The following is a 142,271-nucleotide window of genomic DNA, read 5'->3' as shown; positions in this document are numbered from 1 at the left end:
CAGACTTTTTTTCCTAAAAATAAATGAAAGAGTTGTCTTGTTTTCCAAATGTTGTGCTGAGGACAAATTGTGAGTTTATAATAATGAAAACTCCCCACATTCAAATTCCACATCAAGTCTTTTTGCAAAATACACTATTCTAAATTTTCCATTTTCAAAATGCACTACATTTTTTCAATCATGCAGGTGTTTGTGCTTAATTAAAAAAAAAAAACATATGACAAAGTACAGACATCCCAAGTCTCCCGGAAGTTCCGGGAGTCTCCCGCATATTGATAGCGGCTCCCTGACGCCCGCAAATTAGATAAAATCTCCCCCGAATCTAGAGTGAGCGATCAAGAGCGCGCATGCGAGACCGCGTGTGCATCTGAGTGTAGCACGCACACGATGGGAGGGAGGGAGGGGTGGTGCGTGTGTGTCTGAGCACATCCAAGACAGATCCTGATTGGCCTGTTTCGCTAAATCAACCAATCAGTTTTCAGTGTAGGCGGGCTTTTATCTCTTTTCTCACGAACTTAATTAATCAGTTCAGTGTATAGAAACAGGAGGGTCATGGCAGAGTCAGTGCCTCAAAAAAAGGAAAATGTAAGACCCATTTCAAAGTGTAGGCTACCCTTGTCTCATAAGAGTAAAACATAATGATGGACCTAGTCTTGCACCCTGCACTGTTTGTAACAGTGACTTTAGCATTGTCCATAGCGGGTTAAATGATTGCAAAAGACATGTTGAGATGAGTTTAACAAGTGTCAATTCATGTGCATATTATTCAGGCCTATAGCCTACTAGATGGCTAGTTGCCAAGGCTACATGAATTGACCAAACTACCAAAATCTACATATTTTATTTTCACAATTTATATCTATAGGCCTTCCTTATTTGTTGTCCTGACTAGACATTATTGAACATATTAATCTTTTTTTTTTTTTTGGGGGGGGGGGGGGCTTCGTGATACCTCCCTGAAATGACTTTTTGGAGGTTGGGATGTCTGCAAAGTATAGCACAAACTTACCAAATAAAAGAATGACAAGGAACATGATTCAGTTGTATCCTGGAGTTTCTATGCCAAACCGACATGAGAATCAGAGAAACAGCCTGTGTGTGATAGAGAAGGTAGAAGGACAACACATACACCTAATAAAACAAAAATAGAAGCATCCCCATATGCGGTCATCTCTAACTTGATGACATCCGCATTGTCTTAGCAGTTGTAGCAGAAGAAAAGCTTATCGTGAGCTACATCGTGAGAAGCATGCAGGCATGGTGATAATCTCAGTGATTTTATGCCATGCCTAGTGCTTCTAGTGTACAGAGTGGAAAAGTGTTTTTTTACATAACAGCACTGTAAAACCTGATTTGTATGTTTGTCCTAGATTCAATCAAACCACTTTACAACAAGGGTCTTTGCCATGGGGAGCAGAGGTTGTGCCACTGATGTAAGCGTATTAACTGTAAAAAGTTTCTCTAAACTTCAAAGACACCAAACTAAACAGCAACACTGCCCATTAAGCCTACATAGAAACGAAACTCAGAAATATGGGATAAGAGGAATTATGCTGCCCTGGTGCACAGATGCAGTGCTGTGCTGGCTTTTTAAGTGTGATCGCTGCTTCGTATACGGAGTGACTGCTGCTTTGTATACTGATATTAACCCCACCTCTTTGGTCTCAGACCCCATTTTCCTCCTGTATTGGTTCAATAACCTAAAGACAGAAATAGAAATAGGCCATATGCAGGCTAGTAGAGCTCAACAGTGAGCTCTATTCACTGTTCTATTCACTTCCGGGGAAGGAAGTAAAAATCTAGGTAGTCTTGAAACCAGCAATTAAGTATAAGTATACTTTTTTTGATCCCGTGAGGGAAATTTGGTCTCTGCATTTATCCCAATCCGTGAATTAGTAAAACACACTCAGAAAACACTGAACACACAGTGAAGTGAAGCACACACTAATACCGCAGTGAGCTGCCTGCTACAACAGCAGCGCTCAGGGAGCAGTGAGGGGTGCCTTGCTCAAGGGCACTTCAGCCGTGCCTACTGGTCGGGGTTCGAATCGGCAACCCTCCGGTTACAAGTCCAAGATGCTGACCAGTAGGCCACGGCTGCCCCACAATTTGACGATGAAGTGATCGCATATGCTCATATTATACAGTATGCTCATATAGGTGCCACAAGTTCATATGCCATCAACCTTGTTTTAAGAAAAACATGTTTTATTTGCGATTTCACAGAAAAGCACTACAATACCCAAAACACTAAAATTTAAAAGCAGTGTCTTTGATTGGAAGAGACCACCGTTGCCATGAAAATGTTTATGATTTAACACCCGGCTCAACACACATTGGTTTGCTTGTTAGAACAAGATGGCTACCAAGACAGTGAAGAGCAATGCATGATGAACAATCTGATGAAAAATGTTGAAAGTTGAATTTGCTTAATGCAAACAGAAGGAAGTTGGTCATCTTGTTGCTTCCTCTTCAATTTAAGACATGTTAAACTATTGTCTGCAGTATAAGTCCAGTGTTTGGACTTTACAGGAAGTGACTGAGAGGTACAGTATGTGGCTGCCTGTATTTATTTTTGTCCTACCAATACTTGGTGACCTCGATCAATAGGGCCCTTTGTTGAAAATTGCCATGGTTCCCCTTTACATTTGGTGTTTGCTGCATGGAGTAAGCCTTAAAACTATATTTTCTAAATCTCTCTCGTTTAATTTTCTGAGGACTGCATCTCAGTGTGCTGTTTCTACCAATATGTGTGGTGCCAGATGTCCAGGGGACTGAGGAACCGTGGCCACACTACCTACTCCACTGTGGTCACCCAGCCAGTGATGTATGCCTAGGACAGAGAAAAGCAAAGCCACAAACAGGCACATCCACAAAAACACAAATATGTGCAGAGTTAATATGGTAAAGCAACATAATGCAGTTACCCTAAAATAATGGCTTCAAACTCATTTTGATGATCTGCTGACTTATACTAGGCAGAATTACGACTTTCAACGCTGATGCGTGTCAGGAACCCCTGGTATGGCATTATGTGGCTTTGTTGTTCTGGCCCTTTGTCAGTTGCATTAGGGACCTCCTTGCGCTAAGAGGGAACCCAAGATGTTTAAATTTGACAAAAAAATGGGGATTTCAATTTCCTACATGTTAGTTTACTTTGGGTTTTTTTTTTTTTTTACCGATTTACACTTTGTTCTTACATACTCTGCATATGTATCTCAGTGGGCTTGTTAACCTGTTACAAACTGGCAAGTTTGACTAGGGTCCTTCAATTCTAATGTCAAAGTCAAAGTCTGCTTTATTGTCAATTTCTTCACGTCAAGACAAAGAGATCGAAATTGCGTTTCCTACTGTCCCACAAGGACTGAGAGGACCGAGTGAGTGCAGGTTCCTGGACAAGTTCCCATCTCAGGTTTTACTCCGTAAGCCCGTATGGAAACGAGCCTTAAATTATTCTATTCTCCTCAGAGGGGCCACGCTGAAGTAGGTCTACCTACCCCGAAGCAGGGACTTGATTTAGCCCCGTAGAAGTTCCCGGAACTTTGCGCCATCTGCTTGTCATTCCATTCCAAGCACTCCTAGTGAACTTCTCATTAGAAAATAAAGTGCCTAATATTTGGAATGGTAAATGACGACAATGATTCATTTTGCAAAATACATAATTATGATTTTATTATGTTTTAAAAAAGCACATCATACCAGTATTAATGTTGACAGCATTGCACGTGAGTAAAGACAAATTGGTTTTAAAGCTGAAGATGAGAATTATTTGTTCACATTTCTCGTTTTCACTTGTGATCTGGAGTAGGCTACAGTCTAAGGCTGCAGAGCACCTTTAGGGACATCAAAGTCCATTTTCCAAAAAAACAAATGGTTTTATATTTGAGCTGAATAGCCAAATAAAAGCTTACTTTCTGGAAGGGGGAAAATAACACCACTTGCTCTTGATCGGCTAGGTGATAAATGCATGGCTCTGTATAATATACAGTGCTTCTTACAATCTTCCTTTACAATAATAATAATAATAATAATAATAATAACAATAACAACAACAACAACAACATAGAAGTGTGACTGACAAAAATAATTGGCAAAGCCGATTTCAGGAAATTAATTGATTGGCTAGGCCTACCCTAGCAGGGATGGATTACTGCACGGGCCTACCAGGCCCAGGGGCCCAAGGGATCAGGGGGCCCTGAAGTCCAAGCCTTTGCATGGAATCATTGCCTCAATATCAAATCAGGATGCATAGGCTATGAATCTGATTGAATTTAGTATTGGCCATCCCAAAATGCACAAGAATACAGGAAATCACATCAAACAAATTAAAAAAATTCTGGGGGAGGACCCCCAAACCCCCCCTCCCACATACAAAACAATAAGTGGGGGGCCCTTAATACATCTGGGCCCAGGGGCCTCATTTATAAAAGTGTTGCGTAGAAATCATCTTTCATTTGATCTTATAATTTCTGAAATGATCGTACGTGTGATTCAGAGAAAACGAACGTACGCACAAAAAAACGTGCGTACGCCACCCTTCCAGATGTGCCCATTATAAATCACAAATGAACGTCAACTTGTGCGCAGCAGGATGGTTTTAGGTCTCCGCCTTGTAAACACCCCCTCATCAATATCATTAGCATATGTTTTAATGAAATCAATGGCCTAAAAGCTAGCCTATGTAAAATTATATATTAAAAACATTACTATAGGCCTAGCCTATGCCATCTGATGTTAACTACTATATGCGTCAGTTTGAATAGCTTAACTAATTATGTTTTTTTTTTCAGCAAAAGAGATTGTATGCATCCATGTCCATTGTCCTCTGCTCGCTTTCATTCCTTTTGCTTATTCCTTATGAAGGAAAGACCTCTAGGCCTACAGCATAATCCTATACGTTATGGTACAGTAGGCTACTGTACGTTTGCAATATGACCCAGGGTAATATGCTGATTTAGCCTACAAAACAGAGGACTAAATTATATTATGTCATGTAGGCTTAACGTTTCTTTTAGGATAGGCTATGTTTTTGCTGAAAAAGTAGCCTAGTTCGCCGGTCATTATTCATTCATTATGCATATCTTTGCTATCGTTTTCTTTCAATAATGTCCAATGGCTTAAACATTGTCCTTTATTGTTTGCTTTAAGCCTACCTTTATATTTTAGCCTACATTATCCAACTCACATATTGTCACCTGATCTTGGGCACTGCCAGTCAAAAAAAGCAAACAGGTGCGCGCTCTGCACCTCTTTACGCAACTCCGACGCAACACTAAATATGAAGATGCCCTGCTTTCAGAGGATAACTTCTGTCCCTTGGTTGTGTAGGCTATATATGATATAAAATATCTATAGCCTACATTGTATAGCTTACATTCAAATATTACCTTTCTGTTACGGAGCTGGGAATAGGCCTTTGAGCGCAAATTAGGATGTAGTGGAGGCTAAACGCGAGTAAACGCAGTTCATCCACCTCTGCAATTTCAGAAATAGAGTTTAGGCCTACCCACCTTTTAGTTTATCCACCTCTCAAGAGTTTATTCACTTTTAACATTTAAAACTGTATTATACAATACTATCCTATATTCCCAATACAGTACAATAACCGCCACCATTATCAAACATGTTCTGAATGCCTTTTTAAAAATCCGATACTGCATGGCGCAGTCCACCTCACAGAGATTGCAGAATTCATAGTTCACCCACCTCTTATTTTACCACTACATCCCTGGCACAAATGTACTTTTCCTCTCCTAAACGAGGGCAATTGGACATTTTATGGTCAATATTAGATTGGTGAGAACACCAAAATAATGTTTCAATCACTCTATCGTAGGTCTTGGTGTTTTTTAGATATTATGAAATAAGTAAGCTATACTGTACGTTTTGTTTTTTCACTTTAAGTGGGCTATAGTTCTCATTAGCAGTTTTATGCCAAACCATGAAACATAAAGCTGCGTCCAAAAACGTCTTTAAAAATCTTCTGATATTGATGCATATGGCAAAGAGACATGAGATCGTTGGTCTTGGAATTTTGAAAATGCATCGCACTTAGACCTCAGATTACTTGCAGTACCCCATCATTACCACAAGGAAATAGTCGTACGTCAAGTTTGAACCTGACGTGCAAAAGTGCTTATCTCCACGTCAAAGACGGTTTTTATAAATCTGAGCGTTGGCATGGATTTGAGCGTACGCACGGTCTAGGATCAAATCTGTGCGTAAGAACGCTTTATAAATGAGGCCCCAGGGGCCCGAAAGTTCATAATCCGCCCATGTACCGTAGTATATGTTTAATAGATAGAAACAGGAATTAACAAGATGTAATAGGCAGTTAACATCATACTGTGTTGATGGCTGGACACGTAGCCAGACATTTTCAGGGATTGATCTGGTAGACTCGCCTTAGACTCAGGGTGGTGCTGTTCGGAAGCCCGTTCTGGATGAGTTCCTCACGAAGCTGAGAATCAAATCATGGCAAGAACACACCGTGAGTACACAAGGACAATGGCGCCATCTGGTGGACACAAACTGCAAGGAAGTACAAGTATTTACTCACTGGTTTTAGGATTGTCTCCTCAATCTCTGCTTCAGTGAGTTCAGTTTCAGTGTCAACCACTACCCTTAGACTAGACACATATGCTGTGAACAGCGAGACAATTCAATCAGCATGACATTTCAAATCATCAGTTAGAATCTAAGATGTAGCCTAGAGAGTAGAATATGAAACGGATAGATCAGCCATTAGCATTTGTAGTATATAGTATTCCTACATTCAGAATGATTGATGTAAGACGACCTAAAGGAGCAGAATTAACAAGTAAAGATTCCCAGCAGAAAATCAATACTGTGTTGAGTAACTTCCTTATAGCATATAGGCTATGCTTAATATGGGCATTAACTGTGCAATCCATTAAATTATTAAACTGTTAGTATAGCCATAGTAGTATATCAAAACAGTATTGATTTGTTTCCAGTGTGTTTTTAAAACACAGCAACTCATATGCAGTAGTAATAAAGAAGAAAGCATGAAGAGCTGCCAGATGTTTACCTGAGTAACAGAAGAAAGGGAAGGGATTAATTGAACATTCCTCATCGGTCCACTTGCCCGAGTCACTAAAGCGCACTACAGCGCATTGCAGATCAAAACTGCTGACAGGTTGGCCTGACCCCCAGTTTCTGAAAGAGGATTCACTAGCGTCTGACCACATTCTGGTTCTGAATAGACCGATGTACACAGCATTTCCTGAAGCGGCCGTAAGGACATCATCATTTTCCGTCAGATTCCTTATGCTTGGAAGATCGACAAAGTTGGTCCTGCAGTATGTCTGGGCAGCACTGAATGTCAGGAACAAATTAACCAAAGTGTAGCTGCCACCGGTTCCTATGGCAGAAAACAAAGCATCCTTCGTTAATCTTTTCAAAATTCATTTTTTTTTTTAAGTTTTAAAAATAAATGAGATTTTATGACTACTGTCTTTCATGACCATTTGAGTACTAACCATAGCAAACAAACTGTAGGGAGTCTCCACAAGATACATCATTCCAAGTTCCCATAGAGTCCATTTGTACACAGACCATTTCCCCACCCCTATTGTTTGGCTCTCCTGTTGCCCAGTTTCTAAACGCAGTCTCTCCTGGACCATAGAAACTGCTGTTCATAATGGACCATCTCCAGCTGTTCTGCGTGTCGGCATAAAGTCCGATCCAAGCAGAGTCCGTTGGGCTGGCAAGCTGAATGAGTGTGTTCACATCGTCCATGTCGTAAAGGGTGGCCAGGTCGGTGTAATTGGTCCTGCAGTAACTCTGTGCTTCACTCCAGGTTTTTGATTCGTTCACAAAGTGGTATTGGTGAGAGAGAGCTGAGCTGAGTGGTAGAAATCCTGTGGCCCAAAACAAGAGAGAGAGGTGAACCTTTTTTCTTAGTCTCAAACAAAAAGTGTTTCAGTCTGTTGGAGTGAAATGTCTGATGCACATCAGTTGATAAGTTGAAAGTGCTTCCTGGATGAGTTACGTGTAGCCTACACATTCAACTTTAAATGTAAAAATGTAAATCAGGTTTATAGGCCAAGTATACTTGCTTATACAGTGAATTTAGTCTCTGCACTTATCCCATCCGTGAATTAGGGAACACACAGAGCACATAGTGAAGTGAGGCGAAGCACACAATAGGCAGCAGTGAGGTGAAGCACACGCACACTAACCCGGAGCAGTGAGCTGCCTTGTGAAATGTGTTCCACCTTCAAATGCTGCAGACACGCTCAAGAATAATAATTTTAAAAAAACTTGCATTTTTCTCTTTTTCATAAGATTGATTAAATGATTCAAGTTTGAATGGACTTAGTACACCAACCTGAGAAAAGCAGAGCGAAGAACATGATTCTGCAGATTGTGGACTACCTGTGGGAATACAACAGAAAATAACTGAAATGACATCAGTATAGTGGAATGTGGACATCTTGAAACTGTCTAAGAGGAACTACTTTTGTTTCTTTTTGATCATATAAAATTGAAGCGAACATAACGGGACTTCTACCTATAAATAACAAATACATAATGCAATGTTAATTGTAATGCAATGCTAATTTGCATCTAACTTATGATGACAAAATAGCCAGTTATTTTCTCTGCAGTAAGAGTAAGCACCAAGATTCAATATTAACTTTTTACATCTGTTAGAATGAACCCTCCACCCCCAAATGATTTGGTGGAAAAAATATCCTGAATATCGAAAAGTTTCTCACCAGGCTTGTCACTCTGCCATTCAACAGTCTTCAGCTTCTGACTTGGGAGATACAAGACCGTATGTTTTGATCAACAGCAACAAGGTGGTGTCTACTGGAAACACCCTGACTGGTTTGTGCACATACCAGTTCCTCAGATATAAATGACTGACTGTTTACTGTCGTTATCATCACCCAAAGCCACTGTTAGAAACCAAATATCCTGAGCTGCAGGTATCCTGAGCTTGAGTTGCTGAGTAAGGAGGTTAGCATGGGCATGCTTCTCCAGTCATGCATTTGACATTAGAACCTTCAGAAGTCCTTAATAAGGATATGCATGATCTCACCCTCTTGCCAGCTCAACAAAAGAAATGATTTAATAATGTTACTCAGATCAGCGGTCTTAATTATAATTAAAGTACCAGTACTATACCCAAAAACCACACACTGTGATACATTTTACATTTCGATAATAATTCTACATGCGTTTCATTATGACCACTTTTGTTCATCATGTTAAAATATTGTACAATCTGGTAAATCTTAGGAAAAGTAGGATAAGGGCATTCATCCTACATATACGAATATCCTTGCATCTCACGTAGACATGACTATATGTGAATCAGCTCTGATCAGCATCTTAAGGAGTTGCTGATTCCAAACTAAAAGGAGTAAATTCAGTCAGCTCTGGTGAAAGATGCTTCATCCTTTAGGCTTCTCCAGTGTGGAGGGATCCACCACCTGTGTGGACCATGGAAGAGCTCATCTATCTTCTAAAATGAACTCAGAGATGCTCATTGTTGTGTTTATAAATGTATAAGCTTAGCTATTTGTACACTGTAGATTTGTATGGAAAATCACTGGTTGGCTAAACCAAAAGGAATGGGATGTTTGTTTTGGAGGATAAATAGTATTACTTTTCTGCATTAGGTAGAATGAGGTTCATATCTCTGAATATAAGTTTTCAAAATACAATCTACTTGCCAACTTCCTGATACTAAATATAGATTTCAGGTATTGACCATGTGTCCAACCAAGTCTGTTACTCTAGTTCCCAGCTATGAGTGAAATGTAATCAGGTAATGAGTGTCTGCTCAAATAATTTAAGGTTGCAATGTGCTATACATTTTCATAAAAGGCAGAGGGTCACCAGACCTCAGTCTTTGTACGTGATCATCCAGATGTAGCCAAGATAAAACAAAACCAGACAAAACAATAGGCATGCCGTAACACACACACGGAAGCACATACTTGAAAACGGCGTAACAAGATTACAGTATTTTGAATACAGATCTTGTCATTGTGCCACCAATATGACTGTCTGTAGCACACAAGATGCTGAATATCAACATAACAGTATACAAACCATCAATCCCCATTCAACAAACATACTGCATTAAACTCCAGAGGTTGTGAGTTGGAAAACTTTGTAAAAAAAGAGATACAGACTGACTTCTGTTTGTATTTTATTTGATATAAACAAGAATACTGCCTCTCACATCTCATGAGTTGATCATGCAATCCTCCATTTGTACCTGACAAACACAACAAGTTCATTTTACTTGAGAGACAGAGACAGACACACAGACACTTTAGAACTTCAGGCATAATCACTATACCTTCTGTAGTCTGGTTCTATGAGCTTTGCCTCTTGGCACTATGGTGGCTGCGGACCCTCATGAACTTGGCAGACCTCTGAGTGGGAGGAGTCTTTATCCTGGGTGTGATGGGGACACTGGCTGTGGTCACCACCTCCGGTGCAGGCAGCATGATGGGCTTCGCCAGAGCTGTAGGGTGTAAATTAGGAGTCTGCTTAACGGCTCTCGCACACAGTTGCGTGCGTTGCAGTGCTGGGGACTCATTCTGTTCACTTTACATGGGCTTACATCATCCGTTGCCGAACTGAATTGTGGGTCCGTTGCATCGCGTTGCTCCCGTCGCTCGCGTTGAGAAGTTCAGCTGTTGCTGCACCGACGGATGGCACCAGCCAATCAAATTACGAACAAGCGAACAACAGACGGCACCAACCACTCAAATTACGGTTATACCTTACAGCAGTGTTTCCCAAACTTTTTTTCTGGCGACCCACTTTTTAAAAATGACAGACCATCGCGACCCATTACCCTGCAACCACCCGCAATATTGTTTTAGGCCACAGGTTCTCCAACTTTTCTATGCCTCCCCAACCATACATTTATTAATCGGTAAAGTTGAGGAGCTGGTATCTGTTAATGTTCGTGCAAATAGGCGGATTCATGTCCCTTGCAGTTTGCAACTGCGAGGTACATGGCAGGCGCCCCACAGAACGGTTTCATTTTGAGGGGTAGATATCCATGCTGGCACCCCCGATGCGTTCGTCCCCCAGTTTCATGCGCCAGTTTCATGAGCTTTTATGACAAAACCGTGACTGTGGTAGTTAACAATCTACATCCTAATAGAAAACTGTTAGCTTTCCTGGTATCAAATGACAATGGTATCAGTTAGGCCTAACACAACATAAATTGTGCTGGCGACCCAAATAAAATCTCCTGCGACCCACCCGTGGGTCGCGACCCAGACTTTAGGAAACACTGCCTTACAGTAAGTCATTTGCATGGCTACCGTCGGGAACACCCACTGGCATGCGTTGACGGAACGCAACTGTGTGCAGGTGCCGTAAGAATGACCAGTTCTCCTCTTAGATCCAACAGTAAGAAAAGGAACAAGGGGGACAAGCGAACACCCTACAACCAGTACTTGAAGTGCATGTAAGAGCTGTGTGTGTGTTAGATTAATGTAAGCACTGCAAGCAACCAATGCATTGCATACCCCTAAATTCCAAATTCAAAAAGTTTTTTGGAAATCTGCTAAATAAAAATCTAAGCAAATTACAGATTAAACTTAATCAGTTCCTCACCCGTCTCATATGGCTTGGCTTCTCCCACAGAGCCCCGGCCTGGCACGCTGGATGCAAAGGCCACGTCCATATTGACCGCCTCCACTGGGTAGGAACACTGGACAGCCAATCTGTGGGAAAATATGCAGCCAATTAATAACAAAAAACAAAAAAAAACAAACAAAGAAAGCCACCGACTAAAAATGAAGACTAAAAATTGTTCACTGAAAGATCATACCTGAAGGTGGTGTCTCTTGTAATTACTGGGCGGTGACTAGGGAACGGCTCTTGCTCAAACATGATGGTGTTCTCAAAGATCATCAAGTCATTCTTCACCTGATATAGAAACAAAGGGGGAAATGGATGATCATTGTGGAGACATGGGATAAAGTGCCTTGTTTTGCATGCTGTGGTAGACCTGAATTAAAAGGAACCTTTTTTTAAATCACACCTTCATTCTGGTTCCACACGTTGTAAGATCAAACTCAAAGAGAACTCGGGTCTCATCCATCTCTTTAGGCTTGCATGTTGTGTCGAGCAGGGTGGTCCTCTGTGGATCAGCTTTGGGAATGGATTTGACCACACTCGTCACCACGGTCATGACCCCTCCTGTGGAACACACTACAGAGAGCAGAGGAGAAGGCCACATTACATTACACCCCGCTCATCTGATACGGATCTGATCTGATCTCATACTTTCCACTGGTAGCCAGGCCACTGCTAACCCACCAATGAGCTCTGTGGTGGGGAAGGGACAACGTTTGACTGAGTGCTGCTGAATCTCCTGGGTTTTTGCATCTCTGGAGAGGATCTCAAAAGTGCCAAAGAACTGGTCCAAGTCTATATCCTACAAGGGAATGAAAAAGTATCCTTCACCATTACACAAAAATAGATATTTACAACATGTTGGCCTGCACAGGGTTGCTGTAATGGAATGACATACCTCATAAAGATATCCAGGAGTGAAGAGGGGCACATCTAGGAGAATTCCCTGGCTGTCATTGGCCATCAGGTATCCCTGCCTCACAGCATATTGCTCTGTAAGAAGATTGTTACCAATGGTAATGTCCCACATGTGATGGAACTCCTCATGGGCCAGTTTAAAAACTATCCCATGCTCCTGGCACAGTCCACTGAACGAGGGAGGATCTAAGAAGAGAGAATGAACCCCAGTCAACCTTGAGATCACCCATACCATCTTTGAAACATATACATAAACTAATAGTGTGGAGCTTGATATACAAATAGTTGTACTGTGAATTGCATACAAGCATTTAAGCAAACATTGCTATAGGGATTGGCCGATTCAGCTATTGAATATAGAGTTTTGTTTGGACATTGTTCACAGTAACCAACAGTTCTTGGCTGATTTCACAGCTTACCGTTGCATTGAGGAAAACATGCCTCTTTTTTCAAATTAGCACAACTTACAGACATCATGGATCCTAGCTTTCAAAGAAGTCAAATGGAAGAAGTAATCCTCTTGAAGCATGATGTTAAAAGTGAAGTTAACAGACAGCAGGTATTGCAGAACACCCTCTGTAAAATACTACAGAAAGAAAAGAAATTTGCAGACACATTAATAACTTAGACTGAAAAAGTAGCCCTGAACTCTCCAACCTACCGATTTTAGCACCATGGGATCCTCAAAAGGAACCTTGATGATGTATGCATGGGTTCCATTGGTATGCGGAGCCTTCACAATGGTGTATCCATGCTGGGTTGCCTCAACAAGGTTGAATTCATGTCCATTCAGGCTCACAGTCATCAGCACCACATCAGAAGGGAAATTTCCCATGTAAAGAGTGAACGCCCTCTCCTCAATGACGGTCTCTGCCAGAGGAGAAGACCTCATAAATATTACAGTATTCAAACATGAAAAAAATATAGGGAACACACATGACCATACAAACCTTACAGATGTCTGTACTATATTAACCCTCTATTGCATGCTATATGAAATGATGAATTAAAAAAATATTTGCCCACACTTTTTTACTTAAAATGAAGCACAATAAGCAATTCAAAAAAAAAAAAAACAAATTGGAACAAATATTTTGGAACAGATACATTTCAGTGTTTCTTTGGAGCAACAACATGCAACAGCGGTAATAAATAGAAAAATTGATGCAATTAAAAAAACAATTTTTTCTGATCTTATCAATCACATTTTATGAAAGTACTCATTAAATAACATATACAGAATAATTTGCACTGACAAAACAAGCCTTATACAGTCGGTGGTCATTTTCGTGGAGGTTTGTTACCTACAAGCAACAATGTGCAACAAAGGAAACTACGTTTTACCAAACTCATTTTCAGTTCAGTTTTTATGCTTTAAATTCACTCAATGGCTCTAAAAGAGATGGTCATCATTCAAATCATTGCTATAAAGTACTGCCATATGCACACAGAGTTGATTCTTGCTCAGCCCCCGACTTTCAGGGGGGTAAGGTGAGTGTAGTACAAAGGTGCTCAGGAACCGAAAGGACCCACCCTGAGCCGCAACTACATACATCACCACACAATCTTGTGCTGGGCCTTTAGGCCTTTGCCAATGGTTTTCCCAGAGTCTTTTTGACCACCACAGCAGGAAAATAAAAGGAAGCGGGCACAGGTGAGGTTAGTGGGGTCAATTGGTCTACTGTAAGCCCCACTATACCCTGGGCGCTGTCCCTCACCTCATTTCCCTTTGGCCACCTCACCCTCTTACACGTACCGTTCATAATCCTTTTGCAGTTTTTGAGCAATGGACACCTTATTACAACTTGTCCTTCCTGTATAGTAGCAAATTGACAAGTATGACTGTTCCACCAGGGCTTGTGAGGAGCGCTGGTGCAGCATATCAATGGACCTCACTATTCACTATCCAATCAGCAGCGACAACCAATTTGGGCCCTCACACTCACCCATTGGAAGCTACAGTCCTAAACGACAGATATTTATATATATGGAATAGTTAAATCAATTATAATATTAAACAATATTGTTATTTATGACAATATACCAAAACAAGGTATATTGTGAAAATTAGAATAATATTTGGTGATTCCCTGACATCACAATGGCATGTTTACAACCAAGCATAAATCTGCAGTCCACTGCTGCATGTTGTTGCTTTGAGGCAACATAGCTATTTTATCAATATACAAAATAAATACTTGAGGAAACCATTAAAAATGTATAGTAATGAATGCAGGACTTATCCAAGATTGAAATAAATATTTTTAGTTGATGGAAATATTTAGGATAGTGCCATTTTTAGACCATTTTGGGAGACCAAAACAATTGCCGCCAGAGATGTTCTCAGTTGAGGAAAAGAGTATGATCAAAATTAATTTGAAAAGTCATGTGGTCAAATAAAAGCACACTATTGGTTCCTTTACTTCTCCCCTTTTAAGAAAAGCACTTTTCATTGGTGTTTGCATTTTTGTGTTTGAGAAACTGAGAGAGAAACAGTAAGTCACCTTGAGGCAACACTATGCAATAGAGTAATGAGATTTTCTTTAAAGAACACTTACGGTTTATAGTGATGGGGACGTGTGGCAGTGATTGAGTCATCAGAACCTTAGTATGGCGGTGTCTGTTCTCAGTGTGAAAGCTGTCCATGAACACGCACTCATAGTAGAGGTAAATCAGGTAGAACTCCAAGTAAGTATTGTGAAGCACAAAGCTCTGTAGGAAGGGTCACCCAATATGGCCACACACACACAGAAAGAAGAGCACATGCTCACCCCACAGTATAGTGAGTTCAAATCAGCGATCATTTTCCAGTATCACCATCTCCAATCTTTAACATCCACCTTCAAAAGGCCTCAGATTCTTCTGAAATGTTCTCACAGTAGGCTACCTACCAGATGTTCTCTCCCACATTCATATCAAATTCTCACATGGCTGTTCTCAGCTTCACATACATGTACATCTGGGGCTGTATCAATACGAACTCAAAGACTACTACAAATGACACTCTGGTCACTTACCTGCCGATGGCCACCTTCAGCCCCATAGGGAATACCAATGTCAACCATTCCTTTGCCAATGCTAAGGCTATATCCTCTGTCTGCAGTCACCTGTGGGTCCAAGAGTGTGCCATGGACACCAATACTGATATTTTTGCTCTCAAAACCAGCGTGGCTGGATAAAGGGAACGTCACAATTGGAACCTGCCAGTGGAGACTGGTTCCATCAAAGAATCCCACATCTGAAAGGCAAATTTAAAAAAAAAAAACTGATTATGAAATGGATGTATTATCTTATTATTAGAGCTGAATGCATAACAAATCAAGCCCCCACCACTTGGTATAGGAAGATAGTCGGAGTCTAGATTTATACCTTTACTACATGCAGCAACCAGATCAAATATGACAACAGTCCATCTCTGTCTAGAGAAAAGGACGGCATGAACGACTTCCACAGGAACCCCATTTACCTGGTGGGAGGGCATAATTTATCCACAACTTAGCCTATAAATCTATTTTTAGAGGGCAACATCTAACAGGAAGCTTTTTACCAGGGAGTCATGAGACAAGGGTTTGCCGTAAGGCATGCGGAGGAGCACACGCCCAGGGGTGAAGTGTAGCCTGTAGCCTTGCTCACGAGCCTCGTCGAGGGAAAGCTCTGCGGACGTCTGGCCCTCCTTCAGGAACATCAGCTGCCAGCCGGAAGAGGCCTGAGTGTATGCCTGGAGCCGTGAGGACCATCAGTTACACAAACGATTAAAATGAGTCATCAATAACCAGGCATCAGATACACAAATTAAATAGGTCATCTATACCAGGCATCAGTTATACAAAGTAGCAGTCTATCAGACATGAAAACTGACTGAGGACTTACAGAGGAAATGCCATCATCCCATTGCTGATGCATGACAGTGCCCCCAGTGCTCACATGTGGAACTGCACCATCTACATTTACCTGAAAGTCATACAATACAATGAAACTGAAGATGTTAAATGTGTATTTCCTTGCCACTTTAAAGAAAATAAGCCCAGTCAAAAATATTCAACCTTACAATTATTTTTTTCTAGAGCAAAGTACCTCCATGTAATCCATTTCACAGATAACCTCTCGAGGAGACCAGGGTAGAGGCAGAGTGCATGCCTTAGACACTGCATAGGTCGCCTCCTCTCCATGTTGGTCTGTCATGATCACACTGAAGTTAAATGTGAAGTCCACATCATCCTGGAAACAATCCATAGTTTAGATTTGCAGGCCTAGATTTGTGCGTGCGTCATGTGTGTATGCATGTATGTATGTATGTGTGCATGTGTATGAAGTATGTATGCATGTATGTATGTGAGGCCTATATATATATATATATATATATATATATATATATATATATATATATATATATATATATATATATATATATATATATATATATGCCAGTATGTATGTGAGGCCTGCCTATATATATATATATATATATATATATATATATATATATATATATGCCAGTATGTATGTGAGGCCTGCCTGCCTGCCTATATATATATATATATATATATATATATATATATATATATATATATATGCCAGTATGTATGTGAGGCCTGCCTATATATATATATATATATATATATATATATGCCAGTATGTATGTGAGGCCTGCCTGCATATATATATATATATATATATATATATATATATATATATATATATATATATATATATATATATATATATATATATATATATATATATATATATATATATATATATATATATGCCAGTATGTATGTGAGGCCTGCCTATATATATATATATATATATATATATATATATATATATATATATATATAATCTCCAACTTTTACATTAAAATTAAGAATGCAGTGTATTTCAAAAGGGCCTATTACCTGGTTTCCTGTATGGCAAGAGAAATAAGATGCCTTTAACTCGGCAATTCCAATCTCACTGAAAAGCTCATAGGTATACCCACAGCCTGGACCATATTCTTTTGTTATCGGATGGACACCTATGGTATCTGAAATGGAAAATACCCAATGTTTAAATAGCCAACGTTCATAGAGGTCAGAAAATTAAATCATTAAGAGACATCTTACCAATGGCCTCAAAGTGTGGCTCAGAGCCATTGTTCAGATGAACTTGTACAGCAAGATATCTTTCTCTGCAGTCTAGCTCAATAACGCCTGTGAAAATATCTACACGTGAAATCCCATTTCTATTGTTGTCAATTTAATATGTGCATTATAGGCCTAGGCCTAAATAAGAAAAACCCACCTTTTGCCATTTCTTCAGTTCTCACCTTTACACTCAAGAGGAAAAGGAAAAGCCTGTGGATTGACACACGTTAATTTATGCAGGACAAAAGACTCGCTTATTAAAAATGTAAACAAAAATGTAGGCGTGCAGTATGATTTGTTCACTTACGCGAGCGAAAAATCCAAATACATTTTCCAAAACAAAGTCCTTGCTAGTGGTGTAGCCTACCATCCTATTTAAGCTCTTATAACATTCGCAATCATTACTAAACAGCACAGCTGTCTATGAGTCAATCAAAAGACACCGTTGTTGTCTTAATTAATTTCAGGTGGGCGCTGTATTTTGCGCTGGGTTGCAGAATGTTGGTGGGAACCTGGGAACACGATGCCGTGCTTTTAATAAAAATCCACTAGGTGGCGCAGTGAACATTTCGAAGTCAGAGAAGTCTGTTCAACATCTTCTCCAAGGGAACGAACGGACTGTCTTCAGGGTTTGCATACGGCAGAAGTTGTACTAGTCCATACGTTGTATTACCTTTATTATTTTTTTGTATTTTTGCCCGACCACGATGAATAATGGCACATCGCAGACCAGCGTGAGTTGACCTGTAAATACCATCCTGGTAGAGGCTAGGCTATAACCTTTGTCCAAGACTCAAGTTTGTCCGAGTCGAAATAGGTCTTAAATGTCAAGTTTGTTTAAAAGTGGGCTTCATAGGTGACTCTTGTCTCCTTCTATTTAGCTTAGGCCTACTCGCTTACCTGATATGAAACAAGCCCTTGAAAAAACATAGGCTATGGAATCAAAGTTGGTATTTACAACGACCATCTCAATGTTTTTCCGTAGAGAAGACCTCCTGTCTTGACTTCCTACTCAAATCGCACAATCAGTCATCCAACGTTCATGCCGATTTGTCAAGAGCCTCTGCGGAGGTGGTCGGCTACTCCACCAGGTGAGAGAGAGCTGAGGTTGGGCTGGTATAGCCTGAAGCGGCCTACTCAGATGAAGGTCAGATGAAGCTTGAACATTAGGAAACGCACGGTCACACTTCGTCATAAGCTCTTTAAAGAGCATATGTCAGGTTAACACATTTTTCATTAATGTTAACTAATGGCCTCCTTACACCAAACAACTTAGACAAGATTTGGGAAAGATTCTTGAAAGATTGGAGTCTTTTGAGTAACGCTTGAATGGGGGGCATTAGTTAAAATACTACAATCTTTCAAGAATCTTTCCCAAATCTTGTCAAAGTTGTTTGGTGTAAGGTGGCCATAATGTGTAGCAAGGGCGTACGTTTGGTCTCAGCTTTGGTGGGGACACATCGCAACTCCTGATATCAACATTATTGTTTCAATACCAATAGCAAGTGAAAAATCTCGATTTCGATACTTTTGGCCGTCTTTTCGATACTTTTGTCGTCATTTTATGATTTTTTTAAATTTGGTTTGGGGGCCCCCACCACCTTGACGCCATCAGTAATATTGAATATTGTGTGATCATTTACATCAGTGGCAATCATAGAATTTGATTGACCCTCCACACACACACAGAAAGTGATGGTTGTGATAGGTTTTCATATCTTGGAATTCATATGAACTTTTTATTGTTATTACTAATAGCTAAACATATTTAGCAATTTGAATACATCATATTGATATTTAAATGATAACTTTTCTTTAATATCATCACATTTGTGGTCTGTACGTCTAATTGAGTGCCTGTCACTTTAGATAAAATTAATGTTCAAATAAACAAGTCAAAGTCAAAGAAAATCTTTCTGGGATGAGATCATAGATGAGATAAGTGTCTCGCGATGTTCATTTCTATGAGTATGGAAATGTACCATAGTTTATGTTTTATTTCTTTGCATTGTGCAGGCTACATTCACAAATACATTAGCCTACATAAACAGAATAGGAACAGGAAAATGTCTCGGATCCATTGTTTATTGCGACTGCAAGATTGGTAGCCCAATTAAAGGGACACCAGGCAACGTTTTTGTGTAATATGTATACGGTATATGGTTAAATGACTCATTACAGGGCGAATGAAGACTCTCTCGCCCGCCCCTACTGCTTGCAAGTTCAGTGTATCGTACCCGGCGACCGAAGCAGTTTCAGTTTCCATCCTGCATCCACAGCACAGAGGGAGGCTAACGAAACGCTAGCGATTGTTGCAAACGTGTGTATAATGGCAGAGCCGGCAAAGAAGCAGCGAAAACCCTTGACGGAAGATGCAAAGAAAAGGAAAAGAGCTTCAGACCGAGCGAGGGGGAGTTTCGTAGAGAAAAAGCATCAGGCTTGCCTGGTGTCCCTTTAACAGTCAATGACATGGTAACTTTCATTCTGTGCTTTATGCGACTGTCCTGCAGCACACCCTTATTCAACATTGAACGATTACAGAAGCTAGGTTTAGCTGTGACAATATCCTGGGTAATATCCTAACAGTTAATGCTATTTTCAACAGTAAAATCCACATCTGAAAGCCTGGTCACCAGTTGCCAGTTTGTATGGCTAGTTACTTTGTAGACTCTGCATAATGAAAAAGCTTTGAATGTTCCTTTTCTTCTTTGGTGGCATAGCTGATCTACAAAGCACCAAAAGGGGCAAAATGTGCATGCTGAAGGGAATATTACAAATCTTTCACACTGGCCTTTTAGGGTTATGTATTGGTAGACATCCCTGATAACTTATACCGACACACTCGCTCACTTTTCTGCCAGTGTCACGACAAAGTGAAGTAGGCCTATGCTATGCTTTGACGCTGTTGTGCGTGTCTGATAAACCCCCTTCGGTTTCAGCCAATCAAATGACAGTGTTTCTTTTACTGTCGTCCTGTCCGTCGGAATAGCACAAAGGAGTTCGCTAAAACAGGGGTTCCCAAACTTTTCCACAAGGCCCCCCAAATACCACTAGGTTCTGGCCAAGGACCCCCGTGATGTGCTATTAAACCCATCGAGAATACTACGGCAAATGTAAAAATACATTAAGCTAATCCTAACTAGATGTACCGCAGAGCGGTACAAAATATGACCGCCGCCCAGTCCAGCACATTATGATTCTAACTGTCTCACTAAATTGCATTATCCACACTCAATTATCACTGGTATCTGATAGACAACAAGTACCAAAACATGATTAGTTCATAGATTTCACATGTAAAATTCATTTTATACAACCCCACCCCCCATCTTGCCTGTTCATAATTCTGAGAAATTCTTGAATTGTGTGCATGTGTGCTTGTACACGTTTATGTTTATGTGTGTGGGTGTGTGTGTGTGTGTGTGTGTGTGTGTGCGTGCTTGTGTGTTTGCCTGCGTATGTGTGTTTGTGCATACATGCATGCGTACATATGTCTACTGTGTGAGTATGTGTCATACGTATGATTACTGTGAATGTATGTGTGTGCGTGTGCATCTGTTTATGCACATGTGTGCACATGGAATGGGTTAACATGACCCCTGGAGGCAAACATACGGAAAAAATTGGTCATCCTAGGCCCTACGGTTCTCAAGATATTCACAGAAAACTGTGTCTGCCCTACCCTCCTTTCGGGGGGTCCAGTACAGCGGGGGGGCTACAAATCAAAACGAAAAACGATGGTTCCGTGCTATCCATGTGGGGTTACATGCCCACCAAGTTTCGTGTACCCCGGTCTTTCAGTGTCCCGGGAATCCTTGTTGGTGTACGGTCACTAAATGTACACATAAATTATTTTATTGTAAGGCCCCCCATGAACAAAAGTTCACAAAACTTGGCATGCATTCGGAGGGTGTCATAATGATCCTACACTTTCAATTTCGTGCAGTTTTGACCATGTCAGCCAGAGATATTGTGATGAAAACAATTAATTTTTTGCTTTTTAATTTTTAACTAGGTGGCGCTATACATGAAATAAGTGGTAATGGGATGGGTTGACATGCCCCCTTAAGACCAACATACAAAAAAAAGGTGGACCTCCTAGGCCCTACGGTTCTCGAGATATTCACAGAAAACTGTCTCCGGCCACCTACAGGCCAGTTGGTGTATAGTAACATAAATTAATTTATTGTGTGGCCCCCCATGAACGGAATTCCACGAAACTTGGCGTGCATTCAGAGGGTGTCATAATGATCCTACACTTCCAATTTCGTGCAGTTTTGACTATGTTAGGTTACAGATACCTGCGATTACAACACCTCATTTTTACTTTTTTGTGTTTAACTAGGTGGCGCTATACATGAAATGAGGATGGAATGGGTTATGGAATGGGTTGACATGGCCCCTTGAGATCAACATACAAAAAAAAAAAATGGTCCTCCTAAACCTTACGATTCTCGAGATATTCACAGAAAACTGTGTCCATTCCATGTGCACACATGTGCATAAACAGATACACACGCACACACATACATTCACAAAGTAATCATACGTATGACACATACTCACACAGTAGACATATGTATGCATGCATGCACATGCACAAACAAACATACGCAGGTAAACACACAAGCACGCACACACACACACACACACACATAAACATAAACATGTACACGCACACATGCACACAATTCAAGAATTTCTCAGAATTATGAACAGGCAAGATGGGGGTGGGGTTGTATAAAATTAATTTTACATGTGAAATCTATGAACTAATCATGTTTTGGTACTTGTTGTCTAGCAGATACCAGTGAGAATTGAGTGTGGATAATGCAATTTAGTGAGACAGTTAGAATCATATAGGCCTTTCAGCGTGATTTATTTTTGTGGAAAAAATGTGCTGGACTGGGCGGCAGTCATATTTTGTACCGCTCGGCGGTACATCTAGTTATAATGGCATTGTATAACAACCCTAATAGTAATAAGTATATTTTAAAATTTTCAAATGTATTTATTTGTTGCTTTTATTTTTCCTTCCAACTTGCTGAGGCCCCCATGGCGCTATACATGAAATGAGGATGGAATGGGTTATGGAATGGGTTGACATGGCCCCTTGAGATCAACATATAAAAAAAAAAAAGGTCCTCCTAAACCTTACGATTCTCGAGATATTCACAGAAAACTGTGTCCATTCCATGTGCACACATGTGCATAAACAGATACACACGCACACACATACATTCACAAAGTAATCATACGTATGACACATACTCACACAGTAGACATATGTATGCATGCATGCACATGCACAAACACACATACGCAGGTAAACACACAAGCACGCACACACACACACACACACACACATAAACATAAACATGTACACGCACACATGCACACAATTCAAGAATTTCTCAGAATTATGAACAGGCAAGATGGGGGTGGGGTTGTATAAAATTAATTTTACATGTGAAATCTATGAACTAATCATGTTTTGGTACTTGTTGTCTAGCAGATACCAGTGAGAATTGAGTGTGGATAATGCAATTTAGTGAGACAGTTAGAATCATATAGGCCTTTCAGCGTGATTTATTTTTGTGGAAAAAATGTGCTGGACTGGGCGGCGGTCATATTTTGTACCGCTCGGCGGTACATCTAGTTATAATGGCATTGTATAACAACCCTAATAGTAATTTTAAAGTATATTTAAAAATTTTCAAATGTATTTATTTGTTGCTTTTATTTTTCCTTCCAACTTGCTGAGGCCCCCCTGGCACCACCTCGCGGGCCCCCACTTTGAAAACCACTGCGCTAAAATATTGGTGGGGACAGTTTTGTCATCTCTTTGATTAGGACTAGTCCCTAGTGTCCCACCCTAAACCTACGCCCATGATGTGTAGATAAATCAGAGGAGATGCACACATTTGAAAAATTATTACTCTAAATCAGTGGTTCTCAAACTTTTTCTGTCATTCCCTACTTTGGAGGTGGGGAATTTTCAAGCCCCACCTGACCCCATCAACCCGGCAAAATGAAAACATTAAAATATTTTTTCCCACATTACATTTCCCGTCTCAGTCCACTGGATCAGATTTTATTTTAATTCATATGTCAGTCTATTTATGACTCCTATGTTTGTGTGTGGCTATTTTGTTTTGGATCTATGATCTTCATTGTCAAAAAAGAAAAGGCATTATTAAAGATAGGCACAAAAAAACCAAACTCCCTCATGTTCATCGTGCCCCACCTGTCATGTCTCGCCCCACACTTTGAGAACCACTAGCCTACTCTAAATGCACTACAACATTTACAGCCATTTCTGTTGCCAATGCCTTAAATGATTAAGCAAAAGGATTATGCAGATCTGTGTTTTCTGTGTTGTTTTACAGTGCCGGTGATGACCCCCATGGATTTCTACTATACTGACCCCAGCCTGCCCCCAGGCCACCGGGTGCCCAATATTGTTACAAAGTTTGAGGTCAGTAACCAGAAATGGGCCAATACTGGTTGTTTTCCTTGAAATCAGTATTAAAGATAAACATTAATTAACATGGAGGTGCCTGCAAAAGCAACATAGGCCATGCTTCTTCTCAGACACAGCAGATTAATCTTGTCCATGCGGTATATCCTGGGGCTTTTCTCAAATCATCCTCACCCCATGCATGACCTGTTAAAATGATTTTTTTTTTTGAACCAGCAAAACTAGCAAATGATTTTTATCACCCAGCCAATAGGATGACTGGGGCTTTAAGCACACAACATTAATTCTGTGTATTAATTTCACAATCTTTAAACACATACCACATAATGAGATCTGTGATATTAACTATGGTTGATCCAGCTTACCCAGGATTAGATGACCTTTATGGCTCAGAGAGGGTGCTGGTGGGGTTTTAGGGAGTTTGGGGAAGGGACTAGGGTCCAGCGTAACCCATGCAAGATTAACGTGGGATCAGACAGACTGACCAGTTTAATAAGATTGGCCCCTGCTCTGCTCAGACAGATCTAAGCAGTGGGCTTTTTGAGAGGAAATTGCTCTTGTAATGACAACATGGACCTAAAACCATTTGCATGTAAAGCGACATACATGATGTGGTAACCCAGTGAATGTTGTTAAGGTAGCAGTGTTACAATGGTTTGCAAGAACTGGGCTGTAGAATGATTAAGTAGTTTACCAGCATCCAGCCTTTTTTTATGTTGTTTACATGTTCCGTTATTGCATTTCCACACTTCCACACACTCCTTCATCCCTAGGCCATTGAGAAGTTCCAGCTCAATACTCCCCCACCAATCATGTCCTCTCAGCTGGCTCCCCGTATCCAACCAGATCCCTTTCTTAGCGGCACCCACCCAACCCGCAACCTCGGCACCCGGTCGTGGACCCTAGACCTCTGCCACCGTCCACAGCCCTACATGACCCGACCTCAAGCCAAAGGGACCGTGGAGGTCATTCAGATGTCACAGGCGGAAGATGAAGCCATCACATCTCTTCTGCTTCTCCACCACAGCATCGGCGCTACGAGTCAGCGAGACGAGATCAAGAGGTCGCCGTCTCCAGGGCTTAGGCTTATGGCTCAAGGTCAACAGTTTCCCGGTCAGTCTCCCTCAGTGGACATCCCCAGTCAAAGCCGAGAAGCCGGATCAACAAGGTCGGGGAGAGCTCCTGAAACATCTTTATCGAGGGCCGTCACTACCACAATTAATGCACCTTCCCCTAAGGAACATGCCTCAAGTCCAGGAGGAGTCTCCCCCTCTGGGTCCTCAGAATGCCATCCTGAGCTTCCCATTGGTTCACCTGAACGGTCACCTGAACTTGAGCATCAGCCTGGTTTGAGTTCAGTCCTGGAGGTGGGCGGTGATCTATTTGAGCCAAAGGACCCGGGGCCTGCTGCTGTGTCTCCTTTGACTGAAGTGTGTGTGCCACCTGTGGACAGAGGGCCAGAATGTACATATCCTCTTGTGGGTGTAGAGTCTCCGCCCAGATCTGCAGCGGAACAAGAGTGGAGTGGATGTAGCAAACATCCATCAGAAATCCCTCAGGAAGGTAACCAGCTGGAGAAAGCCAGGCCACCTGAGATGCCAGCAGATGAGGGGTAGTTATGTGAACGTGTGAGACTTGACCACCTCATTCTGCTGCTGAGGGCCATACATTTTGTCCACTACCAGAGGAAGAAATAAGAGACTTTTTTTCTGTGATTGTGTTCATAGTGATACAAAAGTTTTAAATCCTGGTCTTGGTGTTTTAGTCTCTTGTACTAAATTACAACTTGTAATTTACCTTGGCATAACCAGACATTTTTTTTGGCTACCAAAATGCATGTGGATCTCTGATATGCTCAGATATGACATCACACATTTTTCTTTTATGACTTGGCAAAGAATGCTCCAACCTGTTTGTTCAGATGTTTATTAAAATAGAAAAGGCATGACTATTCTTTTTTTTTTTTTTTTTTTACTTAGAACAGTTTTCAATGCATCCATCCCCTTTCACATATAGTACATATTTACAACATAAAAAACAAACATGCATTACTTGTTCTAGATGGCTACACATAGATACTGAGCTGGTGACAATCTCTCCAGTACACCAAAATGAGCAGTCTGCCCCTCATTGTGCTACTTAAAGGTAAACTATGCAGTATTGGCAATTTCCTTACTGTTTTCTCGGTTTTTGCTTCTTTTTCGCTGGCTCTGTCATGACGAGTGTCTGAGAAACTCTATCACTACCTTTTTCTAGCCGGTGCCTGACGTGTATGTGTATTTGAATGCAGTAAAGCAATTCGTTACAATCGTTATACTTCCTGACACTGAGGCCGTCGGCCCGCCGGCCCACAGTTGCAAGGGTGGTTTTTCCGCTCACAGGCGCTAGGGGGAAGCGAGACGGCCACCATTCAATCCGAAAAAAGTCATATAACCATTCCAATGACTCTGAAGCTGTTAAATGAAGGTAAATTAAGCTAAAAAACCTGCATAGTGTGCCTATAAATCCTGATTTATGCTTTTTGGAAATCCTGTCACTTTCATTTGTTAAGTTTAACTGACAAAGCAGTAATCAGTTACCTTCTCCTTCACACCATTCGAAAGACACAAGTCACTTAAGTGAAAATTACTTCAGTGCTAACCTTACCATAGCATTTTAAAATTCCAAGCCTGATTCTGTTTTGTTTTTTAATAAAACAAATTCTGATTAACGTAAGAGCAGGATCTTCATTTAGAATGAACAAACCCAAAGAAAGGGTGGTTGCCGTGTTGTTGCAACGTATGTGTCTGAGGGAAGTAAACAGTATTCCTGAGAAACCGCAGTTAGTGGTTTGATACGACTCACTCCACCAGAGGGGGCAGTATGCCGTCTGACTCCCATCCTCTGTGCCGTGTCCAGCCTGCACTCTGGTATATATATATACACCTGTGTCAGACGGCGCAGCAGCCTGGCAGAGAGCAGAAGTGGGAGGATTCTCAAGGATGGCAGTGATGGATGACTCACAATTGATTATGATTCATTTCTTTCCTTGAACCCTCAGGAGCGATAATGAGGCTGGGTGGGTGGGCTGCTGCAGTTACCATGGAAATGGGAGGGACTTATTTGGCAGTCTAATGAGCATGTTCATTTCTGTGGAAATGACAGATGTTTGACTTGCTCCGTTGGACAGGAATGGTCACATTTTTTGGAGCTAAGTTCAGGTTACTGTGTGGAAATACTCACAAACAATAAAATGTACTCTGAGGAGGGTTTGCACAATGTGTTTCCATATTTAAAATATATATATATATAATATATATTATGTTCTCAAGCTATAAAAAAATCAAACAGCAGGGAAGTTTCCATGAGCACAGGGCTCCAGACCAAAGGCTTAGGCCTGTGTGCATGGCCTGTTTTTCCATCCTTCGTTTTGACCCAAATCCTGCTGCTTGGTGAGGCTCTTCCTGGGAGAACCATCTTGTGGTTGATAAAACAAAACCACTGAGGAGAACATCGCCCATTGTTTCACAGGCACTTCAGAGCCTTGTGTGTTTTTTGTCCATGTGCTTATTAAATTAGTATGTCTGCTTTTTTTTTTATCCCCGTCTGTTAAAGGGTAAAACGGCTCTTGCCGGTGACGATGCTGGCCGCCTGAATGACGCGGTACCGTTCCCGGAGGTTCCTGCGTCTCACGTGCTCGTTGGTAATCTCCAGAACATTCGGAACCGGGAACCAGCCTTTCTGTCCATCAGACAACCGGATGCCCTCATACCAACCTAAACAAGTGCAGGGAGATCGTAAAGGGATAGAAGGGAAGAAGGAAAAAAAGGAATGCAGAAAAGACAAGAGAAAGGAGAAAATGGAATCAGTATAGACGGAAACATGTCACTGAAAATGTCATTAAATTAGTGTCTTTTAGTACAGAACCATTGAGGTGCTAAGTTTGCTGGTCTCTAGTTGGACCACTGTAATGAATCAAGCGTGAGTGGGTAAGATCTTTACACATAGGGGGCTAGAGGGCATAGGGGTCGTGCTCACCTTCGTTGGTTTTGCGGATGACGTTGATGATCTCGGTCGGCTCTAGACTGATCTCATCAGCCTGTTGGGCAACATACTGCTCCACACACTGCACCTGTGGACAGTCTGAGGTACGCACACACACACACACACACACACAGAGAGAGAGAATTAAAATCAACAGATGAAATCGTCTTCATAATGGCAGCTAGGCTAAAGTGTACTGAAGTGTGTGCCCAGTACTAACCCCAGTCCTCGTATATGACTTCCTCTGCGTCCCGGTCGGCGTCGTTTGGATTCGGGAATGCAGCAACCCACCTGTGCATTTCCGACCTACGTAGAGAAGAACAAAGTTAACAATGTCCTCCTGCCTATGGACCACTTTGGAAACTGGACTATGTACTTCAGCTGTGATTACCGATGGAAAAAGGAGTTCACAGTCTTGTGTTCTCAATGATTAATGGTACAAATAAACAGGAAGTGTACTCTGTGTACAATGTGGAACATACAACAGCAGGAACAAAAGTCAACTTCATGGTATCACAGATCCAAAAACTTGCCCTTAGGGGGCATGTGTGCTTGTTGTTATAGGAGCACATGAGTTCCTGCTTCCAGCCTTTACTCAAGGAAGTCACACTAGTAATTAAGGTGAATGATCCGGCGTTGAAGTCCCACTCACTCGGTCGCAGCCTTGAGTATACGCTCAGTCAGGCGCCCCTGGTGGTTCTCCAGCAGGGTGAGGAGAAAGCAGTTGTCCAGGCCTCCGCTGGACAGCTCGTCACTCATGGTCGTCACCTGGACCAGGGAGCGGTGGGCATAGTCCAGAACCACGTGCCGCTCTGAGCTGGAGGAATGAGTGAGTAGACGTGGTGCAGTTTAGGTTACAGATTTTTCATATGCATATGTAAGTGGCTGTGACTGACATCTGTTTCAATGGAGATGCACACTGAACATTGTATCTAAATATTTGGATAGTCAAATGTGTCTGCTGCACCACCTGCTGCAATAAAGGCAAACAGCTGAAGTAACAGTGTTTTTTCAAATCTATTCATGTTGTTTATGTAACAAGTTATTGGCATATGCAAATATTAACTGCAGCCCAGCCTCCTGTTATTCATTGTCCGTGATGAGGATTAAATTACCCTACCGCTGCCACACTGTGTCTCACCAGCTAGTTTTTTGCAGAGACTAATCTGTAAACCATAGTAGATTGTTGACCAGGGTTGGTTAAATGTATTGCTTGTTATATCACCCCTTAAAGGTATAAAAGGAAATCACAAGGGCAAGGGTTATGTGGCTTAAAATCATGCTGCTATGGGTAGGATAATAAAACAAACTCTCTTAATTACAATAATAAACATTTTCTCTTCTGTGCATTTAAAGTTCCATTAAATCAGCATAAATAAAATCTTATGGCAGAAGGTGTGTGTGTGTGTGTGTGTGTGTGTGTGAGTGATTCAGAGTGTTAATGATATGCAGCCCTCACCTCTTCCTACTGGCGATGACGAGGAGGTCGTTGAAGAGGTAGAGGAAGACAGGTGTGAATTTGGACCGCAGGGTGAACATGGTCCCACCTTTAGCCACATCCTGCAACTCTCCGCGTTTCTCTAGGAAGCGCGTTTGAGAAATAATGGGCAAAGCCTGCAAAAAACATTTAGAAATGGGAGAGACGTGTAAGAAAAACTTCTGGAAATTCAAATAAAAATATACACCAAAGATATAAATTAGGGCTGTCAATCGATTCAAAAAATTAATCGAATTAATTACATACTCTTTGATTAATTAATCTAAATTAATCGCATATATAATTTTTGCTGTGAAAGTATTTTAAATATTTAAATTCAAATGAATCATTGAATAATCAGCATTAGTGACATTAAAGTTCAAAAACTCTTCAGCATTAGTAACATTAAAACTCAACTGTTCAAATAATTGCCATAATAATCTATGATATGACCTAATATGCTGAGGAAATAAATTCAAAAGTGCTTCGGGAAGAAGTTTCTTTTTCACATACAAGGCATTTCATTACTGAGGACTTTATTTTCAACACTTTATTTTTTATCAACACCATCAGGCCGTTTTTTAAAAGTAAATGTTCCAATCAATGATCCAGGCAGCACGTTTTCTTCTCTCTCCTTCATTTTACAGTCTAATTTTTACTGACTAGAATGGCTCGGGGTCAAAGGTCATACGGAATCGATTAATCTGCACTAATTTTTTTAATCAGTTATTTTTTCTCAAATTAATTAATCGAAATTAATCAGTTATTTTGACAGCCCTAATATAAATTTGTAAAAATGTTCTCGAGAGTGTATGAATACAGCAATTAGAAAGCTGTAGTATAGAGAGCAGTCCGGCTTAAGAAAGTAAAAGTCCTGCCACATTTTTGTTCTGCCCATTCACTTAATCAGCTGATTCTAATTAGCACAACTCTTAAGCCAGATAGATCAGCTAATTAATGAAATCACCTGTGTTAAGCACACAGATAGAACCAATACATGGCAGGACTTTTACTTTGTGAAGCCGGACTTTCACATCTCTGTCTAGTAGAGAGAGTGAGACTGAATTATTCTCGGATGTTATGAAAGATGGAGCATTAAAAATGTTGAATATTATGGAAAAATGAGTCATGGAAATCCAGAAGTGCACACTGGCGGAAGCTCATCCAGGCCAGCAGCTGGTGCCCTTAATGAGCCCTCTGGCGCTCTCTGCTCACCTTGAGTTTGTCAAACTGCAGAGTCTTGTTGATCTCAATCAGCTCCTCCATCTGTTTCATCTTCCCAACCTGCCTGTTGCACTCATCTATAATCTAAAGAGGGAGGGAGAGAGAGTGAGTACAAGTACAAAGAAGTCAGTATAGCAGCGTGTAGGAGTGGACAGAAAAATGGAGAGAATACAAGCAGATTTTGGTGCAGAAGAGGGTGTGGAAGGTATTTCAGAATGAGGGGGAGAGAGAGAGAAAACAATGGAGATGTCAAGTGAGCGCAGGGATCCACTGAGGGGTGTAGTAGTGAGCAGCTTGTTTTCATTGTTTCCAATCGCTGATTTTGACACCCCCCTGTAGCTCAGCTGAGACACAAGAGAGCCGCCACCTGGCCTGTGCACATGACCTGTGGATACTGCAGACAGGGAATGCAACCATCTCAAAGTGAACACACTCCTCGTCCGAATACTTTTGTCTTCGCAAAACAATCCATCTTCTCTCTCTCCTGCCGCCAACCCCCCCCCCCCTGTCTAGGATAGGATATCCTCTGGAATAACTGAGACAATGGACAGGGATGGGGACAGTGACGTCACGCCACTGGAGTGGGCCAGGCCTTGGCGAGAAACAGGGAAGTCTAGGAATGGAAAGGAATGGCTAGGGTGGGATGGAAGAATACCTTTGAGACGGACGCCAGGGCCTTGGAGGCTGTCTGCTCCTCTGCCGTGTGCTCCTTGGTTCTCTTCAGAATGTTCTGGAAGAGCAGAGAGAAATAACTCATCTAAAACAGGCCAACATTTCAGGCCAACAAATGAGGAAAATATTACTAATATTACTGACTTAACCATATGGCAAATCTATATACATATACACTCATAACTGCCTGTTATGGTTTATTCATAAGAAAGCTGGCTTAGTAAGTGCTGATGTGGCTTAGCACTGCTCTTATTGATTGCAGTCCCACGGAGCTCAATTACTGATTACTCATTATATCCCGCTCAGCATGCCCTCACTGGCTAATGAAGTCTCTGTAGCCTCTGCTCTACTGAGATCAGTTCATGGCAGCTGATTTGTATGTGTCTCCCTGCCTGGCTCCTCTTGCGCAGCTCACCTCGATCAGCATCTTGATGCGGGTGATGCGCTGGAAGGGCAGCAGCAGGAAGGACATGAAGGGCAGCCGCTGGCACTTGGGGGACTCCTGCAGACGGGTGATGACTGCGCCGAACGCTGAGTTCGAGTGCCTGCTCAGGAAGCGTAACCCGACGTCGACAGCAGCAGCGACAGCGATCAAAGCAGAAAGGGTGTGTCAGGATCACAAGTCAGGAGCAAACGGGAACATGTGCAGTGAACAGCTTTGTAAACAGCTTTGATGAAGGCAAGGTGCTGCATTTTTCATGGTTTGTTATGGTGAATGCACAATGCACATCTGTATTTCAACAGGAAATCTGAAAGCTCAAGAAACCTTCCCATGACTTCGGCTTTTGGCTGCAGTTAACTGATTTATGCAGCACCCACTCTCACTATCTTCATTTTGCACTACCACAGACATTTTATTCTTGCGAGCTACTCTATAGGATTTCTTCAGTAAAAGCCCAAAAACGGACAACAGTAACTGCCTGAGCCAGAACAGCTGGTCTCTACTGGTTCTCACATGAGGGCGGTGTAGGTCTTGTCCTGGTAGATCTGGTTGCGGACGTAGTCGATGTAGGCAGGGAAATTGTGCTGGGCGTGGTAGTGGATGATGTCACAGATGTCTGTGATAATCAGGCTCTCCTCCATACGGTCTTCTAGATCCTTCAGAAACCTTCCAAGGTCAAAAGCCAAACACTTAATGGTGTGTTCTGTGTAGGAGGTCATCATTTTGCATCAAATCTTTCATAGAAATCATAAACATGGCAAAGAGGAAAACAAACTCAACATATAGACTCCATGCAAGCTAGGGCCAGTTTGGCACAGAAACTGGACAGACAGTTCTACTTTACGTTGCTAAACAACACAGGCCATGGTCATTTCTACACACTTCACACACTCGTTTGCAGTGATTAATTTCTCACTTGCTACAGAGTTTGTTCCACACACCTGCATAATCATCATCAACCACATACGCAATCAGTCATCTCATGCCACTTCCTGTAATGTCCATGGCCTCTTCCTGTGTGCCTTTGTTGTGGTGACCCCTCCTTACCTCTCGCTGACCTCGCGGATGCGCAGGATGTTGGAGAAGAGCGGCACCTTGTCCCTGATGATGAGCGTGTCCAGCAGCTCCCGCGAGTCCATGAAGTGCTCCGTCAGCACACGCAGCGAGCGCAGGTACGACACCTCCGAGGTGATCACCTCAAATATACTCTACACACACACACACACACACACACACACACAGAAACACACACACACAGAAACACACACACACAGACACAGAAACACACACAGACACAGAAACACACACACACAGACACAGAAACACACACAGACACAGAAACACACACACACACACACACACACACACACACACACACACACACACACACACACACACACACACACACACACAGAAACACACACACACACACACACACACACACACACACACAGAAACACACACACACACACAGAAACACACACACACACACACACACACAGAAACACAGAAACACACACACACACACACACACACACACACACACACACACACAAAGAACACACATACATAAACATTTGTAGATGGTTTGTTTCAGAGAGATGTAACATAATTTCAGTGTTAACAGTAGTACAGAAGACTTTTCCAAAATGTTGCACTCATTGCTAACTTTGTTCTCATATGTCCAACAAGGTTCTCATCGTTCTCATCTCCTATTATTTTGAACCTTCTCATCCTGCCCTTCATGACGTCCTTTCACCCCCCTTCTCCCATCCACCCTCTTCCTCCATTCCCCCATCCTACTGTTTCTCCTCCTCTTCTTGTTTACAAGAGTTTCCATCATCTTCACGTCTGCCATCATTTTGTCTCTCATGCTCTTCCTGTCTCCTCCTCTTCCTCCACTCTCCCCTTCACCACCTTCTCTACCACTTCCTCTCTCTGCTATGTTCCCTTCTTGAATCCTCATCCACTTCCTCTCATTCCTTGCCCTCCTCCTTCACATCCTCCTCTCATTCCTTGCCCTCCTCCTTCACCTCCTCCTCTCATTCCTTGCCCTCCTCCTTCACCTCCTCCTCTCATTCCTTGCCCTCCTCCTTCACCTCCCCCTCTCATTCCTCGCCCTCCTCCTCTTCCTTCTCCTATTCCTTGCCCTCCTCCCCAGCCATCCTCTCTACCACTTCCTCTGTCCTCCTCTTGGATCGTCCTCCTTCTCCACATCCTCCTCCGCTTCTTCCACCTTTACTTGCCCTCGTCCTCCTCCCTCTCACCCCCTCTCACCTCCTGGTACTTGCCCTCCTCCTCCTTCCCCTCTTCCTCCCTCTCTCCCCCTCCCCCTCTCACCTCCTGGTACTTGCCCTCCTTCCCCTCTTCCTCCCTCTCTCTCCCCCTCCTCCCTCCCTCCCTCCCTCTCTCCCCCTCCCTCCCTCTCTCCCCCTCTCACCTCCTGGTACTTGCACTCGTCTGAGCTCAGCGTCTCCAGGATGCCGCTGTCCCGGACGGACGGCAGGTCCTGCCAGAGTGTGCTGCGGGCGCCCTGGGGGATGGGGCTGGCCCTGGAGCCCAGCGACCTGCCGCCGACGCTGCCCACCTCCGAGGCCGCCGAGCCGCGCCGGTGCCCGTAGTCCATCTGGAAGTCCACGCTGGTCTTGCTGATGTTCCGGCACACCGTCGCCTGCCGGATGGCCTTGACGATGACCGATTCGCGGTACGTCTGGTATAGAGGTTCTAAAGGCAGCGTGGAGAAAGTGGGGCAAGAGGCAGAAGGATGAATGCATGGATGGGTGGATAGAGAAAGAGAGATAGAGTGCTGACCAGAGAGATATGAACAGTCAACATTGCATCAGGATCTCTGCAACGCTCAAGCTCAGGTCTCCTGCTTAACATCCTTCAGGCTTTGCATACTCGTCACGGTTACGATGAATCTGCAATTGAAATCCAGCAGAGTGTAAATAAATAATTCACACTCACCATCCATGCTTTCCCAGTCTATAGACTGCTTCCTAGGCGGTGCCGTCGGTGGTCTGAAATGTTGAACACGGATAATGAGAGTGATGAAAGCACCGTAATGGGAAAATAAAAACATACTTCAAAGCTTTTGTACAGAGACAGAGACAGGAGGCTTACTTGTGTGTGTCAGCATCCTCTCCTTCACTATTCTCTTGTTGAACTTCTACAAAAGAGGTTATGAGGAGAGAGAAAGAGATATCATCAGTTACATGTGATGATTGACTTCATACAGATTATCTGGTCACTTTGACTAGGATCATGATATACATTGAACTATAAATGATGATTACATATGATGAACAATTACATGTGATGATTAGGAGGACTTCAGACAGATTATCTGGTCACTTTGACTATGATCATGACATACATTGAACTATAAATGATGATTATATATGATGAACATATTACATTATGGCCTTACCTGTGCATGGGGGGAGGGAGTTTAAGGACTGACTGCTGCCGCGGAGTCCATTCTGTCCCTGCTTGCTGGGGGGCACTGGAGGGGGAGGCCTTTTGAAGCGCGGGCTGGCCGGAGGACTGGCAGGGTGGGGAGGCAGGGGTGATGCCGCGCGCAGGGCACGCCTCTCGTCGGGGGACGGCATGGGCAGCGCGATGCCCCCCAGGGGGGCCATGCTCTGGAGGCGGGTGCCCTTGGGCTTCTCTGGAAGGAGTGGCACCCTGGGCGGGATGGCCGGAGGGGGCCTGTCCCCCCCGCTCTTGGCCAAGTCAGCGCCGTCTGCCTCGTCGGACGCCGTGGACGAGAGCTTTGACCGCCGCGGGGGCTTGACGCGGATGAGGGGGGGTCGCGGGGGGATCACGCTTTCCACCACGATGTTGAGCTCGTAGATGTCCGCGTCGTTCTCCACGGAGTGGGCCTTGGAGATGCCGCCGGGGGAGAGCGCGTGGGACACGTAGGGCTTGTAGGAGGTGAGCTCCACCTGTGGCCCCGGGTCCGACCTCCTCCTCAGCTGCTCCCCCACCAGCTCCAGGGTGTGCTGGAACTTGGCCTTGCCCGTCAGCTCCCCGTCACCGCCGCCATTCCCATCCTCGCTCTCATCCGAGGACTCGGTGAGGTACAGCTCCTCATCCTCCTCCTCCTCCTCAAACTCCGCTCCCAGTCCGTCCCCCTCCTCCCCAGGGTCCTGGTGCTCCCCTACCTCACTCGCACCCTCCCCTCCCCGCTCGTCCTCCCCTAGCTCTCCCCTGATGCCCGCCACCGCGTACTCCTCCTCCTCCTCCTCCTCCTCCTCCCCGTCCTCCAGGGGGACCCACACCAGCTTCATCCCCGGCCGCTGCAGATGGCAGATGCAGCTGCAGTTCGGCTGGCAGCGAGGGCCGGGGGGAGCGTCTGGGCCGGCGCCGGACAGCAGCTCTCCTTCCTTCCCATCAGGAGCTGTGAGGAATGGACACATCAGTCACATTATGCCAGATATATATATTTTTTTTTTTAACAAAAAGGACTTTGAGCTTAACGCGGATCCTGATTTCACATCATAGACGACACTACGCAGTGGAACCGGACTGCAGAGTAATACTGTATGAATAACAACCACATATTTCCAACACATAACACCACGTTCAAAATACAGCACAAGGGTTTAATAAGGGTTTAATAATAATTTAGGGGCAGTCTTGGCCTACTGGCTAGGGCTTCGGGCTTGGAACCGAAGGGTTGCCGGTTCGATCCCTGACCAGTAGGCACGGCTGAAGTGCCCTTAAGCAAGGGTACCTAACCCCTTACTGCTCCCCGAGCGCCGTGGTAGCAGGCAGCTCACTGCTCCGGGTTAGTGTGTGCTTCACCTCACTGTGTGTTCAGTGTGTGTGCTCTGTGTGTTCACTAATTCACGGATGGGATAAATACAGAGACCAAATTCCTTGCCTAGAAACCTGATTTACATTTACGATTTAATATAATTACTCCTTTCCAAATAAACTTTCCAATGACTTGTTATCTGATGACATATCACATAAAAGAGCTATAAACGAAACGTGATAACGTTTATGATAAGCTTTGCCAGTCACATGCGAAAAGAGATAACAACTAAATGAAGTCTATTGATGTCTGGGAATTCTCTTCAAGGAAATTCCCAAAGACAACTTCACCCAGGTGGACATATATGACCCTTCATGCAGGCTTTGAGAGGCTCCTTCTTGTTTGATGTTTTCATTTCCTGTGGATGATCAGCCATTCGAAGGCCAGCCCTGTAAGGCTCACATGATGCCTTACATTAAAATGTCAGATCTGACCCGCTTTGAGCAAGCCCTCATCTCCCTCTCTCTCCTTCTCACTATCCTGGCAGTAGGGAGCAGATTACTGCCAACCTGCCATCATCTCCTGCTTCAGGATTTTTTTTTATTTGTTGTAGGGACACCACTTATCAAGGTTTTCTCCACACTGGAACTTCTTAAATGGACTGCTGAAATGCGATCGCTGCAAATCGCATAAATCACTTAGCATAAAAAGCCTAAAGGAAATTACTGTAGCCCACTGTGAGCGACCACATCAGCGACGCCATGCAGCCCCAGTCTGGTACCTACCTGTCCCTCTGTGGTCACGAGCGTGTGCTTTCACCTCCACTCACCTCCACTCATCCCCCCTTTTATCCCTTTTCCTCCCCTCTTCTCTGAATGTCCCGTGGTTCCAACACGCACGGCCCATTTCGTCGTGGTGGCGGCCGCTTTCGAGCCTGCCGACCTCACCACGGCCATGTGTTTATTCAGTGACCTCTTGAGCTTGGTCTTGGTGGTCGGCTGACTCGGCTTACTCTCTTTAGTCAGCGCGTCCTCCATGGACTCGCAGACATTCTGCTTGATCTTACTGAGCGCTCGCTTCACACTGTCTGCCATTTTAACGCTAACTGGGTTTTGCGATCTATGGGTCTCTTTGACCACAACGGTAGTGTGTGGAACTAGATTGTTTTTTCCTGTTGAATTTTAACCCTGTTTATTGGTCTAATTAAACAGGCCATGCTTCCATGGTCCAAAGTCTCAAAACTAAAAAGTGAAAAAAGTCACATACTTGCAAATACTTTATATATATATAAAATATATAAAGTATATTTATATACTTCTTGCTTGGGTGCATAGTGGTTTGGGTGGTAAAAGCCCATACAAGCACAATGCATATCTTTATCATACCTTTCACAGACATTTAGTCTATTCCTAAAGAATCCACTGTGTTATACAGATATCGGCATAAGAGATTAGAGAAATAGAACACTACACTAATATTTTACAGAACCTATAAATATGAACAAGTTTCCAAGTATGTAAGTCAAGTCAGAATGCTCTTTGTATTACAAATTATTTCATTTGAAAATTATTTTCCCAGATGTGTGGATTAAATGGTGAATAAACTCTCATGCCAGGCTAGTCTGTAATGTGAGCTTTATGTGAAGACTCTTTCCTGCCAAGTCTGCTCTAGCCTTTTACATATGTATCCTGTGATATAGCAGCTGAATCAGGCTAAGAAAACAGCCTTTCTTCCACTCCAACTGTTATCTCGGTGAGGTAATGTAGCCCTGAACTGGAAGCATTGCAGGAAAAGACAGTTACACTTCTCACACACATCAGGAAGAGTGATGAGATTCTAAACACCCTTGCTGTTTCCTCAACATGAGTGAATGGATAAAGGGACAAAAGCGACCATCTGAGATCACAGTTATGAGGAAGATGCAAACCAGCCTAGAGAGCTGGACAGCATATGCGGCTGATTGCGTGGTTTAGGTAAATATCTTGGGGAGTAACATTTAGGAGTGTGTGTGTGTGTGTGTGTGTGTGCGTGCGTGTGTGCGTGTGTGTTGGGGGGGGGGGGGAATGCAAACAAAATCTGAGACTGCTTGTCGAGAACAGATTTGCCTGAAGCACCGTTCTGGCTGTCTACAGCAAACACAGGGCCACAGAGAAAAGAGGCTCGAGTTTCTCAGTGAGAAAATAAATTAAAATGGGGGTAAATAAATATGGCCTCTCCTGCTCTCTTCCTGAATCTTTCGGCCTGTCAACACAGACTACATTTTTTGGGGGGGGAACTTTCTCATTTTAATGTCTGATTACAAACAAATGGTAAATCAATAAATCACAAAGGGGCAAACCCATAGTTTGAAATACTTGGAGGATTACCCTGGGATATTGGGGCTCACAAATCTCAAGCATGCAACATGTAAGACACCAAGTCAACATGGAACTGTGAGAACATTGTCACGCAAAGCTTGTGGTGTGCTGTGATTCTCCAATTGTCACATTTGTCCCTTCTTTCTTCACCTTTCAGATGTGTGTCTAAAGAGTTGCCAACAGACAGGCACAAACAGGCACAAACACAAAAGGCGTGTAACACTTGAGCAACAACAAAACCAGTTTTTTCGGTGCTCATGTTACACTTCCAGGAAAATGTCGCAGAGGACTCATAAGGGCTTTAAGATATGGATACAGCCATCAACGGACATTCAGGAGGTTTTAAGTGACAACTCCAGGACAAAGACACAGTATCCTACACTCAGGTACAGTGGAAGTGTGATGGATATTAACGCAGAAACAATGGGCTGCTCACCTGATCGGCCATCTTCCAGACTGCCGCTCCTCGCCCTTCCCCCCGGCGTGTCCCCGTACACACCCACGTTGGGGCCCTTGCGGAGGCGGCTCCTCTTCATGGGCAAAGGGGGCGCCTGATTGGCCGCGGCTGTTGGCCGGGGCATTCTGGGTTTCGGCAGGACCTCCGGCGCCTGCTGTTGGGGGCTCGTCTTGTCCACTCCAGTGGAGCCATTGTTCCCGGCGGAGCCATTGGTCCCGGCGGTCCCGCTGTTCCCGGTCACTGGCGCTGGGGTTTGGCCTGAGGCTGGGGAGGGCTGAGGCTCAGGCTGGTTAAACTTCTTGACGATCTTCTTCACCTTCCCAGAAGTCCTCGTCGGGGCGCTACTCTCCATCGGCGGGGGATCCGGGGTGAGCTTGGAGGGGAGCGGGGGCCTCGGCTTGACCTCTGGTTTGGGAGGGAGAGTGGACAAGGGGGCGCAGACCGCAGACTCTGAGGCAGACATTTTGTTTGCAGTGATATGTCCTGGCTGGCCCAAGGTTGGGCGGCAAGATGAAGGGTCAAACAGGGATAGTCATCATCATCTGCTGGGGAGACAAAGGAGTAAATAAGAGAGAGGAAGATAAACAACACAAAACCTGCTGAGTCACTTTTTGAAGATCTACAATTTATCAGAGATGGCGAAAGTACACACTTACCGTACTTAAGTAGAAGTACAGATAAGGACAGGCCTATCAGTTAAAAAAAGACTGATATAAGTATTAATTTAACTTCACTCAAGTCAAAGTAACAAAGCACAGGCTCGGAAATGTACTTGAAGTAAATTAATTGAATTTATGATTGGACATGAATATGTCCAACAGTACTGAAATCAGAATTACAGACAGTAGAATGCTAGAGAAGGAGAGGAACATCTAGAGAAGGAGAGGAAGAAAAACAAATGGGGTCTGTTCATGTTGTGTTCATAACGTTACCCGCCCTCTGTCTGAGTGGATGTGCTAAAACTATTTCAGCAACGCATGGTTATGCAGCTGGCCAACAACACCCAGATCCCTAATATAGCTGACAGCTCATGACATCAGAGAAATGCCTGACGTCTACAGGAGTGAATAAGTCAGCATTACAACCCTGCAGGCGGTAGGGACTTTGTCCTGGAGAGAGACACACCCACTGCTCAAGTGACAGACACACCCCAACTAAAGGAACAATAATATGTACATAAAAAAAGAAAATACTGTGCAGCCTTACATCAACACAGACTGACATCCAAGGAAAGTCATTCATTATTTTTTAACTACCTTTTAAGACAATACTGGCATATTGCCATTTGCCACCTGCCAACTGTAAAGTATACCAACTGTAACTTAAAATCACCCACTTCTGCCAGGTATGTGATTACTCATCAACTTAATTTCATCCCTAACCATATTCCATACCATAAATATATATGATAACAACAATATACAGTATTTAATGAAACCTTGTTTATAGCTGTTGTTCTGAACAGTCTGTCCCATCTTTCATTTTCCATTTCCAAGTTAATGATAAACAGGACAAAAGACTGCAGCAAAAACAGTCTGAGCAGAGGGTCTGACTCTGCGAGGTAGCCAAGCACTGAGCTTCCCTTCCCTCAAACGCTGACTGAGGTTGGAGCTGTTATTGTCATGCATCCAAAACGAAGGCTGGCTAATGCCAAGATTACTTCACAGAGATTTCTAGGGAGCACCGCGGGAGTTCAATGGCCCTTTCTTTTACCAAAATCCGGATTTAGTTACATAGTGCGCCACGCACAAACATTGAGGGACACTGTTGCAAAAATAATATAACACAGCACATGTTTTATCTACTACTAAAAGGATTTACAAAGGTTTTGAGACAAAAGGAGATTAAATGTAGTGTTAAAACCAGCAGGGGTTATGAAAATAACTACATTAAAGTGATATGAATGCATGATGTGGGGAAAATATGATTAGTAAATCAAATACCAAACCACTAAAAGGATCAGAGCAGAGCGCATGCTTTGCTATGGATGGGAATATTTACTTCAGTCACACCCCATAGCCCACCTCATCTCAGGATCTTCAATGACCCAACACTACCAGAAAGTGTGAACCTGTGGCTGCAATAGGGAACATAGATGGATGGGAAAGAAAAAAAAAAAGATATGAATACAATAGAATTACTACACATCAACTTGTACCGTCATGGGCATGACGCATTCACAAGACAAAGTCAAAATATATCAATTTAGGGGTTGCTGTGGCGCAAGCGGCAGCACTGTACCACATTTGGGTGGCAGTGCCCAACTCTGGCCTGCGGTCATGTCCCAATCCCACCCCATCTCTCTCTCCCACTTGCTTCCTGTCTCTCTCCACTGTCACATTGATATAAAGGCAAAAAGACAAAAATAAACATCATTGTCTGGAGAAAAATAAGTGGTCTAAACTGTACAAATGGATGACTCCTCAGGCCCTGAATCTCCTTCCTGAACTGATGACCTTGTGGAGGAGGATGCTCAAAACTTGTTTGCAGCTGAATGCTTTTCAGAGAAGCAAATAGGGAAACACAAACAAACTATAGAGGTAACTATGCTGCATAGAATGGTTTGACAAAGCACAAAAAGCCTATTGGCACGGCAACAATGCGAAGTATGGCTGAAACTAGTACTACGCAGAGAGCCGTATAAGAGAACCCTTTGCACTGCAAAACAACAGCGGAGCCAGCCAAGGTGTCACCAGACAAGGTGAACTAATGAACAAAGGGGAACAAAAAACGAAAACTATTCCCCTGGTATGTTTCCACATAGACTAAATTCAAAAGCAGGTTGCAGTGTTGTAAGCAAAAACTGTTGAGACACCGGGGTCATGTGTAGCTTACGGCAGCAATGGAGATTAGCGAGCTCTGACAGAATATTAAACAGAACAGAAGCATGGAGTTGGTGATGGCAAACACCGTGGCACACTTGGAAACGACACTGGCGCCCTGGGCAATGGGTTTTACAGAACTGGGCAACGTGTGAAGTGCCCCAGTCATATTTGGCAGATGGGATATGTCTACAGTATGGTCTACTTGGCAGCTCGAATATATTTGGAGGAGGGAGGCTCAGGACTTCCCTGCATTTGCAGCTTGGGCTGCACCTGCCACAACTATGCTCACTCCCATAGATTCTCACCATGCTAGTCTTCACCACAATTTCCTAATAACATTTTACTCGTATAACTCAACTAAGCTATTAGAAAATGAATGATTGAATAAATGAATGAATGAATTAATTAATGGACCAGGAAAAAAATAAATCAAAGAAAAAAAGAACAAACAAATGAATATGCAAATAAATGTATCTTCATACCCATTTGTTTACCGCTTTCAACACCACTTTTCTAGTCTGATCTAGTCTCATGGACTGTGTGAATGAGCTGTGCTTGATGTATTGTGTGCTTAAACTGAACATTTGTATTGTCATGCAAATGACCCTGATGCCTAAAAGCGATGCCCATGTAGCTTAGTGCAGCACTCTATGAAAAAAAAAAAAACCTCTTCTCCGAGGACTGAAATAACTGCTACACTCTGAATTTTAAAACAAGGCTGCTCAATTCCCAGCCACATCACAGCATACGCTCCGGAGCCTATCGTGATCTGTAAGTAATGTGATGGTATCTGAGCAGGGGTGATTTTGGCAGAGCGTTTAAACAGACTCCCCCATCTGTCAGTACGCTTGATTGGCCATACGGGCCACGCTACTCGGGCTGCCGTGCTGAAAGCCCAAGAGGGAATGTTTACCCCCGTTTCTCTCTGCTCGGCTGCCGTCGTATGTACACAAATGAGACCCATTCACTTCATTTGTCAGCGAAACGGATCGTGAAAAACGAGATAGAGAGAGAGAGAGAGATAGAGGAAACAAGAGAGGATCCCAATAGAGGGTGAAGCATGGAAGAAACCTACAGATAAGAAAACATTTGGGAAGTAACCCCCCCCCCCCCGCCATTCCCAGCACAGTTGTGATCTCTTGCCAAAAGAAAATACACACAGTAAAAAGCTTGAGCTGACCGAGGGTCAAGCCTGACCACAGGGATAAGGGATGGCTGACTTACTGGATCTTGGCTCTTTGATGTGCAGAGGGTAAAGAGGAGTGGCATGGGCATTAAGGGCACTTGAGCATGTGGGGGTGGGGAGGCCACCAGGATATAAATGATGTCATCATATGGCTTCATCCTCCCACTGTTTTATGACTTTATATCACCCTGATTGCCTTCATTGTGCATTGAGAAGTTTGGCTCTTTTGAATAAACCATGAGGACCATAATGGCACAACAGTCAGAGACACACACACTCACATTCACTCATCTGCCATGCAGTATATCTATACACATCATATGCACGCATGTGCATGCACTGCATATGCACATAAATCATATTCACACACACACACACACACACACACACACACACACACACACACACACACACACACACAGATCCAAATACTCCAAGTCAACAGCTCAAGTCAACAGCTCAACAAGCAATGTGTGGCTGGAGTGCAACAGCAGTTGTGTACGAAAAAGACTGCTCTAGCCAGTCTGACAAGTTTGTCAGCCCCTTCCGGGAGGACGCATCACACATCCACCAAGAGACTTATGAAAGAACGATGAAGGGGAGACCGCCATGACTCATGTCAGTACTGGCTAAAAGCAATGCCTCGTCCATCACACCTGCAGGACTCTCGTCCCTTGTTGACACACACACACACCCCTTCCAATCCCAGAAGCATCTAGGTATGACCCATTGTCTTGTTTGTCATGTCTGTCAATTAGCCTATATGCTTTATTTGTACACACACCACTCTTTAATTTCATTCAATCATTCTTTCCAGTGCTCGATTTTTCTCTGCATCCGCCTGATTGGATGCAGCTGTGATCAGCTGTATCGTACACTGATCTGTGACAGATGATCACACTCCACTTGGTGATCTTATAAGAATCTTGTTATTCATAATGTGTTTCTTAGTGTCGTAGCCTCAGGCAAAATACCATGCTCAACACCGCACACATAAGCAATTGCTCAACGAAAGACATGGTGTTGAACTTGAGGGCAAGAGTATGGCCAATGCAGGATAGGATTATCAGATGTGGATCAGATCAGATCAGATTTCATGTGAAATATAATCGATGTAGGGAATATAAACTGTCATAGCATACTGACTATCAGACATGCCAAATTGTCAGTGTAGTTGATAGCTTTCAGGACTGTATAGCCTACTTCAAAATATAGGTACATTCTAGGCTATTGAATTTGCTTAGGCTATCACATCGGTCAGACACTTCAGGCTTTTTGACACAGCCATCAGATAGGCTATTGTATCCGGTCTTTCCTACTGATCAAGGACATGTAACAGAAGGGAAGATGGGTTAGTAGGACATTCATTCTGTACGTTTGAAAAGAAATAATACAGCCATCCCATGTTAAACACAAACAAGAAGGGCAAGCTCAGTGACCTGTTCCTAAACAGACGGACAGTCAGTCCGTTTGGGAGACATTCTTAAGTGGTTTGCTGTGTAGGGAAACCAAATCGCTCTCTCTCGACGTGGACAGGGACAGACAGCAAAGGGTGTGTGTGATTCAGCCTGGTCGCAGCATTTATAAAACACCCATTTGGAGAAGGTAGCCTACAAGATATGGCTGGCTAATATGTCGTTAGGCTACATAGCAGATGTGGATAACACGCAACGTGAAATTATGTCTACGCTGTATCTAAACGACAACTGTCAAAAACAACCTGACAGACTCACAGAGAGAATAAAATGTGTTGCTTTCACTTACCGAATAGATACGAAATGTGTCCGTAATGCTGATATTCTCAGGTAATGACGGCCGTCGTTTTATTTTTCCAAGTGTGAGCTTTGCCTTTGGGCGTCAGTTTAGCCTACGTTGAAATCAACAGTCTCCTGTGATACATCCTTGCGCGTAGCCTGCAATAGGCTAAACTTCATAAACCAGCCGAGTCTAGAGGATATGAGCGCTTCGAAAGCATAACCAACATGAAAGTTGTTGTGGCAAAACAAAATAGCCTAACGCTAAAAACAGACAATCGGATCAGGGCGGGACTCAACTATTTTCTTGGTGCTTTTGTTGTCTTTGCAGATCATTCATGCGCCCCATACCCTGTTCTTTGTTTCCTGACCGAGTGTGCCTGCTGTCGAGCCGGTGTCATGCCCCCCCCCACCCCCTCCCTCTCCTCGCCATCGTGATGAAATCACTGATTCATTGTAGGCTGTGATATCATCATCTCGATCTCATCCAAACTATTATTGGTCCATTAGGATAGCATATAGTCTATTTTTTTTATTTCTGAATCGGGCAAGACAATTAGTCTTAAGCATTTTCCTGTTAAAAGTATGTATTTTCTCTTGCCTTAAATTGACACTACTCTGTTTGACCAATTAGACTAAGATAGAGAAAAAAACATACCGATGTAAGCTACACATTTGAATATAGTCTAATAAAGAAAAATATAGATCCTAAAACACATTTTATATGTGCCAATCTGACGCACGCGCTCATCTTCAGCAGGTGGCCATAAGTGGCATTTTACTTCCACCTAGTGACAAGTCTGCGTGCTGGTCTAATAATAAAAAAAATGTGTGTAAATAGTTTACTGGACGACGACATCTTGCTAAAAAATGTCTGAATGGTGTAAGGCAAAATTCACTCTGAGAATGATTTGCCTATCTAGATGAATTGACAATGCGTTACTTGTCCGGGTGGCCAAAAAGGCAATTCACACCACAGCTTCCCAACTCGCGCTGTTTGTATCTATTATATGAACTGATTATATCAGGCACCCAAGGCCTGATCAATGCTCAGGCGCGCCGGCGAGGGATACGTGGGTTATATGACACCAGTTTTGTAGTTTTGAAGAGACGGCAATCATCCCCCTCACTTTTGACAACGCTTTTGATGGGGGAAAATAATAGCCTATTCGCTGGGCTAAATAAAACGTCCAATTAACAGCACTACAAACTACAGCTGTCTACACTGCAAATTGTCACTTTCACTCTTAACAGTTGGATATGTTTGATTGTCCACTATCATAAAGCCAGGCCTGCTCATCCCCGGGGCTAGCTATTATTTTTAACTATATGTAGCTGGGTCATTCTACGAAAACGTGCCATTTTATGTCCCTCAAACAAAAGTGTCTTGCAAAGCTGAATTAACAATATTTTTTTCATAATTATTTTATATTTTTGGAAATATAATAATGGTAAAAATAAATTATTAACTTTTTAAGAATACATCTTTTTTTTTAAAGGATTTTAAGCACTTTTCGTATTAGGAATATTGCAAAAGCTGTAAAAATGGCTTGTCCCTTCGTATGACTTCGTATCACTGGCTATTTAGGATTAAAAAAGTCAAATTATCATAAAAATAAATACATGTACAAAAAGCCTCAAGTGTTTGTTCATGGATCATTAAACAATTTTATTTGGAATGTTTTTAAAATTATGAAAAAATCAACATTTTACATTTGTCCCCATGTTGTCGTCAACCCTGTTACTTTTGGATAAAAACCCCTTTGGAGAAAATTAACTGTGCCAAAAGTTACATAATTTTCAGGAAGTGATATCCCCTGCCTTCCAGGAAGTTAATGGTGAAAAGACCAGAAAAGTGTTGTTCTCTTTTAATGACTTTTATTACGGTTTTGCTCCGTCTGACAGAAGGGGACAAGCTAGTTTTGTCAACCCTGTTACCACAAAATCATGCATTAAAAATAATTTGATTGAAAATTTAAATGTAAATATTTAACAGCATTTTAACCTCTCTTGAATGCACACCATGTGGTGTCCTGGTGTCCACCACATGGCTAGTAATGGCTGCCGATAACAATATTTCATCAACCCTGTTACTGTCAACCCTGTTACTGTCAATCCTAAAATCTAATAATTCATGTGTTCAACTCCAGAATTATTTATGTAACACATAATTATTTGTATAATATTCATGAATAGTTACAAGAGCACTCATTATTTTATAATAATATATGGTTTTTTTTTGGTAACAGGGTTGACATAGCACACATACCTCCATTGACTATTTGTTAAAGTAAATAAATAAATAAATAAGATAGCCTGATATGGCACCGCATGTTTTTCTGAGAGGTAAGAATCTACTTCATCCAAATAGGTGCTTCAAGATTTTAAAAACAGTACTTTGAAAATTAGATATGTTGAATGCAAAATGGCACGTTTTCGTAGAATGACCCAGCTACAAAAAAGTCCTGCACATTCGCTATTACTATGTAGGCTAATTCATGCTATGCTATGTGCAACTATTTCACTAAAATCAGAAATGTCACAACTGACCATTACATTCTACACGGTGTTTGAAAAAGAAACAACAATAATGGATCCAGTAGACTAGCCTAATATAATATTTTTTCTTACTGAAAGCACATAGTTACATACGTCACTTTACGTGCGTTCCCTTCGCGTCCAGGGAAAGACAGCCTACAACCTAAACAGAGCGCGTGAATGAGTGTGCGCATGTTTACACCATCAGCTGTCAAATCCGTGTGCCGTTCATTTTCGTCTGAAAAGGTAGGCTCGTTTGTAGATTTATTTTTTAATATGTTATATATGCAATGCCGTTTCGTTCCTACGTAGCGAGTAAGTTTGTGAACGCTATGGTTCATTCGATTGTCCGGGTATGAGAGGATTTTAAAATCCGCATTCTGTATTACTTGTTAGCCCGCTAACATTCGCTGTCATTAGAGCGTTAGCTAGTAGCTAGGTTATCATATTTGCCCGACAGGCAACGTTAGCTAAGGATGATCATCAAAGTTAAGCTTCCCCTTGCTAGTTGATTAAACACGATTCCTTTATCGATCCCGAAATCAATTACTACATTTAATGTAATGATGTTGGGCTTTCACATATATCTGAAAGTAAGCTAGCGATGGTGATAGAAATAGGTAACGTTATAGGTGTATCTGCATTTCGATGTTGCACTGTAGCAAACGTCAAAGCTAGATGTACTTTGCTAGCGCTAGCTTTATTCTAATGTAAGGTGAATTATCAACTACCGTTAGCAGGAAACCCTATGCAGATTGTTAAGGTTAAGCTGCATATAATTGCGCTAAATATTCTATAACTTAGCCCATTCATTTGAGTTAAGTCACGTTACATCATCTCTGCGGTACGTGCCTGATAATTACCGGACTGTAAAATAAAGCCAACGGTATCAATCGTTATTGTGTTGGCTCATTGGGTTAGCAGTATATCTGCTAGCTCGGCACTTATGGTATTACTCATTTTTAAAACCGACAGGCTAAGCTAATGTTGGTTGGATTTAGGCAGTTAGGCAGAGCTGTCATCGTCAGAACCAAACCACGCTCGCTCATATGCATATCATTATTTATCCATACACTATTTCGAATTTGTTTATCAACCAGCAAACGTAATTAACGTTACGTGAAATAAACATACATTTTGTTTCGCTTGTTGACTAGCTAGCTAGTTGTTTGAGTGTTAACAATACCCGTTTAGTCAATATGCCTATAGTAGCGCACTTGCAAGGTCTGTCAGAATTACCACCGAGTTGATATTACTGTCGACGCGGAGCTGGAGATCCAAATATCATAATATCACATTTATCTGGCTAAATCATTTTGTGAATCAAATAAACTAACGTAGCTTCTGCGACAGATACAGCACGAGATGTTTTCAGGTAAAGAATAAAAACATAGCTTCGTAACTGCAAATCTCGCCTTGTTGCTGCCAACAAAAGAAAAAATGACGCATGGACACGAAACGGTGTTTGTAGGTTTGGCTCTGGGTACCATAACGGGATTTACGAGGCCTTTCCTAAAGTCTGAGGGAAACACTTTCACAGCCCACTTGCTGCTTGCTGATATACCACGGATAATGACTGGACGACGCAACGTGAGGACAATCTGTCAGGTTATGTCAGTGAATAAATGTGTGTCAGCAAACAACTATTTGAAAAGCCAAATTTACATACAGTCAGACTTGATCGACTAAGTTAAGTGTAAGTGATAAATAGCCCACTCAAAATCTTATATGGAAGTCACTTGTCTTGTGGCTGTTTTGTAGGCTACCCTTTTTGTGCAGTGTGAATGAAATTATCAGTAATTAATAACGAATAGCCCATGATGCAATCATGCTGAGTAGGTGATACGCTGTGATAGAAAAATGGTCCTCAAAACCTCAGGCATAACACATCCTTTTTTCCCCCAAGACACCTTTCATTCAACAGTGTGTTTCTCAAATCTACAGCAAACCACTCACACTCAGTATCCATCAACAAGATATTTCCTCTTGATCACTGAATTCACTTTCCTCCGCCTGATCACTGAATTGAGATAAAACAATGTTAAGCTATCAGAATATATACGTAGTATATATGTGTAGCTCTGACTGTCTGGGTCCTTGTTTTAAACAAAACAACTGTGATGTTGTTTGTGTCGAAGGTGCTACAGTGTAGTTTGTGCATTGCTGCAGGTGATAAAGGTCTCTGCAGCCCTGAGCCCCCTAGAGATTGTGTTGATCCGTGTGTTTGTGTGGAGAAGCAGAAGCTGCCAAACAGATGAAATTGTCAGCAATAGGCCTACGTCCTCTTTGTTGCTTGTTCATCTGTTTTTGTTGTTGTTGTTGTTGTTGTTGTTGTCTTTTTAGTCTACTCATTTGAAGATGGACATGATCAGTATTTTTTCTTTAACATAATCAATTATCAGTAATATTTGTTATAATAATAAAGACTCTAAGAGCAAATTGACATTGAATGCTTGACAATTCTTTGCTCTTAAATCAATGGCTAAGCTTACTGTTTAGAATATCATGTGTTTTCCCTCTCTCTCTCTCTCTCTCTCTCTCTCTCTCTCTCTCTCTCTCTCTCACTCTCTCTCTCTGTATCTGTGTGCACACATATAGTCATGTTCTCAGTCAAGGGGTTTTTGTGCTTGCTTAGACAGACACACCAATTAGCCTGCACTCTCTGGAGGGGGGCCTCGGTAAGCTATCCTTAGCATGAGCATCTCTTTCTCAGGCAATCCCACCTGACGGCCACCACACACACCCCACAGGACCATGGGTCCCTCCCTGAAGCCTCTGTGGCACTAGGTGTCTGCTGAGAGTTTTAGTTGGTCTGTGTCTGTCTGTGTGTGTCCAGGTTTATTTTAGCTCATATGAGTGGGCTGTGGTTAGAGGAAAGCTAAGAGATGCAGGTTTTAATTTTCCGCCTTAAGGTAGTTTGAACTGTTGCACAGGGTTGTGTGTTTGGTTGTGGTTTGTTACTTTTGGAGTTGTTTATCTCTCTGGTTGAGCTGTGCATGAATGGCTTTGTTTTGTATTTTGCCTCCTCAGGACCAAACACACTGACTCAACACTGAAGCGCTTACAGTAACACCCTTCAGGACGGACTTTCTGGCATTTGACCTTTTGCAGGTAGGTACACTCAGAGACCTGACGGCTTGAAGGCTCGATACACTCAAAGGCTAGTCTGTGTGTGGATGGACACGGTGGTGGTGGGGAGTGGTAGAAACATGTAAAACAATCAGTCTCTGGTCTTCCTGATCATATGACATCACTGCAGCGTGAATGCATAAGTTGCCTAATATGCACTGTTCTCGATGGTACACAAGACCACTTTGTTGTGTTTGGTTTTGGGTATAGCCTGAGCCTAAATTCTTTTGACTGAACGTTAACTCACTTTTCCCTTGTGGAACATTATGCTGTAAGATGCAGGTTTTGCTCTAGCCAGTTGCTGTCAGACTGAATGAATGCCCTCACAAAAAATTCACTCTGTCTGAACATATGGGGCGACAAGCTGTACTTTCTACTGCTGTGAAGTTATTTCACAGCTCACTTGATGTGTGTATGTGTGTGTGTGTGTGTGTACACTTGAATATGTGTATTTCTATGTGAATATGTGTATTACATATTATACTATAACCTTGTGTTCTTTGGTCTTAAGAACAGTCAGCACATGTCTGATGAAGAAAATGTACAACTAACCTCCTCTTTGTTTTGAAATCTCTCCCTCTCCTCCCCTCCCCTCCCCTCTCTCTCTCTCTCTCTCTCCCTCGGTCTCTCAGTGGAATAGCGGAATAACTCTTGAAGCATGAGTTCTGTGGCTGTACTGACCCCGGAGAGCTTTGCGGAGCATCGCAGCGGGCTGAAGGATGAGGAGATCTCAGGTACGGCGGACAGGTGTGGTGTGTGGTGTGTGCGGTCGTAGAACAAGCTTGTGTAGCTACGCGAGCTGAGTAGGAGGGAGGAGCGCTGGAGTACCCACAGTAGTGGTGGCCTTGATCTACAGTTACATTTATTCATTTAGCAGACGCTTTCATCCATAGCGATCTCTTCTGTATATCAATTAGTTTACGTCCGTTCTCTGCATCAGTGAGTTGCATCACAAGCAGATGGAAAGGGAAGCCCTTCACTCCACTCAGAGTAGGAGACAGGTGATCTCAGTGTTAGCCTGAGTGTCGTGCCTGCACTGCCTGCTTTGTTAATGGGGGATCAAACCAAAGATTCGTGACGAGATGAGTTGCGACGTTCTAAAACCTTGGAACTGTGACTTTAATTCACACCTCTGCAACTCTTTCTGCAACGGTTTTGTCTCGTCGCTAATCTTTGGTGTGAATTGGGCCTTGCATGGCTGCTCGCCTGGCAGCTGGTCTTGATGCCTTGACCCTCTATGTGAATGTGTGTTCACCCTCATCTCATGACATTGACTGCCTCCCAGTCATTCACTTTAGCCCTCACTCCACAGATTAAACTCTGCTGCCTGTAATTGCTGTGTTGTTACAGAACTCCAGTTGAAAAGCTTGTGTGTGTGCGTGTAATGTATGTGTGTGTGTGTGTGTGTGTGTGTGTGTGTGTGTGTGTGTGTGTGCGTGTAATGTGTGTGTGTGTGTGTGTGTGTGTGTGGAAATGATGAATGGCTTGAGGTGGGAGGTAGACTCGTCTGTGGGTCAGGGAGCAGGAAGCCATTAGTGGAGCAGCAACACAGCAGTGGCTCTCTAAACGCTACTGTGATCAGGACTGGGGCTGGTGGCTGTGTGTGAGGACTAAGCGTCGCCGTTTTGTTGTTGTTGTTGTTGTTGTTGTTGTTGTTGTTGTTGTTGTTGTTGTTGTTGTTGTTGTTGTTGTTGTTGTTGTCGTTGTCGTTGTCGTTGTGGTTGCGCATGCCATTGATTACTGCCGTGTGAGTGGTGTCCAATTAGGCTATTGGGTTTATGTGGGAAATATTGATTTGGGACATGCTATGTGTGGTGTGTGTGTGTGTGTGTGTGTGTGTGTGTGTGTGTGTGTGTGTGTGTGTGTGTGTGTGTGTGTGTGTGTGTGTGTGTGTGTGTGTGTGTGTGTGTGTGTGTGTGTGTGTGTGTGTGTGTGTGTGTGTGTGTGTGTGTGTGTGTGTGTGTGTGTGTGTGTGTGTGTGTGTGTGTGGAGGTGTAGCAAAAGCAGCAGCTTTGCATTTACGTTTCATGCTGTCATTGAGCCCTGTGTGGGGAATATGTGAAAGTGTTGCTGCTGGAGTAGACTGTTTTCTACACTGCAAATAAATGCACCTGGGCAACGTTACCTGACTTGGCAGTTCTCAGTCAAGGGCACCACAAGGGAAACTGTTAGTGGAAGGTGTTTTTGTGAGGAGAAAAGTCTCCTCAGCTCACCTGTCAACCATGTGACTGAAACAGGAGACGCTGTTTGTCTTATTTTGGTAAAGGTCATTTTTTAAAAAGGCTGCTTTCCGCCGATGCACTTGCGTATCGAATTTCTGACAAAAGGGGTATTTCTTTCTCGTTTGCTTTTTTTACCGCCCTTGTTATCCCCACCACGGAGGTTATGTTGTCAGTTGTTTGTCTGTGAGCAGGATTATGCGAAAACTGCCAAGCCGATTTACATGCGTACATGCGGTGCACATGCGTAGCTTGAGCCAATGGAGAACCCAGTAAAGGGATAGATCTTAGATATTTTTTTACTTTTGCTAACATAATGAAATGGTGCCCTTCATTACATCTATCTGTCTTTCCTCTCTCTCTCTCTCTCTCTCTCTCTCTGTTCTCTCAGGTGGGGTCCCTGAGGATGAGGCATACATCCCCACCTACCTGGAGGCCTTCCCCCCGCTGCCGGAGAAGGGGGCCCCGGGGGACCGATCAGGGGAGCCCGCGGGGGCCTGGAACCGCATCCGACCCATCAAAGCCTCGGTCATCACGCAGGTGCCCAGCTTTACCTTCCCCTCACATTGCATGCTAACTAGTAGTGGACAGATTCAGCTGTGGACATAAGAAAGTGGTTAATCTCGGCAATGAACATGAATATGAACAGATACAGTGTGGTGGTCATTTTAGATGTATTTGTTTATGTATTTTGAAGTTATAAAGTATGTTCAAGGACGTCACTTGTATATTTGTGGTATTTGATTGTCCTTACTTAGTATGCTAAGTCCAAGTCCAAGTCCAAAACAATGTTAGCATGGACATTAAACTCTAGTTTGCCCTTTTAAAAGTGGGTCATTAAAGTGTTGTCATATGACAACAGTCATATGTTTGTTTAAATTCTGCATAGCTGTGTTACATAATTCTAGACGGAATAGATCATGTGCCAGAGATCCACTGTGTGAATGTTCCGAGTGGAACAATTAGACCAGTGTGCTTGAGTAAAGACAGACATTGCCACTCTCAAATTGGCATCAGACCAAATAGCATTGGGCCAACTTTTGGAGCTTTTAAAGAGAAGTTGGCCTCCATCTCCACCAAAGGGTTTTCTCTGCTCCGTGTAAACAATCACTTTCTCATATTTCTTCTCCCATTCTTTCTTTCTCTTTCTCTCTCCCTCTCTTTTGATACCTCCGTCATTCTATCTGTTTTTCCCAGGTGTTTCATGTGCCCCTGGAGGAGCGGCGGTACAAGGACAACAGCCAGTTCGGGGAGGGCGAGGAGGCCAAGGTGTGCCTGGACATCATGCAGAAGACCGGGGCACACATCGAGCTCTCACTGGCCAAGGACCAGGGCCTGTCCATCATGGTGACGGGCAAGCTGGACTCGGTGATGAAGGCCCGCAAGGAGATCGTGGCTCGGCTGCAGACTCAGGTACGCGAAGGAGTTGGAACTCCTCTCAGGCCCGCACATAGAACAGTATAACTAGTATAAATTTAGGTCAGTTCAAATCAAGGTCAATCTGCAATGTAGATATCAGAATATTGATCTACTCAATGATCTGTCTGGTTGCTACATGAGTTGGTTTATTTATGTAAATATATTCAGTTGTATGTATTACTACATATTTATTATATGTATAATCAGGTTATTGTCACTGTGACCACCCTGTTGACCTGAGTAGTTTTTTTTTTATTTTGGAGTATTTAAACCTGAGCCTTCTTCCATTGAACTATGCCTGTAAACTGGAGATGTCAGCAGGTCAAATGACTGCTACTGTGTTCATCATCCCTCCCCTCTTATGCTCTTCGTCTCATGTATTAGGGCTGCAACAATTAATTGATTAATTGTCAACTATCATTTTATTTAAGGACAATACGTTCACATTTTTGACGAATCAAGAATATAATTGACAGATTAATTGACTGAATTTTTTTTTTAAAAATTGCAGCTCTATCATGCCAGCAAGTCAGATTACAGCTATAGTGTTCTTGAATAAAATTTAATGAATAATGAATGTAATGACTGAATGAATGGATGAATGGCTGAATGAAACATGTATTGTAGAAAAAGGAAATCCAAGGCACTCTTTACACACTTTAAAATATTTTTTAAAAGCCTTTATTTTAATGGCTATTTCATGATTGAAAAACATGTAGTAAAATGCATATTAAAAATAAGCAACCCACGCGTAGCAGCGCAGACAGCCCTCTCAACCGACGCGTAGCAGCGCAGACAGCCCTCTCAACCGACGCGTAGCAGCGCAGACAGCCCTCCCGACCCACGCGTAACGACGCAGACAGCCCTCCCGACCCATGCGTAGCGGCGCCGACAGGCCTCTTTACCCATGCGTAGCGGCGCCGACAGCCCTCTTGACCCATGCGTAGCGGCGCCGAAAGGCCTCTTGACCCATGCGTAGCGGCGCTGACAGCCCTCTTGACCCATGCGTAGCGGCGCCGACAGCCCTCTTCAGTGTTTCTTGCTTTTATTTGTCTGGCTCTTCCTTGTTCCCTGTAAAAAGATATCATTCACTTTTAGAAACAGGACATGTTTTAACTCAAGACAGTCCAATGTGAGCGCTCATGGTTTGTTTTCACATTTGTGTTTACAGTTTGCAAACATCATCTGAGTTATGGCTCCTCCCCTTATCTCTCCCTCTCTGGATGTTTCCCGCAGGCCTCCGCCACGGTCACCATCCCCAAGGAGCACCACCGCTTCGTGATCGGCAAGAACGGCGAGAAGATGCAGGAGCTGGAGCTGAAGACGGCCACCAAGATCGCCATCCCGCGCCCCGACGACCCCAGCGTCAACATCCGCATCACCGGCACCAAGGAGGGCATCGAGAAGGCGCGCCACGAGATCCTGCTCATCTCCGCCGAACAGGTCAGAGGGGTCAGGGGGTCAGGGTTCAAGAGTTCACAGGTGTTGGAGATCAACATCGTATTGAGATTACTGCTATTACTATGTGTGAGGAAAGATTATCAGTGAAAAATAGCAGAGATGACAATAGTGAATGATTAAAATAGTGATTGAATTAAATGATTGACGGATTGCTCCTGTTGTCAGTGAAGTTGAGGATCTGTGTTGTAATGCTTTAGGAGCTTATTCCTACACAGACTTACTTACACAAGACTGAAGTCACTTAAATATGGTCCAGTGCTCATCCCCACTATTCTGTTCTCATCTGACTCCTGCACCTTTGACCGCTGTCCACCCTAACCGCTCCTCCACCCTGCCTTCGTCCCTCTCAGGACAAGCGGGCGGTGGAGCGTCTGTCGCTGGAGAAGGCCTTCCACCCGTTCATCGCGGGCGCCCACAACCGGGTGGTGCAGGAGCTGAGCCAGGAGACGGGCGCGCGCATCAGCATCCCACCGCCCAGCCTGCCCAAGGACGAGATCGTCATCACCGGCGAGAAGGAGGCCGTCGCCATGGCCATCGCCCGCATCCGCGCCATCTACGACGAGAAGGTGCGTGCGTGCGTGCGTTCGTGCATGCGTACGTATGTACGTGCGTGCGTGTGTGCTTCTGTGTGCTTGTTTGTGTGTGTGTGTGTGTGTGTGGAGGACAGAAAAACAAAAAGGTGAAAAAAGCTTTAAAAGAGGAGAGTAGGTAGGAAAGACACTATAGAGGAGGGGACAAAAAACACGTGAACACTGTTATGCCAAAGAAAGCAATGACGGGAGCTTGTTCACACTTGTATTGTAGAGTCTCAAGGTCTGATCTGCCGTGAGAGATGGATAAAACATAGATGAATAGGTAAAAGATAAATTCCTCTTTTCTTTCACTCCATTTGCTCAGTGTACGACGGCTACTCCTCCTGCCCTGACTCTCTTGCCTTCTGTTGCCATGAGTGGTGTGAAGATGCTGCAGCTCTCGGGTGCCTCAGTTCGGTCTTGGTCTGGTCTGGTCTGGTCTGGTCTGGTCTGGTCTGGTCTGGTCTGGTCTGGTCTGGTCTGGTCTGGTCTGGTCTGGTTCGGTGTGATTGCCAGAGGGAAGCAGGGAAGCGATAGCACCGGGTGCCACTGGGCGCTAATGAGAAAATGAGTGAGTTTATGACAGGCTGAAGATGAGGGGGGAGAGGTGTGGAGGGTAGGAGAGGGTGGGGTTGAGAGTGACGGTGTGTGTGTGTGTATGTGTGTGTGTGTGTGTGTATATGTGTGTGTGTGTGGGGGGGGGCGTTAGAGGGTGGTGTTGAGGGTGAAGATGGGTGGGGGGGATGGCCAGGCAGAGATACTAATGGGGGCAAATTGGATTGTGAAGGAAAACAACAGGATGGAAATGCTAATGAAGCCAGGGAGGCGCGGAGGAACTGTGGGCTTTCATCAGATATATACACACACACAAACACATACACACACACACACACACACACACACACACACACACACACACACACACACACACAGAGAGAGAGAGACACAGACGCAGAAACACACACACACACACACACACACATGCACACACACACCCACACACACACACACACACACACACACATGCACACATCTGAAATAATATAAACACCCACACAAATTAACCAACTCATCCACAGAACACCTGTAGGCTTCATTGAGTAGTAGTTGTACATTCTTGCTCTTAAGGGTTTTGAGGAATAATGCTCACCCTCTAGATTGCCTAAACTCCTTCTCTCTTTTCTTCTTACTCCCTCTGTGTCTGTTCATCTTTAGAAGCGGAAGACCACCACCATCTCTGTGGAGGTGAAGAAGTCCCAGCACAAGTACATCATCGGGCCCAAGGGGAACACGCTGCACGAGATCATGGAGAGCACCGGCGTGTCCGTGGAGATGCCGCCGCTGGACTCCTGCTCGGAGACCATCATCCTCCGGGGCGAGCCGGATAAACTGGGTCCGGCCCTCACACAGGTGTACGCCAAGGTGAGAAGGTGGCGGCCCTGTGGAAATTTAGCGTTCGTTTTAGGACATTTTTTTACATTCGTTTATATAGATTCCAGACCTCATAGTTCTGGCTGTCTACATGTTATCAAGTATTTTCCCTCCATGGAACTAACTAACTAGGGTTTGGGAACCCTAGGTTAGAAGATGGAGACCTTTTAGAAAGTTATTATAAGTTAAGAATATTTACTCCAACAGACCAAGGCACACATTGAGACAATTCCCATGTGCATGCATATAGAAGAAACAAAACTGGTCAATTTCTCCATTCTCCGTTTGTTTTTACATTTGTGTTTACAGTTTGCAAACCTCATGTTATGGCTATCTTGAATTCATCAAACACGTACAATAAAGATAATCCCCAAATCATGTATATGAATATGCTCATGACATGGATGGAATAGAATATGCTCACAGTATTCAAATGGTCCAAATTAATAGAGGATTTGTTTTTGTCTGAGTATTTTCCCATCATGAAACCACAGTCTGGGATTAGTGCAATCCAGCATAATATACAACAATATCCAAGATCCAAATCATATACACACTGTGCTGAAATGCCTTTCCTCTGAATACTGTATCCAGAGCGTGTTGTACTGTATTGTTTAGCGTTAGCACGCTGGTCTGGGCGTGGGTGTAGACATGGGCGTGGGTCTGAATTGGCTGTGTCCCTGTGGGTCTGACTCCTAATTGGCTGTGTTCTCTGCAGGCGAAGAGTGTGACGGTGGTGGAGGTGAGCGCTCCTGCCTGGCTCCACCGCTTCATCATCGGCAAGAAAGGACAGAACATCGGCCGCATCACCCAGCAGCTGCCCAAGGTGAGGGTGGGAGAGAGAGAGGGGGGGGGGAGAGAGAGGGAGGGAGAGAGGGAGGGAGGGAGGGAGAAATAGAGAGGAGAGGGAGATGAAAGTAAGGTTTTTATTGACTGATCTAGCTGAGGGGGGAAGAAAGGAGGAGGTGGTAAAAAGGCAAAATAACTGGCAGGATATGAAAGAGAGGAGGTCTTTTCAAGAAATGCACTGAACAGACCAAGGATAGGGGGACATCATGTCTGTGGCTGATGGCAGTGAGAGACGTGATCAAATTATATTTAAGATTGAGGTAAAGAAAAAACAGGCAATATGTATTTCATTTCTGTGGACGGATATAGTAACATGATAGTATTTTGTATCTGTGATTTGATGGTGGGCATAATGTAAACAAAGTCCTTTTAGGCAAGTCCCTCCACTCGGCGTCCATATTGCAATGCACATTGGGCACTTATCGGGCATCTGTTTCGGGCAGAACTGCGCGTGCGCAAGGCTTCATGACACCAACCGGCACAATGTATTTACAGCGGAAGGGGCGGAATATGTGTAGATGACTGTCATGTTTGCGTTACAAACTAACCCCATACATTTCTATGGGAGATTCTTTGAGTGCTGTGTCTTCTCATTAGAAAGTCTCTGATGTAAATCCCTGCTCCATGACCTTTGACCCCCCCCTAAGGTTCACATCGAGTTCACAGACGGCGAGGAGAGGATCAGCCTGGAAGGACCCACAGAGGAAGTGGAGCAGGCGCAAGTCCAGATCCAAGAGATCATCAAAGACCTGGTCAGGGCCCAACCAACCACACACACACACACACACACACACACACACACACTTACATACACACACACACACCTTTTGGATGGTTATTAGGTGTTGAACAATACCGTACTTGTAAGCTGTGCTGATTTCAGCCTTGTATTAGAAAAGCTCTGTGCCTGGAAAGGTTTTATATGTTTGATCCTTTTGGCTTTTTACATTAGAGGCACCCTTAACAGTTTTTTTTACCATAACATAAAATTTCCAAAAATCATTTTGATGGCACAGAACCTCATAACATGACAAACGGCACTTCTGCCATTGTCTGAGCGGCCCTTTGTAGGGGATTACCGACCTAGCAACTATATTATATCGGAGTTATGTTCATACTTTGTTGCAAAAGACGCATACATATTTAGTTTGCTTATTATTGTGCTTCTCAACCAGAGGGGGACCCCAAGAGCAAATCTTGTTTAGTGCTGCTTTAATTACAAGAATAAGTGTCTCTGAGTGAAAGGAGTTTTGTCCATTTAACGTTTTTTGGTTTTATGAAAGGCTGTTGATATTTGCTCTCAGTAGCCAATCAAATGTTTAATTGCATCTTGCCACTTTGGATAAGTGTTTTGATAAATGACTCGGAAATGCAGTGCTTGGATTGAAAGCAAAAAATATTCATCTGTGCAATGAAGTATTGAAGTCAAAAGTGTAGTTAGCAAGATTGCATAGGCTTACAGCATGGAGAATTCTTTAATGAGGGCATGTCCTTTCAAAATCTTTCATCATTGACTGCAACAGATCCTAGCTGCATTGCCACTGTGAATCACTGTCTGTGATGTGCAGTTTTAAGTGGAACGAGCTACTTCATGTCTGTTTTGTGTCTTCCTTCAACAGATGTCTCGGATGGACTATACTGAGGTCAACATCGACCAGCGCTTCCACAGACACCTGATTGGGAAGAATGGAGCAAACAGTGAGTTTGGCCTCACTAATGGGGGAGGGGAGGACTGCTGAGAGAGACACATAGTTAAAAAAAAAAGGCATTTTTAAAATGTTATTTTTCCCTTCAAAGTGACTCCTGTCAGTAACTTATATTCTACAATGTCAGCGTCTGCCTGTCAACATCTTATACTCTTGCAAAGTGTAAGTGCAAAATTCTGAGCCTGAAGTTAGTAAGTAGAAGTGTATGAAATGAGCAATAGAGAGCGAGGGGGCTCCTTTGGGGCAGAGTTGAGTGGATGTCCATAGACTGGTGCGTGTCTCAGTGCTGGGGTTTCAGTGTTTTCAAGGGATCAGCTGATGCCAGGCCTCTGCTGAAGTGGTTTCCAGCCATTCTAAAAATATCCTGTGTCAGCACTGCACTCTGCCTCTGAGGGAGAACACACACATTCATGCATACATACAAACACGCACAAACACACACACACACACACACACACACACACACACACACACACACACACACACACACACACACACACACAAAGAAACACACAAACACACATACAAAGACAAGGCTGCAGGAGATCACACATAGCTCTAACAGGAATCAGATATACAATACACACTCTCTCTCACATACAAACAAACACACACACACACACTTCTGCAACTGAAATCATACACACTCACAGGAGAATATGCACACATACGTAGGCCTGTCAGAGGATAAAGCACAGGCACAGACACACAGACACACACACACAGTGTAAAAGATCATATAAAATGCACATACACCTGCTTTAACAATACGTTCCTCTCTAACCACTATACAGTGGCCAAGATCACAGTAGCCCTGGGATGTGCTATACAGATTATATTAGCCCTGAGATATGCTATACAGTTTAAATTAGTTTTTAAGTCTGTAGAAAAGTGCTTATTTGATTGGAAACACTCAGTCTGTCTCATTTACTCTAATGCTTTTCCTTTTCTCTTCCTCTATCTCTCTCCTCCATCCATCACTCCATCCCTGCGCAGTAAACCGCATCAAGGAGCAGTACAAGGTGTCGGTGCGGATCCCTCAGGACGCAGACCGCAGCGGCCTGGTGCGCATCGAGGGGGACCCCCAGGGGGTGCAGCTGGCCCGCCGGGAGCTCATGGAGATGGCCCAGCGCATGGTGAGCAGCACCAGGGGTCACTCAGGGGTCATCCGATGGAGAGAGGCCAGTGAACGAAATTAAAAGCTTCAGCATGCGCTGACTCGGCCTTTCCTCCTCTTCTCAAAAGTGCCACTCTGGCCATTTTCTTGTTTGGTTTGGCTTGTGCTGAGCAGATCACCTTTCGTGTGTTTTTCTCCCTCACATTTTTTCTTTCTTCTCTCTCTGTCAGGAAAATGAACGAACCAAAGACTTGATAGTGGAGCAGAAATTCCATCGCACCATCATAGGCCAAAAAGGGGAAAAGATCAAAGAAGTCCGGGACAAGTTTCCAGAGGTAAGTCGCCATCTTTTTTAGTCGGTATCTTACATCTGTCTCATAACACATGTTAACTGACATACTACATACTGTACTCACTTTAAATATATCTACTTACATTACAACCTAATGCTAACCCTATTGCCAAGTAAACCTTACAAACGATTTGTAAAACCATCACAGAGTTGAGATTGAATGCTCTTGTTCAGGTCATCATTAATTTCCCGGACCCGGCACAGAAGAGTGACATTGTACAGCTCAGGGGACCAAAGAACGAGGTGGAGAAATGTGGCAAGTTCTTGCAGAAGATGATCGCAGACCTGGTATTAAGACAGCTCTACTGTACATCTCTTTCTCTCTCTCTCTCTCTCTCTCTCTCTCTCTCCAATGTAACCCCTCTAATGTTAGACCACACTTTGTCATCGCCCCTTCTCTCTTCCTTTCTCGGTACAATCTAGCCTGTTCTCTCTTTACTTTTCAGATTGAAAACAGCTACTCCATCTCAGTGCCCATCTTCAAGCAGTTCCACAAAAACATCATAGGCAAAGGAGGCGCCAACATCAAGAAGGTACGTACAGCGTTGATGACCAAGCTGTACTTTTGGACATCTGTGAAGCGCTTTGAGTGTTGAGAAAAGCGCTATATAAATGTTAAACATGTTGTTGTTGTTGCTGTTGTTGTCGTTATTGTTTGCAGTGCACACAGTGACGGCTCACTCGGGCACTACTGGAGAAATACACAGCCATAGTGAGCGGTCATTTTTACTGTCTTGCTGATGTGTGTGTGTGTGTGTGTGTGTGTGTGTGTGTGTGTGTGTGTGTGTGTGTGTGTGTGTGTGTGTGTGTGTGTGTGTGTGCACACGTGTGTGTGTGTGTGTGTGTGTGTGTGTGTGTGTGTGTGTGTGTGTGTGTGTGTGTGTGTGTGTGTGTGTGTGTGTGTGTGTGTGTGTGTGTGTGTGCGTGCGTGCGTGCGTGCGTGTGTGTGTTTGTTTTGCCCTTAGATCCGTGAGGAGACCAACACAAAGATTGACCTGCCCACTGAGAACAGTGACTCGGAGATGATCGTCATCACAGGGAAGAAGGTCAACTGTGAGGCCGCACGAGACCGCATCCTGACCATCCAGAGAGACCTGGTGAGAGCACAGAGAGATTGTTCACTTTTCCTTAACACTTACAGTAATGTCAGTACGCTCATATCATGTGGATACAGTAAATTGGCGATAACCTCCATTTCATTCATTTCAAAATGAAGAAATGTCATAAATTGTCATCTTTCACATCACGTCTTTCATATCATTCTGCAAGAAGTCCGTTCGCTTTTGCAATAGAGTTTCATTGAAAGTGAAAGTCAGCTAGTAGCCTAAGACGTTGCCATGCAACACCTGAAACTGTCACGTTCTATCTGTGTGGCGAACTATTTATTTTGTCAGCAGAGGCCACGAAATGGTAGCAACATCATTTTTAAAGACCCATTGAGTTAAGCTTCTTTTCTCGTTTTGGCAAGTAGCCGTATAATGAGCGGGATAATGTATTGTCTGCCTGTAATTATCGGAAAATAAGTCCCTTCAGGTCAAAGCAAAACCCCTCCGCTGCCCGTCGGGGTTCCGTTTGCCCTGTCGGGAGTCGTGATTATTATTTTTCGATAATTACCGGCGAACAATACATTATCCTTTACGTGTCCTGTGGTCTCGGCCTGGTTCCCCCTCAGGCCAACATAAAGGAGACGGAGGTGACCATCCCGGCCAAGCTGCACAACTCGCTGATCGGCTCCAAGGGCTGCCTGGTGCGCTCGGTGATGGAGGACTGCGGCGGCGTTCACATCCACTTCCCCTCCGAGGGCTCGGGTTCTGACCGCGTCACCATCCGCGGGCCGGCAGGCGAGGTGGAGAAGGCCCGCAAGCAGCTGCTGCAACTGGCCGAGGAGAAGGTGAGGAAGGAGGGGAGGGGAGGAGAGGAGGACAGGAGGACAGGAGGACAGGAAAGAGGAGAGGAGAGAGGGGAGGAGAGGAGGAGTGGGGAGGGGAGGAGAGGTGAGAGGGGAGGAGGGAGAAGAGGGGAGGAGTGGGGAGGAGGGAGGAGTGGGGAGGTGAGGAGGAGAGGAGGTGAGATGGCAGGAGGTGAGGAGACATTCCACTACAGGAAGATCTACAGGATGATACCTTAACTGCTCTCTTTCTCTCTCTCTGCATCTCCCACAGCAAGTGAACAACTTCACGGTGGAGCTGCAGGCCAAGCCGGAGTACCACAAGTTCCTGATTGGCCGTGGCGGGGCCAACATCCGACGGGTGCGCGACCGCACCGGCGCGCGCATCATCTTCCCCTCCCCCGACGAGCCCGAGCAGGAGCTCATCACCATCGTGGGCCGAGAGGAGGCCGTGCGACTCGCCCAACGGGAGCTGGAGATCCTGGTGAAGAACCTGGTAAGAGCCAATCAGAGGCAGGCTTACTGAGAAGTCAGAGTTTGGTCACTGTTTGGTCAACTGTTTTGTGTAAGGATCACCAAGACCAAAAAGTAAATTGTACATTTGGACATATGTTTGGGGAAAGTAAGCTACCGTATTATTTAAAAAAAAATTTAAGTATATTTTTTTGGGCTTTTTATGCCTTTAATGATAGGACAGTGGAGAGTGACAGGAAGTGAATGGGAGAGAGTGCAGGGGTGGGATCCGGAAAGGACCACGGGGCGGGAATCGAACCCGGGTCGCCGGCGTACGGTGCAGGTGCCCCAGCCAGCCGCGCCACAGCTGGGGCCAGCCACCGTATTATTAAGGATGATTCAGACATCACACCTAACTTTATCGACCGGCTTCCTGTGTCTATTTTTCTGTCTGTTTGTCTGTCCCGCCCCAGGATGACGTGGTGGAGGACGGTATGGTGGTCGAGCCCCGGCACCATCGCCACTTTGTGTGCCGCCGCGGGCAGGTGCTGCGGGAGCTGGCCGAGGAGTACGGCGGAGTGGCCATCAGCTTCCCCCGCACCGGCACGCACAGCGACCGCATCACGCTGAAGGGCGCCAAGGACTGTGTGGAAGCCGCCAAGCGCCGCATCCAGGAGATCATCGAGGACCTGGTAATGAAACATCCAACTGTGTGTGTTATGTTAGTGTTCGCATGTGTGTATGTGTGTATGCACGTGTGTGTGTGTGTGTGTGTGTGTGTGTGTGTGTGTGTGTGTGTGTGTGTGTGTGTGTGTGTGTGTGTGTGTGTGCGTGCGTGCGTGCGTGCGTGCGTGCGTGCGTGCGTGCGTGCGTGCGTGCGTGCGTGCGTGCGTGCGTGCGTGCGTGCGTGCGTGCGTGCGTGCGTGCGTGCGTGCGTGCGTGCGTGCGTGCGTGCGTGCGTGCGTGCGTGCGTGCGTGCGTGCGTGCGTGCGTGCGTGCGTGCGTGCGTGCGTGCGTGCGTGCGTGCGTGCGTGCGTGCGTGCGTGCGTGCGTGCGTGCGTGCGTGCGTGCGTGCGTGCGCGACGTGTGGATGTGTTTTCTGATGCTGGGAAAACTCTAATGTGTCTAATGTGTACAAATGAGTGGTCAGTATGTGAACTGGGAAAGCTTAAAGACCTACCTTATATTACCTAAGTTACATCTGTATTGTATTTTATCAATGAGATAAGTGGATGTGTGTCACTTGGCAAGTGTTCAAGTGTTTCACTTCAAGTCATGACCCCTGCTGACCTTTGACCCTTGCGCTCCCAGGAGGCCCAGGTGACGGTGGAGGTGGCCATTCTGCAGCGGCACCACCGGGCAGTGATGGGCCCCAAAGGCTGCCGGATCCAGCAGATCACCCGGGACCATGAGGTCCAGATCAAGTTCCCTGAGAGAGAGGAGTCCGCAGGTCAGACAGCATGCTCTCCCTCTAGCTACGTGTATACCGTTAGACCTGAGAGGGAGGAGTCCACAGGTCAGACAGCATGCTCTCCCTCTAGCTACGTGTATACCGTTAGACCTGAGAGGGAGGAGTCCACAGGTCAGACAGCATGCTCTCCCTCTAGCTACGTGTATACCGTTAGACCTGAGAGGGAGGAGTCCACAGGTCAGACATGCACTCCCCCTAGCTACGTGTATACCGTTAGACCTGAGAGGGAGGAGTCCACAGGTCAGACAGCATGCTCTCCCTCTAGCTACGTGTATACCGTTAGACCTGAGAGGGAGGAGTCCACAGGTCAGACAGCATGCTCTCCCTCTAGCTACGTGTATACCGTTAGACCTGAGAGGGAGGAGTCCACAGGTCAGACAGCATGCTCTCCCTCTAGCTACGTGTATACCGTTAGACCTGAGAGGGAGGAGTCCACAGGTCAGACATGCACTCGCTCTAGCTACGTGTATACCGTTAGACCTGAGAGGGGTTTGATGTGTAGTTTGAGTTTGATTCATTCTGCTCATAAAATAGACTACATGCACAAAAGGCTCGTCATCTCATTTGTTTCCGGTGGAGCGTTAACTGTGTTGTAACGGCATCTTCTTTTATATTCTGCTCCTTACATTTTCACTCCTGATGATACTGAATATGTCGTTTGCCCAATAATAATAATTTTAACACACGCATAAATTCATATTTATCATACCGTGCTGATTCACTAGGTTCAACACCCACAACAGGGTCCCTGTTGACGCTAATTACATTAACAATAGCGGCTGGTTCAAACACACCTGGCTCCCTCGGAAACAAACAAGTGCACCGAGAGCCTTTCGTGCACGTAGCCTATTATACTCCTGATCCTATTGATGCACCATGCCTTTCAAATGTAGCTGGAGGAGTTTGCTGTGCAAAGTTAAAGTCTGGTGCTCTTTCATGCTCTCTTTAATCCAGATGATGACAGAGAGGCGCAATCGCAAACTAGTGACCTTTCAAATATTCAATAAAAAATAAATTAAAGCATTTGTTTTCCTTACTTGAAAAAAAAGGAATTTTGATCTCAAGTGAAATGTGCCGTTGCCATGGCTACCTCAGGTCAGGAGCCCCATCCACAGGAGAACGGGGACGCCAGTCCGGAGGGGGAGCCTGCCCCCCGCAAGTGTGACATCATCGCCATCTCGGGGCGAGAGGAGAAGTGTGAGCTGGCGCGGCAAGCCCTGCTGGTGAGGACTGCATTTCCCACAATGCAACTCTAACCTCAAGCACTCGCTCATAACTGACCACACTCTGTAAAGTTTTTATGAAGGGTTCACAGTTTGATTAATGGCTTTCCTTTTCATCCTGTTTCTACTCCCCCACTCATCTCTCTCTCTCTCTCTTTCTTTCTTTCTTTCTCTCTCTCTCTCTCTCTCTCTCTCTCTCTCTGCAGGCTCTGGTGCCTGTGACGATAGATGTAGAGGTGCCTTATGATCTCCATCGTTACATCATTGGCCAGAAGGGCAATGGGATCAGGAAGATGATGGAGGAGTATGAGGTAGAGCACGAGTGGAGGGAAAGGGCCGGGGAGTGGGAGGGGCACAGGGCTTAGAGGTCAGAGGTCAGGGCGGAGTTCAGTAGTGTAATGGTGAGAAACCGTTCTAGTGCTGTTTACAGCACCCTGCCTCTCTGCTTGAATAGCCAAGTGATGCACATACATATCTATCCATACACTACTGTTCTGTGCTACTGTTCTTGACCCTCTTCCCTCTCTCTCTCTCTCTCTCTCACTCTCTCTCTCTCAGGTGAACATCTCTGTGCCTCAGCCTGACCAGCAGTCAGACGTCATCAAGATCACGGGTCAGGTGACCAACGTGGACCAGGCCAAACTGGGCCTGCTGGAGCGGGTCAAAGAGCTGCAAGCGGAACAGGAGGACCGGGTACGACCCAGATTTCACCAAACCAGACCTGGCCACAGTGACCAGTGATCTAATAACCTGATCCAAACATGGCACCAGTGAATTAATACATAATTGGGCAATTCCACGCAAAATGGTCACATCCATAACGCCAACTAAATTCCATGGCATTGAGTTGGCGTTATGGATGTGACAGTTTTGCGTGGAATTGCTCAATACAACAAAGGAATTTTCTGTTTATTCTCGCTGATGTTGCTTGTTGCAACAGTGATGCTGTTTTAAAAAAATTTTTGTTCTGCTGATGTTGAGGCGTTCTCTGCTTTAAGTGATGTTTTGTTGTTCTATGTCCACAGGCGTTGAGGAGCTACAAAATCACCCTCTCAGTTCCGCCCAAATTCCATCCCAAGATCATCGGCCGTAAAGGAGCCGTCATCTCCCAGATCCGCAAAGACCACGATGTCAACGTGCAGTTCCCAGATAAGGGAGATGAACTGCAGGTGTGTGTGTGTGTGTGTGTGTGTGTGTGTGTGTGTGTGTGTGTGTGTGTGTGTGTGTGTGTGTGTGTGTGTGTGTGTGTGTGTGTGTGTGTGTGTGTGTGTGTGTGTGTGTGTGTGTGTGTCTTTCTGTGTGTGTGTGTGTGTCTTTCACTTTTTTATTGATTTGTTTTTGGGCTGGGTTTCCTGATTTCATCTTGATCTATTCTCTCTGTCTGCTGTTCTGACATGTCATATCTCATCCCATCCTTCTCTCATTCTCCTTGTCCATCTATCTCTTTTCTTTTTCTTTTTACCTTATCTTTCCCCCTCCATCTTTCTCTTTTCACTCTATCACTGTTCTCTCTTTTTTACCCTCCTCCTCTCTTCTCCTCTCTTTGTCCTTCCTTCCTTGCTCTCTCTCCCTCCCCGTTCCATCTCTCTTTTTACTCTCTATCACTGCTCTCTCTCTTTTCCACCCCTCCCTCCCTCCATCTTAATTTCTCCTCATCTCTTCTTTAACCCCCCCCCAGGATGTGATTGTGATCTCTGGTTACGAGCGTAATGCGGAGGAAGCGCGCGTGGCCATCGAGCAGCTGGTGGCCGAGCTGGAGGAGATGGTCAGCGGAGACGTGCAGCTGGACCACCGCGTGCATGCCCGCATCATCGGCGCCCGCGGCAAAGCCATCCGCAAGCTCATGGATGAGTTCAAGGTGTGTGTGTATGTGTCTGTGTGTGTGTGTGTGTGTGTGTGTGTGTGTGGCATGTATTATTGTAAGAATATCTATGGATTGACATGTCAGTATTCCTTTTCGAAGAATTGCCCATTCATACTTCATACTAGTTGTTTTCATACTTGTGAATGAATGTCATACAGTCTACTTATCCTAGTTATTCTGGGATCTGGGATTCAATCCCCTGCAGGTGGACATCCGGTTCCCCCAGCCTGGTTCCGATGACCCAGACCGAGTGACTGTGACTGGCTTGCCCGAGAATGTGGACAACGCCATCGACCATCTCCTCAACCTGGAGGAGGAATATGTAAGTGTTTCTACTGCGGAATCTGGCATCTGGCTTTATTCATAGGCTTTTTATATATAAGTACATGCCACAGACTACATAAGCTCAAATGTCTCTAAACTCCTGTTGCTCTTCTAATCCCATTTTATGGTCATATTTGCTCTTTCTGCCTCTGCCTCTCTTTCTCCCTCCCTCCCTCCCTCTCTCTCCCTCACTCTGTCTCTCACACGCACAGATGCTGACTGTAACTGAATCGGAGACTATGGCTGCTTACATGAAGCCCCCGTCTCGGTCAGCCGGAGGAGGACTTGGGGGAGGAGACGAGGACAGTAAGGGCGCTGCCAAAGGCTTTGTTGTTCGGGACGCACCCTGGAATGCCCCAGGCAACAAGGTGAGACCACGTCGCCATCTAAGGCTGTGTCTAGGGTGAAGTCAGGTAAATTGGGGCACTTTTTGGCATGAAAATCCCCATATCGCCAACCTTATCTGGTCCATTTTAGCTAATGGCCGAATTTACCGATTACCGTCCCGGAAAGAGAAGTGAGAAACAAGAAACTCGTTTTAAATCGTGTTTCTTACCTTGTAACATCCACATAGTTCTGCCAAACTTATGCTAACCATTCGCTAGCTTGTAAACAAATCCATGTGCTTTATCGTTACCTTTTCCCACAGTTTGAAATAGCATAATGCACAATTTCTCCAGCAGAGGGGGAAATCCTGCCAAGTTTCCCTTTAAGCCGGGTAAAGTTCGAGGTGAAAACCATCTCCGTCCACTTTACCATTTTAGTGTTGTTTGTCAGTTTTTTTGTTTTGTGTCCACACTAGAAAGCTGAAAAGCCATAGAAGTGTTTGTTGTTGGTGGTGTCTGGAACACATACTTACATTAGTATCATGGCAACTACACGTCATCGTACCTGAAGCTCTCCGTTTGCCCTGTGTGCGCTACAGCGCGAACCTGGAGTTTTCAGATTTGTCCACCTCAGAGATCATTTTCGAAAAGTATCGTTTTCAGTGTTGGAATAAGCCGTTTTAATGTGGACAGAAGGACTTAACGAAGAAATAATCGTGTATTTAAATGTACCTGGCTTAATATATACAGGGTCTAAGTGACTGGTTCTCAGGGTCACCAAAAATGAATTATAGGTTATGATTGTTGTAGTAGTTTGTTTTGTTAATGTTGTGTCAAATGTGTGTATGTTCAACATCAATCAACTGATAATATGCCATACTTGCTGATGATTGATTCACACCATTGTTGTCTCCAGATTATTAAATTAAAGGTACAGTACATGATTCTGGGGAAAGGTTGCTACTAAAGCAATGGGTTGATTAGCTGGAATTGTGCATAGCTTGATCCAAGATTAGATTAGATTCAACTTTATTGTCATTGTGCAGAGTACAGGTCCAGATGTGACAAGCCAGTGACAAGCCACTACGTGTTCTTAATGCATACAGAGATGAGTCCGCTAGAGGACCATGAGAATCTGAATTTGACCCAAAATTGGTTTCGATTAAAATTGTGGGACCTTTACTGTAACAGCTTTTATATACAGTATGGAAGACAGCAATGTGTTGGTACCTGTGTGTTTACCTGTGTGTTTACCTGTGCGTTTACCTGTGCGCCTCGGCCTGGTCTCCGCAGGCTCCGGACATGAGCAGCGCTGAGGACTTCCCCACCTTCGGCACCGGCGTGGCTCCCAAACAGACGTCGGCCTGGGGACCCAAGAAGTTCTGAATGGCGGAGGAAAACGAACGAGCATAGAGAGGAACGGGAGGAGTGGAGAAGAAATGGATTTTCATTCCTCTATCGCCATCTTGTCCCCCTTCTTGTCTCTGGTCATCCCTCCACTTCAGTGCCCTTTGACCTGTGAGGAGATTCTTTGTCTCCCACTCTCTTCTGTCCTGCTCCACACCAACCAACCCGGACACCCAGACAGAAAAATGTGGCCTCAATCCTGTCCATGAGCGCTCTCTCTCTTTCGCTCTTCTTTTGTCTCACTCTAACCTTTTGTCCATGAACTCTCACTCTATTCTTCTGTCCTGGGTTGTCAATTCCTCCACTGGTTTCCCTCTGGCTTCGCTGGAGTGCCTCAGTCGCTGGGTGGGTGGGTGGGGTGTGTGTGTGTGTGGGGGGGTGGGGTTCTAATTCTTGCAGCTGCTGCACCTACAGTACACTAGACTCTTAAAAGCTGTCCCGGCCTCTTTTATTCCGTCGTTTAGGCTGGTTGAGACCCATCAATCTTCAAAGGAAAGGACAAAAAGAAAAAAAAAAGTGTGAGGTCTTTTTAAAAACATTCTGTTTTTGAAAACAGAAATCCTCAGAGAGGATGCTTGTTTTTAATTCCTTTTATTTATATATTTAAACAAATAAAGATATGGTCTTGTTTGTTTGTTTAGTTAGTTGGTTGGTTTTTTTTTTTTTTTTAAACCTTCCAACCTTTCTGCAGCTTTCTTCAGTCAGCAACTGAACCTTTTCAAGCACACGCGCAGCCGTTTTTAAAAAGGGTCAGTGGCACATTTGTCCCACAACCTCACAAGCCTGTAAAGCAGTTTCCAGTCTCCATTGGACCTCAGTGCACACCATAGCTTTCTCTCATACTGAAAGTCTTTTTCAAATGTGAAAAATAGTGAAAAGAAAAAGATTACAAATGCAGCCCTTGTGACCTTTGAAGGTTTGACAAGAAGGTGTTGACCTTTTTGTTACTTGTGTCTGTTTATTTATTTATTTGTCTCTATTTATCTATTTATTTCTTTGTTTATTTAATATTTTTTACCACTTAAGCTAGCTGGAATCTTGCAGGGGTCAATTCCATGTCTGAAAGTAAGGTATGATGTCTAGATGAACAATGGCTGAGAACATGTTTTGCAGGTTGTTTATGTTTTTGTTCTACCTTTGTGAACTTAAAAGGAGTTGTCTGTGAATATTTGTGTGTGTGTGTCTGTGTGTAAGTCTACTGAGGGGGTAGAAATTGGGCAAAGCTTGAATTTTTTTCTTATTGGATATTTTATTCTTATTCATCTTTGGTCTTTTTACATCTTGGCTTATCCAGCTTATGTGTTGTGGTCAATGTAACCAGTTTTATAAAGGAATCACTCACCATCCAGTCTTACCTTAGAGTGAGAATGGCCACATGGACAGCAATGTTACAGCACACAGCTGCACTCACTGTGTGGAGTCACTGAAGTTAGTATTGCATCATCCTCGGATCCCAGTCAATGCAGTAAAGTGGAGAAGGGAGTACAGGCAACAGTTTCAGCACTTACATTTTTAAATAGGTTATACTACAAATACGCTGGTAACAAAGTCTTATTTTCTCTGCCATACAATTTCAAATAAAAAACACACAAAAAATCCTTTAAAAGGAGAGGTCTTTACCCATTAACTTATGCCTGTTATTTCCTCTTCGGTAGGTAAAGGTTTAAGGATGAAGCTTTGTTTTTTTCTTTTCCTCCAAAAGTTGTTTTTGTTTGTTTGTTTGTTCTGTAAACAAAATGACAGAATATGCAACTCTAGAGTGGGGGATTTCATAGTCTTCTCTATGTATGAGGGATGTATGTGTATATACCTGTTGGGGAAACTGTAGCCTTTCAGAGGGGAGAAAGGTCTGTTATTCTTTTGCACTAATTTCATTGTTTTATTTCTTGTTTAGTACCCAGCCTCCTCCTCTCTTGGTGATTTTAAAAATGATCTAGTGTCCATCCCCATTCCCTGATCTGCCCTTGTGGCTCTGGTCTAAGGTGCAGGTGAGCGTGTGTATATGTGTAGTGTATGTGTATGTGAAAAGGGCAACAGTGGGTGTCGAGTAAACCTATTGATTTTAAACAGGTGAAGCAAACACTATTGGCCTTAAGAATTAATTACTATTATTTTTGGACAAATGGAAAAAAAAATGTATGATTGAGTAAATATGCAACACTGCAATAACATGTCAGTGAATGGACTTTTTTCCTACTCCAAATAAACCATTGAAAATGGATCTCCCGTGCTTCTCATTCATGCCCCTTTGACTCTGTAGGATAAAATGGTGATAGAGGTACAATACAGCTGAGGGCCGGCCGGCCACACCCACCCACCCACACACACGCGCGCGCACGCACGATGTGAATGACCTTGGGATGACCTTTCTTTTAGAGTGCCCAATATCATAGCAGAGCATAGGAAGTAAACGTCTTAACCACATAAAGAGTATTTCTACAGTTGTAATGCTGCCCGTTAGCTATCACAAACGATTTATGTGCATCACATAATAAAAAATACAATGAGAGGTGGCTAGAGATATTTTACTTGCCTGCACGTGTAGATATATGGAATGTTATTATACAGAGATTCAATGACCCTGTGTGGCTAAAAACAGAAGATGTAATGTCGAGGCATTTCATATAATGTGCATACAGTCTCTTTATTTTAACTTTTTTTGTGTTTTGATTTTTTTTTAAACAAAATCAGGAAGATATGATTTGTGGTGCGTAACAGCCTGTACTGTACAACGAAAAAGAAACACAAAAAAACCAAAATATTTTATATTATAAACATGGACAAATAATACAAATTAATTACTGAAAAAAGCAGCAACTGGGTAAACAAACCCTATGTTTTTCACATTATGATTTACATTGCAAGCAGAAGTCTGTCCTCACCATTGCAATAAGTTAAAATGACGTGCCCTCATAAGTTAGCCAATGAAAACTCATTAAGATGAAAATGGAGGAAATGCACTGGTAAAATATAGTCGGTCACTGATCAAATTGGCAACGTAAACAAAAATATCTCTTCTAGATATGCTGTGAAGCTTTTACAGTAATGGGGGGAGGAACAGAATTTTGTCACAATGTCTTGACATACAATCAAATGATCTTTTTTTTTTAAGAAGAACGGGTTACACCCGTATATTTGTCATCGCAATTACATATAAAAATGTATATTGGCTTTTTCAATGCAAAAGGTGAAGTAAATAAATTATCCAGAATAATAATTAAAAAAATCTGAAGCTCACATTCACATATGAGGGCCACATCCTTCAGAAGAAGGACTACATTTCCCATGAACCTTTGCACAAAACCATAGAGGCACACTGATGGCACTGTCTGCCGTGACCTTCATCCTTCTCAAACAGTGCTTGACATCCATGGGTCTTGGAGGAAGACTTTACACAGCAATAATGAAGTAAACAATGTCTGGGACAAGAATACAGTCAAGCTAAGAGAGTTTAGAGAAAAAAAGTATTGCTAAACAGCAACACCGTATAGTGTTTTTTTGTTAAATCTAATCAGCAATAAGCAATTTCTGTACTCTCTGGGGGCACAGAACATTATAACAGTCTAAATACCACATTGATAACCTTCTATTGGTTATTTATTGTGCTCTTCCTTGAGATAGGAAGTGCTCTGTGCTAAAAATCTGTTCTAACGGCCAAATTGAGGCCTAATTAAATTAAATTATGGAATATGAATTTAGTTCGTAAGGAACAGCGAATGGCTCTCTCGAAAACTTGACTGTCAAGAAGGGAAAAAAGGTACCAGACAACTGGCAAGACAGCAGGGGCTAATGAAATGTGTGGGGAATACGGTCTTGGCTGATTCAAAATGGCTGAGAAGGACTGAGAAGACGCAAGCTTGCACGTGGATGGCACTGAAACAACAACCAAGTGCAAAAACAAACAAACAAACAAAAGAAAACAAACGACAGGACTGTGGTGAGACGGTATGAGAAGGAGTAGAACGAACAGGGATGAGCAAGTGTGGTCAGAAGCTCAATGTCTGCTGCTGAGAGTGTCTTTAACACCTGTAAACATGATTTTTTTCTTTTTCTACCCTTTCATACTCTCCTTCTCTTAAACAGGCTGTTGACGTTTTTTCCTCCTGATCTCAATTTAATTTCAAGTCTTTTTTTTTCTCTTTTCATTTTTTTTCTTTTTCTTTTGTGAGTGTGTGTGTCATTTGTAGGCTAATTGTTACTTGGTTGGCTGTTGAAACGAGTCTAGTTATTTTTCAAGTCGACTTATCCTCCCAATAAAGAGTTTTTGCCTTTAAAAAAAAAAAAAAAAAAATGTCCAGGACTATCCTGAGCCTGTGGGGCTGAGTAGACACAGTAGGAGTCCAGGCCAAAATCCAACATGGGGGAGGGGGGGGTATCCTTCGCTCTCTTTCTCAATTAGAATGGAGATGGTCCTTCCAGCTTGCATCCAAGCAGGGTCAAGAGTACAAGATTTTGAGGAAAAGAGAAGGATATCCCACCATGACAACTGTGAAGGAGAATACATTAAAACCTGTGCTGTGCAGAATGAATGGTCTCCGATGTTCCAGATGTCTCTCTTTGTTGTTTGAGCTTGTTTTGTGTTCTGAAGTCTCCCTCCACAGTCTTCAACATAAAGTGCAGGCAGCATGTCTAAAACTGCTCCCCTCACGCGAGAGAAGGACTAGAGTCTGCCCCCCGACTCAGGGGTGTAGCTTGTAAAAAGAAGGGAAGCTGGCCTCGGTGGCTGGGGTATGGAGGCATGGAAGAAGGGAATCAAAATTTGGTTACGCAGGAAACGAGGCACAAGAACAGCACCTCCGCTCCTTCCAAGAACATCCCTCCAATTTTTTGTTTTCGTTTGTCCTCCATTTCTTTTTCTTTTGTCCACCTCCTATAACCCCCACCCCATTCCCATTCCCAAACCCCCCAACTTCCCTTCCCCCTCCCTTCAGGCTGTTTTCCCTCAGGTCCTCTCCTCACTCCACCCGGACGAGCAGGCCGTAGAGCAGTGTGCCGCCGCGCTCCTTGGTCACCCACTCGATCTCGGTGTTGCTGAAGCGCGGGTCCAGCGGCTCGCTCAGCCCCAGGGTCTGCGGGCCCACCTTGTAGGAGCCCGGCCGCACGCACACCTGGAAGGCCACCTGGGCCAGGTGGCAGCGGTGGGATCGCGGGTCCCGGAATCTAGAAGAGGGAGTGCAGGGAGGGGTGGGGGGTGAGGGGGGAACAGAGAAAGGCTTTAATCTTAACTTCACTCTTAACATCACCTACATCTGAAAACTCAAATAATTCATGCCATAGAAACACAAGTCTGTCAACAAGTGCGAGGTATTAAGGTATGCCATGTAATGCACACTGAATACTGAAAAAAAACTGTATACTACACACTTTTTAAATTGTAACTAAAAACAATTCCATCAAAACACAGATAGACCTCTGTTTCTCAAGGTCACCGAGTACAGTCGATATGAAAAAACTTAAACAATTGGTTTTACCCAGCGAGTTGCTGCAGCCAAAAGCTAAAGCAGCCAGGCAACTACAGCGCTACACTCTGGGGATATGTTTTTGAGGCCCCATGTTCATGCCCCCAGAGTGTAGCGCTGTAGCTGCCTGGCTGCTTTAGCTGTAAGCTGCCGCAACTCAAGCTAAGTAAAACAGATTGTTTTCGTTTTTTTTTTACGCACTGATAGTACCCGTGAACTCGAGAAAACAGAGATCTATGTGAAATATCGCCAGATGTCTCCTTTAAAAGGGAAAGACACATGTAGAACCAGAGGGACAGACGGTATAATAAACAGAAAGAGAAAGAAAACAGGACGATGAACAGACACAATGAACTCCTCCCTCTCCCTCGACTTACTGCACTTTGGGGGCGAAGATCTCCAGGCCGGAGTAGCGCATGGTGGGCGAGAGCTGCACGCGCGGGACCTCCCTCTCGGGGGCGCTGTTCTCCTCCGGCTCACCGTAGCCGCCCTGGCTCTCCGTCTTCACCGGGGACACGGAGAAGATGGACGACGACTCGGCTGTGGCAGACCACATCAGATGGTCAGATGAAAACACTCTATGGTGGGCCAGCAAGGTGCTAAGTGTCATTTCAATCTCATACATAGACCTCCTTTCCTACTAAATTTTCGACTCAATTTTGGAATTTGAGAGCAATCTGTCTCTGTAAACGTCATGGTGGGCCAGTAAGGAGGAAAGGGTTTAATTTCAAACTCCTTAAAATTCTCCACTTATCCATTATTTTTCAAGACATCAAAAACATGTCTATAAAAAAGTCACTCCAAGTGAAATGTAAAATTCCATGACTTTTCCCTGACAAAAAAAAACTAAATTTCCATGACCTACTCTATAATGAAGGGTACAATATATATATATTAGTTATATATATATATATATATATATATATATAACTAAAGATTTCATAAGAGTGACATAGCATTTTTAGAGTGGGAGATGAATAAATGGGCATTGATTAAACAAAGTTGGACTAACCACAACTACTCAAGTGAGCAGTAAAGCTCATAACAAGATATAGACCGATTCTGTGTGGAAATATACTGTATTTATATTGTATGTATTTTGGCAAGTAAATTAAACTGCTATAGTAACTGCTACAATAAAATAATATTCCATGACCTTGCCCCAAAATGATAAAACTCCCTGACTTTCCATGTCTGGAACAGACTTTCCAAAATTCCATGATATTCCAGAAATTCCATGACCCGTGGGAACCATGAATTAACAAACAACAACAGTCTTCCTTTGTTCTTTTAACCTCCGTTAATTACAGATTCAAGTCTTGTTGTCAGGTTGTGTTTGTGGATAAGTGAACTATGGTCAGATAGATTAGGACCTGACGATGGATCAATCAATCAATGCAGGAGGATGTCTAGTAAATGGAGAGTTCAGGGAGCGGATAAGCCAACTGACTTAGACTTGAGATTAATGAATGGAAACACAGGGGAACAGGAGAGGTGGATGGGTGTGTGTTTTAGGACAGTGCAGACATGAGTGGGTGGAGGGTGGAGTCTGAAAGCTGAATAAATGGATAGTGGAAGGATGAAAGGATGGATGGATGGATGGGTGGGTAGAGATTGGAAAAGGTGTTCCTAAGAGCAAAGTGACAATGGAGAGATGGGTGTAGTAAGAGGGGGGTGGGGGTCGATAACAGATGTAGGGATGGACAGATAGAGGAGATGGAGGATGGAGGAGAGGACAGAGGAGAGGAGCATCTGTACATCCCCAGACCTGGGAGCAGCTGGCTGAGGTCCAGTGTGCGTCGGAGGGCTCCCACGCTGGTGCCGTGGTAGGCGATGTGCCACTTCTTAAAGGCGTTGGACACCTCACAGTGCGGCTTGATCCTGGACACGAGAGCATGAGCACCATAAGGGCCAACACAATCCACTTTACCACAGGAGACAAACACTGTTCTCTCAGCTTTATATCACTTCCTGACTAAATCTCTTGCACTTCATTTTCTCAAACAGTAAAAAACAGACAACAAAAATCTATCAAGCGAGTACTTCTATTTTCGTCTACTCTCTTTAATGACAGTTCTTAGAGTTTACATGAGAAGTTTATCCATGCAAAACCATTACTTTCAAAGGTAAATGGGTGTTGGTCAGGAAGTGAAATGACATGTTACTGACCGTAGGGCGAAGCGGCACCAGCCGAAGGGGAGGGCGTAGTCCCGGGGCGGCTCCCCACGTTTGTAGTACGCCTCGTCGCCACGGAGCTTGTGGCAGGACTCACAGTAACACAGGTTATACTTGGCATCCTCGTTAAAGTAGCCGTCTTTGGGAGAGATGGGTGACAAATACATTTCATTATTCCTCAAATATTCTACATCTAACAAATAAAATCAGGTAGAAAATGAAGGACTGTAAAAAAAACTTGTGCTGTGACTTTTAAATATGTTTTACACCCAGGATTATCAATGCTGTAACATCTATATCTAATGGTTGCTTCACATAGGAGAGAGAAAGAGAGAGAGAGAGAGAGGAGAGAGAGAGAGAGAGAGAGAGAGAGAGAGAGAGAGGGACAGAGGGAGAGGTGCTCACCAGGTAGAGTGAGCAGGTCTTTGAAGCGGGAGCACAGGGCCTGGTATTCACACGTCTTGTTGGGGTTCACCTCCGGAGGGGGCGTCCAGCACACACTCTCTTTGATCCCTGAGAGAGAGAGAGAGAGAGAGAGAGAGGGAGGGAGGGAGGGAGAGAGAGAGAAAGAGGGAGAGAGAGAATGTGGCACGCGTGAAGGTAGGAACGCAGAGGTCTGAGCTATTGTGCAAGTGCTTGGCCAAGTTACACCAGTTCTCAGATTGTAGGTACGCTAACCTACAACGGGTGATGGTCTCATATACCTCAGCTTATCACCATCAAATGGCATCAGTAAAGATTATGGCTAAAATATACACAACTAGTGCAAATGTATTAGAATAAAACATTTGAAGTACTTCGTAGGTGTACAAATATACAAATTTCAGCGAAATTCTGAAAACCATACATAGTCCAATCAGGGAGGTCATCAAAAAAACCAACAAAAAAAACCCGAAATAATATTTGAATGAAAATGATATTTTGAATGAATATTTGCTCTCTTCCCAGGCAGAGCAAAGGCCCGAGTTCCAAACTTCCACGGGTTTTCCTTACCATCAACCATGTCCGCCTTCTCCATGTCGGCCTGGCAACGCGTCTCCCCGCTCTCGGCTCCCACCTCCGGCACGTTATTGGTCACTATGGTGACCTGCCATGACAACCAGAAAGAAGCAGCGTGTCACTTCCTTGTTTCTCTCCCCGTGGTCGTCTCGGGGATAAGACGCCCGTGGGAACCACAGACACGGTGCCAAGCAACACAGGCGCCGTCAAATGAGCTTAGCTCGCCTAAACCCGGGTCAGACTGGAGTATTTTAGGCAGCACGGTTGCAAAAGCCGGCAGATTACGAGGGTGATACAATGAGCGACGCCTGTTAGAAGCAGGGCCGGCTAAGTCAGTCAGTGTGCTTAATAGTTTCAAAGCTGATCTCCTGCTTAGCATAATTGGGCTGGAGGGAGCCAGCAAAGGGCCAGCCAAAGGCTATTTGTCTGTGCTCTGACAATGTCAGTCATTGCAAGAGGTCCTAAAAATTATGCTGTCAGCCACTATGCATTTAGGATATTAAAACAGGATAACATTATCAACTGTAGCCACTAGCCATGTTGCCATGGAAGCACACCCTATAGTACCAATTCACTGCCAATGAAGAGTTCTATAAAACTGAAACTCCTTTTCAGTTTTTCACAGCTGGTCCACTGTTTGTTGATAATTGTGCATTCATGGTGGACTATTCCCCAGAAAACATCACAGCAACGTCCAGAGTGTATTGCAAGGAGTCAATCAGGGCTGTGTGTGTAAACAAGCAGATTACACACACAAGCAGATTACCCCCCCCCATGTGTTTGTTTGTGCAGTGGGCTTAACCTGCCTGTTCACACTGCCCGTAGAGGTCGATGAGGGGGTAGCAGGGGCAGGGGATGTCCTGGGCGGCCACTCCCTGGTCCATGCCGTTGACGTAGAGGTGCAGGCAGCTGCTGGCGTCCACCAGCAGCCCCAGCACGGTGCCCTCGGGACACGTGTCCAGGTTGGGACCGTAGTTCTCACAGATCTGAGGGAAGAGAGACGGAGAGAGGAGTGAAGGGAAAGAGAGAGTGTGAGCAATGAGCAATGAGCATGCATGCTAAGTGAGAATTAGGGCTGGTTGAGAACAGAGGGAAAAATGCCAAGACCTCAACAGTAGTGTGTGTGTGTGTGTGTGTCCAAGAGACACACACACACACACACACACACACACACACACACACACACACACACACGTGTTGAAGTGTGGTGCGTCAACACCATCTTCACTAGCTGCAGCCAGTTAAAAAAAAAAACACATCAACCAACCTCGGACCCCCTCTTGCTTCTCTGAAATCACCGGTGTGGAAAATATGCACTAACTTACTCAATTTAGGAAGTGAAGTTCAAGATTTTATGCCTTAAAATGACTTTAAGGCATAGAACATACATTAACAGTGCAATATTCCATGAACACTAATCGTGTGTCTCTTTCTACTGTGCTATAACAATCAAATTATCATTCCGTGTATAATTCATTTCACTGTGTTTGTTTGTTTGTTTGTTGTATGCATGTTCATTTATGTCTGTCCTGGTAAGTAGCTCACGGTAGGAATGGTTTCAAAATAAAACAACAGTTTCAAAATACAGGGTTCCCACTCTAAGTCAAATGTAAAATTCCATGACTTTTCCCTGACTTTCCCTGACAAAAAAACCTGAATTTCCATGACTTACTACAGGGTCATTCCAGGTCAATTCAACCATGGCCCACGCACTTAGGTCTCAAAAAATTCTGAAAAAATGACCAGGTGTACCTATGTTACCCAGGAGACACATTGTAAAATTACTTATGTATGTAAGATCAATACTTTCCAAGTTACAGCCAGTTTTACGGGGGGAGGGGGATGTTGATTTTGTTCGGCCTCTTTTTTTGTCTAAGTTCACAAGCCCATACCCCAAGAACTAAACCAATGTAGGAGGCTCAAATTTTGCATGCTGGTACATAATTAAGCAATAAGCCCTGAGAGGCCGTAGGTTACGCTGATTCTACAACAGCTAAGGGGCGTTGTTAGGCACGACGCGCTAGCGGAGCAAAATTCCCTGATATTCCATGTCTGGAATAGACTTTCTAAAATTCCATTATATTCCAGAAATTCCATGACCCGTGGGAACCCTGAAAATAAAAGCCCCCCGAAACAGGAATGCATGCAAATGCAAAAATGCATTAATAGCAATAGAATTGAATAAAGGTCGAAAATAAAATCGTGACTTTTAAATTGAAAATTAAATCGAATCGACACCGACCCCTAGTGTGAATGTGCTTGTGTGTGCATGGGGTTGTGATTGTTTGTGTGCGTGTGTGTGTGTGTGTGTGTGCATGTGTGTGTGTGCGTGTTACCTTGAGTGAGTTGTGGAAGACGGAATCTCTCTGGAGTAGCCACACGGAACGCTTGAGACAGCAGGCTGTGGAAGGGAAGTTGAGCCTGTCGGGTGAGTGACCAATTACACCCAGCGACAAAGACGACGTCCACGATGGATTCAGACGGTCGATCTGGAACTGATGGAACACAGGAGACTGGTTATAACCATGACACCACAAACAAACACACACAGACACAGACAAACACGCACGCACACACTCATACACACTCTAAATACAAAAAACACATAGAAAAAAAACAAGAGAAATGGGGTTGTATAATCTGCATTGTTTATATAACAAAATTAAACAAACAAACAAACAAGCAATCAAGGGTACCAAATGTCTCTCCCTCTATCTCTCACACACACACACAGACACACACACACACACACACACACACACAAACACACACACCTGGAAGAGCTGTTGCCGAGGCAGGGGCTGTGCTGTGACCAGCAGGCCCTGGTTGTAACTGGACACCCGGGCGGCCGTCAGGTTCTGATTGCCCAGCTGGATGTTCTTCCCGTGGTTCTCCAGGAAGGCCATGACGGTGGGCACCTGGGTCGGCTCCACCTCACACTGCACAGGGACCAGGGGCATTAGATGGACACAACATACAGTAGACAGAGTGTATATGACTGCAGAGCATGTATGAAATGCGCTATATAAATAAACTTCACTGGACTATATAGGATTATATACTACTAAAACAGTAGAGTTTTAAAAAGTAGTAAATGTTGGGCAGTTTCAGCATCTTATTCCACGTCCTTCATCTCTTTACCCCAGTGAGTTGAGTTCCTTCATCACACCTATCATTTCCTTTGCCAGCTCTCGCACACTGGTCAGGTTTTAGTGGACGGGGAAATGACTAAATCTCTTCCTCACTGCCCTCTTCTCTGCTCTCGCACACTGGTCAGGTTTTAGTGGACGGGGAAATGGCTAAATCTCTTCCTCACTGCCCTCTTCTCTGCTCTCGCACACTGGTCAGGTTTTAGTGGACGGGGAAATGGCTAAATCTCTTCCTCACTGCCCTCTTCTCTGCTCTCGCACACTGGTCAGGTTTTAGTGGACGGGGAAATGGCTAAATCTCTTCCTCACTGCCCTCTTCTCTGCTCTCGCACACTGGTCAGGTTTTAGTGGACGGGGAAATGGCTAAATCTCTTCCTCACTGCCCTCTTCTCTGCTCTCGCACACTGGTCAGGTTTTAGTGGACGGGGAAATGGCTAAATCTCTTCCTCACTGCCCTCTTCTCTGCTCTCGCACACTGGTCAGGTTTTAGTGGACGGGGAAATGGCTAAATCTCTTCCTCACTGCCCTCTTCTCTGCTCTCGCACACTGGTCAGGTTTTAGTGGACGGGGAAATGGCTAAATCTCTTCCTCACTGCCCTCTTCTCTGCTCTCGCACACTGGTCAGGTTTTAGTGGACGGGGAAATGGCTAAATCTCTTCCTCACTGCCCTCTTCTCTGCTCTCGCACACTGGTCAGGTTTTAGTGGACGGGGAAATGGCTAAATCTCTTCCTCACTGCCCTCTTCTCTGCTCTCGCACACTGGTCAGGTTTTAGTGGACGGGGAAATGGCTAAATCTCTTCCTCACTGCCCTCTTCTCTGCTCTCGCACACTGGTCAGGTTTTAGTGGACGGGGAAATGGCTAAATCTCTTCCTCACTGCCCTCTTCTCTGCTCTCGCACACTGGTCAGGTTTTAGTGGACGGGGAAATGGCTAAATCTCTTCCTCACTGCCCTCTTCTCTGCTCTCGCACACTGGTCAGGTTTTAGTGGACGGGGAAATGGCTAAATCTCTTCCTCACTGCCCTCTTCTCTGCTTCACCTTCGCTGTCTTCACTCCTCCTCTCCCTCATCTCTCACCTCCCCTCTCCTGTCTGATGGGGTGAGGGTCAGGTGATGTGCCTTTCATTTTCACACTAACCCCTGATGCTCTCCCATCATCCATCTCTCCTCCTCCCTCCCTCCCTCCCTCCCTCTCCTGGGCACCATCATCATCTCCTATTTATTCTTCCTCTTCCCCACTAACGTGTGCTGTGTAAATCTCCTCTGCAGGCGATGTCTGGCTGACAGAAGGGGCTTTGACTCGGTCTTCCCTCTCCCCCTTTCTACCCTTCTCTCTCTCTCTCTCTCCTCCCCGGCGTGTCCTTCTCTCCCTTTCTGCCCCCCCCCTCTCTCTCTCACTCCCTCACCCTTTCTCTCTATCCCTCCATCTCTCTCTCTCTCTCTCTCCTCCCCGGCGTGTCCTTCTCTCCCTTTCTGCCCCCCCCTCTCTCTCACTCCCTCACCCTTTCTCTCTCTCTCTCTCTCTCTCTCACTCCCTCACCCTTTCCCTCTCTCTATCCCCCCATATCTCTCTCTCTCTCTCTCTCTCTCACCGGCGTGCTGTCCTCCTCTCCCTCGCTGCAGCTGTCAGAGGAGAGCGAGGGCGCCTTGACACTCTCCGTGTCCTCCGAGGCGGACGAGCTGACGATGGAGATGGCCGTCACCTTGCCATACAGGTCCAGCACCGCGTACACATTCTGCAGGGCGCACAAGCACACAGAGGGAATGAGTGGGTCGTGTGTGTGTCTGCTTCTGTCCTTTGTGTGTGTGTGTGTGTGTGTGTGTGTGTGTGTGTGTGTGTGTGTGGGTTATGTAGGGTCTGAAGAAGAAAAACATGACACTGAGTAATATAGTGAATGTGAGTCTGCTTAGTCAGCATGAAGGAAAAGCAAACTGTGATATGTAGCATGGGCAAGTGAGCCAACAGAAGGTAGAGTAACAGAAAGTAGAGTAATAGGTGTGTGGTGTGTGTGTGTGTGTGTGTGTGTGTGTGTGTGTGTGTGTGTGTGTGTGTGTGTGTGTGTGTGTGTGTGCACAGTGGAGAAAGTAAACAGAAAACGGAATGGGGATAGATAAATTGTGCATGGCAGGTGGTTGTGTGTTTGGGAACTAAAATGAGAATAGGGCAGATGGCATCATGTGGTGCAAGTGTGTGTGATCAGATTTACCTTTGCTACCGCTGTAGCAGCTGGCCCCATATCCTCTCCATCAATAAAGATGTGCATGGTGTCATCACTACACCTCTTTACTCCAACACGATTCCCAACCTGACACACACACACACACGCACGCACGCACACGCACACACACGCACGCACGCACACACGCGCACACACACACACACACAGACGCGCACACACACACACACGCGCACACACACACACACACACACACACACACAAAGACACACACACGCACAAATACACACACATACACAAATACACACACACACACACAAATACACACACACAGAAGCAGATGGAAAATGACAGTGAGTGGGCAGATAAAAAATGCAGCTGCTCTCAACAGGCTCTCCTCACCTCCTCCCTCTATCCTCCTCTCCCCACCTCTTCCCTCTATCCTCCTCTCCCTCCCTCCTCACCTCATCCCTCTGTCCTTCTCTCTCTTTCCTACCCTCTATTCTCTCTCTTTCTCTTGCTAATGTCTAGCTGATTGAGCCGATCTCCACAGCCATTACAATCTGCTCCTCCCTCTCTCACACATATTTTTATTCATCATTCTCTCCGTCCAAAACCCATATTTTGTCTTTCTGTGAAACCTCTTCTCCCTCAGTCATCCATTCATTTGTTTCTTACTGCCCCACTGCAACAAAGAAGGCTGATTTATCTAGTGTGAGATATGACCTTTGCTGCAAGAATCTGGCTATACCAGTTGAGCAGCAGGAATTCCTTCACTATCCGTCATGTCCCCTCCTTCCTTCTTCACTTCCCTCATCACTTCTTTTCCCTCTCTCTTTTTCCTCCTCCACCTCCTCCTTCTCAGATCTGACCTGAGTGCATGCCCCCCCCCTCTCTCTGTCTCACCATCTCTCTCATTTTCCACTCATCCCATTCCCTGTAAATTGTAACTGAGTCGCTCGAGTAGGCAGCCTGTCTGTTCTGCCTCAGCGGCGAGCCTCCCTTTCTTCCTAATATTCTCTGTCCTCCTTTCATCTCCTCTCCCACTCCTCTCCTCTCATCTACTCTTCTCCTCCTCTCCTCTCCTCCTTGACATAAGATGCTTGAGCAGGCAGCCAGAGCTCTGCTACTGCAGTGGATCACTGAACACTCCACTGTCTCCCTCTCGCCCTCTCCCAAAACACCTTCTCTTTTTCTCCTTGATATTCAGTTTCCTTTCCTGTAAAGTCACTCTGTCTCCCCCACTACCATTCAATGTTAATCTTTCTCCCTACCATTTCCTCCGTCTCTCACTCTATTAATTACATATCTCTTACATGTTGTTCTTTATAATATCCAGATTGCCTTTCCTTAACCCTCCCCCTTTCACATTCTGCAATATTCTGTTTCCTACCCCCCCTCCCCCTCTCTTCATCTCTTCCTCCCCAATATTTGGGCTCCTCTCCTCTCAAATCTCCCTGCCTCCTACTGTGAGCTGATCCAAGTGGGCTGCAGCAGTCCAGTCAGAAGTGCACAGCTTTGCACACTCTTTCTCTCTCTCTCCCTCCCTCCCTCTCTAGAATACCCGCTCCTCCCTAAAATCCACTCGTCTTCTTTCCCACTGTGAACCACTGCAGTGATTTGCTATACATCCTGTCTTCCTTTCCCATCTTCCTCCATCTGTGTGCTTCCTCTCTCCCTCCCTCCCTCCCTCCCTCTCTCTCTCTCTCTCTCTCTCTCTCTCTCTCTTCTTCAGCGTAATGGTCCAGTGAGCAGCAGTAGCTTGGCTTCTGCACAGCAGCTCCTGCGCCTCCCCTCTCCCTGCATCCCACTCTGTCTCTCCACCCCTCCACCAGTCGCTCAGCCTCTCCATCTCTTCTTCATCTCTCTCCCTCCCTCCCTCCATCTCCATCCCTCCCTCCATCTCCCTCTCTCCATCTCTCCTTCACCTCTCTCCCCCTCCCTCCATCCCTCCCTCGCTCTCCATCCCTTCCTCCATTTCTCTCTCCATCCCTCCTTCATCTCTCCCTCCCTCCCTCCCTCCATTTCTCTCTCTCCATCCCTCCTCCATCTCTCTCTCTCCCTCCATCCCTCCCTCGCTCTCCATCTCTCCTTCATCTCTCCCTCCCTCTCCCTCTCTTTAGTCTTTAGTGAGTCTGTTGTAGTAGCACTACTGGTGCACACCACTGCTCAAACATGTTCCCTCTCTCTTTCTCCCCTCTTACCTCCCTCTCTTTCTCCACATATCGCTCTACCTCCCCCCATCTCTCCCTCTCTTTCTCCACATATCGCTCTACCTCCCCCCATCTCTCCCTCTCTTTCTCCACATATCGCTCTACCTCCCCCCATCTCTCCATCTCTTTCTCCACATATCGCTCTACCTCCCCCCATCTCTCCCTCTCTTTCTCCACATATATCTCTACCTCCCCCCATCTCTCCCTCTCTTTCTCCACATATCGCTCTACCTCCCCCCATCTCTCCCTCTCTTTCTCCACATATATCTCTACCTCCCCCCATCTCTCCCTCTCTTTCTCCACATATCGCTCTACCTCCCCCCATCTCTCCCTCTCTTTCTCCACATATCGCTCTACCTTCCCCCATCTCTCCATCTCTCTCCCTCTCTCTCACCGTGAGCCGGTCCAGTGAGCAGCCGTAGTTCTGCCGCTGCAGCACGCCGTTGCGCCGCACCTCCGAGCCGGCCAGCAGCCAGGTGACCTTCGACCTGAGCTGCGTGAGCGAGGGAGAGAGGTCGCTGAGCGGGCAGGAGGGCAGCTCGGCGGGCTGCAGCGTGGTCAAGCCGATGTGCAGCGAGCCGGCCCACTGCTCCGCCACCTCGTTGATCTTCACCTGCACAGACCCCAGAGGAGGACAGAGGTTACCAGTTAACAGCTGACCACTGATAACAATAAATGAGTGATGACTGACCACTGATAATTAATGAGTGATGACTGACCACTGATAATTAATGAGTGATGACTGAAGAAGTGACAAGTGACAAGTGATAACTAACTGGTAGCATATCCAAGGAAGGCTTTCGTACCCGAATCCCTTCCTAACTCTTATCTGGGTTAGGATTCAAAGTCAACTCCATCCCTAATCCAGGTTAGGACTCCCTAGGGGGCTTTCCCTGTCCCCAGAACACTTCACCTGATTAATCTCTGGCATGCATGGTCAGGTGTAAGGTGTGAAATCCAATAAGATTAGAGGGCACCTGATCTGATTAATGTATAGGGACACGCATGTAAGGCAGAAACCGCTCACCGGTATGTATATCCATAACTTTACCACTAGCACAAGAAATCTGACATCTTGTCCTGTGTCATAATAGCTGCTTTCAGACATGGGTGTAAGTCCGCATGTTCTGCGGATGTCAAGCGGTTGGGCCGTGTATCTGAACAACATAAACGGCTATTTGGAATTCCAAACTTAGCCGGCTCTTACACTACTCCCCTCCTAGTATTTCCGACGGACATCATGTAAATGAGCTTGTGTCTGAACGAAGCGAAGAACATGCAGAGATTCTGTTCATGTGCATGTTCAACCACGCGGAGATTCTGTTCATATGCGTCGGTGTCGTTCACACATAATATCCGCAGGTTAGCATCATATCTGAATCACCCGAAGGGTCGGACCTCGGTTTGATAAAGATCCGCTTATACTGCGGAGGTTGTGTCTGAAGCAGCTTTTGATACTGGTCACTATTGTAAGGGCAGGCTTTTCCTCTAAGTTGACATAGTAGTAAGTAGTAGTAATCACGGTATTGTACCCTGCTAGAGAAATGTGTAGACATATTGCTCTTGAATTTCCCCTTGGGGATCAATAAAGTATCTATCTATCTATCTATCTATCTATCTATCTGATCAACATACAGTAAAATTACTTCTCAGTTGCGACCATGTACATGTCTGAAATGCATGGGCCTGGTCACTGCTGTTGGTTTACGTTTACTCGTTTCCATAGCAGATTCCCGCATGCCGCTCGCACGCACCTCAAACAGCTCGTCGGTCTTAAGCTCCTTGGCGCTGAAGACGACGCCGTGTGCGTAGCTGCCCACCCGCAGTGCCTGGCAGCCGTCTCCGAGGAGCACCATGTTCTTGCCGTGCTTGCTGTGCAGCCGGTGAGCCACCCCTGCCACTAGCAGAACACAGAGTTAGCCTTGGAGAGAAGAGTCTCACCTCCAGAGAGAGCACTGTCCAGCTCAGTCCATTTAACCATCCACAGGGAAAAAAAAAACTTTCCCCAGCTAAGTCTTATTTCAATTTCAATTCAATTTCAATTTAATTTTACTTATAAAGTGCCAAATCAATGGTCAATGATTCAATGGTCATTTCAATAGTCAACCTTTTGATCTTTTAGTTTTGTGTTCATATGAGAAAGCTACTCCAGGTTGTGACTAAAAATGTAATCATCAAGCAGAAGTTCTTTGAGAACACCCAAACAGAACAGGTAGAGTGCACACTTAAGAAAAAAGTAGACGTGGGCAGAAACACACATAAACACACACACACACAGAAACACACACACACACGATACCTGGGGAGTGGATGGGGAAGCTCTTTTCTGTGATATTGCTGGTACACAGGCTGTTGTCCAGAGGCCCTGATGAGCTGGTGATGGAGACCTGGACACACTGCCCATAGAGGTCAATCACCGCAAACACCTCTGCAAGACAGGGGGGGGGGGGGGGGGTGACATAGAGTGAGAGAGAGGGGGATGGAGAGAAAGAGAGAGGTGTGGATGGAGGGAAGAGAGAGACAGGCAGAAACAGAGAGTGTGAGAAATATATATAAAGATAGAGAAAGATAAAGGGGGGGGGGGGGTCTGTACAATTTTTTTTTCAAATTCAAGAAATTGCTCCCCAGGATCCACTTGCTGTCTCACTAGTAGTGTTGCACGGTGTATCGATACTAAAAAGGTATCACGATGCCTTCACGCAAAAAACGATACGATTTCAGACGTTTTTAGAATCGATACTTTATTAAAATAATAACGTTCTGTGTCTGTGTGAACTGCTGCTCTCACTGCTCCTTGCACGCATCCTAGTAGGCCTACTATTTTACTGACTATAAAAAAATAATAATTGTGTAGGAAGTTTAGAAGTTTAGAACCCAGAATTGACTTGCAACACCATCAACACAAATGACTCCATACACTTGGAGGAGGTATGAGTCCTTTCTTCTCCAGATATCTGATTTCGCCGTAGTATCGTTTTAGTATCGAGCATCGTGATATTTATGGCAGGTATCGTATCGAAGTCATAATTTTGGTATCGTGACAACACTACTCACTAGCATTAAAAAAGGTTCACACACAGTCCTGATTCAGTAAATATTCTGTAAACAGGAAACCAAGCTTTTGGCTGATGAAATATAAACAGTGGCAAGACATTCCCTTCTCTTTTACTATTAACTGAAGTTTAGACAAGTTGCCTTCATCTTGGCTGTTGCCCCTCACTCTCTCCCCTGATTGGTCTGCACCTGAGGGCAGCCCCTCACTCTCTCCCCGGATTGGTCCGTACCTGAGGGCAGCCCTGTGCAGGCCACGCCCTGGTCCACGCCGTTGATGTAGTAGTGCAGGTCGCCAGTGGCCGAGCGCATCATGCCGATCCGCGAGGCCGTGGTCAACGAGTCCAGATCGCAACCGTAGTTGTTCCGCATGGTGTTGCCGTCCTGCATGATGGCCGTGCCACTGAGGGAGGGATGGAGGGAGGGAGGGACCCAAAGGTGAAAGGGAAGAGAGAGAGAAGAGTGGAGGATGAGAGGAGAAGAGAAGCAAAAAGGGAAAGGCGAAAGGGTAGGCATGTCAACGCACAAAAGGGCCAAAAATAGACACAGATATTGGAAACACACACACACACACACACACACAGGCATACCTGAGCATCCATGTGTCATAGTCTATATCTGTCATGGTGTTGGGAAACTCCAGCTCCTCTGGCCTGATCGCCGTGACTCCTGAACACAAACATCAACACGGGTACGTCACACAGCCGAATACAACACAACAGCACTGAGATGAGTCGGCACTCTGGGTAACGTAGTAAAAACACCTTTTCTCCCTCTCACCTGCTTCTATTGAGCCTGACCAGCGGTCCACCATCTTCTGAATCACTATCTCAAAGAGCTCTCCATCTCGAAGGCACCTGGAGCAAGTAATGGACATTTATGGATGGATATTGTTGGATGAATGGATCACTGAAACAGGTGCTTTGCTAGCACTGAAGTGGTCTATGTATTTCCGATGGGAGATTCCCCAAGCAGCACAGTAAGAAAGAGACAGAGAGTGGGCCTCATTGGGGGACCCATATGATTAATAGAACGCGTTTCAATACACACTGAATAATGTGGCCCATTTGTGTCACCAAAGGACCTCTAAGCACAGAAAAGAACAAACTCTACCACGACTCATGGCCAGACAAGTCCCAAGTTGTAGGAATGAAATCAAGATTATAAGGGCCTCATGGATACACAAATCATAACCGACACGATAGCCTGATATATTAAGAATAATATATACATACACGTTATTTATTTATGTCTGAGACCCTGGTTAGGAATGTCCACCCTGTAAGACCTACATGCTTCACTGTCCAGCTGGTTATAAATAAAGAGCGAGCCGCCCACACACACATACACACCTATTGGAGATTACGATGGCGTCGTTGAACTCGCTGCGGCAGTTCTGCCGCAGTGCCGTGCGGCCGCCGTTGGTGATGACCGCGTTGGTGCCGTGCATCTGGTGGAAGCGGAGGTCGTTGGTGGCGTTGCCGCCGCCGCCGACCGAGCAGGGGCTGCCCGGCGACATGGCCGTGGGGCCCTCCGAACAGTCGTCCGGCAGAGGGGGAAGGTCAGCTGGAGAGGGAGCGAGGGATAGAGAGGAAGAGGAGTGAAGAGCGAATGAGAGAAAGAGAATATGAAAGAGAAAAATAAATAGAAGAGGAAATTGGCACAAAAGAGAGATTAGACTGAGGTATATATGCAATGCAAATCTCCAGTCTGCTGCCTTATGTAACATTACCGCATTTCCATCCCATGCATAATACTAAGACAGCAGGTCTTCTCAACTGAGCATGGCATCTGCACTCATCTACAGACTCTCCCTTTACACTCCTTCACTTTCTATCACTCTCTCTTTAGTCCTCCCTGACCATTTCTTTCTTTCCGCTCCCTCTCTGTCCCTCGCTCTCTTACCCATGTCGTCCATGATGGTGGCCTGGGCGGCTTGTCCGTAGAGGTCGACCACGGCGTAGACGCAGGGCGGCACATTCCAGGCAGCGGGGCCCTGAGCCACGCCGTTCACAAAGAAGTGCAGACTACCGTCTTCCTTGCGCACCACCCCCACCGTGTCACCCGCCTGGAGAGAGGGAGAGAGAGAGAGAGAGAGAGAGAGAGAAAGAGAGAGGGAGAGAGAGACAGGGATAGAGCAAGAGAGAGAGATAGAGAGAGGGAGGGAGGAAGGGATATAGCAAGAGAGAGGGAGAGAGCAGGAGAGAGAGGGAGGGAGAGAGAGACAGGGATAGTGCAAGAGGGAGAGAGAGAGAGAGAGAGAGAAGAGTCAGCATATAAGAGAAGTAATCATAAAAAAGGTGGAGAATGAGTGACAGAACAGAGGGAAAAAGGGAGAGAATAGAGTGAGGGAAGAGAGATGAGAGATAAAAGGAGAAGCCAAAAGCGGAAGGATGGAGAAGACAAAAAATGAAAAGATCAACATGACGTGCATTTTATCTTTAGAAAATCATTACAGAACACTTAGGACTGCCGTCTGGTCAACTGAGAAGGGCCAGGGAGATCCCTCACTCACTTTGAGCCGGTCTAAGTTGTGCCCATATTCGTCCAGGATGGTGGTTCCGTTGTGCATCACCCCATTGCCGGTCATCATCCACGTCCCTGGAGAACGGGAGGAGGTGGGGTGAGTGAAAAATGGAGAGAGGCTACGGGGAGCCTTCTAGATGGCTCCGTGGTTTCATGTGTTGCGTTAGCGCGTCATTTTAACTCATGAGTCAGCAGTCCCTGGTCTGAAGAGGCTGACATCACGGATCACGCTCCAGGGCATCAGATAGAGCAGCTAACTACAGAGATGGTGGTGTAATGCCCACAACTGACCACTCCCAGCAGTATTAACATTATTTACAAATCAGTAATTAACATATCAGAGCGGGTAAGCTAGAAAAGGTAAACTTACGTTAGACATTTGTGTGTAGCGCTGTATGTGTATGGTATGTAGGTGTTTGTTGGGAGGTTGTGATTACTTGTTTCACCTGAGCGCAGGTTGGTCATCGTGGACGGTAGCTGCAGGTAGGCGGGGTTGTGCGTCGTCACGCCGATCTCAATGGAACCGGCCCACTTGTCCACCATCTTGTCGATGCGCACCTGGAACACCTCGTTGGAGCGCAGCGGGCGGCTGCTCAGGACCACACCATGGTTGAAGTCGTCCGTCGCACTGCCCAAGGAAAAAGGAGATTGGAGAGAGTGGAGATGATCAGCCTCAGTGTAACAGGAGATAGAGGGGCAGAAACAAAACCAAACAACAGCGGTTCACCTGAACCCTTATTAATACGTATTACAGAGAATGCAAGATCCTTATTATTGAAGAAATGTCAAACATAGGTTGAACAAACATTACTCAAATGCCAAGTACAAGTACACCAAGGCCACTAATTCTGTTATTAGTGGCCATCTTGTTATTAATATCTATCCTTTAGTCAGATAAATGAGAAACAACACATTGCAGACTACGATATACAATGAGTAACGAATGATGTCCAATATCTTCACATAAGACCAAAATTAATTCTAACCAGAAATATTCTACAGAAATGTAATTATCTGTAACAAATAGGGTATTTGGGAAGACAAGAAAAGACAAGAAAATGTCCAAATAGAAAAAATAAATAAACCGCTGACTCACTGAGGACGCAGAGCTGTCCTCCCGTCACCAATGATGGCGGCCTTCTGCCCGCAGTTGGGGTGGAACAGCAGACGGTCCTGGGTTTCAGGGTCAGGGGTCAACGACAGGGAGGGGCGTGGTCGCCCCACATCAGGCGACAGAGCCCTCATTATGGCGTTGTTCCGCCGGAGACGGTCGCTATGGTTATGGTTGTGAACTATGGTAACCTTGACGGCCATACCATAAAGGTCGACGACCCCATAAACGACACCTGGCGTCTGAGCTGCAGCCACTCCTGTAAACAAACACACAAGTAAACAACAAATGAACAAAAACAAGTAGTGTTGTCTTGTGTCCGTCATGTCTGGTGGATTATGCAACAAATCTAAGAATGCATGACTGGTCAAGGAAACAACTGACGAATTGTTAGGGAAGGACTGACTAATGGTAAGATAAAACTAAAGTATCTGCTGAAAATGAGTGACATTATGTAAGCTGCTTACTTATAAACAACACAAAAAGAAAACAAGACAAGACCACCAAATGTAGGGCTGTGCAATTATTCAAATTAATCGATTAATCGTCCATTATGGCTTCCAATGATTATAAAAAACAACATAATAGAAATATAGATGAATTTGTTGCATTCTATTTTGCAACAATGCTCTTGTTTTCTCTTGAGTTATAAATCCAGCCCTTGTTTCCTTTGGGCTTGTAAACATGATATTTTTGCATGTATTTTTTAATTTGTTTTACAGTTGAATTATATGTAAAATATTTTTTTATATCTTTTTTTTTTAAGTTTAGAAAATGGATGGTGTCACACTAAGTAATCATGTTGAATAATTATGATCTCAATACTGACCAAAACGATCAAGATTATAATTTCTGCCATAAACGGACAGCCCTAACAAATGCACCACAAAAAATTATAGTTACTTGTTACACAGTACTGGCTATTTTCTGCAATGCTATTCTCGTACTGAGATTTGAGAGCAGGACATGAGAACATTAATCCCAAATACGACTCTCACCTTGGTCAATGCCATTGATGTAGAAGTGCAGGGCACCACTGGCTTTCCTCATTAGACCGATGTGATCTCCCTCCTAACAGTCAGAGCAATTCAGACAAAAGGAGGAGAGAAAGAGAGAGAGAGTGAGAGTGAGAGAGAGAGAGAGAAAGATGGCTTGACCTCTAGTTATTCTTTAAAACACGCACACACATATACAGATTAAAAAATAAATAAAATCACACAAGAGCATGCACACCCACTCACTTGTAGTTCATCCAGGCTGAATTCACAGTACTCCCGGCGAGTGCCTTTGCCATTGGTCAGAATCCCACAGCCACTCATCATTATCGTTCCTGCAGACACCAATGCATAACTGCCCATTAGATAACAAAGACACGTTTCAAAGTTGCCTCAAGAAGACTGCATGGACTTCACGGGTCATTACAGCTGAGCTCACAACAAGACTGGGCACAAGGAGTCCATAGACCTCTACCAAGGCCAACTGCCCTCTAATGTGTTTAAAATGTAATGTTCCATGAAAATTGGCATTGGCAACGTTTTTTTTCTGGAATTCTGCTGACTGATAGAAACACTATCCAACCTGAAAACATAACCTCCTTGGTGGAAGTAAAAAAGCTGCCAAACCGCACCGTACCTGACCGCAGGTTGGTCATAGTTGCCGGGTAGTCCAGGTTGTTTGGGTTGTGTGTCGTCACACCAATCTCAATCGATCCTGACCACTTATCAACCAGTTTATCGATGCGGATCTGGAGAAGAAAAAAAAAACATTAAGAAAGTAGCATCAAAGTAATACCAAACTAAAACCCTCCATTGTGGGTTGTGGATTTAAAATGTCAAAGTCACTGTGACAACTTTAAATGGGGAAGAAGAAGTGCACTTCATCTACTTGCTTTCCCTGAAGGGAGACCAAAATAGAACCAGTTCAAGGTTGCCTTAGGGCCACTGGGAGACAACACTGGCACAATTTTTAACAGGCCAGAAAACAAAGACCTGCACTCTCAAATAGTTGCAGGGTCATAAAGGCTCAACAGACTGTAAAATCAGAGGGCAACCAAACACCTGAAACATGCCATTTTTAGAGCACATCAGACTACTGCGCGCACACACACGCACACACACGCACACACACACTCTCAAACTCTCTCTCTGTTATCTGTGCTGTGTGTGTTTTGTCTGACTTCCTATAATCCTCTCAGTCTCTGATCCCTCTCAGATCTCTTTCTGTCTTTATCAGATCTCTTTCACACTCTCACACTCACTGTTTCACAGGCTAGCTAGCTCAGGCCTGCACTCCCTCTTTCAAATCAAACCAAATCCAGTCACACTTGCTTTATTGACGTCGAAAAGGGAATTTGTTGTAGCCAAAGTTGTGAGTGAGAGGCAGTTAGGTTTACAGGAAAGCGTTGGCAGCAAAGCATATAAAACATCATGTGGTGTCTCACGTGGAGTTTCTCGTAAAGCTTCCCGTAAACCGTGGTGCAACAACAACAACACAATATATTTAAAAAGCGCCTTATCTAGATGCACCAAGTGCTTTACAATGAAGAGGGAACTCCACTTCAAACACCACCAATGTGTAGCTCCCGCCTGGGTGATGCATGGCAGCCATTATACAGTTATGTAGCTTTTCTCAAAGCAAAGGAAACTTCCTGTGTCTGAAGTTATCAGAAATGAATCAAGCCATTATACTGCATATAACAACCTATCTTCAAATCTTAAACAATCTGGCCCACGCCTGAATTCAGACTCAGTGCCTGAGAAGTTTAAGATTCAGTTTCTTCGTCGTGGCACTCACCTCGAACATCTCGTTGTGACGCAGCGGCCGATTGGTCATGACCACGCCGTTGTTGAACTCGTCCAGGGGACGTCGCCGCTCCGCCGTCTTGTGGTTGTTGCTCAGCTTGATGAGCGTGCCGCACTTCTCGTGGAAGAGCAGCGCGTCGTTGGTCGTCATGCTGCCCGATCCCATTCCGGTCACACCACCACCGCCACTTCCTCCTCCACCGTTGCCCAGGGGACTGTGGCCCGATCCCTCGCCGTTGGGCGTAGTTCCTCCACCGCCTCCGCTGCTGCTACTGTTCTCCCCTCCGCCGGGCCCCGATCCCGTCCCGCTGGACCCGGCCCTGGACACGTCCATGGCCCCCCTGGAAGAGTCCGTCTCCCCCCCAGAGCCTAGGTGTCCTCCGCTCTCATCCTCCGAGCGGTACAGCGAGACGATGGCGTTGTTGAAAACGTCGAACAGCTGGTGCTCCGTCAGCACTGCGGATGAAGGGATGGGATGTAGAGGTGTGTGTGTGTGTGTGTGTGTGTGTGTGTGTGTGTGTGTGTGTGTGTGTGTGTGTGTGTGTGTGTGTGTGTGTGTGTGTGTGTGTGTGTGTGTGTGTGTTGAAGGTATGTATGTATAACAAAAACAGATGGAGAGAGAATGCGGGATACAAAAAGTTGAGAGTCGGTATGAAAGGTAAAGTGCAAGGTCAGAGAGCAGGACCAGATGGAGAGAGAGAAAGAGAGAGAGAAAAAGAAAGAGAGAGACAGAGAGAGAGAGAGAGAGAGAGAGAGAGTGTATGACGGACAAAAGCGGTTCAAGAAAAGTGATGAAATGGTGAGGAGGAGAAAAAGAGAGAGAGAGTTGCCATGTCAGGTTTACTTCCCCTTGACAAAAACACACGCTATATGATTGGAAACTAACAAAGCAAATGTATACAGTGTTGCCTGTCCTTACCTGTCTCTGGGTCTAGGTTGTTGGGAAACTTGTCTGGCCGGCTGTGACTTCTTGAAAGTTCAGGCACTGAAGCAGGAGAAGGAAATGACAGACAGACAAACTGGAATGGCAGACAAAAACAACACACACACACACACACACCTTACAAGAAGATGGCAGGTCGTCTTTACCTTCCTCTGCGCTCCCATTCACCAGGGCTGCAGCTCCTGCGGCCGCCGCCACAGCACTTGCGATGGCCGCATTGTCTTGGTTGCGGCGCGCCGCGGCAGCACGCCCCCTCCCGATGATGCCCTCCGCCGGCTCCTCTTCCTCCTCCTCCTCCTCTTCGTCGTCGTCCTCCTCCTCCGCGCAGACGCCGTCCTCGCTCTCAGCCCTGGCCTCCTCCTCTGCCCCCCCTCCTCCGTCGGGCGGCGGCTCACAGCTGACCACGGTCACCTGGGTGCACTTGCCGTACAGGTCCACCACCGCCCATAGCCGCGGCGGCAGGCCCGAGGCGGCGGGCCCGCAGTCCTGCCCGTTGACCCACAGGTGGAGCTGCCCGCGCCCGTCCCTCTGGATGCCCACGCGGTCGCCCTCGGCCAGCTGGTCCAAGTCGCGGCCGTACTCCTCCAACACCGAGCGCCCGTCCTTTAGCACCGAGCAGCCAGACACGATCCACGAGCCACCCTTCAGTCCTGTGGCGCTGCTGGGGAAGTCCAGCGCCGCCGGGTCCAGTGCCGTCACGCCAATCTCGATGGACCCGCTCCACGAGTTCACCTGAGCGCGTTTGGGGGAGAGAGGACAAGCACGTTAAACTGTTGGCCTCTACTCCACAGAACCCTCGCCTTCCTAAAAAGACCTTGAAGTGAATATGCTGCATCGAAATCGGCTATGAATAAAGCCTTGCCTAAAAATAGCGGGAGTAAGGCTACCAAGATTGGCTTCTCCAATAACCAACTGCCAGGAGAGAGGAAGGGATGTGGTCAAGTGTCAGGAAATACTCTCAGGTGGTGCAGTAAGGGGTGGAAGACTATCTCTGATGCTGAGCAAAAAGATTGGCTTGACTACTACAGTACTTTGTCGGCAGTGAGTGGACAAATACACAATATACTCAGTCATTTATAAAACAAAAAAAAATGGTTAATGATGTTTAGTGTCAAATAATGATTGATGTAGTAAGTCAGTGGTTCTCAACCTTTTTTCAGTGATGTACCCCCTGTGAAATATTTTTTCAGCCAAGTACCCCCTAACCAGCGCAAAGCATTTTTAGTTGAGAAAAAAAGACTTAAAACAGAGCACTGTGCCATCAGTGTTTGGCCTGGTTTGGCCTTTTGTGCCACTTGTCCCTCCATGTTTTCACAAGAATTACAGCTATGCTTCAACCACGACTCCATTGTTTGAGTTTTGACAGTGATTGACAGGTGATGGCGGGTGGCATGTGACAGGTTGGGTCAAATCATCCTGGTATGGGGGGGACTCTGGGTTTTTAGGATAATGAAATTGAATAGCCTACCGAAATATAAAATTCATTTTATGAACTTATATTTTCCTGAAATATTTATTAAATAATTGTATAAAATACAATAATTTAAAGTATTTTTGCATGGATTCTACTTTTTAAATATATGTATATTTTAAAATCTCACGTACCCCCATTTGAGAACCACTTTAGTAAGTGATTGGTGTAGTAAGTAGCCTAGTAAATGTAGCAGGAGTGTGTCCATGACAATGTCAGTTCATTCATAAGCTATTGCAATGCTGAAAATAAGTACCCACAAATGTTCACCTTCTTTGTCACTTTGATTACTCTGGATGAACAATGCCGCGCACATTGTTCTAAGTAATGTCTTAGCCACTCATTCCTCTAACATTCCCTGCCAGGTTTAATGCGCAAGTCCAGTAGACAGACAGTAAATGGCAAACCAGTTCCTTATCTCTTTCCACATCCGCCGCCTCGGGTATTAGCCTACATTCAGGTGCTGCTGCACCGACGGCAACAAAATCACAACCGACTTACTGTTGTATCAAAGAGGCGAATCAGATTTCAAACGCCGATCTCTATCGCTCACTGCTCTCTGTTCTTGAGAGCTCTTATTTCCCAAGTCCTTTCCTCTCCCTGCACCTCCTGCTCATCTTCTTCCTGAAGTCCTACGCTGTGGGCTGGGCACACGTTCACCAGTGTCCTCCTAGTGCTAAGTGAGGCAGTAGTACACACCAGCTGGACAGATCTAGGTTAGGAAGTTGAAAAGCAGGCAGCGTTGTGTGCCCGCTCGACGATGCTGGGGAGAGATCTCCCTCTCTACTTAAAGCCTTATCGGTCAATCCATCTGTCTCTCTCTCTCTCTCTCCGTCTCCATCTCTCTCCTTCTTTCTCTTGTCTGCTTATGTAACCACCGTCTGACCAGTGATCTGAAGTTGCTTTTTGGCAATCCATCTTCCACTCTCTAGGAAGATACCCTAGGAGGCCATCCAGCCCTCTGACCCTTGCTGTCCCCCTCCAAAGACAATGCTACAGCATTCATTACATTACATTGCACTGCATTTATGTTCACTTTTCATGTGACCAACCATGGTGCAAATAAAAATACCATATTATACAGTACCATAAAGATACCATATTATACAGTACCATAAAGATTACCACACAGAAGTAATATATGAACACATCAGAATACAGTAAGAATACCCCAGAATTCTACAATACTAAACCATATTGTGACTCCAACCATCTTAACCCAACCTCACTGGAAGTGTAGCGTGCGTTTCACATGGCAAAACCTAAATGTGTCAACCAGGCCCTGAATTACTAGTCTGCATTCAATCAACACACGATCTATTAATGTCTATTTACTCAATACCAAAAGCAGGGAACTATAAACAGTTCGGCAGCATCGGGGTTGGCATAATGCTCAGCCTCGCCAAGTTATCCTGGCGCATCGATTTCCCAGTGTTCCATGCAGGATCTGCTTCATAACTGTCTGTAGCATGGTGCCTACTACCATGTAGTTTTCTATTCATTTTACCGGTTTGAAAAAGGTTGACATGACGTTGCAAAGCTTGTGTGGCCTGATTTGAGGACAATATAATATAATATAATATAATATAATATAATATAATATGCCCCCGAGTTACTGCAAAGAGAACCATGGTGTAGTCCACAGCAAGCAATCATATTGGAGGAGCCTTTGGAAAAACAGCGCTCATGAGAGCGATGGCATCAGTGACATTGAGTACAGAGACGACATGCAAATTTATTGGTGTCATGCTATTGACAATAAAGCACTAACATAACATCATATGCACGCGTAAAGAAGCCACAGAAATTATGTTAATGTAGTCACACAAGGCGAACCGAAGATAGAATGACATTATGCAAAGGGCAGGCATGTGCCGTTGACTGAAGCAATCTACCACAGCTGGTACATTTTAAAATGAGAGTGTGTATGTGAAATATTAAGCACCAGTCAGTCGTTGTAGAGCACAATTGATAATATAAGCAAAAACCAATGCAAGCAATGACAGCCAACCAAACGAACACAAGGTCATTCATGGAAAGAGCCCGTGAAATAAACGTGAATCCATTTCGGACGAATTAAACGATGAAGACAAATGCCAAACGTCGCTCCAATACAACCTACTTAGGCAGCCTATTTGATGAAAGCTGAACAGCGTAGTACCATAGCTAGCCAAGTATTAATGTGAAGACGTGAAAAAATCACTACCTTGGTGTTAACCTAGCGTTAGCTACCGTTAGATTGTTTACGTCCATAGGTAGCATATTTCGAGGTAACATATTTCGAGGTCTGGGCTAGAATAACAAGTGGACATACTTACTATATTTGTAAGGAGGTCCCAAATGCACAACTTGTTCAGTGACGTTTGGTAGCTATCTTATTTATTTGACGTGTGTGGTCAGGTCTGGCTAACTACAGGTTAATGTTAACCCCCGTTATCCCAAACAGTAGCTATACATTGATGCCTATGCTAGCTAACTCACCATACCCTAAACCTTACCACTCAAAACAACCATAGAGATACGTTCATACAAAGCTGTTACAAACACAATGACCTGACTGATCGGCTCATGAACAACCAACGTTAGAGACCACTAAGCCCAAGCTATGGTTTAAAAAAATATGTTCTCGCGTGCTAGCTTGATGCATTTGACAGCAATAGCAAGTTAGCTGATCATACGTGATATCACTCTGTTCACAAGCGTGGATGTCTTAACTTCAGAGAAGTTTGTTTATACTTGATGGTCAAATCACATCTGTTACGTGTAACGTTTCATTGCCTCAAATATGGTGTAGCCTACTCTATAGTCACACACCAGTGATGGCTAGCTGGCTGCCTCTTGCTACTCACTTGACACTGCCTTGATCACTAGCAAGCGCGAGCTGTCTGTTGAGCTTGATGTTTACAGGGAGGCGCTCTATGAGAGTGCGAATGTGATAACGTTGGCTGGCTGGCTAGATAACTAATGGCGAATGCAACTACTGAACTTTATTTTTCGACCAACAACCGCTCAGCAGGAAAAATGCAAGCAAGTCATCTAGTCAACAGTTTTCGTTAGGGACTGTCCAAGCCAACACGCCCATGCAATATGATCGGCACTGCAGACACACGAACCCGGGTCCCACTCCACTCCCAACGCATTCCCACCTCACACTTTCATCACTAGTGGCATATTTGTTTACCTTCTTGTCGATTCGAACAGTAAAGACATCGCGATCTTTAAGTGGCTCCCGACTTAAGACCAACCCATGATTAAATTCCTGAACTGGCTGATTACGCTGGGCAGTTCGGTTCGAATTCGACAGGCCGATCAGCTTTCCGCTGCGCGGGTGCAGCTCAGCCGCCATCTTCGCTGGGCGGCACGTTTCGCGACACTATTCTTCACGACAATGCAATACCTTTCAGTTGGTTGCTAATCATGTTGCTAACCCATACAGAGTAATCATAGACAGTAAAGAGAGTAATGCCAAAAAGCTAACAAAATGCGTTTTACGGTAGAAGGTAAAACCAAACCCATTTTACGGCAGTGAGGCAAATTAACAACAGCAGAGCCTACAGATGACATAGTGACTTACGATTATTATTGGAAGAGCACACTGCACGCCTAACTTAACTCACTCCTGCGGTTATTCTCAACTGCAGCTCCATATGCTCACCATATTAGTGGCATCGACACAGCACTTTCATTTAGACTAGCCTAGGCCTACTGTTATTTGTCTAAAGGTAAAATGGTCCAAATGCTGTAATTGCCATATTGGCTCGACCTAAGACAGTGTAGCATACATATAGCCTATCATGTTTTTAACAAATAGAATGAAAATGAGAATGACTACAATTGAAGGAAATATTTACCAAAGGACTGTTTATCTGTGTGGCATGACATGCGACTATTTCAGCACTTCATCTAGTACTATAGGCTCAGACTGAGCTAATGGTTCCTGTAATGTTTTTTCCTCATCTTTACTGTCCACCAGAGGGCGATCCATGAACGGCCCTGGAGTAACTGCGCCTCATTTTTATTTTCCCACCTTTGCTCAGCGTAGATGCAGAGAATGTCTAATCCGTAAACGGGCTTTGGTAGATGCGTAGATGTAAGGGGGCTATGAGTAGGTTATTGTAACAACAAATCACAGTGAAGTCGGCTCACAGAAAAATAACTGATAAGTCGTCCAGCTACACAAAGGTAGGCCTAACTGTTAAATGACTACAAATTCAGAAGTAGCGTAACGTTTTTCGTTACAGAATTCATGTTTTGGGCCACAATGGCTTCCATGTCAAAGCCTTTTTGGCAATTGACTAACTAGCCTACATTCCCCCCATAGGACATCAGCAATAGGCTATTGCACCCTTTTTCAGTTTCTCAAATGTTAGGCCTACATAGGCCTATCAGCCTTTTCCGGTTTGCGCAGACACACATTGTGGGACATTGCTGCTAAGTCAGTGAGGACAAATAGTGCTCCATCCCTGATGGTGATACAGTGGATATCCAGGGGTGTCCTAACAGTATGTTCACTTGACAGTCAATTCCTCTCAGTATCTCATATCACTAGCACAGGGGTCTCCAACCTTTTTGGGAATGAGGGCTACCTGAAGACCCGAAATCATATGGAGGGCTACTCATTTAAAACAAACATACCCTCACCCCTTTTTTGCGAGGGTAGTCCTCCTAAATAATAGGCCTACTGTATGTGATTTTTACTTTTAAATTATCAATATTGTGCAGGCCTATACATCTTTATATATTAAGCAACTGTATTTTCAAATTTAATATCAATAACCTATGCAACACTACCAAAATTTTTGTTCAGTTTGTTCATTTCAAACTTTGCATGGGGAATCTAATCTATTTTTTTTTTTTTTTACAAAAAAAACTATCTTTTTGTGCAATTAATAATTTGGGTTAGAATTTGTACCCAATTTATACCCACCCACCATTATGAATTCAGGGGTTGTTTAAGTTCTGATTTCAGTGGACAATTCGGTTTTAACATTTCAATAGTAATCGCCCACACCACCCTAACATATGAAAACTCATTTTAAAGTTATTGCACACCTGAAATGATCCATGATCTGACAAAAAGGGTAATGCACAGTCCTGCTCAGTCATACATGCTATAACATTTTCAGCGCTATTATTCGGCAGTTGCCTAGGAGGAGAAAAGGCCTGTGAGCTAAAGCCATTGTTTTTCAGTCCTTGAACAATCAAACCGTATTTGACGAACATGGAATGGCCACAGAACTTTTGAAGATATGCTTCCATTGGCTACACCAGACAAGCAAGTTTTTCCCCCCTTTACTGTCTATGCGTGCGAGCATCGTGTATGCGCTCCGCTTCCGTTGTTGTTTAAAGATTGAATGGGAAACGGATTTGGAGCCAAAGGCTAAAATTTAACGCAGCTACAAAGGTATCACCAATATCAATTTAATGTTACAGATGTATGGCTACATACATTCTTAAAATGGTTCTGGTCTAGACTTAAATATCTATTGAAAACTTCACAATGGAGCGTGTTTTTAGAGCGTGATCTGCAGGCGACCTGTTGGCTATTTTTAGAAAGTGCGCTGGGGGCGCCTCATAGCCGTCCCGCGGGCACCGTGTTGGAGACCACTGCACTAGCAGTTATTGGGTGAAATGTGGGCCTGGCTCGTCAGGCTAGGTGAAGTAACCACTGGGTAGTGGAAATGGGGAAAGGCATGAGTTCGACTTTGGACTTCATGAAGCAACCGAGGGAAACAGAAGTATGTGACAGCCTGTGCAAACACTGGATTTAGCCTACACAGTTTTTCATAAACTGACACACAGTGGTGTCCCATTAGGATCCTGTTCATGTTACAGTTACACACCACTTGTAATGACCTTGCTTTTGAGTCTGTTAAGAGGCACAAACACAGTCTCCAATATGAATCAATGAACCAATATCACCACTCTCATCCATTGTGTTTCACAAAGAAAACAAAAACATGACAGACAGAAGAAAATCTTAAAATGTATTTTTACACAGGACATGTTATATTTAAACAGGGCAGCTATGGGAAGACACAGATGCATCCTTGAAAGAGGCCTGGTCCAAATCAATTTTTTGTCCTTGGATGAAAATTGCGTCTAGACAGCCCTCCATGTAATCAGAACCACTGTCACGACCATCTTCTGAAAAAAAGTGAGTTTAAAATGTCCATGTTTACTACAATATGGCAGCGTACACCATGAATCGTATCTGTCATGATTTAATGAACATTTAAATGTTATGATAATCTTGGCTAGAGATTTGCCAGTTCAATAGTGGTTGATATTGATAGAATAAACTCACCTGGTACCCCACCAAAAGCAAGAAGCATTCCCTCATTCCACGCTGCCAAAATACTACTATAGTCACCTGACCTCAGATGAGATTCACTTGAAACGTTTTTTGTTTCAAAGGCCACTGAGGTTTTATGGATGATCACATTAAAGGAAATTAAGTCCTCATCAAACTTCTCATTTATGGGAGTGGTTTCTGTGTTTACTTTGAAAATCATCATCTGGAACAAGATTAAAATCAGGCATATACAGTATGTGTAAAATTAGTGAAGACATAACATACATTTTAGGTAAATGGGGAAACATGCACAGAATCATTAGAAAACACTTTGCCTAACTCTAAATGCTAGCTGTAATATACTGTCTGGATAAGATTGTGTGGATTAGAGTGAATTAGCATTAATGGACACAAATGTGAAAACATGACATGATGAGATATTCAAAAATTGCTCATGTTAGTAGTGACAGTTTTTGTTATTTGGAAAGAGCATTTCATAATATGAGCTATTAATGCAAGTGAATTAAGGCACTGAGGGCCCTTTCTTACACCTGGCGCATCGTTCCTATAGCCAGTCTTGTTCCTAGCTAACACCCAACGTGGTAATTATTATTTCGCTAAGGACTCATGATCACAATTTTTGATCACTGACCAAGAAAAAACGCTCTAAAGTGAAAGGTGCATGCAATCCCCAGCTATTTTGTCATGTAATGTAACAATTGGCGAGACCTTGGCAACAAGTCCCAGGCAACATGACTGGTCTGCTTGGATGAACGTCCTTTCGATTTTTATTCAGTCATTTAAATATTATTGGGATAAGTGTTTTTTTTTTTCACAGTATGTTTTCGAATGTAACCCTGTGTCACTGTCTCGCGTGCAAGCAGATTCCTTCTGCAGAGATGTAGCCTCGTCGTCAAAATACCGATAAGCAATTTGATTTTGCACTCCTTGCTCTTAAAAGGGAATGGCAGATGTCACTCTTATTGGTTTAATGGATGTTAAGTGTTGGGGACGTTACTCAAAAAAGTAATACGTTACAAGTTACTCGTTACTTCTTTAAATTGTAATGAAATTACTTTACTTCTTAGTCATTTTGGAAAGTAACTTGTTACTCGTTACCGTTACTTACTTTTGAGTCGCAACATTCAAAGAGTTAGGCTACACTGTTAATATTTGCAATTTCAGGTTCCGCATTGGACAGCTAAAAGTAGCCGAGTAGGCCTACTTTCATGCCTAACAATAGTCTATATTCATTTTGTCACCTTTGCTAAATGTACCTTTTGTTTACTTTTATTTTACCCTTATGTGTGTGTGCTTTAGCATCAGTAAAGCTTTGGGCTTCATTCAGCATCTTGTTCTTCCATCGGAAATGACTCCTGCTGCCTAGATCCTTTCTGTTTTTGTTGTTTAGAAAACGTTTGAAGTTTTGAGTTAATGCATTAGGTAAACATTGTTTGCTGGTAACCCTTAGGCTACATGCGTGCATTCTCACTCTCTCTCCAAAATGTGCCCGTTCTGTAGGCTGGCCAAGTGCATAGATCTGCTGCATAAAGTTGAACGAACAAATTTGTTTATTGTACAGAAAAATATTAATAGCCTGCAGTCAATTAGCTACAGTGCAGAGTTGGAAGTAGCCTAGGGCAAATTAATTTACGAACCAGAACGTGGGCCATACTGTACAGTTGCCTAAGCCTCTATTGCTTGTAGCCTATTAAAAACGACTGCTAGATAGTTTAAATCGCCAACAACATTGTTTTTTGCAGAAGCCTACCCTAGGCTACAGATTATTTCTTAAAAGTTATTTCTCTACTAAGAATATATACTCTTTTGATCCTGTGAGGGAAATGTGGTCTCTGCATTTATCCCAATCCGTGAATTAGTGAAACACACTCAGCACACAGTGAACACACAGTGAGGTCACACTGCACAGTGAAGCACACACTAATCCCGGCTAAGTGAGCTGCCTGCAACAACAGCGGCGCTCGGGGAGCAGCGAGGGGTTAGGTGCCTTGCTCAAGGGCACTTCAGCTGTGCCTACTGGTCTGGGTTCGAATCGGCAACCCTCCGGTTATAAGTCTGAAGCGCTAAGTAGGCCACGGCTCAGTTATCAAACAGGTGCTTTCTCTTCGTCCTCCTCAAACTAAGCTAGAGATAGTAGAGAGACGTTTGAATAAATTAGCGTTTGCGATTGACAACGCGATTGACAGCGTTGTGATAAGTAAGCTATACTAACTTTGAAAAGTTAACTTGAATGCATCAATTTTGAACAAAGTTGTGTAGGCTACACTGCGCCAGTTGTAGTCTGTATGAACAGTTTGTGCACAAACCACTGCTTTGATTTGCGTAGGGGAGGTGCGGGCTGACTTTGTAACTCGTTACCACCAACACTTGGATGTTACACCCAAAACACACCCATGACTAATTAAGAAACATAAGAACAACCCTTTTGAACTATGCGCTTGACACAGAGATAATTTTTACCACTCTTAAGATAACATATGTCAATTCAGACAAGCCCTAAGTGTTTATGCGCATCAGGTTCCAGACACACTTGGATCATTAAAATAGGACCCTGAGAGTCATTAATGAGTTAAATTAAATAGACCATTTCTGCCATTTGTGAAGAGCATTTCATTTGAGTAATTTATGGTAGTGAATTAAGGCACTGAGACTCTTAAATGAAATAGCTAAACAATCAATCTATTTCTGACCCCAGAGTTGGTGTCCTTAGCCACACTCAAGACTGTTGAATGTGATTGAAGTGACCGTAAGGAGAGTATGGTCCCATTCAAAGTCGTTGAAGATGTATTTACAGTTATGATGATCCTCTCTTCCTTTGGATCAACCCCAGGAAGATCTGTTTGCAGAAAGTTTTAGGTGAGTTAATATGCATATAGCATTCTAGGTACTTTATACTTTCATTCCACTACATTTCAGAGGTAAACATTGTATTTTCCACCCCATCAGCTTTAGTTACTATAATTACACGTTTCCGCATTAAACAGTAGAAAAGGTGTTATGTGGAGTTGTTTTGTTTTTGTTTAAATTGCCCAAAAATGTCCCAGAAATAGCAACATAATGTAAGGAAACAACCGTTATGACGTAATGTCATAAACACCTATGCTCTATGTTGTCCAGGTATTCACTGAAGTTAGCATACAAACCAGCTAGGGGCCAGTTGTATACAATGGTATACCACATGTGGCCGCTATATTACCAATACCATGTTGCATTATGTTCAACACAACTCGTAGCCTACAGAATTCCACATAGCTCCTTTAAAGGCACCCTTGACAATTGTTTGACCTTAACATAAAGTTTACAAATTCATTTTGATGGCACATAACCTCATAACATGACAAACTGCACTTCTGCCTTGTTTGAGTGGCCCTCTAGGCAATTACCAACCTAGAAACTTTCTAGTTTGATTAGCCAAAGCCAACCAAATCTGGTTATCACTTGTAACAATTTGGTAGCCAAGGGCAACCGGGCAACCATTAATGTCGAGCCCTGGTTGCTATGCTACAGGAATTCGGAGATCTGTTTTTACAGACTGATGTTGATGCAATTCCCTCTATATTATATCGGAGTTATGTACTTTGTTGCAAAAGACGCATATTTAGTTTGTTTATTAATGCGCTTCTCAACTGTGGAGGGACCCTGAGAGCAAATCTTGTTAAGGGTGCCTTTAAAGGTGGACAGGTATGGTTCTATTTGTTAGAGCACAGTGTTTGCGTGATATCTCCCAAGCAGGTTGAAGGATCACACCTGGCACACAGTATTCAATGTTAAAAACACTTGAGTGCATGATATCTCCTACACGTGTTCAGGTATTTTCATCATTATTGACATTTACTCATCATACACTACATGTCATGATAAGGTACTCTAACTTCTGGCGTCAACTTTACTTCTTCCTGTTCTTTATTTATCTTTTATTTTAATTTCCATTCTGTTCCCTTCTCAAATTCCAACAGAACCGGTCCTCACCAGAAGTGTTGAAAATGGCGAGCCCAGTACCCGCGAAAAAGCTCCCTGCTTTGATGTTTGGAAAGCAAGACATAGCCGTCTTCCTTGGAGTGCTATCCCACAGAGTGCTGAGATTCAGCCAGCGGCCTCCTTTAACGCACCCATCCAGCAGAGGATTCAACTACCAACATGTCAGAGCAGGAAGTGACAAGGACAGGAAATGAGATGAGGAGAACTAGCCCAGAGGGATAAGTATGACTATAAGAATATAGTTCAGGATTTCCCTTTCAATAATTCCACCAATGACTAATACTGATTTGGAGGATTTGAGCGTAGTACACACTGGGAGGAGAAGCTTCTTCTCGCTGACCAGGATGCCTCCGAGGGCTAACCGGATGTATCCCTCCTTTGATGTATCAGGCTCATGAGAGTGCAGGCCCATCGCCAGCTCCCGGTGGTCATCGACCTTCAGCACCACAAACTTTCCCTCGCTGTGGAGTTCAAGCTGTCAGGTACCCCAACACATAGACACAGTCAACAAACCAGATGCAACAAGAACACAAACTCATACTCAAGTGCGGAAATTTCTTTGCTGAAGATGCACTCTGCAATAGCTATAATAGGGGTCTATTGAAAACATCAGATTATTACCACTCAGGTAAACTATAGATTAAAAAGGGCCCTAAGATTTTAATAGTTCTATATAAAACAATAATTGACTACATAACATGTAGGAATTGGAAATCAGTGCAGAAAATTTGTAAATTAATGCTCAAAAATAGTCAGACCAAAGGTCAGGCATACCTTGTGCCAGAGGCCATCGTTTAGTTTGTGGCCACCTGCCACAGAGACCAACACGTCTCCCTTCCCAATTTGCATCTCTGGGACACCATCTCGCAGAAAGAGAACAAACCAGTCTTCCCCATTGTCCGTGTCCCCATAGAATAAAGCACCCTCCGGATCAAAAGTCCGAAAAGAAAAATATGATGTGATGCTGTCCAAGAAAGGTAAAAGACAGGGTTTAAAATGAATCTTGCTACAAAAGATAAAAACAATTAGGTCACAAACTCAAATAAATAATCCTGTGAAGAAACAGACTAACCTTTCGATTTCAGAGAGTAGGTGACTTAGGCTCATGTAAGGAGTCCAGGTGCGTTCTCTGTTACCAAGATTGATGAGCCCTCCACCATCAATCTCTCCCCAATGAACAAACAGGAAATAAGATAATAGGACTACCCAGGTTTAAACCTCTTAATATGAGGTTTAAATATGAAACTACAAGAGTACTGGAGTTGTAGGCTCAGGCTGATCTAATGGTACCTGTAATTTTTTCTCATTTCATGCCCATACCACTTTCCAATACACACAGTATATTTAAAGGAACCATATGTAAGATTGTGGCCAGATTAAAAGCAAAAATGCAATCACTTCATGACAAAAGATGTTTCACGTAGTGCTATTAAATTGTCAGCACTTACCTTTTCCGTCACTGCATCCACAACAAGACTTCCTAATGGAACACACAAAGTCACCAAGGCCAACACCCCTAAAACAACTCTGGTGAGCCCCATTTCGGAAGAGATGTTGCGTTGTCCTCGTGTAGACCCACAGACGTCCAGTTGGACCCAAACTGACCTCACAGTGGCCTCTGGCTATTTACTGATTCCAGGTGATCCTTTGCCCTCAAGCTCACCAAGAAAGACAAATATGGCAATGTTAGAGGCAGAGACCAGAGAGAAAGCGAGAAAGAGAATGTCTGAGGGAAAGCCTAGTGTCTACTATAGACAATATTTCCTACTGTAGATTAGTCATAGAATTGTTTATAGATGCATGGAATGTTTTTAAAGATGTGAAAAGAATTTGCATGTCTAGTTTCTCTGTCCAAAGCAATTAAATCATTATGTGTCTGACACACACTGATCTGATATAATATCTCTTTGATAAGCCAACAGTTGTATACTGTTTACCACCTTGTTGTCATAACTGAAACATGTTTTCAGAAATAGAATGAAAATGAGAATGATTACAATTGAAGGGACTGTTTAAGTACTGTAGCATTACATATTCTGTGTGGCATGACATGCGACTTTCAGTCCTTGATCAAGTTGTAGGCTCAGGCTGATCTAATGGTACCTGTAATTTTTTCTCATTTCATGCCCATACCACTTTCCAATACACACAGTATATTTAAAGGAACCATATGTAAGATTGTGGCCAAAACTGGTAGAGAGGTGTATCCCAACCCACCCCCCCCGACCCCCCCCCCCCCCCCCCCCCGAGACTCGGATGGCGAGACACTGACTTTGTGATTAGTAGATAGGTGGAGGGTGGCGCATCAGGCCAAAACACAACATGACATGACAAAACACAACATTAACATCAGTTGAGGGCTGCAACTTCACTTTTTAAATGACAATATCCTGGCCGGACTACTGTTGTCAGTGATATAAGTATTTGAAATGAACATGATTTCTAAATGTCTAGTGACATATCAGGGCCATTTTATGATTAATTGAAATACATTTCTTACATATGGTTTCTTTAACTATTCTCATGCAGGCAACAATACAACAAGCATACAACAATAACATGTGCGAATAATATCTAAATGAACAAGTAATATGTTTATTTAATGTCATGATGTCTTGTGTTTCACAAATAAGCAAAAAGAAGAGACAGAAGAAATTATGAATGAATAAATGTGTTTTTATTTATTTTCAATAGAAAATAAAACATGTATATTTAAGTATATATACTCTTTTGATACCGTGAGGGAAATTTGGTCTGCATTTATCCCAATCTGTGAATTAGTGAAACACACTCAGCACACAGTGAGGTGAAGCACACACTAATCCCGGCGCAGTGAGCTGCCTGCAACAACAGCGGCGCTCGGGGAGCAGTGAGAGGTTAGGTGCCTTGCTCAAGGGCACTTCAGCCGCACCTACTGGTCGGGGTTCGAACCGGCAACCCTCCGGTTCCAAGTCCGAAGCACTAACCAGTAGGCCACGGCTGCCCCAAAGGTAACATAGGTACACCTGGTAATTTTTTCAGAATTTTTGAGACCTAAGTGCGTAGGCCCTGGTTGAATTGACGTGGAATGACCCATTTCATTTACAAATCAGAAATCTATACAGAACATTTGTAAATGAATGCTCAAATAATCACCAAATAGTCAGACCTAAGTAATATTAGGCTTACCCTATGCCAGATGCCATTGTTTAGTTTGCGGCCACCTGCCACAGAGACCAACTGGTCTCCCTGTCCAATCTGCATCTCTGGAACACCATGCCGCAGAAGGAGGACAAACCAGTCTTCCCCATCACTTGTGTCCCCATAGAATAAGACCCCCTCCGGATCAAAAGTCCGAAAAGAAAAATTTGACTTGGCGCTGTCCAGGAAAGGTGAGAGACAGGTTTTTAAATTAATCTTGGTACAAAAGAAAACAGATTAGGTCACAAACTCAAAAAAATAATCCTGTGCAGAAACCCTTGGGTTTCATTGAGTGGGATGGAAACGTTCATAGCAGGAGTCCAGATGCAATCTCTGTTACCAAGATTGATGAGCCCTTCACCATCGACCTGTCCTCAATAAACCAACAGGAAATAAGATATTAGATTAGATTCCACTTTATTGTCATTGTGTAGAGTACAAGTACAGAGACAACTAAATGCAGTTAGCTTCTAACCAGAACTGCAAACCAGCAGAAAAGTGCCATGTTAACAGTATAGACAGGTAGTGCAGTGCAAACAATATATGACATATAGTGCAGTGTTAAGCAATAGGCATAGTTTACAATAAGGATATGCGCAGTGTATTAACAGTAACATAAGAGCAAAATAAATATGGATATGCAGTAATATAACTACCAGGTTGCAATTTAAACCTCTGGAAAAATATGAAAGTATAAAAATATGAGAGTACTATAGGGTCTCAGGTCAGATTAAAACAAACATTTAATCACTTCATGACAAAAGATGTTTCACAGAGTACAATTAATTGATCAGCACTTACCTTGTCCATCATCGCATTCACAACAAGCCTTCCTGATGGAACAGACAAAGTCACCAAGGCTAACATCCCCAAGATAACTCTGGTGAGCCCCATTTCGGAAGATATGTGTTGTCCTAGTGTTGACCCACAGACATCTAGTGGTCTCTTTATAGATCACCCAGTCTTCAATCTTGCTTATTTCTGTTTTTGTAGGTGGGAAAATCTAGGTCAAAGAGAAAGAACATCAAGTGAGCATTTAGTTTGTGTTGCAAGTTTTCTTAAATGATATAGTGAATCATTCGATAATTCAGGGTGCATTTCAAGTGTAGAGAGAAACCAAAAAAATTTCATGAGTTTTTATCATTAAACTTTTTTATAGAAGTTTAGTTATAGAACACACTTCAAAGTTAACATGACAAGTATTTGCTGAGCTTAAACCTGTAAGACTTTAGAGTATTTATTTGAAAAAAATATGTAATAACAGAAAAATCTGTCAACTCTGCACTGCAAAAAATGATATCTTACCAAGTATTATAATCTTATATTAAGATAAAAAATCTATAGTTAGTATTGTTTTTAGTATAAAGATACTAAAATAAGTAAAGCATCTTCTTAAATTAAGATTTGCCAGTGGAGTAAGTAAAGTTACCTTAAATTGTCTCAAATCTTCAATCTTATCTTAAATTAAGATAAAATGACTTACTCCACGGGCAGATAAATGTACTTGTTTTCAATGTCTTAATTTAAGAAGATTTTGAATTATTTTAAGTCAAATAATCTTACAAGAGAGCTCAAAGTAAGTATAAGTAAAAATTATTTGTAATAACATACTGTATATACAAATGTAATCTTAGAGGCCGTTTACACGATACCGCTGGGTGGATTTCCTCGTACCGCTTTCACACCTTTAACGACTCCGGCAAGAAAAAACCTTGCGTGTACACACAGAGGTGTAACCGGCTAAATGTGCTGTAGTGCATATGCCAGACCAGTCGATGGCGCCGCTGTGCAGAAGCTTCACGATAATTCCGCGTGAATCGCGTAGAAGAAAACATTGTTGAAACAGTTTGTTAAACCAGAGAATGTCTAATAAGTGCTCTGGTTAAGCAGTCGCATGAAATAAGGAGACTACAGACAATTCGGTTTTCAATTCAACTGTTAAACTAATAAAGTTCATTTTCAAGGTATGTGACTGCTATGTGACATTTCAAATGCTTAGCCTACGCATTGCATTAGGTCTGAGCACCACTGGAGAAAACACTAACATGCAGTAAGCTAATGTTTAACTAAGTTAAGCTAACGTGTGCTTCTAACTTAGCCACTAAAGGCTGATAGGCTACATTGTGCACATAAATCATGACAGGGGGAAAAAAAACATTTTAATATGATAAATATATGGTTTGGTTTGTTTTGACAAGCAACATGTCAGGTCGAGTGCCGTGGCTGAGTTGAGAGGTGGGGCTATGTCGTCATAAAGTTGCCGGCTTCGCACCTACAGGCGTCTACACGGCGAAAGTTAGCCGGCGGTTTCAAAAGTTCCCACTTCGGAAGCCGGTTTCAAAAGCTATCGGTTTCAGTCTCCTAAACTGCCGGCGTCGTGTACATGCAAGGCGTAACCGTTAACAAAACCTCACCGGTTTCACAAAAATCGGCGTCGTGTGCACGGCCCCTTAACTTCATCAGCCTGTCTCCCTCATATTTGCATTAACTGCTGTACCTGGTGAAGACACACCTCGACCATTTGCAAATCAAGTCTTTTGTCATGTACAACGGCCTAGCTAGGTGGTTGGCGCCAATTAAAGGGGTGGTTCAGGATTTTGGACATAAGACCTCATTTCCAAGTAAGCAAGTGTGATATTTATCAGTGGAGACCGTTTTCAACACGTTTCATCCAGTCCTTCTAATTGCAGAGTTCGCAGGTGCTAGGCTAGCGCAAGTCAACGGTATGTGCTAGCCTGCCACTAAAAACAGTCTTACCCACTCCACAGTACACCCGAGGCAAATAAATTATAACGCCAGACTATCGATGTAAATGTCTGTATTGATACTGTTATTTCTAACGTTATTCTATCCTTGCATTTCAACGATCGCATTACATTTTGAGGGACTAGTTTCTTACCACGACGGAATTATACTTGCTCCGGTTAGTAGTACTGCGCCGAAAAGTAAACAGTAAAGCGCACTCCAATGGGGATACTTAGTAGTAGCCTTGGTAATATCAGTCCGCTGCTGAGATGCAAAATGACTACTACCAACTTCAGGGACCAAAGTATAACTATTGCAACGCGATGCGAGGGTAGTTGTATTTCTTACACTATTCTATCAACACAGACATTTACATCGATTGTCTGGAATTTGCCTCGGGTGTACTTTGGAGTGGGTAAGACTGTCTTTAGTGGCAGGCTAGCACATACCGTTGACTTGCGCTAGCCTAGCACCTGCGAACTCTGCAATTACAAGGACTGGATGAAACGTGTTGAAAACGGTCTCCACTGATAAATATCACACTTGCTTACTTGGAAATGAGGTCTTATGTCCAAAATCCTGAACCACCCCTTTAAGCACGCATATGTCCAGAGCGTGTCTAAACTTTTCCACTGGAGCAGACGACCCTGCTAACAGAATATAAGGCTGTGAGAAACGACAATCGAGAGGTGACTTGAACAAGGCAACTTGTTTCACGTTCTCCTCCGAATACTTGTAATAAACCTGGGAGCGTCTCCTTTTTTTAACACATCTCAGTTCGGTTTTGTTTCCACGTCATTTGTAATTCTCACCACACAACAACGACCCAACCTGTAAGAAACGAAAAGGACATAAGTACTCGTTCATTCAACTTTAGATCTAAAATCCATATTGAACTTGCATAAACTACAATAAAATCTGTGATTCTTCCTCGACAAGCATGTGAAAGAGATACATTTAGCCGTCTAGCTCCATAGACCCCCATTCAATCTCGATCACAAGGAAATTGAGTGAATTCACATAGGAATAGGCCTACCGTGCTGGTTATTCTATATGTCTAAAGAGACAAGAACCAGTGTGTATGATCTGAGTGAAGGTATATATGTCCATTAAGTGTAATAAGTGTATGGATTCAATATGCCTCCCTGCATAGGAGTATATTATATTAAATGTTGTCCACCCAGAGCACGGTGTCCAGGTTCTGAATTTCCCCAAGGGGTCAAGCCAGGGGTGGGTAAACTGCGGCCCAAGCACTTTAATCCGGCCCGCCGATCATTTCATTTTGTTATCAGGCTGCTCGCTATTTTTTTTCCTGCGATAGAGACAACATTGGTTAGCTTTACTGTAAACTGCTTTTCACTCTTCCTAGAGAACGTTTACATGTCAATGTCAAAACATCATGTTACATAGAGATGATAGGCCTACTGTTTGTTATCTCCTTTTCAGCAGATCTAACTTGAATGTTATGCTAGGCTACTCCATTTTATTGGGAACGCGTTTGAGAGCGGCAGGTTTCAGCCGGCATGTCATTATTGATAATTGATATCTCCTTTTTATAAGAAACTTGAAAGAAAAAGAAAGAAAAGACGGAAAGAAAGAATGAAGGCAATAGTAGTTCCCACTACTGACCATTTATAAACACACAGCCATAGTACAGCACTATAGCGGGAGAATTGAATTAGAAGATCATTGAGAACTAAACGTGAATTGTTCTTAAAGCAACAATGCACGATTTATACATTAATTACAAATTCAGTTAAACAGTCCACATTTTGAAACAAAATTACTTTTGACACTAAATGATAGGCTATAATTATTTGTGTGTGTGTGTGTGTTGAGGGGTGGAGAGGTGGGGGTGCGTGTTGTTGGGGGGTGCAGCCCGCCTGCCAATTTTCAAAACCCAATGTGGCCCTTGAGCCAAAAAGTTTGTCCACCCCTGGATTAAGCAGTAGGTGTATTTGCTGACAAGATGACCCTTGCAAAATATTTGATTTAAGTTCTTCCGAGTAATCGGATGTCAGAGTTGCATGTGTGTGTGTGTGGGTGGGTGAGTGTGTGATTTGTTGGTTGTGTAGGGGTGATAGAATGCAAAACCGAATTTACCACTTGACATAGTTGAGTAACGGCAGTTCAGTATGTAAAATAAACTTACAGGGAACTTTAGTTGGCTACATGATCCAAGACTGCCGTATTTGCAGATAATCATTTGTTTGGCATGCCAATGCTTGGCTTTTGTTAAAGTTAGCAAGAAAAAGACACTGTACATTCTAAAAAAGCCTTTATTGCTTTATTGTAATCCCAAAACACACGAAATGTTGTGTAAGCTATTGGACGTTGGCAAGTTAGCAAGCTAACTACACTCCACTGTTTTGAATGGACACGTCTTGTGTAATCTAAACATCTTTATGATAAACTAAGACTAGCAGTGCATTCCAAATAAAACTGTTTTAGCAATCGAGTTCCCTGTGAATTGTACACCCTGTGCAGTGGGTAGGGAGTAGGGAATACAGTGGAAGGACCTTTGGGATCGGAATGCAACCTTAGATAATATGCCCACAGCAAAATAATTGGTAGATTATAATTGCCACACCCCTGGGCGCATGGTGAAAAAATCCTCACTTTATTGAGTGTAAAATAAGAATAAGCCTTGCTTTGCGCCACCGGTTGCACAATAATGCCCATAGTCACACATTAAAGCATTAACATCTTTGAATGTTAAGATGTAACAAGAGAGAACGGACAAGGCAAGGTTCAGGCATTGCCAAAGTCCTTTTAGGCAAGTCCTTCCATTCGGTGGCCATATCGCAGTGCATCTATTTCGGGCAGAACTGCACGTGCGCAAGGCTTCACTCAAGGATACTCTCCCAGACAGCAGACTGGATGTGCAATGTATGCCGTGTCAATGTGTGCAGATACTAATACATGCAAACTTTTAATTTAAATGATTAATTATAAGAATTAAAAAACTTGTTATAGAAACAGACACAACATTTTCTACCAGGACCCCCATACAAAACATTAGGAATTCCAATGATTTTAAACTTCAAACAAGTGTCCACCCACCAGGAGGAAGACGTTTGCCAATGACGCCTGGCCAGACTCTTTGCACGAAGAGAAGCGAAGTCACGAGGCCATTGGAGGACATTAACATTCTCACAACAGCCCCTTTCAAATTACTCCCTACATAAAGGCATAATGCCTCTTCAGTGTTAAAATAGTAATGAAATGAATATTAAATCAAAAACAAGAATATAACATATAAACAGATAAGTGACCTAAAATAAAGAATGTTTTAATGGTTATTTACAATAAGCTACCCCTGCCCTGCCTAAAGACTAGGTAAAACATAATGACAGTGTTGCTGTTTATAAGATAAGGTTTATAAGATTTACATTTGTCTATCCTCTGTAAATGTCATGCTGAGGTGAGTTTAAAAGGTGTCACCTTTACGCTGCTCAGAACCTATTCTATCAATAGTCTTTGTGATGAAATCAAACTCCCAATAGACTTGCCTAAAATTGTGTTTGAAAACAAATGAGTTGAATATAATAATATGTAGGTTTATTGTAATAGGCTATGGTATAATTAATGTATGTCACAATTTATCAATTATTTTTCAAAAAAATAATCTTTAAGGGATTATTTTTCATGTCCCGGAGCCCTCTAGCATTTGGGCAAATAGCATGGTACAATACCACTTGCAGAAAATGGCAGTGATGTGTGACTGTGCACTACTTAACACCGCCCTCTAGTGGGAGGGAGACCATGTTACAAGGACAGCATTTTTAAAGGGTAAACCAGAAGCTAGCTCCACAGTTTGTTTATTAACCTTTCATGTTTTTCACGTTTCACAGAACTTGTGCATTTGGAAATTATCTGACTACAGAGGTCAGAGAGAAACACCAGGTTCCCTCTACACAATTCTGTTCTTCCAGCTAAACACAAGTAGGTGTGTGTGTGTGTAGAAGGGTGAAGGTGCGTCTAGATGAGGGCCAACATGTGACCGTGCAAATATGTGCCTTGACTCACTTGCAAACTTTGTCTTTAGCTGCTCAGTTGGCCTGTAGGTGACCACTGGTGACCAATGGAAATAAAACAATAATAATAATAAGAAGAAGCGCTTAATATAATAATATAATAAGAAGCGCTTAAAGAACTAAATGTATGTTGAACAGGAATGTCCCCTCTTAAACAACCCAAAACTATCACAGAAACGGAGAGCACTGGGCAACTCATTCCCCTAACATGGAACCACTGAGGAAAAGTGTCTTGAATTAGACCTAGCGTTTATAACTGGTCGACACAACAGACGCTCATCAGAAGACCGCAGTGGGCGGTTGGGGATGTAGGTTTTGATTATTGAATTAAAATAACTAGGATCCAGTCAGTGTCCTATATGCCAAAGTGAGAGATTAAATGTAATTCTGGCTACTATAGGGAGCCAATGGAGAGTAACCAGGAGAGGAGTTACATGTGTCCTCTTTGGCTGATTGAAGACCAGGCGTGCTCCAGCATTCTGAATCAGCTGTAATGATCTTATTACACAAGCGGGTAAGCCAACTAAAAGTGAATTACAATAGTCCAGCTTGGAGATGACCATGGTCTGAACAAGAAGTTGTGTGGAATCTTATGTCAGATAAGGTCTGATCTTCCTAATGTTGTAAAGCATAAACCGACATGATTTTGCAATACAGTGAGTCAAGTTGAGTCAAGCTGGATGTTAATCTGTTGGGGAATAGCTGTAATAATGATATAGTAAGTGATGGAAATTCAGGTTTTTTGTCAGGGAAAGTCAGGGAAAAGTCATGGAATTTAACATTTGACTTAGAGTAGGAACCCTGTAAAGAATATCTGGGTTCATTGAATTCAACAATTTTAGAACCTTATTGTTGCAGAACAGAATCTTTTAGAATGTTTAAAACTCCCCTGCTGAAGGGTTAAATAGCTTTGTTCTATAACAGAGCAAAGAAATAAGACCTCCTCTTTATGTTGGGTCGTCAGGTTAATACTTTATTCATATGATTGTAGCATGGAGACAGAGAAAGAGATAGGGAGAGACAGAGAACGAGAGATGAATAGAGGAGAAAAACCAATGAGAGAAGTAATATTAAAAAAATAAAGTTGTGGACTTGTTTGGGTGTTTTGTGGCTACAAGCCTTTGCATTAAATAATAACACAAAGTCATCAAAAACACATACTTTTTAAAGCCCTACAGTGCAGGCTTCTAAAACTATGGCACAGTATCACATTAACATGTATACGAAACTTGACAACTTAGCCACATTCATCTAACTAAAGTCAATCTCTTTGCGTGTTCAGAGTGTCAGCACTCTTGTTTGATACCTCAAGTTACCCCCACTCTGCAGGCAATCATGTTCAGTGGGGCCATACATAAATATCATTACCAGAACAAGACGTAAAAAGAATCAGTAAAGCACAGACTACCATATCACAAAATCCCGTCTGAACTTTTTGAACTGGCAGGTTCTCTGTTCTCTGTCAGATACTTGTGAATGTAACATGGCAAAAAATATGGTATGGGATGATTTCAGAATAAATTGTAAAACTGATTTTTTTTTTGGCCAAACAAATGTATGGATTCATGATACATATTTCTATATTTTTCTGTAGTTTATTTTTGTTTTGTTGTTTGTTTATCTCATGAGAGTAAAGGGATTGAGGGAGGTAGGGAAGGCCTTTTCAAAGCAACGCAAAACAAATAAGGACCTACCAAAAACAGGGCAAACCCCAAAGGGATATGGTGATTGTTTTGGTTTTTCTTTTATTCTCCACTCACTCACTCACACACACGCACACACACACACACACACACACACACACACACACACACACACACACACACACACACACACAAAAGGCTTGTAACCACACCCAAGCAAACCCACGTCGGCCTCTACAATTGGTCAGGCTGTGCTTTGTACCCTCCGGAAACGAACAGTGTTGCGGTTTCATCGCTCGCTTTCAAACGCACTCACACTTCAAAGGCAAGCTGTAAAATGTTTTGGAAATGGCCAGGAGAGGGGGAAATGGGGTGAGGAGGGCAGTAGAGGTGCGGGAGGAGAGAGGGATGGAGGGAGGGAGGAAGGGAGGAAGAGGGGGCGGTGTAGAATTGGACAGCTTCCATACTGATTCAGGCAAAAAAAGTGGCAGCTGTTCTTTTTTTGGTATTTAGATTTAAAATATATAAAAAGTTGTGGGTGGGCGATAAAGGGATGTGGTGCAAAGTGATCAAGTGATAAAGAAAAAAAAAGTAGTAGTTTGAAGTTTCAGGGGAAAAGAAGAGCTGAGACTGTGTTGACAATAGCAGAGGAGATGCTGTAGGCAAGTGCTGCTCATGCGTTGTGAATATTGAACCCAAGTTTCTTGTCATGTTGCTAAGACTACTGTAGATATACCAAGACTTCATAATGGTTCATTACATGTTATTTTTTTTCAAGTCAGAAAACAGATTCTATTCCATCTACCATAGTGTTTTCTCTTATGATCTTCATCAACCTCAGGACTAAAATTACATTCATATTTATGTATACTCAAAAACCCTTTTCGCAGAATCCTTGTCCTTCTACCAAAAGGGGTTAAAAATTAAACAAAAACAAAACAAATTATCTGGTATAAAAATCACAGAGAGATATACATAACAGAAAAAAACTCCCAGCAGGCATCTAGGGGGAACTCCAGTACAATGGACTCTAAGCCCAACCCCTACTGAGACACTGTCAGGATCGACTGACGTCATCCCTGTTGTCCCCGCCATGGCGCAGCAGAGGGGAAGAGAGGAGCTGCTAGTGGCTAACGGAAGCGCAGTCTGGGACATGGCAGAATTCTCTAGAACATCTCTGCCACTTACAGACTGGGTCAGGTTAGACTTAAAGGAGCTCTCCCTGTTAGCCCTCAAGAATAGAGGAAGGGGGAGATCAGTCCATCTATTGTCACATTTTCCTTTTTTTTTTTGGATTTCAGGAAAACTCTTATAATGACAGCCATGGCAGGTACCTTTATCTGTCCATCTTTCTGACTGTCCCTTTCTTTCTCCCTCGTTTCCTCTGCCTAAATGCTCTCAGACTCAGCCAAGTCAAAAAAGAGTGTGTCTTTGGTTGGACACCAGGGGGAGCAGGGGAACGGAAGGCCACTAACTATAAGGTCAATATTTGTGTAGGCTAATTATTTATGCCATTAAAATCCACAGAAATGAGATGAATAGTAAGAAGACTAGAAGTACCGGAACCAGGTAGTCTAACTGCTCTAACTCTTGGTTATTGGCCAGTTTGTATATAATACATGTTCAAGATAGTGAAGCCTGAAGCTGCATACTGTTTTCTTGTAACCTATAAGAGTATGATGAAAGATTGATCCAGATTGTTGTGGTATGCTGAAAAAAGGCCTCAGTCAACATAGATCTGTGTCCCCTGGCCACCGAGGTTTTTGTTAGTGTTTTAGAGGCATCAGTTATTGACAATCAGGCACAGACTTACTTTCAGCCTTCAGTTGCTCTGTAAAGCCTGACAGTGGAAGGGTACCATCTAATGTACACACTTAAAAAGACCTACGAGAGGCAAATCCATCTAGCATAGGAATGATATGACGTGCATACCTCAGATCTCTATGGAATGGATCAAGACCTACATAGCTGAGAATAGCCACATATGTTAATAGGCACACACATGCGCGTGCAAATCTATGCACACAGGCACACGCACGCACACAAACAAACACACACACATACATACGTACACTACACACACACCCTCTGGTACAACCACATCTACATCCACTCATCATAGTTTTGCTATCTGACCCCATTTATGCAGAATGACATAACCAGCTTATCCCTTTCTTTTCGTAATACATTTAGCCTGCATTTGAGGTGTTCATATCATTATCATCATTATTATTATTCATTATATCAATATTATTATAATTATTCGGCTACAGTGGGAAGCATACTGAACTAAACTGTCGCAAAACACACACCCTGTTAGCTGTTATATTCTTATTATATCATAGTTATTAACAGAAGGAGTCTGAGAAGACAAACAATCAAGCTCTACAGTTACTACAGAAAGATGTGACTAAAGGAGTGGTGTGCAGGAGGCACATCTGACCAGGAGGAGAGAGGACGGGAGGAAGAGCAAGACTGTCTGTCTTTCCCTTCTCATGCCTCCTCTTCAACTTTCACTGCCCTTCCAAAAGACCTATTCGTCCCTTTACCCCCTTTCTCTAAAATTTCCTACGTCTCATGACTACTTTTACAAAAAGAGAGGCAAGGACTGTCAAGTGCTGTTAGTTTTACCAAAGAGCAACAAAATAACAAAGCAAAAAACATAACAGTAAGTCCTCTGCCAAAAGGCTTGGTCTTCTGGTTTTATTTCTTTAAATATTCCTTTAGAGATGCAGACTCTAGAATGTTCTCCTATGGGTTGGCACTGTCCCTCTTTTTGCCGCTGCCACTGCTGCCCCCATAGAGGCTGGGGTTCGCCATCAAGGTATGTGGCGCGATGCCCGCGTAAGGAGCAGTGGCCGCGGCATAGTTGAAGAGAGCAGGCAGAAAGGGCAGGGGCTCAGCCTTGTCCCCAGATGCCCCCATCATGTTCAAGGCCATCGGCAGGGTGGCTAGATTGTAGGGGTAGGCTAGCAGCTGCGGGGCACACAGTAGAGGGTATGGGTCGCGGTAGAAGGGCAGTTTGGCCAAATCTCCTGGTGCAACCATCTTGCCCAGTGACGCAAAGGGAAGGGGCCCGGCAGGGTAAGACATGAGAAAGTTGTCCTCTTGTTTTTTCCCAGTGCGAAAGCCTCCGGGCATAATCAAGGGCAAAGGGAAGTCCTGGATGGGGTAGCCTCTGTTCTCCCTTTGGGGCTCCCCAGGAATGCTGGAGGGAGTGCTCTCCCGCTTTTCCTCAGACACCCTGGGGAGCAGCAGAGCGTGGGCTGAGGGGCGCTCGCTGCCCCCCGCCGAACTTGTTGGCAATATGAGCCCCTGCCGGCCGAGCCGGCGGGACTGCTGTGCCTCCTGTTTCGCCCGAGCCAGATCTGCCGCGCTTGGGGAATGCCGGGGTGACTTTGAACGCCTATGCAAAGGGTGGCTTGTAGTGGTTTGAACGACGGAGCATTTTGGAGATGGCGCCGGGCTCACTGGCTCCTCTTTGGGCACCAGTAGAGTCATCTCCTGCTCCCTGTGCTGTTGTTCCATCTGGAAGTTGGACAGCCCAACAGTGTGTTTCACCCTTTCCCTCTCTCTCTCCCTTTCCCTCTCTCTCTCCCTTTCCCTCTCCTCTCTCTCCCTCTCTCTCTCCCGTTCCCTCTCCCACTTCCTCTCTCTCTCCCTCTCTCTCTCCCTCTCTCTCTCCCTCTCTCTCTCCCTGGCCAGGATGGTTGGCATGGTAAGGTCCTGTGCTTCGCTGTCGCAAGGACTGCAGGACAAGGCAGGGACCCTGAGATCCTGGGCCTCTTGTGCATTGTTAAAAAGCATAAGAGGTCCCCTTTTACCCTGTTTCTCTGAATCTAAGGAGCTCTCACGCTCTACATTTGCCAGCCTGCTGGGGTCTGTTGTCAGGTGTATGGCTAAAGCATTGTCAGCTTTTACCTGGGGTTTAGCTGGCATGACAGAATAGCAACTATTTGGCCTCTCTGTCAGTCTCTGTGCAGGACTGCGTATCCTCTGATCAAGAGCGTCCAGGCTTTTCTTTTCAGGTGTTCTGTAGTCTAAACACTCTGCTCCATTTAGGACCAAAACACTGTGCAGATTGGGTGATGACAAAAACCTATGGCCATCTGCTGCGGAGTTGGGGAGGCTGTCTGGGGTGGCTGGCTTTGTACATTGTGGAATCTGAGAGGGGCTTTGTACACTCTGCTGCGGGCTTTGTACTGTGGGACTTCTGTCGATGGTCACCGCCTCTGGGACATCAGAGGCCTCTGGCATTTGCTTCTCTGCTTGGGCCTCACAAGGTTGGCTCAGACTAGACGACTTAACACATTCAGCGAACACCTGCTTTTGCTCTTGTGGTGTAGTTAATGTAGTGTAGTTAATGACTGGCGTTGCCTGCACATGGTCACTGTTGGTCTCTTGTGGCTCACTCTGAGACCGATCTGCCAGTTTTGGGCTCACACTGAGCATGCTCAGTTGGGCCTCCGCTGCCATGGCTGGGCTGCTTAACTCATGCCTCCTGAGGTGGCGACTCAGTGCTGTGGCTGTCTTGCACACCTTGTTGCAATGCGAACAGATGTTCCTGGTGAAAGGTTTCCTGCCCACTCGAGTTGGACTATCCTTCTCTGTGATGTCTCTAGCCTGGTCGCTGCTGGCATCTGTTTCCATTGCCTCATGCTTGTCTGCAGGGGGGCTCTTGAGACATGGTTTGGGGTGCTGGGTCTTCTGATGCTCCTCCAGCTTGGACTGGGAGGGAAATGAAGCCTGACACAGCATGCACACAAACTCCATCAAATGTGTCAGCTCGTGCTTGTCTCGCTTTCTCACGCTGGAGAACCACCGGCCACAAGTGCCACACTCTGCTGCCGTGCCTCCCACTGACCAGCTCCGGTCCTGTTTGTCAGTGGATGATGGCTTTGAGGTTTCCAGGAAGGGCTTTGAGTCGGAGGAAGGCAACTCGGGTGTTGGCAGGCTCTGTTCTTCCTCTACAGTGTCTTTATCCTCTTTCAAAGGACCAGGTGCATCTCCATTGTTCACAACACTCTCTATATCTTGTTGCATGATGTCGCTCTCCTCCTCCTCTGTCTTAAGTGCCTGGTCTTCCTCGTCCACCCCATCATCCTCTGGCTTTTCCGGCTCCTCCTCCTCCTCCTCCTCTACTGGATTGTCTGTGTGGTTTGCGAGTCTCTCGCCTCTCAGCGTCCGCCTCAGAGATCGCTTGTAGTGTAGCTTGCGCTGCCAGCTTTTCACCTTCTGCATGTGTGGGGCTTTGCGCTTGGGCTTGTAGGAGTAATAAGGTCTCCAGAGGTTGTCCTCTCCGTCCTGATCACTGTCCTCCTCTCGCACCTCCTGACGGAAGTAATACTCCCTCACCTTGGTCAGAGTCTTGGGGGTTTTCTTCCGAGGCTCCCCCTCCACCTCCTCCTTACTGGAGCTCCTATGGGGCCGGTGTTTGTGGCGGTGGTGATGAGTGTGCCGCAGCTCCCGCTGTTCTTCAGATGCGGAGGCATCGCCCTTTTTGGCTTTGCTGGCTGAAAGGTCTTTGTCCCTCATGAGGTCTGTCTCAGAGATGCTCCGTTTGACAATAGCCTCTTCCCCGATACGCACAGTGATCTGGCACAGCGGTCCCGTGCCCTTAGCTTCGGACGTTGCGCCGTGGCTGGATGGCTTACTTGAGTGAGAGTCACTTTTGCTGTGCGACTTGCGCGCCTTGTGATGAGCTTTCACTGTCCCTGTTTGTTTGCTCTCAGTGATGTCTGTGGGTTCTGAGGCATTGCCCATATCCCTGTGGGTGTCCGTGTACTCTTTTTGTGCGAGTTTCTTTGTTGACCGCTGAGTTCTTACCAGCGGCTGCCCACTAGGCAGTGGGGAGGTGGAGCTGTTTGGAGGGCTTTGTGCACTACCAGTTGAGATCTGATTACTGTGAACAATTACAGAAGACGAGACCGCTGTGCCATGCACGATGACGGATGGCTTACTGTGTCCATAGGTGATGACTGAAGAAGCAGCTGTGGTCGGACTGCAGTCCCCCTTGGGAGGCTTGGGAGCCCTGCCATTGCCACCAGCCGGCCCCAGTTCGGACATATTTCCCTCTGTTCCGCTCACTGGCATGCCTGCCTGGGCAGCAGCCAGCTTGCCGACTTCATCCTGACCCAGACTCAAGCTGATGGGGAATGCATCTGGGTCAGCCTTCAGGCCCGTTGGGTGAGCATCAGCGAGGAGGGCCTGCAGTTCACCTTCACCCAGGTTGGTCGGCAGAGCACAGTCCAAAGACAGGGGATCTGGCATCAGACCGTCCACCATCGAGTGGCTGTAGGTCTTGTAGGGCCTTTTCTGGGAGCGCATGGGCAGCAGGCGGTACAGCTTGAGGCCGTTGACTTTCTGCTTATAGCCTCCATTTGCTGTTTTCTCGCTGGAGATGAGGCTGGGGCTGATGCCGTGTACGGCCTTCTGGTGGGTCTTGAGGTTGTAGTAAGTGGGGAAGGCCTCCCAGCAGAAGATGCACTGGTAGCGCCGCTCCCCTGTGTGCCAGATCTCGTGCTTGGTGCGGTATTCCGCCAGGGCAAAGACTTTGTCGCAGTAGTGGCAGGGGTACTTCCGGCGCCAGGAGTGGACGTTGGAGTGCCGCTTGAGGCTGGACAGGGTCATGTAGGAGCGCTCACACACAGTGCAAAAGTATATGATGTGACCGTCCACAATCTTGGCAAAGTGATCGTCCTCAGTGATCAGCCCCTCCTCGTGAGGGAATGAGACTCGGTGGCGCCCCAGAAAGCCACGTCCTTTCTTCCGGCCAGCTCCGGTCATGTGACCTGGCTCAGCCGACTCGTCCACTCCCACCTCTTCTCCTGCCTCACGCTCCCCTGCCTCCTCTCCCTCGTCCATGGGCTCCTGTTTGGGCTGGATGGGGAGAGCTGGCAAGGCCTGCTTGCACATGGCCTCGTGGGACTGTAGTCTTTTGTTATGGATGAAGGCTTTGCCACAGTGGCGGCAGCTGAGGGCTCGGCTGCCGCGATGCAGCCTCATGTGGACGGTGAGGGAGGAGGCGGTGCTGAAAAGGCGGTGGCACACCCCGCACAGAAGCTCCGGCTTCAGGATCTCCTGGGAGGCATCACCAGGCAGAGAGGGAGCAGCCGGTGCAGGGGGAGGAGGAGGGGGGCTGAGGGGAGGGGGAGAAGGAGAAGGAGGGGGGTCACCCGGGCAGGCAGCATTCAGCTCCCTCCGTGGGGTCTCTCCATCGGCTTGTTTGCCTTTGGAGCTGTGGTCCATCCTCCTCTCTGACTCCCTCGCCCCCTGGCCCTGGAAGGCCTTGGTGCTCAGTTTGAAAAGGATATGTGCTGTCTCTGTCGTTGAGTGCTCTGGGTTAGTGCCATGTGGGAGGCTCCCCCCGGAGGCGTCCCCTGAACAGCCCTCCGCTGCTCCAGCGGGGGGCCTCTGAAAATGGGGATCAGGACCAGCTGCAGGAAAGGGTGGTGTGGATTTAGAGTCCTTCCTGACTGATGCAGAGAGATCAATGAGAGAGGAAGAGGAGGAGAAAGAAGCAGAGGAGCGGGGAGCGGCTGGCAAGTTGTTGTGTTTTACTGGCGTACGGGGCAGCTGCTTGTCCGTGAGGGAATCCATTTTCCTCATGCCCTCTGCCAGGCTTGTGTCATGCCCCGTAACAGAGGTTGGGGAAAGAGGGATGGGGCAGTGGTTTTGTGCCATGGGGACTGGCAACCCAGCGCTGAGGGGAAAGCGGAGAGATATTTTTGTCGTTTGTCCGACATCTGCCCGGTTGCTCTCCTCCCCCATCCTATTCCCTTTCAGTTTTTTGCTTTTCATTTGCTCACGCTCCTCAATCCTCAATCTGAAAAGGCCAAAAGGCACCACCAGGCTGCAGTCTGCCGCCTTGGACAGATGCCTGGCAACTCAGGGGTCTCGCTGGGAGATGCGAGACACGTAAATGTAGTCCGGCAGGCCGTACAGCGCCCCAGACGGGAGGCTGGAGGGCACGACCACTCTCTCTGTCCCAGGAGTGGTGATGGATGAAAAGGAAGTATCCAAGGTAGTGCTGGTGCCAAGGGAAGACGATAGACGGTGGTGGTACAAGCGGCAGCTAGGATGCTCCGTTGGGCGTGGAAGTCTGTGTTGTCAGCGGCGACGAGTGTGACTTCAAATGGCAGGCCGAGGTCGTCCAAGTGCCCCTGATTCAGCTCAGAGAGACGCCTGCTGGGGTGATGGGGGTCCCATAGCTCCACCTGGGACACCATGGCCCTACCCCCAAACCTAAAAAGGATAAGAAGATAAAAGGATTAACGCGGGCCAAGAAAAACACAGAAACAGAAAGTGCTTCAAGGTCATATTAAGAAGGCATTTGTGCACAGTGACTATGATCTAAATACGTTATGCTGGCAAAATTCTCTGCCCATAAAACAGGGCACAAGACCGTGCCGAAATAGACAGAGCAGAAAATGAGGAAAAGATCTATGCTAATCGCACACAGGCACTTGCTCAGTTGGGGCATTGGGTGAGGGGGCAGAGAGAGGGGAAAGGAGCACGGTGTTTGCATTTTGGCATAGACAGGACTTGCATAAGGAATCTGAGAGGTGCGGAGCACTGCTCCAGTGTGATCACGAAAATCCGGAAGTAGAGACCTAGACATATAGGATCCAATTTGTAAACGAATCAACAAAACGGTTGTTTACTGTGGTGCGGTTTGGATTTTGGAATATTTGTATTTTTTGTATATATATTTGTTTGTATTTTTTAAGCTTGTTAGGAACCCACACGATAACCTTAGGTGTGCGTGTGTACATGTGTGTGGTAGGAGGAGGATTAGGTGTGTGGCGTTTCTGTGTGTGTGTGTGTGGAAGGGGGGGGGGGTTGTTTTTCCATTCTGTTCATCCGGTCGTCTCTGTCGCAGTGAGGCCTGAGAGAATGAGCAATGGCGATTTCCATTACAACGTAGAGTGAAAATGCTGCGCACATTTGTGCAAGAATCCCTCGCTGCACGCACACGCCACTCTAAAGCCACCCCTATATAATGGCATCTTATTGTGATTTTTTTCCAAATATACCTATTTTTAAAACAGTCTAATCAGCCCAGGTTTATGGCACTAACGATGCAACCATAGAAAAAAATCCCCAGTCATGCTTTTCTGCCTGCGTTTTCTGTCAGGCACAGAGGCAGGCAGGCAGGCAGGCAGGCAGGCCTCTGTAAAATTCCACAAGCGGCCCTGAACACACAGAAACTAGGTCAGCACTGTTATTGCAGAGGAGAGAGGAGGGAGAGGGAGAGAGAGAGAGAGAGGGGAAGAGAGGGCAAGTGAGAGAGCGAACACGCAAGAGAGGGAAAGAAGCAGAGAGAGAGAGGGAGAGTGAAAAAGGGCGAGAGAGCGAGCCAGCCTCCAAACAGGAACACACAGACACACTGGCAGAACACACTCTCAAACATGCAAAGGTTTTTGCCTGTAAACAACCTCCTCAAGTCGACAGGTTACTAGGAACCTACTGATGCTGGGAAGCAAGCACTACAGGCAGAAAAGGAAGCAGAGGGCACAACAGAGATGATCAGAGGCATCTTTAACAAGCCTGAAGAAGTAGGTCCATCTAAAAAATCCAGTCATTCAGTGTGTAAAAAAAAAAAATCCACCAGATCCATCCAATCAGCAATGAGCTCTTATGTTGACAGTGACACGCTTCCATTTGGAGCCAAGGGAAACACACAGGAAGAAAAGAGGCTGTTGACAAAGGTGCGGATATCCCAGACAAATTAGCAGGAAGTTCATGCTAATGAGAGGGCTGTCTGTGTGTGTGCCATGCTGCCCAAACATATGGCGAGATTTACACTGGCCCTGTCGTGCACCTGTTGTGATCTAAATGGCAGTCAGTCGGGGAGATAACCAGACACGACGAGGGCTAAAAATGTCACGATTTCATCTGGTGTTTGCGTCGCTGACGGGAAAATGCGTCTGCCACCCCCGCACTCATCTCCACGCCTCGTGTTTCTGTCTGTGTGTGTGTGTCTGTGTGTGTGTGCATGTGTGACGCATGCACTGCTTCTCTACAAACAGTTCTCCACACAACAGGCTGGCCAAGCGTGACAGAGGCTTCAACCCCCCCCCCCCCAATCTCTCTGTGCCCCCCCCCCCTCCCACACACACAACCCTCCCACACACCCCTCAACCCCACCCGATACAGAAATGCTCCCCCCTTTCTCCCCTCAACTCTTCCACACACACACACACACACCCATCTAAGCCCCAGCATGGCGAATCCCTAACTAACCCCCCCAACCCCCACCCACCCACCCCCACACCCAAAAAATAACGAGGGCCAGTCCACATCCATCAGAGCTTTGGGGTCTCCTGTAAAGTAAAATGAGGGGAAATGAAAATTTGGTGGTCTGCTTCTTGATGATTCACAGGCAAAGAGTAAGACGGCATTTAACAACAAAAAACATAAATAAACAAATATCATAAATAAACCAATGAAACACATGCAGGGTGAGGTTTCGGAGCGATGCAAACAGATGCACAAGACCTTGTGATTTTAAGTGAGAGAAAGAGAATGGAAAGTTTAGTTTTTAAAAAAATGGCTGCTTCCCTCCTCAACAGCAGCAGCAACAACAACACACATGCACGCACACAAAAACACATACACACAAAAAAAAACACACATGGCTGGAATCCGACCAAAAACAGGGTCTCGTTCTCACACAGCGGTTGCACTTCACAACATACAATGTTCTGGTCGTTCCCCAGTGGTTTTGAGGTGAAACGAGAGAAGTGTGTGTGGGCACTCGCATGGGGTTAATGGGCTAAAGTTTCACGCTGCCCCATCAACAGGGCACCGCCAGGGTTGCGGGGCTGGACGAAAGAGACGGGGAGGTGAGAGCCCCTGCCTGTTTCCATGTGGGCAGCCCAGGGGCGCCTGCCTGGCCTGCCTTCAAGGCAAGGGGTTGGGCTCCACACACACACACACACACACACACACACAGAAAAGGTGGGGATGGATGTGGGCTGGTCACTTATGAGAGGCCTGAACTCTACACAACCCCCTGGCCAGAGAACACGACTGAAGCAGGGGCCAGCCAGCTGAGATCAGCGCTGGGGACCTGGAAAAGGGGGGGGGGGTGGATGGAGAGAGAGTTGGGCTTCAGGAAGATAGACAAGAGGACAGAGAGGAGGGGAGTTGGGTGGTTAAGGCTGGTTTGTTTGTGTGTGTGTGTGCGTGTCTGTCTGTATAGAGGGGAGGGTTTACGTCATGGTAACTTCAAACACAACTCCTCCATGTATGGATTTCATGGTTTCCTTGTCTCTTAGAACCTGCGCAGCATATCTCTGTGGCTTTTTCCTCTGGCAAAACTGTGGTACTGCTGCGATTTTACATGCCAGTCGGAGCTCCAGTAAGCCTCCCCCATGTCAAATGCGTTGCTTTCCATGGTCTGTTAGGTTTCAACCCAGCAAGTAATTCCCATAATTCTGTCGCTGTAATGGAATCATGGGAAGAGTCTGTGAGAGGGTAGAACACAGAAGAGGAGCGAAAAGAGGGGGGGGGGAGTATTCAGGGAAAGTGGGAATGGTATCCTGATGGTGACCCCGCTGGAAGTCATTTCCCCCCAAATCATTCCCAATGTGGCTTCGGCAACCTGGCCTAAGTACTGTGGTCTCGCTGGATAGCACAGAATGCAGTTAACTATTTCTTACATAAAAATTGGCCAGTACATCTGGTCAGACTTTTTTGCCATGCATCAACCGGAGCAGATGGCACATGGGGGGAAATGGCACAGGCTGGTGTGTCCTGTGTCGGTTACCCCTTGTGGGATACCAGTGGAGCACTTACAGACAGAGTGAAACTACTTTGAGGAAAACGCACGGCTTTTCCCTCAACGACCAGCCTTGCCGTAACTTGACCTCTGACCCTTTCACTGGCAGGCATCATTTAGGCTGATTTTCTCTCGTGTCGAGAATGAGAGCTCACCACAGCAGGCGAGAGGAATGTTAGGTTTGGTGAAGCGTTTTTTTTTTCTTTTCTTCTGAGAGACCTGATTATAGAACAGAGAAGCAGGAACGCAAGTGCAAGGGGCTAAGGAAATAGCAATAGGGCTGCGTGACGTCAGTTATGCCTTCCAAGGTTTAGCAACAACACCTCCCCACTCCACTAACCCCCCACCATCGCCACCACCTCCACCGAGCCCAACCAAAAGAAAAGCAAAACATATGAAGGATATTCCTAATGACGCAGCAGCCTCTGAAGAAACAGGATAAAAACCCGGAAAAAAGACCTCACTCTAAAGACTCTTGAGCTGCAACAAACAAGTATGTGCAGGTCTGATGTGCAACCTGCCGCTGTCTTATTGTGATGATAAGTTGATTGAAATTGACCCGTTTGAGGCCGAGCAAAACCAACAACAAAAAAAAAGATTCCCCAAAATACAAAACCCACGTCATTTCTAATGTCTCTTATGACGTGCGCCACATCTCGATCCGGAGTGGCTCGAATCAGCATGGAGGTGTCCGTATTTTTAAAAAAGAATGACAAAGAAGTTTCTGCGTATTTTGCCAGAATTACTGTGCGAGTCATCGGCCCTGAAAAAAGAACTGCGTGATTCGCCAGCGAGACAGGAGAGGATAAGGGAGACAGGCCCTCATTAGCACACACACGCACACACAGGCATATACACGCATAAGCTGATACACACACACACACACACACACACTCACATACATACACACATGCTAACAAAAACAACAACAACAGCAGCAGTACTTCAGTGATAGGGTAAGCAAGAAACCTAGCAGGGAAAGAGAGAGGACAAGCAAATCTGCTAACAGCTCCCTCTACTCACTCTCTTTCTCGGCTAGGCAAGCACACAACAAGACAACGTACCTCGAAAAACCTCCTGCTGCATCTCGGCTGCGATGTGTTCTCTCTCTCTCTCTCTCCCCCTCTCTCTCGCTCTCCCTCTCTCTCTTTCGCTCACTCGCTCACCCTTTTTCTGTGTGCGCCGGACTGCGTGTGTGTGTGTGAGAGAGAGAGAGCACAGGGAGAAACGCGCACACGCATACACACACACACTCACACACACAGGCAAGCAGTGTGTAGAGACAGAGGGCAGGAACGACTCTCACACTCTGACTCTCTCTCCCTCTATCCCCCCTCCTCTTTCCCCTTCTCTCTCTCTCTCTCTCTCGCGTTGCCTCTCTCGCCTGCTCTCGTCTCTCTCTCTCTCCCTCTATCGCCTGCTCTTGCTCTCTCCCTCTTTCTCACTCCAGTTTGCCGCTGACACATGATTCTGGGTGCTTTTTCTACTTTTTTCTGGCAAGTGAATTTTTTTTTTATCAACGACCCCCCCTCCCCCCACACACCCACCACCACCCTCCCCAACTCTATTCTGATTCCAATCCTCTTTTTATTTGGAAGTATTGTTCTTCACAAACACACACACAGTCTGTCTCACACACAGACACACACATACACGCACACACTACTTTATATACACAAAGCCTGGCGATAGAGAAGGAAAGAGAGGGAGTAGGAGGGAGGGAGGGAGGGAGAGCGAGAGGACGCCATTTAAGCAGTTTGTTACGAGCACTGCCAGTCCCCAAAATGGCTGAAAACAAACAGGAGCTGTGCCAACATAAAAAAAAGCTTGGGCACTGGGAGACACAGAAAGAGAGAGGAGATAAAGGCGGAGGGGAAGAGAGCGCAGGAGAGAGCGAACGAGCAAGAGAGAGAGAGAGAGACAGACAGACAGAGTCCAGTGTGTGTGAGACTACCGACAGACAATACCAGGGTGGAAGCACTACACTTTAAATAAGTGAAGTTGAAAGGACTCGAGGACGAGATCAAAGCGGCTGAGAGCGAGAGAGAGAGAGAGAGAGAGAGAGGGCCAGGGACACCGAGGTTGGGGTCATGTCTCCAGCCTCTGACTCACACTATTGACTCGAGCCTGGCTGAGCCTCTGGATGGGACAGGTCAGCTATGGTATAGCCATGGATTCACAGGACCCTGCCTCTGGCCTTGTATGGTACTTACATGGTCCCCTTCAGCCTCTGATAGCCAAGCCTGGGCTAATGGAGCAGCCCTGCTGTCCTTTAGTGCCATGCCATGACTGGATGTGGCTCATGTGCATTCTTGGCTACAGACCGCAAAAACTGAAGAGGCACTTTGAAGGAGAAGATGAGAAGGAGGGCAGCAAGAGAGAAAGAGGGAGAGAGAGAGAGACAGAAAGAGACAGCGAGAGGAAGAGTGACCGTTGGAATATTCATAAGCCTTCTTTTTTTTCTGTTCTCCATTCTTTGTGGCATTTTTGCCCCCCACCCCACCCCACCCTCAACCACCAGCACCCCCACCCATTTCACGTTCCTCTCCTGCTCTCTCTCTCTTTCTCTCACTCTCTCCGTCTTCCTCATTGTACACCAGCCCAGCAGACTTGTCTCCATGGGAACTGCGCCGGGATTGGGTGTTGTTCCTATGACCTCTCTGGCTTTTGGAGGAACTTTGTTGCTTTCCCCGCTTTTCTTCCTCCCAATGCACTCTTTCTCCAGAGGAGCGATGGAGTGTGTATGAGCATTAGTCCGTGATTGGACACTGACTGCATTAGTCGTCTAGCTTACACATGTTTGAATTATCCCATGGACGTAGCCAGCGACCAACTCTGTATTCCAGAAAAGTTTCAGCAGCACACTCATGTACGCTCTTCCTAAAAAGATCACCACTATCCGCAATGGGGATTTAGTAATGGAAAACCATCTGCTGATCAGCGAATTATTCCCTCCAAATTTAAGTTGAGAATAATTTTCCCCCGGTCAGTAAGAGACGTTACTCAAATGGTCATTATTATCCCTCCGCTCCACCCAGTTTGAAAAACGAGCGCCAGCATGAGACTTTCAAGTCAATTCCATCTTCCATCTTTTCAGTCAGTTTCTGTTTTACTGACCTTTTCTGTACAAAAACAAAGAAGAAAATGTTCTTCCATAGACGTGCATCAGCCTTCGGACACTTTTGCATACTACTGTTTTTTTTTTCTTGTTTTTTTTTTCTTCTGGAACATGACATCTGGGTCAGCGGACACTTAGTGAGGCAGTGGGCCGCAGACTCACCGCAGCGTGAAAGAGGAAAAGACATGCAGGGCTGGTCAGACCAGGCCTCCTGGTGAGTATCTGGGGAAACGAGTGGAGAGAGGAGGGAGAGGTGGTGGAGCTCAGGGGGTTTGGGGCGGGTGGGTGGGTGGGGGGGGGCACGTTAGGGAGTGAGAGCCCAGAGGGGCAGCGGCAAGCATGAAGGAGAAACAGGTACGGTTAACAGGGTTAACTAGACCATAACGCACCGACTGCTCCAGCACCCTCCCTCCGTGACGGACATGGCGGACATGGAGGCTGCTTCCGTGTGATAAGTCACAGGAGACCGTCGACCTGCACTACTAGGCCATGTGTTACTATCGTTAGACGACAGTTGCATGTGTGACGAAACCGACAGGGACCTGCAAATGGTGTTGGCTGGCTCTAGTGGTCAACTATGGTGGTGCTTGCCGTCACGTGAGAGGAGAACTCACACTGGGCCCTATAGTTGTAAGTAGAGAGAACAATTTGTATCATTGACATACACAAAAGCCAACGAGCGAAGCCATGTGACTCTCAATGTTTCCCCTTCACCCGCAAACAAACATATTCGACCATTCAGGATGACGCTATGGCCTAAGTAAGCCCCAGAGAGAATACATTAGAGCATCAAATGACGGAAATGGGCAAAAGTGAAAAGAGGTCGGAGGTGATTCACGGCCCCCATTGTGAAGAGGAGAGAGAGCCAAACACGCGCACGCTGGCCGGTATTATGTTGGACAGCTTGCGAAGGCGCACGGGGGGGAAATAAACATATTGTCAATGATGGCTGTTGGAGGGAGGGAGGGTTATTTTCATTAAGGATTTGAGGTCCAAAGGGTAAAGTAACTCAGCAGAGAGGACTGGGCATGTCTGAGGATAGTTTTTTTCCCCAGAAAAAGAATCTCTGTCTCTGTCGTCCATAAAGGGAAGCCTGAAGAGTATTTTCTGCAAGGGGAAAAGGACGTGAGTGAAAGAGGAGGGAAGCGGAACAAGAACTGCCAGGAGAGAGAGAGAGCAAGCATAGAACGGATCGGTGGAAAATCATCTGGGAGGGGTGCCTGATACGGGGGGTGGTGGCGATGATGGGGGGGGCGGGGGGGTGTAGCAGGCGGAGGGGTGAGGCCGTGTGGAGGGGGGCTAGTTTTTCCACTGCCAGGGAAAGAACGGCTAAATCAAATTAATTAGCTTCTTCATCTCCAGGCAGCTACTCAGGCATGCTGTACCGGGAGAGCCAGAGAGAAAGAAGAGAATGCAGGGGGGCTTAGGGTGGAGGGAGGGGGGGGGGGTTGGAGTGAGGGTGGAGGCAGTGGTGAATGCCCTGTTGTGTATGTGCGCCATTCAGTGAAGCTGGGTGGTGGTGGTAGCAGCGGTGGAGTTGGGGAGGTGCATTTGCAGGCGGCGGTGGAGTTGGTGTGGTTGTGGGGGGGGGGGGCATAATTGTCTGATAAGGGGGAGGATTGTTTTTGCGGTATGGAACAGAGTCACAGTCACAGGCGTGTACGAGGGCCCGCGAAGGCCGCATAGCGTACATGTATGAGCGTCTTTTGCTGTCTGCATGAGCGGGCACCGCGCGTTTCCTGTCCCTCCGCCGTCGTCATGGCTGCCATGGCTGCTGCTGCTGCTGCCGCCATCATAGTCGTCGTCGTCAACACCCCATCCGTGCCTTTCCCATCCTGCTTCTTTAAATAGAACCCACTTCAAGGCAACGCACGAGGAGATGCATGAGCAAAAAATGGAATGAGCCGGAATAAGGAGAGGGAGAGAGAGAGAGAGGGAGAGAGAGATGGAACAAGGGATTCTAAAAGGGAGCCGCTGAAGAGAAAATAGAGCAAGAGAAAGGTTGAGTGAGACGTCTTAAAAGAGTCTCAAAATGAAATCACTTCTTTGCCAAGCAGAGAAAAATAGGCAAAAATATACAATATTAATGCAATGGAACAGGGGAGTAAAGAAGAGAAAGACAATGAGGCAGATGGTCAGAGACAGTGGCAGCAAGCCAAAAGGAGAAACAACCCAGGAGAAGGAAGAACTGAAAAGAAAGTACAGAAAGAGAGGGGGGCAGTAGAGTGTGTACAGGAAGGAGTCTATTCATCCAGCGTTTGGTATCTGAGTGTCTAATGAGGTAAAGAAGAGAGTGGCCAGCCTATGGCATGGACAGGTAAGATCCAGGGCCAAAATACTGAATCAGATGGTGGCTAAAAAGAGAGAGAGAGAGACGAAAAAACAGACATGGAGAGAGAATGGGACTCGGGAGTTTGGCCGAGAAGGGAGGGGAGGGAGGAAGAGAAAGGCTCTCCATGGCACTGACCAAGTCCAGACTTGGCGCTCTCCAAAGAGAGCAGAGATTAATACTAAGCCGATTGAAATGGGGAGGTGGAATCAAGTGCAATTAATTTAGCACCCTAGATTTTTTTTTCCCTTTGAAAGAGACTCTGAACTATTCACCAAAGCAACATCATGGACTGGACAGTCTTCCTGTGTGCACAGCCTGATTGTGTGTGTGTGTGCATAGTATGTGTATTTCTCTGTACGTCCCAACTGCCAGTACACCTGTGTTTTTGTGAAAGTCAGATAATACATTCTGAGTCATTTCCTCACATTTGAAGGACAACTCCTATCTAAGAACAACCTAGGGTCTATTTTTGTGTAAACTGTCGTTGGGGACCAAAACGATGTTAATCAGAGTGGTTTTGAGCAAAACTGGAATATGCATTTACAACAAGATAGCATATACGATAACCTTAGGGGAAAGATTGCTACATCAAAGTCCATTGACAGTAGTTTAAGTGCCATTCAGTAAACAGACTTCTTCCTAGCAAGATGGCGATGATCGGAAGAAGAAATTAGTAATTAATGTACTGACGGCACAAACAGTCCTTTACCCTTTCTGTACACTTACAGAGTTAAAACTAGAATTGCGGTTCCGAGGAACTGCAAGAGTGGGTTTGATCAGGGGCATGGAACTCGGCCTCATCCAAGCATCCATCGGACATACGGGTCAAAAGTTACATGCACACACCTTCATATACACAGACAGCCCAGCCCAGCCCATTACTTTGAAACTACATTAAATTACTTTGAAGAGAGGAAAAGGCGAGTGCTGGGTTGGGCTCCTCGAGGGCCCCTGATGAAGACTCTTATGAGTTGACTTTGCGTAGGTGTATCCATTAGAATAAAAGATTTTTAACGTATACTTCATCTGTGTGCCTCGGATTCTTTGACTGCCTCAGAGCCTACAATATCTTACATACAGGACAGTCACATTTTGCCTTATTAAAATTATTTTGGTTTATCTGTAAGGGCCCTCTCCACAGTATCACAGAAGTATAATGACATTTTTAGCCTTGTCAGTGGCTTAAAGTAATGATTTACTTTGACATTTGCCCCCAAGGTTATGACTATATGCTATTTTATTGTATTCCAGTCTTGCTCAAGACTACTCCTTTTAACATAGTTTTGGTCCCCAATGAAGGTTTACAGTCATTATCCAACAAAAAACCCTTGGTTGTTCTTAGACCAGAATTGTGATTTACGTACATGATAAATGAATGAGTCTTTTCATTAGTAAATTATGTCAGATTTTGCTAAGCAAGTGCATAAAACACTGTGTAGTCTAGCTAATTTTACTTCTTACATTGTTTTCATGTCGGTACAGGCCTAATAACAAAATTAAATCTTGAGATGTTTTTTGATTAAGTGAAATCCAAGACTTTAAAAAACAAAAGCTGAAGAATTCACACTCACAACTACAAAAACTGAATCAACCGATCAATAAATCTCCTGAGATGTGCAGGGATCCTGGGGGGGCTGGAGCGCCGTCCTGCTGCCGCTGCGGAGAACGGCAACATCATCAAAACAAACACCAGCGGGAACAGGACATTCCCTCCACTCCTTCCCCGGCGCTGCTGGGATTCCATTCGGCTGAAGGCCTCGTTTGTTTTCCAGCGATCGCTCTGAGCAAGAGTGCCTCTGCCCTCTCAACACCCCCTCTCCCCTCTCTCATTCATTTACCTCTGAGATGGGTTTTCATTGAAAGCAGTTAGTTTTTTTACACATAAATTCATTTCTTATGTTTTAATTATCCATGTCTCATCATGGGCTCTGTTGATTATGATATTTAAGCTAGATCATATTAGGGTAAATAAACAAATTAGCAGTTTTACCATAATATCTCCATTGCCCATTTTGCCCAATTCTTGATTGCTGTTTGGGTAATAAGGCTTTGTTATAAGATGAACTGGAATGGAAAATAGCTCAATTTTATTTGTGGTTCTTTTCTTGTACTGTTAATGTAAATGGATGACAAACTCGTGTGGCACTTGCATGTTCAGGCCAGAAAAACAAGAGTCAAGGGTGGCTCAAGAGCCCATCTGTCATCTCAAATAATGATTTTGCAATGGGATGTGACTAATACCATTATAACAGTCTCTAGATACCAAGGTCAGTGCAGTTTCCCCACTGTTTGTATGAAAGAGTACAAAGTTCAGAGGTCATAAATAGCCTGTCAACGGGACGGACACAGGAAGTGTCTGGGCACAGGGAGGGGTTATGGCCTACTGCCTGATGGTGAACAAAATACTTTGCCACTGAAATAGAACACAAGAGTTAAATTAAAACTAACAAACTCCTGTCACTAATGTTGTGCTGAGATAGCGCTTACATCTATGGTGTGCTGTGCTCGCCAGGATCCTTGTCTGATTCCCCCCCCCCCCTCAAGATCTCATCTTACATATTAAAGCACTGCCTGGTGGCCTAAATGACGCAGGATATGCCTATTGACCATATTACACAAGCAACACAACCCACAACCATTTCATTCCTCAGTGGTACTTACCTTTCATTGAAAACGTCCTTTTCTTAGAAGGTATCCTGGTCCCCAGAACCAAAATGGAGCCCCTCATCTCTCTCCTGCAGCGACGCAAGCTATGCAGCTGGCTTTCTCTCCGCTACTCTCCCCCTCTTTCTTTCGTGTTCGCTTGATTCTGTGCTTCATACCCCCACCCACCCACAGCCCCCTTCCCTACGAGCCAGCTCACCGCCTGTCACACACAGGCAGGAAGACAACACCACCACCAAGAGCTCCCATGGTTAAATGAAACCAACAGTTGCTGCCAATATTAAAGCCCATACACACTGCACATTACAGCTACATTAGATGTACAAACATGTATGAATGCTCATTCACATGTGCACATTTAAAAAAAAAAAAAAAAAAAAAAACACCTGTCAGTTGTCCCATAGCGCAGATCTAAAAAGGTGGTGTTCATATATCAGTGTGTAATTGTATTCATCTAACACACCTCATTCTTCATAACCCATTTGATAGGTTTATGCATGGTTATGAGATCAGGCACTAATGTAGTAATATCACTGTTTGTGTCAAATTATTTTGAAGTTGCAAGTGAAGGCCAGTTATAATAATCTTGCAAGGAATGAATTCAAATAACTGACCATCATGAGAAGAGAATTAAAATTCAAAGTCAGGCCTGAGTAAACTGATCAGTTCTATTAAAAAAAAAGAGACATTTAGGAAGGAAATAAGACCTAAATATATATTTCTCATCACACTTTCAAGTCAAGTCAAGATAACTTTATTTTTCCTGTTAGAGAAGTTAATCCTTACTCACTTTATCGGGGCCTTTACTTTCATCCCAGCAGACTCTAGGTCATTCTGTTGAGCAAACTCTTTTACCAACAGGCATCTCTGAAACCCCCTTGGTGTTAACCATTGTTGGTCTCACAGGGAAAGTTTAACCACAAGACGGCGCACAAGAGCATGAACTTGCTGCCATTGCGCAAGTCAACTTGATGTGTGCAATACCATGAATTTCCACTGGGTGTAAGTAAGTGAACAGGCACAGACCATAGACACACTAGGGTCAGTTGACATGTTTACATGTTTCAAAGAAGAAAACGCTGGCGCCAGATAGAGCCAATGTCTAATTAAACTTGTGCTGAAATTGTATTAATTACCAGATACACTTGCAAATGTGCCAGGAAGGGTAACTATGTACCATCAATTTATGTTTATTTTTTAAAATCAGTCAACCAAATAGAAAGTTAGGAGAATGTGAATAATTTTCAAAAACTACAGCACTTATTCAGAGATTTAGATAACTTGTTGACATTAGGTGGATGG

The 142,271-nt window shown here is 44.7% G+C and overlaps 7 protein-coding genes across 13 annotated transcripts; 1 reads left to right on the top strand and 6 right to left on the bottom strand.

Annotated features, from left to right (window-relative positions):
• Positions 1–4,856: 4,856 nt before the first annotated feature.
• LOC143127592 (macrophage mannose receptor 1-like) lies at positions 4,857–8,841 on the bottom strand. Of its 3 annotated transcripts, XM_076289174.1 has the most exons (7): positions 8,745–8,836; positions 8,354–8,400; positions 8,205–8,249; positions 7,503–7,883; positions 7,052–7,384; positions 6,560–6,642; positions 4,857–6,460 (listed from the first exon to the last, which is right to left on the bottom strand). In XM_076289174.1, the coding sequence occupies exons 2-7, from the start codon at positions 8,376–8,378 to the stop codon at positions 6,380–6,382; spliced, it is 948 nt and encodes a 315-aa protein (XP_076145289.1). In that variant the 5' UTR covers positions 8,379–8,400; positions 8,745–8,836; the 3' UTR covers positions 4,857–6,379. The 3 variants fall into 3 exon arrangements, 2 of the variants coding, with proteins under 2 accessions (XP_076145289.1, XP_076145290.1); XR_012987653.1 differs by having other exon boundaries at positions 8,082–8,400; positions 8,745–8,841; XM_076289175.1 differs by lacking the exon at positions 8,205–8,249 and having other exon boundaries at positions 8,745–8,835.
• Positions 8,842–10,358: 1,517 nt separating this feature from the next.
• On the bottom strand, positions 10,359–17,696 carry LOC143127078 (uncharacterized). Its single transcript, XM_076288382.1, has 10 exons — positions 17,667–17,696; positions 16,109–16,279; positions 15,579–15,761; positions 15,120–15,273; positions 12,542–12,747; positions 12,328–12,445; positions 12,050–12,219; positions 11,837–11,934; positions 11,620–11,729; positions 10,359–10,510 (listed from the first exon to the last, which is right to left on the bottom strand). Exons 1-10 carry the CDS (start codon positions 17,694–17,696, stop codon positions 10,359–10,361), a joined length of 1,392 nt encoding a protein of 463 aa, XP_076144497.1.
• An 8,406-nt stretch (positions 17,697–26,102) lies between these two features.
• arhgef15b (Rho guanine nucleotide exchange factor 15b) lies at positions 26,103–45,731 on the bottom strand. 3 transcript variants are annotated; one of them, XM_076289171.1, is made up of 16 exons: positions 45,358–45,731; positions 39,562–40,127; positions 35,437–36,408; positions 35,130–35,175; positions 34,974–35,026; positions 34,447–34,730; positions 33,054–33,214; positions 32,520–32,672; positions 31,980–32,109; positions 31,548–31,622; positions 30,884–30,976; positions 29,651–29,805; positions 28,844–29,008; positions 28,412–28,497; positions 28,186–28,290; positions 26,103–27,923 (listed from the first exon to the last, which is right to left on the bottom strand). In XM_076289171.1, the coding sequence occupies exons 2-16, from the start codon at positions 40,043–40,045 to the stop codon at positions 27,757–27,759; spliced, it is 3,129 nt and encodes a 1,042-aa protein (XP_076145286.1). In that variant the 5' UTR covers positions 40,046–40,127; positions 45,358–45,731; the 3' UTR covers positions 26,103–27,756. The 3 variants fall into 3 exon arrangements, with proteins under 3 accessions (XP_076145286.1, XP_076145285.1, XP_076145287.1); XM_076289170.1 differs by having other exon boundaries at positions 39,562–40,124; XM_076289172.1 differs by lacking the exon at positions 45,358–45,731 and adding an exon at positions 40,239–40,473 and having other exon boundaries at positions 39,562–40,124.
• A 2,329-nt stretch (positions 45,732–48,060) lies between these two features.
• hdlbpb (high density lipoprotein binding protein b) lies at positions 48,061–71,329 on the top strand. The gene is made up of 28 exons (XM_076289169.1): positions 48,061–48,131; positions 50,916–50,996; positions 51,647–51,748; positions 53,625–53,773; positions 54,431–54,646; positions 55,889–56,095; positions 56,464–56,679; positions 57,901–58,107; positions 58,835–58,942; positions 59,613–59,717; positions 60,585–60,663; positions 61,668–61,807; positions 62,019–62,123; positions 62,315–62,428; positions 62,587–62,673; positions 63,106–63,237; positions 63,813–64,031; positions 64,303–64,524; positions 64,955–65,173; positions 65,793–65,931; positions 67,048–67,175; positions 67,382–67,486; positions 67,734–67,868; positions 68,201–68,344; positions 68,854–69,033; positions 69,245–69,361; positions 69,576–69,731; positions 70,983–71,329. The coding sequence occupies exons 3-28, from the start codon at positions 51,673–51,675 to the stop codon at positions 71,073–71,075; spliced, it is 3,798 nt and encodes a 1,265-aa protein (XP_076145284.1). The 5' UTR covers positions 48,061–48,131; positions 50,916–50,996; positions 51,647–51,672; the 3' UTR covers positions 71,076–71,329.
• Positions 71,330–73,721: 2,392 nt separating this feature from the next.
• Positions 73,722–102,518, bottom strand: neurl4 (neuralized E3 ubiquitin protein ligase 4). Of its 3 annotated transcripts, none has more exons than XM_076289166.1 (29): positions 102,353–102,518; positions 97,847–98,432; positions 97,677–97,742; positions 96,750–97,213; positions 95,589–95,700; positions 95,198–95,286; positions 94,955–95,027; positions 93,942–94,215; positions 93,283–93,473; positions 92,835–92,920; positions 92,225–92,387; positions 91,672–91,885; positions 91,100–91,176; positions 90,910–90,988; positions 90,553–90,722; positions 89,568–89,696; positions 89,023–89,168; positions 87,663–87,881; positions 85,086–85,184; positions 84,471–84,614; positions 82,504–82,668; positions 82,066–82,224; positions 80,536–80,715; positions 79,724–79,817; positions 79,136–79,243; positions 78,725–78,869; positions 78,324–78,436; positions 76,933–77,095; positions 73,722–76,256 (listed from the first exon to the last, which is right to left on the bottom strand). In XM_076289166.1, exons 1-29 carry the CDS (start codon positions 102,515–102,517, stop codon positions 76,052–76,054), a joined length of 4,878 nt encoding a protein of 1,625 aa, XP_076145281.1. In that variant the 5' UTR covers position 102,518; the 3' UTR covers positions 73,722–76,051. The 3 variants fall into 3 exon arrangements, with proteins under 3 accessions (XP_076145281.1, XP_076145282.1, XP_076145283.1); XM_076289167.1 differs by having other exon boundaries at positions 89,023–89,162; XM_076289168.1 differs by having other exon boundaries at positions 93,292–93,473.
• A 2,666-nt stretch (positions 102,519–105,184) lies between these two features.
• On the bottom strand, positions 105,185–110,314 carry shbg (sex hormone-binding globulin). The gene is made up of 6 exons (XM_076288381.1): positions 110,240–110,314; positions 109,779–109,940; positions 109,457–109,616; positions 108,178–108,323; positions 105,479–105,689; positions 105,185–105,318 (listed from the first exon to the last, which is right to left on the bottom strand). The coding sequence occupies exons 1-6, from the start codon at positions 110,312–110,314 to the stop codon at positions 105,185–105,187; spliced, it is 888 nt and encodes a 295-aa protein (XP_076144496.1).
• Positions 110,315–120,386: 10,072 nt separating this feature from the next.
• On the bottom strand, positions 120,387–129,017 carry zbtb4 (zinc finger and BTB domain containing 4). The gene has a single exon (XM_076289165.1). The coding sequence runs from the start codon at positions 128,868–128,870 to the stop codon at positions 123,822–123,824; it is 5,049 nt and encodes a 1,682-aa protein (XP_076145280.1). The 5' UTR covers positions 128,871–129,017; the 3' UTR covers positions 120,387–123,821.
• Between the last annotated feature and the right edge of the window lie 13,254 nt (positions 129,018–142,271).

Source organism: Alosa pseudoharengus, unplaced genomic scaffold, assembly GCF_046254945.1.
Source record: "Alosa pseudoharengus isolate Yale_2024_CS ecotype anadromous, Long Island Sound unplaced genomic scaffold, YU_APseudo_1.1 YU_APseudo_1.1_scf_17, whole genome shotgun sequence".
In the NCBI taxonomy this organism is placed as follows: Eukaryota; Metazoa; Chordata; class Actinopteri; order Clupeiformes; family Clupeidae; genus Alosa; species Alosa pseudoharengus.
The sequence above is the reverse complement of the archived record's forward strand: the minus strand, read 5'-3'. Positions and strand labels throughout refer to the sequence as shown.

Excerpts from the sequence above, each read along its gene's own strand:
- LOC143127078 (XM_076288382.1), bottom strand. The coding sequence starts at position 17,696 with ATGGCTCTGAGCCACACTTTGAGGCCATTG. Across the intron at positions 15,762-16,108 it reads CCTTGTCTCATGACTCCCTG|GTTCCAATTGTGACGTTCCC; the intron begins GTAAAAAGCTTC and ends CTCCACTGGCAG. Across the intron at positions 12,220-12,327 it reads CCCCACCACAGAGCTCATTG|TGTGTTCCACAGGAGGGGTC; the intron begins GTGGGTTAGCAG and ends TGCTCTCTGTAG.
- zbtb4 (XM_076289165.1), bottom strand. The coding sequence starts at position 128,870 with ATGAAAAGCAAAAAACTGAAAGGGAATAGGATGGGGGAGGAGAGCAAC.
- hdlbpb (XM_076289169.1), top strand. The coding sequence starts at position 51,673 with ATGAGTTCTGTGGCTGTACTGACCCCGGAGAGCTTTGCGGAGCATCGC. Across the intron at positions 54,647-55,888 it reads TGGCTCGGCTGCAGACTCAG|GCCTCCGCCACGGTCACCAT; the intron begins GTACGCGAAGGA and ends TGTTTCCCGCAG. Across the intron at positions 62,124-62,314 it reads TCCGGGACAAGTTTCCAGAG|GTCATCATTAATTTCCCGGA; the intron begins GTAAGTCGCCAT and ends GCTCTTGTTCAG.
- arhgef15b (XM_076289171.1), bottom strand. The coding sequence starts at position 40,045 with ATGTCTGCCTCAGAGTCTGCGGTCTGCGCCCCCTTGTCCACTCTCCCT. Across the intron at positions 36,409-39,561 it reads TCTGGAAGATGGCCGATCAG|CTCCTGATGGGAAGGAAGGA; the intron begins GTGAGCAGCCCA and ends CATTCCTCACAG. Across the intron at positions 31,623-31,979 it reads GCATCAAGATGCTGATCGAG|AACATTCTGAAGAGAACCAA; the intron begins GTGAGCTGCGCA and ends CTGCTCTTCCAG.
- shbg (XM_076288381.1), bottom strand. The coding sequence starts at position 110,314 with ATGCAAATTGGGAAGGGAGACGTGTTGGTCTCTGTGGCAGGTGGCCAC. Across the intron at positions 109,617-109,778 it reads AGAAGAAGCTTCTCCTCCCA|TTGAATCCTCTGCTGGATGG; the intron begins GTGTGTACTACG and ends ACATGTTGGTAG. Across the intron at positions 105,319-105,478 it reads TGCTTTTGGTGGGGTACCAG|AAGATGGTCGTGACAGTGGT; the intron begins GTGAGTTTATTC and ends ACTTTTTTTCAG.
- LOC143127592 (XM_076289174.1), bottom strand. The coding sequence starts at position 8,378 with ATGTTCTTCGCTCTGCTTTTCTCAG. Across the intron at positions 7,884-8,204 it reads AAGGCAGCTCACTGCTCCGG|GATTTCTACCACTCAGCTCA; the intron begins GTTAGTGTGCGT and ends TTTGGGCCACAG. Across the intron at positions 7,385-7,502 it reads CCTACAGTTTGTTTGCTATG|GAACCGGTGGCAGCTACACT; the intron begins GTTAGTACTCAA and ends TTTCTGCCATAG.
- neurl4 (XM_076289166.1), bottom strand. The coding sequence starts at position 102,517 with ATGGCGGCTGAGCTGCACCCGCGCAGCGGAAAGCTGATCGGCCTGTCG. Across the intron at positions 84,615-85,085 it reads CTGCTACAGCGGTAGCAAAG|AATGTGTACGCGGTGCTGGA; the intron begins GTAAATCTGATC and ends TGCGCCCTGCAG. Across the intron at positions 79,818-80,535 it reads TCTACGGGCAGTGTGAACAG|GTCACCATAGTGACCAATAA; the intron begins GCAGGTTAAGCC and ends TTGTCATGGCAG.